The 118,457-nt window shown below is 40.9% G+C and overlaps 4 protein-coding genes and 1 long non-coding RNA gene across 5 annotated transcripts; 3 read left to right on the top strand and 2 right to left on the bottom strand.

Moving 5' to 3' along the window:
- Nucleotides 1-10,421: 10,421 nt before the first annotated feature.
- LOC101156496 (aquaporin-4) lies at nt 10,422-15,555 on the top strand. Its single transcript, XM_023957145.1, has 6 exons — nt 10,422-10,547; nt 12,501-12,695; nt 13,130-13,291; nt 13,389-13,553; nt 13,942-14,022; nt 14,990-15,555. Exons 1-6 carry the CDS (start codon nt 10,533-10,535, stop codon nt 15,203-15,205), a joined length of 834 nt encoding a protein of 277 aa, XP_023812913.1. The 5' UTR covers nt 10,422-10,532; the 3' UTR covers nt 15,206-15,555.
- Nucleotides 15,556-18,484: 2,929 nt separating this feature from the next.
- On the top strand, nt 18,485-21,080 carry LOC101156250 (lens fiber major intrinsic protein). The gene is made up of 4 exons (XM_004070804.3): nt 18,485-19,227; nt 19,333-19,497; nt 19,585-19,665; nt 19,745-21,080. Exons 1-4 carry the CDS (start codon nt 18,868-18,870, stop codon nt 19,928-19,930), a joined length of 792 nt encoding a protein of 263 aa, XP_004070852.1. The 5' UTR covers nt 18,485-18,867; the 3' UTR covers nt 19,931-21,080.
- Nucleotides 21,081-22,618: 1,538 nt separating this feature from the next.
- On the bottom strand, nt 22,619-43,906 carry LOC101156012 (RNA-binding protein 38). The gene is made up of 4 exons (XM_004070803.4): nt 43,406-43,906; nt 40,020-40,143; nt 37,714-37,768; nt 22,619-23,815 (listed from the first exon to the last, which is right to left on the bottom strand). The coding sequence occupies exons 1-4, from the start codon at nt 43,625-43,627 to the stop codon at nt 23,461-23,463; spliced, it is 756 nt and encodes a 251-aa protein (XP_004070851.1). The 5' UTR covers nt 43,628-43,906; the 3' UTR covers nt 22,619-23,460.
- A 2,154-nt stretch (nt 43,907-46,060) lies between these two features.
- On the top strand, nt 46,061-47,536 carry LOC110015293. Its single transcript, XR_002290471.2, has 2 exons — nt 46,061-46,131; nt 47,302-47,536. It is a non-coding gene; the product is annotated as an uncharacterized LOC110015293 (long non-coding RNA).
- A 101-nt stretch (nt 47,537-47,637) lies between these two features.
- Nucleotides 47,638-115,670, bottom strand: ncoa3 (nuclear receptor coactivator 3). Its single transcript, XM_011477387.3, has 22 exons — nt 115,415-115,670; nt 68,187-68,294; nt 65,822-65,982; nt 63,905-64,005; nt 63,658-63,832; nt 62,179-62,361; nt 61,085-61,171; nt 60,844-60,984; nt 60,374-60,521; nt 59,286-59,788; nt 58,141-59,210; nt 57,883-58,015; nt 57,109-57,267; nt 56,721-56,951; nt 56,481-56,586; nt 56,232-56,403; nt 55,793-56,116; nt 53,859-53,957; nt 53,305-53,548; nt 53,052-53,229; nt 52,797-52,971; nt 47,638-49,915 (listed from the first exon to the last, which is right to left on the bottom strand). Exons 2-22 carry the CDS (start codon nt 68,273-68,275, stop codon nt 49,904-49,906), a joined length of 4,491 nt encoding a protein of 1,496 aa, XP_011475689.1. The 5' UTR covers nt 68,276-68,294; nt 115,415-115,670; the 3' UTR covers nt 47,638-49,903.
- Nucleotides 115,671-118,457: the final 2,787 nt, after the last annotated feature.

Raw genomic sequence — 118,457 nt, 5'->3', positions numbered from 1 at the left:
AGAGAGGGATGTTAGAAAAGGGGGGGATAGGAGGGCGATCAGCTACTGGATGTTTATCATTACGGTAAGGTTCAGATGTAAAACAAATCTCAAAGGGCGGGGCCTGTCCACACACACTCAAATGTTTTAAACACACTTGCTAGCTGCAAAAATCTCAACATGTACACAATACAGATGGTGTTCACACACGCATACTTAAGCCTTCAAAACGACTAGTGTGAAATATTTCAATCACGCAAAATATTAGTGCAAAGGTGAGCTAACACCTGGGGCCTGTTGCACAAAAGTAGGATAAGGGATTAAGCCAGGATATCTAGGTGATCCTGGCTCAATTGATCCCCAATCCGGTTGCACTAAAGCTGGATAGGGGGCAGGAGGATATGTTATGGTATAAATTACCATGGAGATTTATTCTGTGGAGCTAGCCTGCTCCAGACCAGGCTAAATTCCAGGATCTATTTAATCTCATCCCTAATGTCAGTCAGCAGTCGCCACAAATGGAAACCAATAGTTATTTCATTGCTCACTATACATTGTTATCACATATAACTAGACCCACTGTCATTATTTAAACGTTCGTGATCATTAATTTCAATCATTTTGGATAAATAATGAGTTTTAGATGATGTTGCTATCATTAGATAATTTAGAGTTTCCCATAGACTATAAGGCTATATATAAAATGATAGAATATTAGGGCCACAGAGGGAAAAAAAGACAAGTCATAATATTGTAACCAGTTGTTTTAAAGGAGGACAGTTGTTAAAATGACAGATGTGGGGCATTTCGTGAAATTGTCCTTCAGTATGGTTTCATAAACGAAGACATGCTGATGTGCCAGAATATGAAGTATCACATTTTCATAACTATCAAAACTGTAAAAAGAATATGTTGCTGTTCTGCAGGAAGAACCAGCCTCATAAATTTATGACTTTATCATTTTTTCCTTAGTGGGGCCATAGTACTCTGTCATATAAAATAAAACACATTCCATTAAAATATGAAAACACAATGTGTAACATTATGTTCCTTTATTGAATAAGGACAAAACAAAGCAGGTAAACTACACTCAAAAAACGTTCACTTTGAATGAACATAAAAAAATTATGGAAATGATTTCCACATGATTAGACAGCGTTACTTAAACAAAAATGAATCATATTGGTCCTCCTTAATGTACTTAGGTTCAAACTAATAAATTTAAGTTGATTCAATCTAAATACTGCAGTTGGACCCAACTTCAAATTAATATTGTTGCTCACTCTCAAAGGATAAAAGTTGATCCAACTAAATTGAATCACTTCAATTGGTCACACCTCATTAAATTAAGTTTATTCAACTTAAATTTGTATGACTACCTAACACAATTTATGTTGATATAACTTAATTTTTTGCTTTAATTTTATTTATACATCTGACATTGATAAGGTTTTCCAAAGTTTCAACCAATAGGTCTTTTAATTTTCACATCAAAGACATGAAATACGCAGTAATGTCCCACATCACAAGACAGGAGCTCAAATAACGCGAATTCTGTTTTTAGTTATATGAACAGTTTACCGCACAAGGGGGTTGGTCATCATCCTCTCCCACACTCTAACTCATGGTGCAGAAAAGAAATAAACATATCAGTTTAAATCACTAGTTAAAACAGAGTAAAACAGCTAGACAATAAAACCCAGGGACAAAAACTCACACTTAGACCCCAATCTGCCCAGATAGACAAAGAAAATGGAATCCCACAATTCCTTGCGATTACTAATGTATCCAATTTAACGGTATCATATTGGATCAACATGATTGAAATTAGTAACTTTTAAATGGATTATTTTTATGTACGATCGACATGATTCATTCACGTAAGATTTACAAACATAACATTTTCTGGTTGAAATGACAACTTACATTTTCATAAAATTAATTGGCTGGTAATTTAATTTAAAAAAATCTTGAGTGTGCTTTATCACTGTGGTGGTGTTGCCTTTCTTCTTAATTATATCTTTTACCTCCTCGTATGCCTCCATGAGGATTTGTGCTTCCGACGGGGAAAGGTACGCGGCTCTAGTTCCCATGGTAAATCAGTTTATCTGTGAGGGGTCGGGGTCTGTTTGAGTGAGCCGTGAGCGCACACCTATCCAGGACTGGTTACACCTGGCTTGATGAATCCGTGTCTGCTCATCCTGGCTTGGTCTTTGTGCAACCGATTAAGCCTGGACGCACATGTTTTGGATTCATTGAGCTCAGCTCAGTCATTTATCCCGGATGTCTTAATTCTACTTTTGTGCAACAGGCCCCTGGGCTCAATTGAGTGTTTATATTCTTCTAAAATGGATGGTGGAATGTGAAAAGGAGGGAGAGTGCCCAGCCATCCCCACACCAAGACCCCCGCCGTAGCAGCCGCGGCAGCCAGAACCCCCCCAACGCCACACGGCAGCAGGCAGAGAACAACCGCCTCCCGGGGCGATCACATCCGCCACCCAGGCCAGGGCCAGAAGGGCCGCCGCGGGGTCCCCAGAGCCAGAGAGCCGGGAGGCATGGGGGGAAAGAGAGTGCTGCCCCAGCCCAACCAGGAGAGCAGCCCCTCGCTGCACCAGGATGGCCCAACGCTGGGCCCCACCCAAGAAGGGTGCCTACAGCCCCAGACAAGCACCCCATCACCACCCAGGAGTTCTGGGCATCCCCCCGCCCCAACGCCAGGTACGAGCCAGGACCCCCCAAGGGAGACCAGCTCCGCGCTCCAGGCAGCCACCCATCCAGCCCACGGTTGGTCCAGAAAGGAGCAAGGCAGGGGCCAGCCGTCCCCGCCCAGGAGGGGGGGCACCCCAGGGAAAAGGGGGGCCCACGAGGGGTGTTGTAAACATGGACCCACCAGGCTCGGCCACAGTTGGAAATTTGGCGAGGCCCAGCACCCAGGGACAACGACCAGAACCCACTCCTCAGGGACACGGACACCCCCGGCTCAGGTGTGATGTGATCCCCGGCTTCTAGCCTTGCCAGAAAGCTCAGGGATCCCCCTCCCTGCCTGGAGAGAGGGCAGCCGGGCCCAAGAAGCCAGCACCCAGGGGACACCGCCGCCATTGCCAAGGGTCCAGTACCCCTACCAGGGATGGGGTAGGGGGCAGATGGTCCAAGGTCTCACCTTCCTTGCGAAATGCGTGCGTATGTGTTTGTGAGGGCGTGTGTGTGCATGTGTGTGTGTTTATGTTGGAATGTATATTTTGAGGGGTGAAGGGTGTGTGTACTAAGGGGGTGCGGTTAAACTTGGCGGGTAGGGCGCTAAAAGGACATCTGCTGCTTGCTTGCAGTGATGTCCAAGCACCCCCCCTACCAAGGGCCCTACATGTCTTAGGTGCAAATAAAACCGAGAGAGGGGTCCTTTGCATTTTGCCTGCTCCCAAATACTGACTTGACCTATCTTCTTTACTAATTAAAATAATTTAGGAATATCATTTTGCTACCCCCCCGGCTGCACGGTGGCGCAGTGGTTATCGCTCTTGCCTCACAGCAAGAAGGCCCCCGGTTCAAGTCCTGGCTGGGGGACGTGAAAAACACAACATCAATGGGGGACCTTTGTGTGGAGTTTGCATGTTCTCCCCGTGCATGCGTGGGTTTTCTCCGGGATCTCCAGCTTCCTCCCACCGGCCAAAAACATGCTAAATAGGTTGATTGGCAACTCTAAATTGACCATAGGTGTGAGTGTGAGAGTGAATGGACGTGTGATTGAGGATATTCTATCCTGCGACAGACTGGGGACCAGTCCAGGGCATCCCTTGCCTACGCCCAAGTGGCCGGGATAGGCTCCGGCAACCCCGTGACCCCGAAAGGGAATAAACGGTTAAGAAGATGAAAATGAAATTTTGCTACCCAAAATAATTCAGATAAATGTCATCTCGGAGGTTAGAATCTTAATTTAGTTATTGGCAGTCATGCTTTACAGGTTGGAGTAAATTTGCATTTTAGAAAATATACACATATTTTTCCTTTATTATACTAAAACTACCCAGAAATTCAATTCCAAAACAGGAAATTTTTTGGGCGTTTTTTTCTACAGCAAAAATTGAAATCAAACAGTTTTTAATGTTTTATAATTAAGATAAAATGTGTTGAGACAAAATAAAAATGTATAAACTCCCCAAAAAAGCAGAGGCAGATCAGGCATTGCTCCTCTAAACAAATATATTCTTAATTTTTTCCAAGGGGTATCACAATTATGATGTATACTACAGTTTAAAAACGTTTTTAACCCTTTATGTTAAATTATGAATGAAAACTATACCAATGGGGGGGTTGGTGTTATTGGTATGTCTTATTAAACAAAACTGAGGTGATTAGAAAACTGACCAGTGAGTTCAGATAAGGTTGATCCATTTCTGTTCCATTCTATGTTAAATCTGTCAATATTTAATTAATCCAATATCAACACGACGTCAAACACAAGGTCCTTGACATAAAAGACGTATATAATCATTAGTTAAAACGATAAAGTCATTAGGCACATTACATTAAAAGCAACAACAATGAAAGACAGACAAAGACAGCATAGATTACAAGATGATAAAATGTGCAAATGATAAGACAGAAAATAATTAAAAGCCTAACAAATAAATACATAAATTGATAAAATTGGTTATTTAAATGCTAAGTTAAAGAGATTTGTCTTTAATTTATACTTAAAAAATCTAAACATGCAGAAGCTCTCAGATCCTCAGGTAAGTCTTTTCCACGGGACTGAAAGGAGCTGTTGCCGGGAAACCTGGCTCTCATAGTAGATAGAGATGAGAGAGCAGAACCTGCAGGTCTGAGAGTTATGGAAGGTTTCTTGGGACCCAGGAGATCTGATAAATAGGAAGGTCCCAATCCATTAAGACATTTAAAAACTATAAGGAGAATCTTAATCCGGAAGCTGATGGGCAGCCAGTGAAGATACTTGAAGACAGGAGCGATGTGGACTCTCCTCCTCGTATTAGTTACAACACGTCCAGCTGAATTCTGGACCGGCTGTAATGTGTTGATAATCTACTTTGGAAGACCAGATAATAAGATAAGCATGACAGTAGTCCAGTCTACCCCTGGTAAAAGCATGGATTCAAGTCTCTGCTCTGATTCTGGAGGAAAAAAGGTTTAACTTCACCAACATTTTTTAAATGACAAAAAAGTTGTTTTAGTTGTGTTAAAAAAAATTGCCTACATTTTTTTACCTTAAACTTGTATCAGACTCTTAAAGTTTGAGTGTGGATCCAATGATTAGAGTTTCTGTTTTGTCCTTGTTGAGTTTAGAAAATTAGCTACCATCCAATCTCTCACATCAATAATACATTCAAAAAAGTCTGTCAGTGTGTGATCTAGATCATCGGGAGACACAGTCACAGTATCATCGGCACGGTTGTGAAAGTCTATGCCGTCTCTTCTGATGACATTGGGAGTGGCAGCATATACAAGTTAAAAAGAGTGGGACCTAAAATTAAATACTGGTATATGTTTATGCATCTTAACAGATCTACAGAACTGATGCCTCACAGTGGAGTCCTGTCTGAGGCATATGCTGCCATCACATGCAGCTGCTCCAGTTCCGCACACACACACACACACACACACACATATTCCAGTTTGAAAGCAAATGTGGGTGTTTCACAGTTGGGTTTTCATATTCAAAAATCTGTCCTGCTCCTCTCCCTTTGCCCCCCATCAAACCCCTGAGTTTGCACTTTGAGTGTGTGCGTGTGTTGAATAGTGACTACTCAGCACTGTCTTTGGGTGGGTTAGGAGGCAGAAAACTCCCCACGCCAGCGGGTTCCAGTACAGCCCCCCCTCGCCACACACACACCCAGTATCCAGCCTCTGTCACACATTCGGGCTTAAATCCCACAAAAGGGAGGATAACAGTTACACTGTTGCCCTGGTGAGTGCGGGGGTAATCCACTGCATAATGCGGAACACCAGCAGATTTCTACACCACCCCTCCCTCCCCCCCGCCCGCCTGCCCCTCCATCCAGTTCATTCTGGACACAGACTGCCAGATTGAGCACCTCTGGAGTCCAAAGAGTCAAGAATTTCACTGTGAACCGCTGTCGTTTGCCTCATCCACTCACCGTTTAAACTGTTAAATGTGCTCTTTTAGCACATTTGTGAAATCGATGCAGCCTCTCTCACGTTTCCATGGCGACAGCATCACAAAAAAAGGCTAGTCCCCATGGTGATCAAAGATGCATCTCACAACAGGTTTCTACGGACGTACAGGAGAGTTTATAATCATCTCTTTAGTCTGTAAATTTCCTAAAATCACAACTGAAGCTGATTGGCAGCTTACTAAACCAAAAAACATCCAACAGAATGAGGTTTAACAAAACGGCCAAAATAAAAAGATAGACCTCTGGAAGTCAGAACACTAGGAAAGAGAGCAAGAAGAAATGTTTGTTGCCTCTTCTAATAAAATAAAGGACTGAAGCTGACAGTCACAGAAAGGAGTTCATTTTTATGCCTTTATTTATGATTAAATTATGATGTGTTCCAGGTGCATCAATGTTAAACTTGAAACCAGAGAAAAAAGGTCGAAAGATCCAAATGGCATTTTGTTGTTTTTTGTTTGGTTCTAAAACATCTTATAGTTGCACACAAATGTCAATGACATTAGCCACAACCCAAATCCAAGTACTAAGTTACAGCTGAGTCTGTCTCAAGGCGCTACACAAACAAGGTAAGGAAAACCATCCTTTATGCCTAACATAGTATTTACAAAAAATATGGATTTAAAAGAAACAGACATTTTTAGGATATGACCCCAAATCAGGGTTGGAAGAAAAATGAAAAAAAAAGAGTATATTCTTCATCACTTTATTTTTCAATCTGATTTGATCATTTTAAAACATTTTATGGCCAGAAAAAGATCAATAGAGATTATTTTTCTTTGTTTGTTAGTAAGTGATTGCTGTAGGAACTGTTCTTAAAAAAAAAAGCAGTAATAAGCAGTTTTCTTTCGTAAAGAGAACACCAATATAAAATAAATTCCACCAGTAGAGAGAATGTCTTTTGTTTATACCTCCTTACAATGCACACCTGGTAAGGTTCTTAAAAAGTTTTCTTCAGGAATTTAGACCTTTTACTGCAAAAGTCTAAATCAGACATGTCCAAAGTCGGTCCATGGGTCAAATACAGCCTGCATTCAATTTTTCGCAGGCTCCCACCATAATATCCAAAATACTGGGGTTAACCAGTTCTTATTAAGAACAGTGTGTGTGGTTTCATGGTTGTGATTGGCTAAAAGAGGTAAAAACCTTTGGCAACAATCTGTTTTCTGTGTTTTGTACTTCTAAATAAGATAATTGTTGGTGTTATTTTTTCTCACATGATTAATGGTGAATGATGCATAACATTTGATATTAACCCAGATTTAATGTTGACAAAAGTTTTTTTTTTCCAGACAGACTATTTTAAAATATTTTATTTCTGTTGTTCAATTCTGAACAACAGAAACTGTACTTTGTGCAGAAACAAAAAGTATCCCATTGCAAAAAAAAAAGTCAATAAATATTTCCCTTACATTAAATCTTATTACAGTTTTTCTCAGTCGCTTTAGTACAATTCTCAGATCAGAATGAAATTCCCAAAACTATTTGTTCAATCTTCACATCATGATGTCACTTGTGCACATCATATAAGCAGTTTCTCACTTCTTTGAATGATTTGCAATTGCTTTGGTACATCCATGCAAAAGATTATGTACAATTCTCTGCTCTTTGCTACATTATCAATTGTTTATGTCATGTTGATCAAAATGTATTATATAGTTCACTGTGCAATAGTCTTACTCCTCAAAACACCTAGTCATTAGTTCATCGTATAAGTCATTAACTGCAAAATGGTTGACCAAGTTGTCACAATGTGACAAACATATTTCGCTGCATTGCAAGAGAGGATATTCGCTGTGATGTGGATGAGAATTTGTGGCCTAACATACAGGAACGACAAGAGGTGTAGGAAGACCACACCAATTCCTACTGCACTGCCTGTACTGTTGTACAGAATATTGTCCTATCCTTTTTTCCCCTTTGTGTTACTGTTTGCAGTGGGTTTTTTCTATTTTGGTATGACATGGTCTGTCAACAACTTACAATATGAACAATAAAAGTGTAAATGTAAATTTTGTCCAGTCTCTTGCAATCAAACAAAAAACCTCTAAAGAACACAGTTGTATTGACAACATGACTAAGTAATTTGACTGTCTTGTTCGTAGACAATGACACAAGGACTTGACATTCTGATGGCACTGACATGTTCAATGACATAAAGACTTAGTTTTGAGAGATGAACTAAAGATTTTGAGCAAGTTACAGGCTTTTGCAAGAAATCCATAGTGTTTTGCTGTTTGTACAAATTGTTTTGAGAAATGCACACACGTAATTGCAAACTTCAATTCTGATCTGAGAATTGTACTAAAGCGACTGAGAAAAACTGTATTAGGGTTCAAAGAATGCAGGCCCATAGGTTTGCCCTCACACATTTTCTCCTCACCAAATCTGGCCCTCTTTGCAAAAAGTTATGACACTCCTGATCTAAATATTATAATCAACATCAACTTTTTTTTCTTAGAAGTTTATCTTTATTCTAACAGACTTTTAGCCCATTACTCTTTTTAGAGTCACTGCCTTGTCTACATCGTCTTTTAATCTTTTTAGGTAATGAATGGGCAGATTTTTGTATCCTATTTAGAAAACCTTGTTCTAAATTATAAATTTTTTTTTTTTCCTTGACCGTTTTTCCCTTTCAGAGTCACGGGGTTGCCGGAGCCTATCCCGGCCACTTGTGGGTGAAGGCAGGGGACAACCTGGACAGGTTGCCAGTCTGTTACAGGGTAGAATGTCCACAAACACACACCGATTCACTCTCAAACCTTGGGACAATTTAGAGTTGCCAATTAACTTATGAAGCATGTTTATGGATGGTGGGAGGAAGCCAGAGACCCCAGAGAGAACCCACACTTGCATGGGGAGAACATGCAAACTCCACACAGAAAGGTCCCCTGTTGATGTTGTTTTTTTCATGTCCCCCAGCTGGGACTTGAACCAGAGGCCTTCTTGCTGTGAGGCAAGAGCGCTAACCACTGGACCACCGTGCAGCCCCTAAATAATCAAATATAATTGTAATTCATTGTAATTCAGAAACAGCACTATTACAGTTTTTCTCAGTCGCTTTAGTACAATTCTCAGATCAGAATTGAAGTTTGCAAATACGTGTGTGCATTTCTCAAAACAATTTGTACAAACAGCAAAACACTATGGATTTCTTGCAAAAGCCTGTAACTTGCTCAAAATCTTTAGTTCATCTCTCAAAACTAAGTCTTTATGTCATTGAACATGTCAGTGCCATCAGAATGTCAAGTCCTTGTGTCATTGTCTACGAACAACACAGTCAAATTACTTAGTCATGTTGTCAATATAACTGTGTTTTTTAGAGGGAGGTTCTGATGTAAACTATGGCTAAAGTTTTGATGACAATAATTGTAAAATGTAAGTTATACCTTTTTTGTTTGATTGCAAGAGACTGGACCAGATTCACATTTACACTTTTATTGTTCATATTGTAATTTGGTGACAGACCATGTCATACCAAAATAGAAAAAACCCACTGCAAACAGTAACACAAAGGGAAAAAAAGATAGGACAATATTCTGTACAATAGTACAATATTCTGTACAATAGTACAGGCAGTGCAGTAGGAACTGGTGTGGTCTTCCTACACCTCTTGTCATTCCTGTATGTTAGGCCACAAATTCTCATCCACATCACAGCGAATATCCTCTCTTGCAATGCAGCGAAATATGTTTGTCATATTGCACAGTGAACTATATAATACATTTTGATCAACATGACATAAACAATTGATAATGTAGCAAAGAGCAGAGAATTGTACATAATCTTTTGCATGGATGTACCAAAGCAATTGCAACTTGTTCAAAGAAGTGAGAAAATGCTTATATGATGTGCACAAGTGACATCATGATGTGAAGATTGAACAAATAGTTTTGGGAATTTCATTCTGATCTGAGAATTGTACTAAAGCGACTGAAAAAAACTGTAGGAAACTGCATAACTGAGCTGAAACATTACCTCTTCTTTTTGACAGATATGCATTGTAATTAATAGCTGATGTCACTGATGCCTCGCTGTTGTTTGGTTCTTTGTCCTAACTTGCTGCACGTGAACCCAATCTGTCCACACACTGTGATGTTCATCGGAGTCTTCTGAAGGTTGATGGGTTTGTTCGATTTCTCAGGATGTTGAGCGGTAAACCCTGAGGAAACATCTCAAGAAGGCCTGAGTGGATGAAAACAGAGAGTGTGTGTTTGTTTTGTGTGGGAGGGCGGGGGGCAGAGAAGGAGGAGGTTATTTTCATCAAAGGACCTCACAGACTCCACAAGATAATGACACCCTGAAGCCCCCAGATCTCCTCAACGACACACAGACAGAAGGAAAGACGGATGAGCGGACGGAGTAAAGAACTGGAAGCCTGAGCTGAGCAGCATCAGTGGATTTAAAATGACGTGGCGAGAGGTGAGCATACGCTGCAAATGTCCTGTGATTTGAATAGTAAAATACTTTAACAATTATTTCAAACAACAAAAAGGCCCTGTTGACACTAAAAGAGAAATTGGGATTTTTTTTGGGTAACATCCAAGTTTAAATTTGAAATAGTGTAATAATATCTGCGTAAAATCAGAGAATTAATTGAAAACATTAAAGGATTTGTCTGTTTTCATATGTGAATTTAGGAATTAGGAAGCTTTTCTTAATCTTCAATATAAATGTTTATTTAAAAGTTATGAAGACTTAAAAAGTAAACAAACAGGGAACATGTTAGATAGATAGATAGATAGATAGATAGATAGATAGATAGATAGATAGATAGATAGATAGATAGATAGATAGATAGATAGATAGATAGATAGATAGATAGATAGATAGATAGATAGATAGATAGATAGATAGATAGATAGATAGATAGATAGATAGATAGATAGATAGATAGATAGATAGATAGATAGATAGATAGATAGATAGATAGATAGATAGATAGATAGATAGATAGATAGATAGATAGATAGATAGATAGATAGATAGATAGATAGATAGATAGATAGATAGATAGATAGATAGATAGATAGATAGATAGATAGATAGATGAGATCACACACAGTAGAATAAAACCCACAAAAATAGAATAAATAAGTATAGTGTTAAATATAATAATTAAGCTAATAAAAATAGCAAAAAATAATAAAAAGTAAAAAGTATTCATCGTGTGTAATACACACCCGAAACAATTAATTTTTTTTATTTTTGTCGATTTGTTCATTTTGGGTTTGGTTGTTGAAACTAAAATTGTAATTTTTGGGATGTTGTTGTTTGTTTTTATTATTATTTTTCAGTATTCCACATTGGCCGTGTCTGGAGTCAGGGGGTGTTTCAAAAAGTGTTTAGGGCCCTTAACAAAACTCAGAGCCCCCCAGCCATACCATAATAGCAACAGCATTGGTGTGTGTTACGTTGTGCCTCCATAACCTCGCCTACAGACAAGTTAAAAGAATTAAACCTGAAAGAATATTTCACCACAGTTATTAAAGTATCCAGTGAGAAACACACGACTTCAAACGATGACTACCAGCTGTGTCTGTGTAGATTCTCATTCATTTGGGTAGATTCCATCAACATAGCAGGTAAAAAGCAACGGACTGGACTTAGTTGATCTTTCATGACAGATGAAGTTTCATCTCTTCTTTGAGAGGCTTTTTTTTGGTTCTTTCAGCTCTGACCGCAACTGGAACTTGCCTCCTTTCCTAAAGCCCTTGAACATTTTTTAAATTTGTTTTAGTAGCATTTATCTTACTAAAACATAAGCTGATTATTGCAAATCTGAAAACACACATCAGTCTTTAATGAACTTCTATTGTTTTTTATCTAGTTTTAGGCCCTCCAAAGATAATTACTGGCATGCTGCTGCCAGCCGGGCACAAAATTGAAAATCTCGCAGTTGTAAACCAGCTTTTGATGTTTGCGCTTCTTAATCCTTTAGGAAGTCGATTATCAAGTTTTCAGTCCTTTAGTAGCTGCATTCATGTCGAGATAATTACAAACCTTTCATGGAAAGTCAACGGGATCAATAAAGTTCTAGAGTTTAGGCTTTGGGTTAACTAAAACTTTGGGTAATGAACATTTGTCTGTTGACAGTCTTCAACTTCCTCTAGGCTTGAAACAGTCAATCATCTCTGTTGGACTCTGGGGGCTGACTTTATCAACCTCACAAAGTCTAAACATCCCTTCAGGACAGAAATTAACTCTTTAATTTCTCAAAGTTCCACTGAAAATGTTAGTTTCAATCAAGGTCAAAATGATTTGTAAATGCATACTCTTCACATACAATTTTTAGACTAAAATGATCTTTATTCCCCCCATTCTAATATGTTGGTTGGCTAAATATTATTTTATTGATGTGTCTTTTGGTTTCAGGACCTGCGTAGTAGAAAGTTCTGGTGTGCGATTCTAGCCGAGCTGCTAGGCACCCTGGTGTTGGTGAGTGCCGTGCTGGGTGCCTCCGTTCCGGGCCCTGAAGAAGCCGCCGTGGGACCCATGTATCCTGCAGTGGCAGTGGGTGTGGCCATAATTGCACTGAGTCACTGTTTTGGAGAAATAAGCGGAGCACAAGTGAGTTTCTTGAGTTACGGAATACGTTGGAAAGTATTTTTTTCTTTTGATGTCTAAAACCAAGATCCTAAGAAAAATTAAATGTTAGAAAAACTATTCTCCGCAGTTTTTCAAAAGTTTTTTTCATTGAAGGTTGAATGATTTCTATCTGCGGTTGAGTTTCACAGATGAGTATCATTTTGTATCATTGCAAGTTGCAGTCTCAGGTGTAATGAGTCAGTGTTAATGTCAGTGTAATCAGTTTTTCAGATTTCATTTAAAGATTTGTCAGTCATGTAGCACCAACAGAGCAACCTCTGATAGAATAGACCGAAAATTGGATTCTTCTGAACAATCAAAATAAGATGCTTAAAGTTACTTTGTAAAGGATTGAAAGTCAGGTGAGTGTGTTGTTTATGTGACATTTGTCAGTATGTTCTTGTTTCTTCCTTCAGGTGAACCCTAGTCTGACTCTGTCTCTCTTGGCCACTCGGAGGCTGGATGTTCTGCGGGCCCTGGTTTACATTGCTGCCCAGTGTTTTGGGGCCTGTTTAGCCGCCTGGTTTCTGTACCTGGCCTTACCCTTCAAAACAACAGCGGAGCACTTCGTTAACAGGGTCAGCTCTCAAATGTCAGTTACAGGTAAAAAGGTCAGGATTCATTATTCTGTTTTTAATAGAGAATTTGCTTCCTTCTCGACCCAATATTCCGCAGGTGCCCATTGAGTTAAATGCAGCTCAGGCTTTGGGCATAGAGGTTTTGTGCACCTTTCAGATGGTCTTCACTGTCTATTCAGTGGAGGATCAGAGACGGAGAGACAGCCCAGAACCAGGAAACTTGGCCATTGGAGTGGCACACTCTGCTGGAGTACTTATAGGGGTGAGAGGAACTACTTTCCATTTATCTTAGGTTCTTTTTTTTTTTTTTAACCAAACATAGACCGTATGGAAAATCATCAAACATTCAAGATAGTTTAAACTGTCTAACTTATAGTGGATGAGGTATTTTGATGGAGATACCACAACCTCTCTGACCTTGAATTGAAGAGAATCAATCAACACGAATCCTTCAGGGATCCCTCTTCACGTTCAAGTGGATCGATCTTTAGGTTCCTTCTGGCAAATTTCCACAAAAACCTTTGAGCATTAAGCGCAAATGTTTTTCTTGTTTTAGGCGACTTGAAATTGAGAAGTGTACGTTTGCATTAAACATGAAAAATAACCAAAGTGTAAACAAACGTGACCTGGAATGACTGTGTCTGTGTCAGGCTCGGTTTTCTGGTGCCAGCATGAACCCGGCGCGCTCCTTGGGTCCAGCCATCGTCACAGGTTTCTGGGAGAACCACTGGGTGAGAAATGCTTTCATTGTGTCTTTTTTTGCTTGACCAGCTCAGTGGCCTTGTGTTAGAGTGTCCGCCCTGGATTTGAACTCACGACCTTCCTGTGACTGAAAGGTCGAGAGTTCATACCAAAGACTCTGAAGATGGGACCCAATGCCGCCCTGCTTGACACTCAGCATGAAGGGGTTGGATTGGGGCATTAAACCTCCAAATGCGTCCTGGGCGCAGCCGTGTCTGCAGGTCACCCCTCCCCCAGGGGATGGGTCAAATGCAGAGAACAAATTTCATGCACCTACAGTAGGTGCGTGACAGCTAATGAGACTTTTAACTTTGTTTTCTTTATTTAGAATAGTGCCACATTTGAAAGGAACATGGATTTGTGTGATTAATCAGTTTCAAAGCGGAGTCGGAAAAATCTGCACTTCCTGTGCCAAACAGCTTATTCTGCCATGTGTGCTGTTCAGTGTTTGGCTGATTTAAAGTTTAGAGATACATTGTATTTTGAAAAATGTAACATTTATTTTTGTTTAACAAACAGAAGAAGAAGAATCAAACAGTCACATTAGCATGGCCTCTCCTCCTCATGCTGGTTGCACAAACAAGCCGCCCCCAATATGGTTCCATGAGTGTCCAGTAGGGTAGAGGGCAGGGGGGGCCAGTTCTTAGAGGACAGAGTTCGGTCTCAGACCGCAGAGAAAAGAAATTGTCCTTTGTTTTAAAAGCCCAGTTTCACATTTTATTCGGTTTAAATTTGCTTCAAGGCTCATTTTTCCAGTGAGAGGATGTCATTCCACACCATCATACCACCTCCACCAAAAGATGCCAATTTATTACAATTGGGGCACTGTTCAAAACTGAAACAAGCAGGTTTTTCAGCATAAAATGATATGGGATTGTTGTAAGAAGTACATAATGTACTTGCTTAGAATTTTAATGCTAAAAGATAAATACTTGTGACATATTTTTCTGCTGCCAGATTTATTGGATTGGACCAGTGATGGGTGCCTTGCTGGCTGGAGTGTCCCATGAGTTCCTCTTTGCACGCAGCGCCTCTCGTCAGAAGCTAGTGGCCTGTTTGACCTGCAAAGATATTGAGATTGTTGAGACGACCAGCATGACCGGGTCATCGCTGTCCACAGTCACGCAGAACGCCGCCAGGAGCAAACAGGCCAACAAACCGGAGAACAACTGATGGTGGAAAAGGATCCGGAGCTTCCTGCAGCTCAACTGTAATTCACTCAGACTTCACACTGCTGGGGAACAATGAAAAGAATGGAGAGAGGTTGCTGGTTTAACTTCCCACATACAGTTAACATATACAGTCGCCATAAACGAATGGTTACATTTGAATCAAGCAGGTTAAAGGATGAATGTGCTTGAGCTTTCACCTTTGTTAAAACAAGTGATATTTGAAAGTGAAACCTGTGATTATTCTCTAAAAAGCTCAAACCATTTAGTTTTAGGACTATACAGCTTTAATTCTATGTATCTTCACACTTCCAAACATTTTTGTGAAGTAAACAATACTTAGTTTTGTTGTAACTTGATCATTTTTGCTCCACCCCCACCATTGACACCTGGTCTCTTCTGATTGGTTACGTTTTCAGGACATGTGGGGGAGGTTGTGTTTTGACTGGTTCACTGTTGAGTTCCTGCACTGAAACACAAATGGTTTGAGGGGGATTTGGAAATATACAGAAACACTTTTTTGTGTGTGCCATGAAAACACTATGCCATACTGGTATTTTCCCCACAAATCTTTAGTCTAAAATGAATTTTTAGCATTAAAATGAAGAATACTTATTACTCACTGTTACTTTAGCTCTTCACCCAACTGTGATTAGTCTTTTTGCTACATTTATGAATGCAGAGCACACACACACATTCAGAATCACAGTTTTTGGACTTTTTCAAATAAGAAGCCGATTTGAGAAAATTCCACTTCACATAAGTCATCTTAACCCTTGTGTTATCTAAGGCACTTTAACACTGGGAATGGGGTCATCTAGACCCCACTAGACAGTGCGCTGAACCTTTTTTCTTCAATGTTTTGTGATCTTCACTGGTGTCCATGGATTACATGAAATCCTCTTCACCTTTATCCACCTTTGTCATGGTAGGGACAACACGTCATTGTAAGGATCGGGTCATCTGGACCCCATAGGATAGCACAAGGGTTAAAAGAAGCCGTATTTTAAAAAAACCCATCAAACTTTCTGTCAGGAAAAATAAACTGTATCCACTGTTACATCTCGTGCAAATGTCACTTGGGAACAAGACTTGAATCTGTCATCTTTCACAGGTAAAAGCACACTTCCTAAGCATCTTCCATAATTTCAGGAGTCACTGTGTCACCTCATCGAAGCAGCCCAAGAGCCACACTTTCATAGAGTAAATGTTGAAAAAGCGATAGCCAACCCTTCTGGATTCTGTGGCATCCACCTCTGACCTGCTTGGATCTGAGATGCACTAAACCAGATGTTCAGACGGTCCTATGATGTTGGTGCCACATCAAAAAAAGATCAGGGTTCATTGTAAAGCCATACCTTTTTGGGCGCTGTTTATTGTAAATGTATAGTGTCATATAATTTAAAAGACTCCTGATGGATTCCCCTTTAGTATTGTGACCCAAAGGTCTACCTTCCACTGTAACTCTGTAGCCACTATGATGAGATTCAGCATCTGCTTTTGCATTTACATCCCATTTCAATATGTGAAAGAGACTCATTGAAAATCTGCTGAATGACGCCCCCCTGTTCTTGCTGCATATTGTGTTTGCGAGCGCTTTGAAATGCTAAGCAGGTCCTGCCCCGGCTCTGTGGATGTAGCCATGCTGTCAGGATCAGTACATCTCTTAGTTCTGTTTTTTTTTTCCTACTAAAGCCTCTTGTTCAGCATCAAATAGACCTTCATACCTCCATAATGGCTGCACGTAGAAAACACTTTCAGTCAGGACAAGCTTTGTAGTTTTAAATATGTGGGTGTCTGTGGGTGAAAACTGTTTTCAATTTGCTTTCATAAAACCTTTAATTTTCATCGTCTGTTGTAATTTTTTTTACTACTGTTGTTTAAATTTATGTATTAAAACAGGATTTGCCCTTTAATTTAGGTAATTTTTCTTTTGTGGGATCAATAAAGTTTTATTCTATTCTATTCTAAAATGAACCTTTTGTCAGAAATAAACATGACTGACAGTTGTTTGACAAACAAATATTTTAAAATAAAATTTTGTTAACAATTACTATTTCAATGTTCTTTAAAAATTTTCCAATATACAGTTTGGAGACCCACTGTTTGCACACACACACAGACACACACCCACACACACACACACACACACACGCCCACACACACACCCACACACACACAGACACACACAGCATGCACAATAGCCATATCTGTCACGGTGCTGCCAGCATTTTGCATTGTGTGTGTTCTTTCCAACATGTAGAAAAAGGGCAAGCTCAGCGTTCTGCATTCATCCCCACCTCCACTTTCACACAGACACACAGCGATTACTCGCGACTGGTCAGTGTGGTGCCCCGATGCTGCTCTGTAGTCCTCCCTTGCCAACCTCCTGCAGGTTTACCAAGCCTCACATATATAGAGAACTTTCCGGGCTTTGGTGGTTCGACCTCCTGAAACACGAACAAACCACAAACCCAAAGTAAATCCTGGAAACTCCTGTGACGTATGAAAATATAAGCACTTTCTTTATGCTTGTTGTTGTGCCACTTGTATGTTGACCATTTAAATAATTCCTTGTTTTTTTTAAAATTTAGATTACATTTTGATATTTCTTTTCATCCATGTGCAGAGCTCTCACATTCGGGCTCCTGCAGCGATGGCTACCATTTTCTCTACCTTAAAGTGACTGGACAAAGGGTCACTCTGAAGCTTCAATACATGCATCTTTCTATCTTCTTTTCCTGTTCAAAACATATGTGACCCACCTGTTTGTGACAGACAATACTTCCACAAGGTCAGGCTTTTTAGTGTTAGCGCCGGTAGCTTTGAGCATTTCCGTCTGGGGCCCCTAAGTGTATTATCTCTCTCTGTGTTGTGGCCTTTCTGTGTGCATACATGTGTGTTTTCTGCCCTTGTCCATCAGCATTTGTGTCTCCCCGTCATGACACTGATAAGTCAACAGATGACATAAGCCCCAAAGAAAACCTTTTCTCCCCTGAGCTCCTGCTGCTGTGAGCAGGAGCTGCTCCCTCCCTCCGGTGGAGTCCTTCACGACTTCCATGTCATCTATTTCCAACCTACATGTCTCTTTGCTTTATGCGTTCCCCTCAGAGAGACTGCATCTCTATTAGACTAGCTCTCTTTTGGGGGTTGGGGAGGGTGGAGTAGGGGGTTAAACTTGTTTGATTTAGGACACCCAACCCCGACGCACCCCCGCCCTTGGCCCTACAGAGGGATTATGGCGTCACCTGGGGCCCCTGGGGGGGTTCTATAAAGCGCCCACCGGCCCTCTTCCCTCTGTCAGAGAGGCTAAAAGGTCCGCCAGACACTCAGTCTAACCTCCTCTTTTCCTCAGATTCCCCCCTCCAGCATTGATGCCCACCTCCTCTTGATAACTCAGTCCGCCTAAGATCTCCGCCCACTTGAATTCACACCTATGTCTGTCCGACAGGTGGACACAGGTGGCAACTAAACTGAGATTCCTGACCCAGGTCAGTTTAGGAAAAATTGACCTAGACTGGGCGCTTTTGTCAGCCAAAACAGCTGACATCAAAACGGAGACGTTTTCTGTTTCATTGCTGTTGCTAATCAAGGCACTTGAAGGTGACTTTATTTTTGAAGAACCTTTTTCGTCGTCTGGTTGAGAGCCATCCTTGAAACGCCACCATGTGGGAGTTCCGGTCCATGAATTTTTGGCGGGCAGTCTTTGCAGAGTTCTTCGGGACCATGTTCTTTGTGTTTTTTGGCATGGGCGCTGCCCTGCGCTGGACCACCGGGCCTCACCACGTCCTCCACGTGGCCCTGTGTTTTGGACTGGCAGCTGCCACCCTCATCCAGTCCATTGGCCACATCAGCGGCGGCCACATCAATCCTGCCGTCACCTTTGCCTACCTTGTCGGCTCACAAATGTCTCTTTTTCGGGCCGTTTTCTACATCGCCGCCCAGTGCATGGGCGCTGTAGCGGGGGCTGCTGTGCTGTACGGGGTCACACCTGGCAACATGAGAGGCAACATGGCGATGAACATGGTAAGAACTTGGCCCTAAACGTTACATTTCATCCTCATTTAGCTGCTTGTAGCACCAGCACTTCTTATCAACTGTTTCAGAAGTGTTCCCGTACTTTGTTTCCAGCTGCAGCCTGGCATCAGCCTGGGTATGGCCACCACCGTGGAGGTTTTCCTCACCATGCAGCTTGTCATCTGCGTCTTTGCTGTAACTGATGAGAGAAGAAATGGGCGTCTGGGATCCGCTGCCCTCTCCATCGGCTTCTCTGTCACCATTGGACATCTCATGGGGGTGGGAAACCTGAAAAAAGATCTGATGGAATCTTACAAAAAATGCCCTTTGTTGTACTGTAGAGCTAATGGGTGTGTTGTGTTTTAGATGTACTACACTGGTGCTGGAATGAACCCTGCCAGGTCCTTTGCCCCTGCTGTAATCTTCAGAAACTTTATCAACCACTGGGTAAGACCTGAGAATGCGTCATTCCAAAACAGGCCCACATTTTGGTATAAAGGATGATAACTGAAACTTTGTGCCACAGGTGTATTGGGTCGGCCCCATGATAGGAGGTGCCCTGGGGGCTCTGCTGTATGATTTCATGCTTTTCCCACGCATGAGGGGTCTTTCTGAACGCCTGGCCACACTGAAGGGCAGCCGACCCCCTGAGAGTGAGACCCAGCAAGAAACCAGGGGGGAGCACATCGAGATCAAGACACAAGCCCTATAAACCTTCACCTGCCTCCCCCTTTTTTCTAAACTGGGGCTGAAGAATGAAGGACAAGGCCCTGAGCTAGACTTGCCCCCCAACTCCACCGAACGCCTTCACACATGCCATCACACACACTAACCCCATTCTGTCACGTAGACTAACACTTTGACTGATTTTATGGTTTTTAGGGCTCACCACCTTCAACCTCAAAACACAACAGGACTCCTCTAACCCCACTTGTCACTTTTTATTTCCAACTGGACATCATGCTCGTCATAAAATGTGATCAAAGCCTGAATCAGTAGCCATCTTGTGTCTCCCTTCCTTCATGCTTCCTCTTCATGACCAGATTTTTGTCCATGAGAGAGAATCCTGAGAGCAAACAGACGTTTGAGGGAGGAGATTATTGGGGAAATACAGGGGAAGGAAGCAGAATGAGAGTGAGGCAGGGATGCAAGGATGACTTGGGCAAAGGAAGAGGACGTGGGGCAGATGAGGATGGATCAGATGGGGTTTGGGTTTGACAGAGAGGGTAACACTTCGATCTGTTTACTTTTTAAGTTGGGTTAGAACATTGAAGATGGAAATTATTTCCATAATTCATCTGACAGTATTTCCATTTTCAGCTTTTTTCTCTTTTCTGTTTTTTTCCTGCACTTCAGACACAAAACGTGGATGTATAATATCATTAGAAATGAACAGCGCTTCACTTTTTTTTTCAATCATTGCATTTTATCTGTGGTTTTGTGCATATGCGCGTGAGAGTGAGCATGGGAGTGTGAGAGTGTGCACCTGCCTGTGGGTTGTTTGCAAGCAAGTGTGTATATGTGTGTAAGTGTGCGATCAAGTTTGCAGACGATGCATTGTTTTGTCGTCACGACAGCTCTCCTGTTTTGTATCATTCTTTGTCATCCATTTATGAAACCGCATCAGTTTTTCTCTCTTCACTGTGGTATTTACTATGATATTCATTTTTACATCATTCATCTGCTTATTTTGTTCCGAACCAGCGCAATCCAAAGATAGTGTTGTCTCCCAGGCTTCAGTGGTAGGTCTGCAGAAAAGCTGTGCGCGCTTTACATCGAGTCTACTTTTATCTTTTGATCATTTCTTGGACCACATGGTATTTCAATAAAATATCAATGAAATAAACACAATCTTGATACAAGTATTGGCTCATCTTCATACCAGTAAACAATATGATTTTAAAGGGTAGCACTGAAGAGGCATCCACTGCAATGACAATAAATGACCAGCAGGGGGCAAAATGATCACATGAAATAAGAACAATTGAAGGCAGTGAGAAATAAATAAATAAACACAGTGGGGTATACATCTTAACCCTTGTGCTATCCTAGACACTTTAACATTGGGAGTGGGGTCATCTAGACCCCACAAGACAGTGCACTGAACCTTTTTTCTTCAATGATTTGTGATCTTCACTGGTGTCCATGGATTACATGAAATCTTTCCACCTTTATCCACCTTTGTCATGGTAGGGAGAACACGTCAATGTAAGGGTGGGGTCATAGGATAGCACAAAGGGTTAAAAGGAAGCATGCGGTGAAGTGTGAGCTTATCTTAGGGTAAGGGGTGTGAGGGGTCAGGCTGGGCCCCACCCAGTTTAAAAGACTGCTGCTCAGGTTTGATAAGACGACAGGGTTAAAGCTGACATGTAAATGTCTCATTGCTCCTTCTGGAAATAATACAGCAACTATTTGAAAGTCACACCCTCCCAGCTCTGACAGAAAAATACAACAGTTCCTTACTAATAAATCTGAGTTGTATTATGTCTTGTTTTCTGATTGGATGTGCAAAACCATTGAAAAGCAAAGGATTACAGTGGACTACATGACCCTAAACTATACACTTATGTGGAGTTTAGGTCTGTCTGGGTTACACTTAGCCCTTTTTTTAACATCATTTTTTTACATTTTACGTGTACAATTCCATGTTTAAAGTGAGGAAGTATACTTGAAATCTACTTTTTGATGTAAACCTAAAATGTTCCAATTTAATCTGAAGAAGTATTCAGTATTTCTTACACAACATGTACATGGTCTAAAGTATACTTGCTATACTTCTTAAAATAAACCCCAAGTTTAGTACTTTTTGCTAAGGGTAGTCATAAAACAGTAAAGTTAGCCATAAAAATAAACATCTACTTGGGGCATTGTTTAAATGGGTTTTCAAAAGTAAATAATTTGAAGCTGAGGAAAACAAAAGTCAATATTTTTCTGAAAATATAAGCAAGTGACTAAGTGGTTGGTTCATCTGTGCACAAAATCTGTAAAGAATAAAAAATCCTAACAAATGTGAGAAAAATGGTTACACTGCATTTTTGATTTACGTAACCCTGTTTTATGCTGCCCCTTAAACACTTCAGTCTTTGTAAAATCAAGAAGGAATAAAATGTCTGAATTCGTCTCATTTAACATTGATTCAAAGGCTTCCAGCTGTGGTACCAACTGCAATCATATAAAATCCCAGCATGATACTTTTGTCCGTCTTTGCTCAGGTTAATTAAACATCAGCGATGCCCTTTAAGGAGATTTATCACTGATATCAAATCTTTTGTTAAATAAATCAAAGTTATGAAGAAACAGATTTTTTTTTATTAACAAGTATGAATAACATAACATCATGTTTCATCGTTCCAAAATTGTCAGTAAGTCAAATATGATGAAATGACGGTAACATCTGGTATCACAATTAGTACAAATCCTTTTATTTTTGCATACTTGCTTAAAAATATTTATGGCTTGGTTTATGACTAAAAATGTGGTGGCGATGCCACGACTGCAAGAAACTTTATACAACTCAACACCAGTATTAGTGACTGGATACAGGAGTATAGTCCAACCTTTGGCACAAGGTCCATCACCTACTCCTGTAGTTCACACACTCCTCATCCAAATGCATTGTTTGATATGTATTGATAGCAGTGTAACAGACACAAACAGCCTCAGAGACAACAAGAGTCTCAAAAATCACCCGTGTGAAGAATAAATTTAGGTCTCGACAGTTTTCCATATAACAATAGTACAAAAGTTGAGTAACAGATGCCATTGTTTTCACGCATCATTGCTTGTTTGGTGATACACTTCTCTGTGCTAACAGTAGATGTGGCAATTGAAAAGGGGAAAAATTAACTTTATTGGGTGAATTTAAACCTCTAAGGCCAGAGGCAGAGTGGCAGACTTAAAAAGAACTCGGATCTTTAACTTAGCTGAACCCAGAGTTAAGATTCTGGAGAAACTGCAGCCGTTGCGTCACATCAGGCGGACATGTTCTCATTGTCTTCATGTGTTCGGCCTGCAGCACTGCCTTCAACCTCAACAGAGTTTTCTCCTCCCTTGGTAGCCCATGGAGCTGAACATTCAGGGGACGCATGCTGAGGACAACGCCAAATCCTTCTTATCAGTTACAGTGAACCATCACAAAAGCCCTTTTAACAGCAACACTCTTCCAACAATCCAGTGCTTTTCTGATGATGCTGTAGGTCGACAGTCAAGTAGAGGACTCGCAGCATGCCTTGTGGGAGGAGTTCACTGCATGCGGTCGAGCTGCTGAAGGGGGTAATGGAGGAAGGCCTGCGGTGCAGTGGACACAGCGGTCAGAGCAGCCAAAGGAGGATGGATGGCGGCGGCCGGAGGCGTTGGAGATGCGGTTAAAGTGGGCGTGGGTGTGCCGGGTGTAAAGCTGTAGTTGAAGTAGCCAGAGGAGGGTGACAGTGAGGAGGTGTACGGGAATTGCTCCAGCCCAGAGGGAGCGTAGGGGCTGTAGGCAGAGCTGTACTCCAGGTAAGGGGAGGCGAACGCTGCTGCTGTGGGTGCAAGGTGCGTCTGCAGCAGGAGGCCTGGCTGGAGGAGCGCCTGCGGGTAGATGTACTGTGGGGCAAACCTGAGGGGAGGGTAAAGCAAAGTGAGTGGTTGTTAAAAAAAGGAAAAGGTGTTTAAAACAATATTCTAAGTCTAAAAAGGTTCTTGCCAGTCACTTAGTTATAAAGAAAATCAGTAAAATTAAAACTATCACAGATAAACAAAATAAAATCTTTGCAAGTCCGTCAAAGCAAACACAGACAAGATCAAAATATTACAGCTCATGGAAATTTGGGCTCTGTTTGCTTTTATGATAGTGAGACTCAAGACTCATCTGAATACATCCACACCTCACTGTCATTTAGTGAATAACAGCATTTTGATAATCCATGTTTGCCTGTTGGGTTTTGTAGAGATGTGGCTTTCAGTTTTAACATTATTAGCCTTGACAGAGATGCAGTCCAAACATGGAGGTCGGTTGGGGGCGGGCTGTAAAAAAAGAAGGGAGAGACTGAGTGCTGAGCGGACTGTCTGCCAGAGAATTCACACAGATCTCTGTCACTTCTGTGCTTGTCCCAGGACTTGATTTCATCCAAACTGCTGAGAGCATCACAGGGAGCAACAACGGACCTGGGGGCAACCAGTTTAGGCATTTTAATTTTTGTAATACTATCATGCATCTTTTGACTTCATGTTACAACTCCAATAAGACGTCAGACTACCCTAAGAACTGGACTTTACAAACCAACAATCCACTTTTAACCAACTGTCCAGCCTCCAGGTCCAACAACTCATGATTTTATGGAGAAAAAAAAACACAGGATGTGTTTTGAAAAGGTTTTAGATCCACTTTAGGGATTTAAGACAAAGATCCATCAGGGCTGTGTTGTCTCCCCCTTTCTGTTTTCTGTGTACACAAAGACATCACCTACAGGGATGAGAGAATGACACTCATGGCTTTGGCTGCACACTTGAGACATGCAGGGCCTGACAGAGCAGTGGCAGGTGATCCACACAACATTTGCAGAAAGCTACCTCAGCGTTATGGAGACATAGGAACTGTGCTTCACAGACTCACAACAGCCACTCAACATCAATGCCCAACAGATGGAGCAGATACAAAGTTTCATATAGGTGAATGATACCTGCCCATCCTCTGGACAACATGCAGACTCTGGTTTTAAAAGGACACATCCACAACTGCTGAGGAAATTAAGCTTTAACATCAACAGACATTAGAACTTTCCAAAGTGTCAACCGATCACAGAATCCACGCCGACCTGGTTCTCACCTCTAAACACAAAGCTAAACTCTGCCAAAAAATAAACCGGACCAGAAAAATGGACTATCAATTCAACTTTCCTTTTTCATTTGTTAAAAAAGTTTGAAGTATCCAAAAAATGTTGTTCCACTTCATGATTGTTTCCCACTTGTTGATTCTTCACAAAAAATTACAGTTTTATATCTTATGTTTGCAGCCTGAAATGTAGTAAAAGGTTGAAAAGTTCAAGGGTGCCGAATACTTTCGCAAGACACTGTTTGACACAGAAACAATATCTCCAAAACAACATTCTATTCTCTCTGCAATGACTGCTTTAAACAAAATATTTTGTGTTTTCTCTTACGTTTTTATGCACACCGTGTATTTACATGCTAGAGTGAATTTTTAAACTTTTTTCATTGAGCCATCTCAATATTTATAATTTTGTTTATCCAGGACCAAACAATAAAGGTTTTATGACTATGATTTTATAACAGAATCATGTGAAGGCACCAGAGGTCTACACAGAAGTGACTTCTCCAGGACCGACCCTGTATTTATTTCAAATCCGGAGTCTTCCACAGGCGTTCTTCAGTGACTTTAATTGCAATTATATTATTGACCCGTTGCCTAAAAATAGACCTTCTCCCTTGTGTTCAAAGCTAATTAGCACACAAGCTTATAAAGGTTACAAAAAGCTATTTGATCCAATTAAAATATGAAAAGCACAAATTGTCCTGAAGTCAAAAACTGTGTTGTTATTGTAAACCGCATAGAATCTGCAGACTTTTGGGGCTCAATAACGAGGTGAACAAAGCCCCCCGTCTGTCTTTCTGTGTTCAGTCAGGGTTTGGCCTGTGGATGCCCACTTAACCTGAACTGCCTCAGTCACATCTGGCAGAAGCAGCTATCGTGTCAGAGGAAGTAGGTCAAACTTCGATGGAAACGGCAGATCAGGAGAGGGCTTAAAACAGACTTCTCTGGTCAGGCTGTACGGGAAAACCCCTTAACCTGACAGTGGACGTGTCATTTGAGACTGAGCAGAGGCGACTTGCTGTTGCTGCTGCTTACCGCTAAACACAGCCAGAGAAAGGGTTGAGTGTGCTTTCACAACAAACACTCACTCCAGGTTGGCTCGTTTTCTGCTGCTTACACAAAACAGAAAAAAAACGGTCAGTGGTGAGCGTCTGCCGGACTCTTCCAGAGCCCATTTGTGATTTAAATATCCAATATTTGACCTTTTTCAATGCAAATGTATAAATAATCATAACAACAACATGAAAAGTTTTTTTTCTACAATGATGCACTGATCCACAGTCAGTGTTCAATATTTTAGTTTTTCTTAACAGACCCCTAACAACTTACTCAACACTGTACTGGGGCAGAAAACCTGAGGACAATAATGTGTGTTTGAAGATTATTGTGTATATTTTTTATTATTTTGACAAAAAAAGAGCAGTGAACACAACCTACAAGATTGGAATCAGAACTAAGGGTCAAGCTCCGTGTTCTTGCTGTCCCTTTCAGTTCACAGCTGCATTCTCACTGCACAGCAAACGGGTCTCTCTTTTTTGAGAAATGGCTCCCAGCTTCTGCATCATCAACACAAACCTGACTGGCAGGAAAGACACGAAAGGAACAATTACAGCAGCAAACCCTTTGATGGCTCTAAAGGAAAAGGACACTGTGTTTCTTCTGCTGGAATTTTAACACTGATGATTTCTAGGTTTATTTCATACAGATTCACAGAGTTAGGATTGCAGTTTATTATACAATTCAGTCGGATTAATATTATGACAAGTGTGTTTTTCTAATATGTTTTCAAACCAGTTAATAATAATACAGGAGTATTGATATAAGCAGGGATTTGAATAAAACAAAGTTGGAACTTGCATTAACTAAATGCTATGGAGCTTTAACCCTTGTGTTATCTTAGATGACCCCACCCTCACATTGACGTGTTCTCCCTACCATGACACAGGTGGAGAAAGGTGGAAAGATTTCATGTAATCCATGGACACCAGTGAAGATCACAAATCATTGAAGAAAAAAGGTTCAGAGCACTGTCTAGTGGGTCTAGATGACCCAACTCCCAATGTTAAAGTGCCTAGGATAGTACAAGGGTTAAAGGATGTCATAGGAGCAGGAATTAATTGATTTGATAAGTTGTCATTGTTGTGTTTTAAGTCCAGCCTTATTTGTTGTCAGATAAAGTAGTGGCCACAATTCATTAAATTGAAAAATTATCCTAAAAATTGACTTTAAAAGGACAGAAAAACGCAATATGTGACAGAAATTCTTACTTTACTGTCCCAAAAGTTGTTTCTAGCACAGCTTATACAACTGATATGAAATCTGCCCGCAGAATACAGTGAGCAAGTGTGTCACTGCCGTGGCTGTGCTGCACAGCCTTCCTGTGCGCCCGTCTGACTGATCCAATGTGACAGAGATATCACACGGGAAGGAGTTGCGCCTCTCTTTGCCTCCTCCCCACCCCACTTCTGACATCATTACTGGCTGTCGAGCAGACATGCATGTGCGCAAACACACACACACACACACACACACACACACAGGCTGGATATGCGGGCAGATGTGCTGTGCTCTTACACAATGAATCACACGCTCGAAGTCCCCGGAGAGAGCCAATAGGAACAAAAGGAAATGCGAAGCACACCGAACAGGTTGTGTGTTGTTAGATTAGGAGTTTAGAAAAGGACGCTGATGTGTGTGTGTGTGTGTTTGGGGGGGGGGTTGGAAGATGGTAGGGCTAATTGGCACAGCTGCATGGGTGTACGCTCACTAACAGACTCATGAGAGCAGAATAACCTCCACTGACTCCCAGCTCCCTCGCCTCTCTTGGTTTTACTCCCTCACAGCCATGTTCCTCCCCCTCACTGTCCTTTCTCAGAGTGGGCATCAGATGAAAGAGATAAGAGGCAGAACGAACAAAAAGGCATTTGTGGTGAGTGCTTCCTGAAGGTTTAAGTCTAGCCTTCCTGCAGGATGGGGTGAAGGACACAGAGATGAGGGATCGGGCCGCACTTCTCTTCTTTCGGCCGGAGTGATTTTAATAAGTGGATTGAGGGTGGTACGGGTGAGTCAATCAAAAAGACAACTAACGGAGACACACACTCGTGACCTTCTGTCCTCTCTGGATGATGTCCTGCAGGGGGGCGGGCATTAGAAGGACCAACATCAACGCTGCACTCGGCTCCGCTGTCACGCACATCAGTTTGAATCATGGAAGACTCTGTTGTGTGATACAGAGACGATGTGAAACCACTGACAGATTTAGGGGGCCTTATCCCAGCACAGCCAGTCACGCCAGCTCAGTCTTGAACTCTGAATGCCACAGACTGATGAAATGTTGCTGTCAGCGCAGTGAAATTGCAGTATGAAGCTCACTTGTTGAACATCCTTATAACCAGTTGAAAGCTGCAAACCCAATGAAAGAGACATTTTTGACTTTACAGGGTAAAAAGAAGACTTTACAAACAAGAGCGCAGTTGTCAAAAACATATCCATGAATTCAATACAGAATAACGTTTTCAGATGATTTTTCTGTAACATCCTAATACAAAAGCTTTAGCTTCAGTGTTTATATTCTGCTCTAACTCTTAAACCGTCACATCCTGAAGTGGATCCGCCAGAACTGCGTAAACTGCAAACTTTCAGCACCAGTATCCCAGGTTGTCTCCCTTCCAAGTACCAACAAGATCCAGTGCTGGTTAGCAGTTTACGCAGTTCTGGCGGATCCACTTCAGTGTTTATATTCTGCTCTAACTCTTAAACCGTCACATCCTGAAGTGGATCCGCCAGAACTGCGTAAACTGCTAACCAGCACTGGATCTTGTTGGTACTTGGAAGGGAGACAACCTGGGATACTGGTGCTGAAAGTTTGGAACCACATAGGGGCACTCCTCAGTTTTTCCACATGCCTGTCCCAAGTCTGGGTAAATTCAGAGCGTTGAGTTAGGATGGGAATCTGCAATGTAGCCCATCTGCCCCATGTAGGCTAAGTTGTCAATACCATCCAGTTTCAGGTCTGACTCCTCCCCCATGAGCGCATATATACCAGCCCTTCGACCAGCTAATTCAGAATTGACAAAGCCTCTTGGATAAGAGGTGAAACGTCTTCTAACTTTAAAACTAAGTCCAGATGACAGCCCCTAAACCTACTACAATGGAACCAACCTGGATGAATGAGAGTCTTCATAGACACATCTGCCTCAAGGTTGACCTCGGTTGTAACCAGTGGTATTTTGAGTTCCTGTTGCCTTTCTAGAGGTGGAACCAGTCTGGTCATTCTCCTCTGACCTCTGGAATCAACAAGGCCTTTCCGCCCACAGAACTGCCGCTCACTGGATATTTTCTCTTTTTCTGACCATTCTCTGTAAACCCTAATAATGGTTGTGGGTGAAAATCCCAGTGGATCAGCAGAAATACTCAGACCAGCCTGTCTGGCACCAACAACCATGCCACACTCAAAGTCTCTAAAATCACCTTTCTTCCCCATTCTGAGGCTCTGTTTGAACTGCAGGAAGTTGGCTTTGACCATGTCCACACACCTAAATGCATTGAGTTACTGTCATGTGATTGGCTGATTAGAAATTTGCGTTGGACAGGTGTGCCTAATGAAATGACCAGAGAGCATAAGTAAATAAACCAAATTCATCCATCAGTTTTTCTGAACCCACCCCCCTTTTGGGGTGAAAGGGTTGCTGGAAGTCTGGAAGTATTTAAGTATAAGGAAGTATTTAACAGCTCAAATTAAAGCAACCGTCAGGCACGATGCAGAATCAGGAATAATTATGTTTTTTTTAATGACTTATAAAAATATGACAAATTTTTTCATATTAAACACCGGGTAGAAGTGACAATTGAGAAATGAAGTTAACAGTAAACCTTATGTCTTCATTTATTGTTTTGATAAGACAGGATGCAGCTGCTGAGTTCAATAAAATGAGAGTTTGCGGCTCTTCTCCATCTGAAGGGAACTTCAACTGAAAACTTAACAAAAAGAGCTTTTTGCAAAATAACAATCTTCCAGCATGATCTCTTTAGGTTTATTCTTTCATCCATCAGATGTTCTTTTCCTAATTGAGTCCCTGGATGACAAAAAAAATAATCCACCAGAGGGTTTGTCGTTTACCTCAAAGTCCACAATAGTAAAGGAGAAACAGAAGAGGCTGGGAAGCAAAGGAGCCGAGTGTGGGAGGATGACAGGCCGACTGAAACCTGAGTTGGAAAAGTATAGCAAAAAAACGACAGCATAAAGACACAAAAGAGGAATGTCTGATCAGAAACCTCTTTGGGCGGTAAATGGATGTACGTCAGACCAGAGGTGTGCTGTACGTCTGTCACCCTCCATCCCCTACAGCTTTGTGGTCCATGCTCCAACAGCAACCGGCCACACACTGCTTTCCTTTCTGAACAACATTTTAGGGGAAAATTCAACCACACCACTACTAGGTTCTGCTGAAACCTCAGAGGCAGGAGAAAGACGTTAGGGCGACAGATTCCATCCCCTGGTCCTTGAGTGGGGGCTTCTTCCCACCCAGATGCACCCCATAGCCTGTTCCACGTATTTTTTATACCTAACGCAAATAAACAAAAGGAATGAACTGTGCTGTGTACATGTTTGTTGTTTGCTGAGTCTGTTTGTCTGAGGGGGCTGATGAAAGAGCAGAGAAGAAAAGCCACGAGGGATCGCAGAGGCAACACAGTGAGAGAAAATACACATTATATTCGTTTTTACATTTAAAGGTGGCACCTGAAAATTGGCCAAAAATTCTTTTTGGCAAAAGTTTTTTTGGTTTCTGTTCTTTTGTGAAGTAACAGGAATAATTATGTAGCCACAATTTGTAGAAATCCCCCGCAAATGCGAAGAGAAATCCTGTCCTCACAAAACCCCCCATGAGAAAAATGTCCTTCCTAAATAAAGCAGGCTAAAAAATAGTAAGAATACAAATCTGACAATGGAACGAATACAATTTGTCTTGGTCAAGTAGTCTTTGAAAAAGTTAGGATGTCCCTAAATTAAGTCTTGAGATTAGCTATAAACCCTCATCTAAGTTTTTTGTTGTGGTAATTGGAAATGTTATGTCTTAGAATGGAATGCTCAAAAAAGTTAATATCTTTAAAATAAGTATATTTATACACGTTCCCAGCAAATATATGCAATACAAGCACTATAACGGCTCAACTATCCTTATATCTAGACAATAAACAACATAAAATAAGACTAGAATTATACATTTAACCCTTGTGCTATCCTAGGCACTTTAACATTGGGAGTTGGGTCATTTAGACCCACTAGACAGTGCTCTGAACCTTTTTTCTTCAATGATTTGTGATCTTCACTGGTGTCCATGGATTACATGAAATCTTTCCACCTTTATCCACCTTTGTCAGGGTAGGGAGAACACGTCATGTAAGGGTGGGGTCATCTTAGATAGCACAAGGGTTACAGATAAATTTGAGCAAGTCCGTTTCTTGAAACAAGACCACTCACCATTCACAAATCAAAATGCTGCTAAAAATGTAAAGTGAAACTAGTTTCATTATAAATTTTGATTAAAAGTAGATATTTTTAAGAAGATATGACTCATATCTCTAGACAAAAATATTTGTGAGATTTTGTGTTTTTTTTTAGTTCAGCTCCAAGCTCACTAGTGTTGAAGCCGGTTTAGGTCACTAATTTTCTAAGCAGTTTAAGAAACAATGTTTTTTTTTCTATAGGAGAATTGTCTACATTTGACATTCTGGTTGCCACTTCGGCTAACAGGATCCTGTAAAGTAAAATACAAGATAGAAAAGGCAGCTTGAAGCTTGAAGAGAAGGAAATACAATTTTCAACATTGTGAGAGTCAACAACTGAATCTTCAAACTTTTCTAATAATAAACAATCTTTTTCAGAATGAACAAAATGATCTAGATCTAGAAACAGCAGTAAGGGGCTTCTTCTGTGACGTTGAGCCCGACCTTGAAGCTTCTGTTTGGCTGGACACATCTGGTGGTGTTATCTCCTCATCAAAGACTAACTCCAATTGTTGTTTGATCTATTGTAAAACCATTCCCAGAGATTTTTTAATTATAAATATGACTTTTATAGTCAAATTCTTTTTTTAAAATGTTGTTTTCTGGGACATAGTTCCTGCAGAGCAGCAGTAGTTCCTCAGAAATGTGTCTAAAATAGATAACATTTACAGTATAATTGAACAATTTCCACTTTAGTTTTTCAATCTTACTTTAGCCTTTTTTATTTTTACAACCTTTTTTTATTTTTTAGCAATTCTTATTGGACTTTATTGTCTTAAATGACCTCAACAACAAAAACATTGGATTCTGACAAAAACATGCCGGTATGTCACCTTTATCAGCATTATTAAAAGTAAATCATCTGTGCAGACAAAACTGTAACTCATGACATAAAAGGTTTATAAGAACCCCCGTAAAGATGAACATTTCAAACCATCAAATGCTTTACTGTTTAGTCTGCAAAAAAAATATGTTCCTAACCGAAATCTTCATTTCTTTTTGACATTCCAGTTTGAACCTGAAGCTGCCATCTGTTCCAAAACACTAAAAACCCTCAAGTTGCCAAGAAACGTTCACAACTGACTGCAGTCATACTGATCATGTCAAAAACCCTGCAAGCCGCGGAGCACAGAGGTTCAAAATGGGACAGATGTGTCCTTTGTACACAAAGAAGAAGACTTTTAGAAGGCTTTTAAGATTTCCTTTTTCCAGCTTAAAAACTGGAATACTTTGTCAGCCAGTGTACTTGAAGCAGTGACGTCTGACAGAAACTACAACCTTTACCAAAAAGACAAACAGCTTGGAATGACTGCTGCTGGTTGAGCGATATGACATGACAAAAATTGAGGCAGTACAGCTAGGATAATGCACTGAAGCTCATGAGAGTGCAAACACAAGTCAATGCTTCATGCCTACGGAGGTCAATACTGCATGTTGCTTCAATGTTTTAGAGTAATTGTTTATTCAATCCATTTATATAAAGTCTCTAAGTGTCATTTGTTCATAAATTTATTCAAACTGAATTCAATATTGGGAGGGACTGAATGTCCAAAGCCTGGCTCACAGACAAAATTAGTTGAGCAAAAACAAGATATATACATAACTATATTGTATACAAAAATGTATACAATACAACAAAACTATATTGCATAAAAAAAACAACAGATGTACAGGTTAATTTTAATAAGTTTCTCCTAGTTTCAATAAAAGTTAAACGAAAAATCTGTTTTTGTTTTCATTTCTGGCTGGGAAAGTTAGAGAATCTGCTTTGTTCTGTGCAGACAGGAGCATTTTATGGTGAGCATTTTAAAAAACAAGGGCCTAGTTGCATGATTTTTGACAGATAATCAACGCCGTAGAGAAATAAACTTCTAGATTATTCATCCAAAGAACAACAACTTTGGCAGCTGTTCAGCACTTGAATCTTCTCAAGTCAGCAGTACTTTAGGTTTTGGTATCAAATCCTCTTCTGCAACAGACTTTTTATGAATATGTTTAAAATATAGATGATTAGAAATGTTCCATTCTTTTCAATTGTTCTGTGATTAAAAGACTAAGATCTTCAAAACTCTCCTACTAATATATGATCCCAGAGCTGCTGGTCTCGTTATAACATTGAAATCAGAATTGGCCAACACAAATAGTAGCAAAAACAGGAAATAGATGATGACGATGTCAATAAAACTTTGCACTCAAAACCCTAGTAAATCAATCCTACAGTTATTTCACTTAAGAATGCTTCAGCTTTTTTTCTTCTTTCTTAACAGACTGATTTCTTTAGAATTATGGGGGATCCTTCCTATCGTTGTAAAATGCGACTTGATCAGTTGTGGTTAAATCAGAGGAAACAGCAGCACATGCAGGTGGGATGTTGTTGATCCAGCTGTGCAAAGGGAAGCATCATAGTTTCATTAAGAACAACAAAAGCAAAAGTGTTGTGAATTATTAAAAAAAAAAAAAATCGAGCAACAAAAAAAAAAATTTTTTTTAAAGAATCACTTTAAGAGTCTTCTACTTTGCAATAAGGCTTAATTTACATGTCTGAATACTGTAGGGGTGTACTTGTTGTTTCCTTAAAAAAAAACAGATTTGTTCTGAATTTAATAATAGATTAGCGTTATATGGTTAAAAATGCAGTAAAAAGAAAATGTGTACCTGACAAAGGGGAAAAAATAAAAATCTTAGTCTGGTACTCTAGTTAGGCAGTACATGTTAATAACAAAAAAGTCCACCTTTAGTCTGATTATTAAAATAACTAAAACAATCACCAGATGACAGTGTTTTCCTCGTGAAACATCTCATTAGTTATGAAAAACAAACGTCTTTCAGAAACATTTTAGCTGAAGGTGTTTCACCCGTGCAAACAAAAAGTTTTTTTTTGGTTTGTCTGTGTTTACCCTGTGGGAGTGTCGCTGTGAGGATGCGGGATGTCGTTTTTTCTTTTGTTTCAGCTCTGGCAGCACAAAGTAAAAAAAAAATTTTGGTAGGATCATTTATAAATTAGATTCATATTACTTCCTTTCATGCACTTAATCAAACTCTGTTTGGCAAATGTTATATTTGCAATGTGTACTGTAATATGTGTGTAATGTAAGTATATAAATGTATATATGTCCATCTATGTCTATGATGAATTTATGTTGGCAACTTCTGCATACATATGCAGACCCTTCCCAAACAAATAGAATACCGGTATTATGGGAAAGTGTATTCATTCCCATGATTTTATTCAAAAAATCTAACTTTCATAGAATAACAGATTTCAAGAATATATTTGGGTTTTTATTGCTTTTTTTTATACATAAATTGGGGCTCCAGCTGATAAAACCCTTTTTTTATTGAGTTCATTTGTTATTCCTTGAAATACATTTCCGATTTTGCCAGTTTTAACGTAGTTGAAATGCTTCTATAAGTAAAAAACTTAAATTATCTGTTATCATGTTTACCTGGGAAAGCTTATATGTCCTCATGAACTGTTGATGTTTCTATCCTGTAGCTTCTTACTTGAAGTTGAAAATGTCTCTCACAGCAGCTCTGTACCCTTTTTTCCACTCTGCACCATGGGGCAACAGAGTAACGGTTCTATCCACATTTAAAAGCTCAGATTTTTCCTACAAGGAAGCAACAGAGACCAGCCAGAGTCTGCATCAGTTATTGAATAAGCCTGATTGGTGAAGAGAACCTTACAATCCTGCAGCTGTCACGCATGCTGCATTTTCAGGGAGACCACTGTGTGAAAACAGTTTGAGACAGAAGTAAGGCACATGATCCTTGTTCAGAAATTTGTGGTTTCCAGAGGACGGCCTCAAAAGTCATGTGAGAAAGTTCTGAAACAGTTAGAGCTGCACAGTTGGTTTTTTTGTGAGTTCTCTGGGGATTTGAAGGTCTGCCCTTGCTGTGAACTGGCCAGATGTGTACCTGATAGTGCTGTGTATATATTAGCTTAAACAGCCATGAGTTAGCACAAACGTTTATGTGTGTATATAAGTATATGTGCAAATGAAACTGGAAACCAATAGTCTTCTCTGTCCATAGCAACAAAACATGCCAGAATGAACCAGTTACTGTTCAGCAATTTTCAAGTTGCATTGTTTCACTTCAACAACCAAGTTTCCCCTTAAATTTCCCCTGATTTCTGATTGGAAATTGAAGCAGTATTTTCTTAATGTTTACAGCACTGGTTGAAATCCTTTGCAGAGCTGCAGGACTTTTCTATTATCAAGATGCTTTCTTCAGTGGGTATACTGCTTTTTCAGGTCAAAAATTCATTTCTTATCTTAAGTCTACATTTCTCCAATAGAAACAACACTAAATATTTAAATAGTGTTTTTATTATTGAAGTTTCACCAGAAAAATTATAGCATGTAAACAAAATTACCCAAAAGACTGCAAATACAAATTATTAGTAGACTAAAATGTAAATGAAGTACTTATCAAACCTTCTAAAACTGTGGTGGAGATAAAACAACAACATTTCAGTTTTAATTTTAAATAATTTTTGTGGAGTTAAAGTAAAGTTGTTGTTTCTCTAAATTATAAGTGCTGAAATGCATTTCTCCCTAAAAAAAGAAAAGAATGGATCGTCAGAAAAGTGGATCGCCGACAGGTTGACTCCTCTGTGAGAATGAGCTAAAGTGGGCGGTAGAATGGTCGACCTCTGATGGGAGGTTTGATTCCCGCCTTACACGCCTATATGTCTAAGTGTCTTTGGGCAAGACACTGAACCCCCCATTGCTTCTGGTGGTTACAGGTTGGTGCCAGTGTTTGGAACTGCCATCAGTGTGTGAATGTGAGTCTTTTGGGGTAAATGGGGTTGTGACTGTAAAGTCCTTTGGGCCTTCTAAGAAGGTAGTAAAGTGCTATTGAAGTACCAAAGCTTTTTATAAATGCTGATAAATATTTTACTGCCAAACCACAAACTTCATGATTTTTTTGTCACATGTATTTTTCAGAGTATAAGTCACTTTGTTTTGCACAGTTTGGCCAGGGTTGCAACATACTCAGGTGCAATTTTCTTATGATTTTCTTTAAAAAAAAAAATGAAAAAACCACTAGAGGGCGCTGTATTTGTTAGGCTTGGTGAAATTGTGCCAAAGCGACACAGAAGATGAAGAATTTAACAGATTTAAATATTTGAAGTAATATAAAGAGTTTAGTTGACTTGTTAGCACATTCTTTATGGTTATCTGGAGAATTGGTCATATGTTGCTTATATATACTAGATTCTTCCTATGTTTTTAAGAAGCTAAATAAGCATCAATGTGTTACTGTAGTGAAGTGTTCAAATATTCAGTCTATTAATGTTTTCTATTCTGTTATGATCAGCTTTTCAATGAGAAATAGCTTTTCTTGTTCCCGTATTTTGTTAAATAAATTTCTCCCAAAAGTGTGAAAATACTCCACTGGGACTGTTATATGATTTTTTTTCTTTATTATGCAGTTGTTTAGCTGCTGCGACTTAAACTCCTCATTTTAATAAATTCGATTGATTTTAAAATTTCAGATTTCTTCTGTACAGATTTCAGATTTCTTCTTGACGACTACTGTTGTAATATTGGGCTATATAAATAAAAGTGAATTGAATTCGGACAGTCACCAGTCCATCACAGGCACACGCGTGTTTTTAGACTGTGACGCTCACAGAGAAACCATGCAAACTCCACACGGAAAAGACCCAGGTGGAATTCATACCAGGACCTTCTCGCTATTAAGTAAGCGTGCTAACCACTACACCACCAGGCACCTCCACCTGCACTGCTTTGAGTTTTTCTCCTACTTCTTTCATGAAAGCCATGGAAGCCAGGATGTTACCACTCCTGAACCACTTCAACTCATTAGACAGATCATTTTTTATGACCCAAATATGACATGAGTGTGCGCTGCAGGTGAAGAAGACTGTTAAGGTGGATCTAAAGTCCAGCTCGGGTATCAGTTAAAGGAACAGATGAACCTCTGGGAAACGAGCTGCCACAAACCTCCTCTGTTCAGATGCAGGCCTCTCTGAGGCATCTACACAAACAACATTTGTGCTGCAATTGTTTTTCCTCTCACTGCAGACTGGCAGTAACTACCACGACCTCGATGCGGAGCAGGAAGGAGAGTTCACAGCTGTCAAGGAGGGAGGTGGGGTTAACCATGTGGAGGAGGACAGTGGGATCGATTCTTCTCCGTCTTACCCGTATTGCCTCTGAGTCCACGTGGGCTGGATTTGCTGAACTCCACCAGAAAGAGCTGCGAACAGAAAGAGAAGCAGAGGTGAGGAGAGTTACTGTTGACCCGCTTTGATTCACTCTGGCCTCTGTTGGCATCTCGCACTGTAACACAAACATCAGTGTCCGGCTGACAGCCTTTTCTGCACATTCGCAAATAATTTGTGATCTCTTGCACACAAACATCCGTGACCTTGTTGCATCTTCACCAGAAATGCGGATGAGTAAGAAAAGGGAAAGTTATCCTCCTCGTCCTCCTCTCTGCCCCTCCCTCTGACTTCATTTCTTCATTCCTCTTGTGATTCATTCCTTTCTGGTCCCCTTTTTTTAATTATGCTCCCATCACTCCTCCTCCAAACTTGCCTCTGAATGTGTATTTTCTGTCTTCCGAAAGACAAAGAGAACAGACATGCTGTTATTTCCTCGTCTTAACACTCCCATCGCCTCTTGGCCTTTTCTGTCCTTCTCCCGCACACGCAAACAATAGCAAAACGCCCAGCACAGCCATCTCTGATCAGCTGCACGCACCAGCAGCTAGGCTGCAGAGCCTTCCGAGGACACAGCCGGCTCTTGCCGGCACCACTGTTTGTCAATCACACCTACACTCAACTGCTTTCCAGCCGGCCAGCTTTGAGGAAGCTGGAAAGCTGCTGTCAAGGTCTGATGTGCAACCAGAACTCAGAGGGGGAGGCGTGCAGCATGTGTGGTGGAGAAAGCCCAGCAGCAGGAAAGCTGCGGGTAAACTCGAGCAGACTAAAAAACAAACGCAGGGCGGGAATGGGCAGAGATAGCTGGCTGGGTGATGAGCATTCCAGTGGCTTACCATGATTTATCCGCCCCGACTCAATTTCATACCTCTCTGTTGCACTGGCTTTCAGTTTTCACTTTCTGTAATCCAAAAAACTCATCTGTTTCAGAAAAGCAAAAACATTCAATCATCTTGACCAGTTTTCTGCCTTTCCTCTTGAAACAAACTGAAATAAAGTTAGATGGTAATAAATTAAATGAGCCTTGGATTTCCTTTTTGGCCCATTTGGCACAAAGACTACCAACATATTAGTCAAATCTAAGATTTCATTAGAGGAGAATCCTGTAAAATTAATGAATCACTTTCATTTTTTATATTAAAATAAGCATCTTATATGTATAAATTGTGGTTTTATTTGCTTTCATTTGGAAGAACCATGGACCAAAGTGTCAAAAGGGTCATTTGGCTGCACTCACATATCAGACAAAAATGCATAAATGCCCCCCTCCCAGAAGGTGAAAGACAAATAAAACTGTGTGAGTTTTCCCCTTTTAGATCTTTTTTATAATTTTTTTTTTTATCGACAGAAAATCACAGCATTTGAGACCATTGATTCGTTCATTTTTGTGTTCATATAGTTTATAATCACAACTTTGTTGTAATCCAGATTACAGCTCTGACAAATCCCAGGCCAGTTAAATCTCAACTGTTCCTGAGAATCAAAGGTGGAACTCGCTCTCATCAGACCATCCTGGTAAAATAACATTGAAAGTATAAAATAGTAAAATTCACTGCTGTTCCTGTGGTGCATTAACTGAAAATATAGGAAGCTGCATTCAACATAAAAGCATAACGTAAATTAATTTGGAAGAAACCAGATAAGTAAAATCTAAAGAACATTGAATATATTAGACCCATCTGCCCTTCTACAAGAATATCTAAATATTTCTACATTAGATAAGAATAGAGATCAGAAAAAGGTGGTCGTTTGTGGTTCTTCTTAGGGAACTGCCCTGAGTGACCCCTCCCCTTTTGCGTTCCAAACAGGAAGTACCCACTGGCTCCAAGAAGCTAAAACCCAAAAATCATGAAAAGAATTTAGGATTAGCGAGAACATAGTAAAACAAGGTAGCAGAACAAGACTGGTAATTCTGACAAACATAATGACTATTATGACTATAGACTGTAAGGGGGGAGGGGTCACTGAGTGCAATTGTCTTATATATAGTCAATGCTCCACCAGAGAAGGAGCAGTTAACCCCATGCTGTAAACAGCAGGAAGTGCATGAAGGGATCCTGCAGTCTCATGAGTTTTAATATTCCATAAATAACAGAAACAGGATATGACACGTTATTCACGCTTGTCTGTAAAGCAGACTGATGTTTTAATACTGATGCTGCAGCTGCTCCTTTGCACTGGGTAGGGATTACAGATGGAATATTTTGTGATTTAAATCAAGTCTAATAAGAAAAACTACAATTTCCTGTGGATCTTGTGTTGAGAGTGTGAACCAAACGCTCTTACTTGAGTGTGAGCTCCGAGGCTTCGCTCCCAGGTACGCTAAGTTGACGTTGGCCTTCCTTCCGTCGATAATGGGGTTTGCGTCTTTGCATGCCTGCTCTGCAGCCGCCCTGTCCACCATGGTCACCTGTTGACAGCAGTGCTAGTTAATACAACCTGTGAACGTTCCACATCTGCATTGTGCAACAACTTAAATGAACGATTAGAGCAACAAGATCAGGAACAGAGACAGCTTTCCTCGTGCAAGTTTTTCTGAAAACCTTGCTGAAGTTAAAACAAATAAGAGGTTTGCTTTAAAGCAGCAGGTTTGATTTGAATTGATGGGAATTGTAAGAATGATTAATTAAGTGATCCATCTGGGTTTTTTAGGTCCAGTTTGAACAGTCCAACAATTCTTATGTTTGCTGGAACACATTGCAAGGCTTTGTAGAGCTGAGGATTTAATAGTGATCAAAAGTTTTTGCCCCCTTTTGCATTGTTTTCTAAATAAAAAAAAGGACACGGTTCATTAAAAATGAACTTTAAATCCAAACATAGTTGTAAAAGGGTTTTGGGACCTGCGATTGAGGAACATTTTTTGACATGCAGACAAGTGGATTCTAAATGAACAAATTTTCCCAGTTTCCTTTTTTCACTCTTAGTATTTTGGGACCTTTCTAAGTTTTTGTTCTACTTTACAATTTGCTCTTTTGATTTATCTTTAAAAATGTCTTTTGTGACAACACCTGATATCCAGCTTTTTTTTTCAATTTACAGATATTTTTCATGTTATTACACAATAGTCACACAATGAGACTAAAACTATCCAAAGTACTCAGTTCCAAACAGTAATTTTTGTCAAATTTTTACTTGCAAAAGTCACAAATATGAGGATCAGTTGACAGTTTTTTATGTTTTAGAGTAAAGACAAAACATGTAGAGACAAAATTTAAATGCATGAATCCAAAAGCAAAGAAAAAACAAGTGAAAATAACGTCAAAAATACATAAAAAAAAAAAATCAGGCGAACCTCCAATAAAATCACGGATAAAGTTCCAGGGATTTATTCCAAGAGATTTTTATTCTAACTCTAGTTTTTTTTGTTTTAAACCAAACATTTCAAAGCTAAAAACGTTTTGGAACCTGCATGTTAAATTTAGAATAAAAACAATGCTAACAGAGAGTCATTCCTATGTCATCATAAGCAGCTAATGTGATGGGGATCAGGGACCAATTCAGAAGTGGACTGAAGTGGATTGACATGAGATGCTGGAGTCTTTCCTAATGAGAATGAGGCTGGTGATGAGTGAAAAATGATATTGCAAACACAGTGCTGCATCATATAAAAGCTCAACGACTGAAAAAACAAGGCTTTGGGCTCAAAGCGTTCGGTCAAAAAAGTTGCATATATAAAATCAGTCAATCAAAAAAAGTTAAGGCAATCATCATACATGTCCATCTATCAATATCTTCTCCTTTGATCTATTTGATACGTCTCTTCCTGACAATACCTTCTGCATTTACCCGGCTTGGGACATGCACAAGCTGGACACTGATTTGTGCACTGTTGCATTTATCTTTTTTATTCTTTTTATGCCTGTCTATTTGTCAGTCTCTCCATCCTAATATTTTTTCTTTTCTTTTAATATTTTGCTGTCGTTTTCTGACTATTCTATTTAAAGCTACTCTTAAAAGGTCAATAATTAATAATGAAATTACATTGCATAACTGATTTGCCTCTCAATTTAGGAATTTCGTGCATTGTGCTTCTTCTGCCTCAACTGTTTCTATAAATCTTTGGGATTCTGAAGAACTGTAAATACTATGAATATGCTGTGTTAATGTCATCTTTATTTGAATAATTATTTTAACATTACAGGTGTAACAATTTATTTGATTTATGATTCGATTCATATCATAATCTGTGATATGATTCATAGTTGATATTGGTTCATTTCGAACGATCTGATTCACTGACCTAAAATGGATCCAGGACATATTTAGCCAAATAACCAGTGTGACTCGGAGAGAAATACTGGTTATTTGGCTAAATATGGGTGAATATGCAGGTGAATTTTTCCAAATTCCTTGTATTTCTTGCAAGATTATCAAGTTAAGATAGTTAAATATGTGTACAAACCAACAAACAAACAAACATGTAAAGAAGAATTAATGGCAAATTCTTTCACATTTTAGTTTCATAAAGTTCAGCCCACTGTTGTTTTTCCACATCAAAATAATACACACGGCACATTATCAGAACATTCTACCACACTGTATGGTCACATGTCTTTGCAAAATGTCCACACATTGGACTGGAATGATGGACTGATCATTTTTTTGTCGTCATCGCGTGTGTGTTGTCCGCTGTGATGCACTTACTCGTTTTTACGTTATAGTAAAATAAACCTACCATTTGTCAATTGCAGTAGTGTTTTCCAATATCGATATAATCGATTGATTTCATTTTGAAACGTTTTTTATAATGGTGGAGGCCGATTACCAACTTGCCTCAGACAGATCGAACTGGTTGGATCGTTTATAATCGATTAATCGTTACACATAGTCTTGTCTATGGTAATTATTTAAGAAACTTTAAATAAACAAGAAAAAATAAAAACAGTGAGACCACACAAAAACACAGCTCCTGTTGTTCTAAAATCAGACTGCAGATGGGTTTCTGGTTTGTTAAAATAGTGAAAAAGGGGAAGTAAGGGGGATCTGTGCGCTCTGAGGAGGAGAAGCTGAAACCACATCTACTAGTGTGATGCACAGGCCGACATGAGTGAAACAAAAGTCCAACACACACCAGTCTATCCGGCCTTCCTCTCTGTCTGTCTGTTTGACTCACAAACAAAACAACCAATCAAACTCATCCTGGCAGGAGGTGGGGGGGGGGGGGGGGGGGGGGGGCTGCAAGGGAGGAAGTCGCAACGAAACCACAGCAGCCTTATCTTACACTGCCAACCGACATGTCACACCTCTGGGACCAAACACACCCCCACCCCGGGTTTGTCTGTCTCTCTCTCTCACACACACACACACACACACACACACACACACACACACACACACACACACACACGCACATCTGTCTCTGTCTGCGCGCACGCTCCTTTTCGGCGAGCGCAGAGATAATTGGTGACACACTTTCAAGAGAGAACCTGCTCCTCACGCCTTAGGCATGGGACTGACATCAGCCGACACTCCACATGTGGATTCTGACTGAACAGAGTGACAGCCAGTGAAGCCTGCAGGGCTAAGAAAACTTGCCAGAGGTTAAAGTGACAATCAAGAGAATCCAAAAACAAGAAGAAGCTCGGTTTTAGATTTTTCTCAAAAGATCTGCAGCATTTCACTGAACAAAAACCCCAAATCAGAAAGACTGAAAAGAAAACGAATGAACTTACAAATCCATATCCTCTGGATTTCCCCGTCTGTTTGTCCGTGATCACCACCGCCTCGTCGATGTCGCCGAAAGTCTCGAAATATTTCCGAAGTGAGGCGTCGCTGGTGTGATAGGGCAGCCCGCCGACAAAGATCTTGGTGTAGGTCGTGTCTTTCTCCATGGTGGGGTGCATTATTTCAAACGGAACCCCGGCCAGCTGACCCAAAGACAGCGGTGAACTCATGCGGCTTGGACCGTGGAACGGGGAGCGGAGAGGGAGAACTTTACGCACGGCCAGCTCCGGCAGCCTGCTCTAATAAGAAACACTTCATTGTAGAGCACGATGGCGTACACGCAGCTGTTGGACGCGCGCTGAAACCCCCGCAGGTGGAAGACACCTCGTCCTCAGTTCCCAAACAAAAAAAAATCCAAGCGAAATCCACTTCGAGCTTCAGTGAACTCTTCCACTTTGCTTGTGGTCCAATAGCGGAGCGGTGCGTCTTTTCCCAGTGGCGCAGCCCGCCTCCAGCTCCACCCTGCTGCGTGCGCGCACTGGACACCCCCACACTTGATCCAACAGAAGAATTATTTGGCATCCTCTTTAACAGACACCTGAGACCACTTATTTATGTCTTTGTAGGAAAAATCTAATTATTTTATCTAATATTGTAAGGCAAGTTCAAAAAATGTTTTACAGCCTAAATATGGATTTCAGAGAATAACTTTTTGCACATATAATCTCAAGGTTTTACCGGATTCTTCTACGGTTGTTCTTTAATGGGACAACAGCTCTGTTATGTCATGATGCATGGGAAGGGAGAATCCTGATTTAATTATTGAAAAGAACAGAATCTCTTTATTTAATTGAAACAAATAAACCCACTGAAATCTAACTTGCATGGCTCACTGGCAGTGAAGAAACATTTCTATATAAAAACCACCAGGTCACAATGAAAGGGATATGAAGATCTATAACCTCTTTTATTGTGAAAGAAAAACAAATTTCAGCAGCAGCAGAAAAATAAAAAAAAGCATTTTAAAAATTGTTAAAAAAAAAAACAAGTGTGTATATCACATATTATATATAAAATTGTCATTTGATGTCTGTGTTTAGGAGTTTTATTCATTTGGAGTAATTTTATGCTTTTTTTTTAGCAATGCTAAAAAAAACTTTAACAGAACTAAATTATGTTAAAAAAATCTAAGAGTTACTGCTGCATTGGGTAACCAATGAATATGACTTTTTTTTCCACAGGAGAGACATTTTACTAGAGTAGACCATTACTGTGAGATCTGAGCTGCTTTGAATTGTTTTTAGAAGGTGCTCCATTTGCAAAGTGACTAGAGGAAGTTTCTGTCATTTGCTTCAAGTTTCAAAAAATCCCCTGACAGAACTAGCTTTTAGGGATTGTCGGGTACTTAGGGTCAGAGTGCTGGCTTGTGGTTTTAATTAATTTAAATTCATCCTCAAAGGTGCAATTTCTTGTGGAGTACATCAAGGTTTGATTATTGAACCTCTACAAATGTTTGCTCCATCAAAAATTGATTTGAGATCTACAGGGAGCAGCCAGCTTGGAATTGTGGGTCAGAAACAAACATGTTAAATTATGTCCATCTTCAGGGGTCACAGGGTTGCTGGAGCCAGCCAGCTACTGGGGTGAAGGCGGGGTATTCCCTGAACAGGTCACCAGTCTGATGCAGGGCAACACACTCACATGCACACCTAGAAGCATTTTAGAGTAATCAATTAACCCCGTTTTTGGACTGTGGAGGAAGCCTGGGTACCTGGAGAAAACATACAAACTCCATACACATAGACCCCAGCCGGGACCTTGAACCAGGGCTTTTTCTCTGTTAGGCATGGGTGTTAACCACTACACCACCGTGCAGCACGTTCCTCTTTTTTTGATGTTTGCTTTACATTTCGCATCATCTGCTTTTGCCTTCACGACTATCGGACGTTCGGTTTTATTTTGAAATCCATGATTCTGATAGAGCTCTTTCTCTATAAAACCTGATCATAAAAGGCGTTAGAGGAAAAAAACAAAAAAAAGCACGCTCACCTTCATCAATTAAACAGCAACAACAGGCCAATCAGCACCTTAGCAGCTGTGCACACAAAGACCTCGTGATTCTAAGAAAGGCAGGTTCTGCTCAGGTTTTGGTTCATTATAGACGCAGCTAAGGTGCAATTTTTAAGCCATCTGCAGGTCTCTACTATATGTCCCCATCAGCCAACATTTCCCATCGTGTTGACTTTAATACATTTCTTGAGGCTTCGTTTTGTACTGAAAAACAGGGGTGGTGTGCAAAATGAACCACAGGAATTTGTATTTGTGATGCCCATCATGCACAACACAAAGACATGTAGTGTGTTGATAGAGCAGACTGGGAGCTGTAGGTGTGGTAACTAAGGCTACGTTCACACTGCAGGCTGAAACGACCCAATTCCGAATTTTTTGCCCCTAAGCGGCCCAATTCCGATCTTTTCATGACAGTCTGAATGACACAGATCCGATCTTTTCAATTGCGACCCAGGCCCCGTGGGTTTGCCGTCCTGATTCCGAATTGAAGCCGTTCTTTTCAATTGCGACCGCCGTCTGACCGGCCAGGCGACTTGATTCCGAACTGTACGTCATCGACACGCAACAAACGTCATCATTTTGCGTTGAAGTAGGCGGGAACGAGAACGTAAACATCAACCATGGTGGACGATGCTGCTGAGACCAGACCGTGGAAGGGAAGCAGGTCACGGATTGGATTAATATTTGGGCTGATCGCTCTTTTCAGGCCAAACTCCAGGGCTCTGATCGCAACTGGGCGGTTTTTGAAAAAATTTCCAGCTAAATGGCAGAGCGTGGTGTTGAACCTTTACAGCTATAACTTTTTTTTTCTTTCTCCTTTCCCACCGTGCTCAGAAGCGCAGGGGACCCGAGGCGATCCCCCTCCTCCTCCCTGTTCTGATCCTTAGATTCTCCAGAACGGGTTAATAAAGAGTCCATAGCATTTATTTGGGGGGAAAACCTTCTTTTATTACCGTCCTCCGTAACACACAACATGAATGCGCGCACACACTGCCCCCCCCCCCCCCCTATTCTCTATCGCGGCACGCGCTTGCACACACACACGGGGCGCGCGGGCCCAACACATTCACATCCCCATTCCACTACAGTGGGTACAGACGATCCCGACTCCATTGCCTTCTTAAAATGAGAAGATTGTAATTGTGCTGCTCCTTCGTGAAAATAAATTTAATATTACAAAAAGAGCTCCGCTTTTGACAACACTGTTGTTGACATCCATTGTTAACGTTTGCTCCGCAAACAACAAGTGACGTCGTTCACCGTTGAGTATTCTTCTGGCTTCTGCGCATGCGGATCTCGTTTGGGTCGTGTCACGGTCACACTGGAGATCACAAAAGTTCGGATTTACTTGGAAATGTGAACGGTCTAGCAAACAATTCGGATTTTTTCAAAAAATCCGAATTGAGCATTAAGCCCTGCAGTGTGAACGTAGCCTAAGAGCGCCATAGAGAACCTCTAAGCTCCACAAGTTGAGTTTTCCCGGCAGCTTGATGTGTGGAAGGTGAGACAGGAAGAAATCAGGCTGACTGATCTCCTGGACCCCTATTCACACCTCCTTACAGCTATAATTAAAGATTCTAGTTAAGGTCTACAAAGACTGAAGACAGTACAGTTTGTGTTCCATTGAAATCCACTTAAGTCTTTGAATTTTTTTCTACATTTTCTAATCTTAGTTTGAAGCAACTTGTTGTATTCTTCAAGTCTGATTTTTGTTAAACGTCCTTAAGTGAGGAGAAGGTCTGCTCAACTTTAATGTTAATGACACATCAAGTTCTACAGTGAAATTTCCTCGCAGAGCTTCTAAACGGCATTCATTTGAGGCTTTCCCTGACAGGATGACTTCTTCGGGCCTGCAGGAGGAAGAGGAGGATGGCCGGGGAGGTGCGAGAAAGTTTTGTGGGAAGTAGAGAAGAAAGTGGAGACCTTTGACGGCTGGATCGGCACGTCACAGGCTCACAGATGAAAGCCAGGCTGCAGACGGGGTCGTGCTGGAGACGTCTTTACTCTGCAAGTTTCTTTCACATGCTGATAACCCCCCCTATGCATAAAAAACAAAAACTCCTTTTAAAGTTGTGTTGCATTCACTGAGAGATGGGAAAACCCAACACTGTGCAGTTTTTCTGCTCAAGTGTGTTTATAAGCTCAGAAACAACAAAAACCTCAGACAATATAATGTTTAAATATAAATTTGTATTTACATCAATATTAACATCAAGAAAAAGGCATGAAAAAGTCCAACAGTATTTACATCCTCTGAAAAAGGCAGCCTGTTTCACAGATGGTTTCCCTTTTTTTTCTTTTTTTTTAGAGCTACGGCGACATCAGAACTTCTATTTATTTGTTTGTTTGTTTGTTTGTTTTTGGAAGGGCTTAAACATTGAACCCCATCTTAAACACTTTTAAATGAGTTCAGGCGAATAATAAGGGACAAAAATGGCGTTGACCTTGAATAAAGACTCTTAAAGGAACATTCTTATGTGGAGGAGCACCAGGAAACTTAAAAAAAAAAAGAGTCATTCTACAGACAGGAAGAAACAATCACAAAACAAAAAGATATTCTGCATTTCAGCAGTGAGACCATTTCACATGGATGGGGAATCTAATATATGCAGTACCACTCAGCTCCAAGTACATTAGAAGCTATGTGCAACAAGAAAAAGCAAATGGGTATTTGCACCATCAGGAACTGCTTCTATGCACTGAAACAGACAAACAGAAATCTTTGGATCAAGCGTGTTCAAAGGTAGACTTTAAAAAGTTTTGCAGGAGAAAAAAAAGAAAGTAAAATCTTTATCAAAAAAAAAAAAAAACCTCACACAAAAACCCAAATACCACCTGATAAAGGACTGACGGATAAATAGTCTCCATCTATTGTGGCCTACCGTCAAGATTTAAGCCTCGGGTTTATGGTTAAAGTGATCTCCAGAGTCACATAACTGAGAAAAAAAAACAACAGGCTAAAACTTTAAGAGCTGCAAATGGAAGAAAGAGGTCAAGATCAGACAATACCAAACCTACAATCTGCTCAGGGCCACAAGACGGAAAACACAATCAGGAGTCAAACTCGATTAGTTCAGGCATAATTTGTGTTTTTGCAATTTTTTTTTTAAAAAAGGACAAAAAAATCTATTAAAAAGGATAACCAACTCTGTAGCAAAGACTATACTAGGAAAATAAGAAGTTCATGATCTGAATTAGCACAAATGAAAAAGTGCTGAAGAAACTAAATGGCAGTATGAAAGAAGATCTGCATGCACCGCTTACAAAAAGAGGCCCTTTCTTTCCATCTGATGATTTCTGAAAATAAAAACTGACCTAAGACAGAATAAGAAAATTACACTTTAAATATCAAGCCTTACAATCTGTGCAAAAAACGGTATGTGATCTACAAAAGCTTATATATATTTATATATCGTACATTTGAGTCGTATTTACAATTCATATTCACAGGTAAAAGAGAAAACCTTCCAAACGTGAGATCTTAATACTGCAGTACCGTTTCCAAGCTCACAACACTTCAGCTTCGCCCTCAGAGGAAAACCAGGAAGAAGGATTATTGCTAAAGACCTGTACGCCGTAAACGTCTTTGAAATTCATTTAAAAACAAAAAATAAATTTCTGCAACCCAAACAGTTTTAGCTCTAATTTACCTCTCAATGAGTACAAACTGCACATTAGTCGAAGGCAGCGTCTGAGAGGTTTTAAAATGATTTTAAAAAATGACTGTTCAGTGTTTTTTTTTAAATTATTTTAGCGGGTTTCCACTGAGGAGCAAAGACTGCCACCATCCCTCACTTCCAAAGCTTTCAGTCACAGAGTGGAAAGCTGGGAGAAGGGTTAGGGTTACAACAGTGCCACATATTTCCTGCAAAAATACGCAGGAAATGTTTGATGCGAAACGCTAATTCTTGGGTAAAGGCCTCTATATTGCCACAATCCTTCTGATGTTGGCTTTTCCTTAAAGTGCAACCAGCCAACTAGTAATTTCGTCGCATTCCGTGACACCCTGGAGGACGACGCAATGTGCTACTGCTTAATGACATTCATGTGAGTGTCACAATCTGGTGGCTCATCAGCGGGAGCCGCTTTAGGAAAGCGATCCTCCAGGAGACGAAAAAAAAAAAAAGACGGGAATCAGAAAAATACAGCTTCATGGTACATTCGGCAGAGTCTGTGTGGTCCGCCCCTCTCCCCGTTCCACCCGGAGAGGGGCTTGTGCCTGCAGAGTTTGTGTGTTGAGGTCCCCAGATTTTGCAGGAACGCAGTTGCATTTTCATGCGGCGCCTGTTTGTTCGCAGGTGGCCGGGCTTAAAAAATACAGGCCTTCGGTCCAAAAGGAGGTTCACTCCCTCGTGTGGTGAAGGTGCGGCGTGTCCCATCTACCCCCGCCGCTCTGCACAGACTGTCCGGGCGCTGGTCACAGTGAGCTGCAGCCTTCAGCAGTATTTCTATATTGTTGAAAAGAAAAAGAGAGAGAACATAAGCAGGTGGAGGCAACTACTTTAAAAACATTTTTGACAACATATTTGGTAGTAATGCCTGCATGCAAACATCAATATTAAAATATATTATCATTTTGTGCATGAAAACTGTCCATAAAACACTGTCCTCAAGTATTTTCATTGTATTTGCTTAAAAAACCGAGCAAATAAGCTTCTTAGAAACACAAATAATGAAATCACACAAATATTTTGTAGTAAAATTAGTTTTTCTATATTTAAAACATTTTAATCACAAAAACTTTTCTATTTTGTAACTTTAAAAGCTTATTTTTAATGAGAAGAGATAAAATATGAGAAACAGGCTTGGAGAAAAAGAAACATCAAAATTGTGCATACAAGATGCACAAATGTGCAATAGTCATTACAAGACAAACAGATAAAACAAAAAAAGCCGGAGATGAAGTAATGCATAAAGTAATATTCTTGAAAAAAAAAGATTAAAAAGACATGGTTTTAAATTTTAAATCGACTTCCAAAATCTAATGTGTTATGGCATATAATCATGCTATAGACAACCATAAAATATCCCCTTCTTTGAGAGCTTTATCTTTTACTTTGAGCTGTGACCTTTGAACTGTGACCTTCTACACAGATGATGTGAATGCCATCTTTAGGAATCAAGTTCTGGAATCTCAATGAAAGGTAGCTCGAAGGAGTTCTTATGAAGGCTTTGATACAGTGGTGGACAAAAGTGTTGGTACCCCTCAGTTAAAGAAAGAAAGTCCACAATGCTCACTGAAATGACTTGAAACGTTCAACAGTAACAATAAAGTAAAATTTATTGAAAATTAAATAATCAAAATCAGCCATTACTTTTGAGTTGTTGATTAACAGAATTATTTAAAAAAACAAACCAATGAAATCGGGCTGGACAAAAATGATGGTAACTTAATATTTTGTTGCACAACCTTTTGAGGCAATCACTGCAATGAAACGGTTTCTGTATTTGTGAATGAGCCTTCTGCACCTGTCTACAGGTATTTTGGCCCACTCTTCATGAGCAAACTGCTCCAGTTGTCTCAGGTTTGACGGGTGTCTTCTCCAAATGGCATGTTTCAGCTCCTTCCACAGATGTTCAATGGGATTCAGATCTGGGCTCATAGAAGGCCACTTCAGAATAGTCCAACGCTTTTCTCTTAGCCATTCTTGGCTGTGTGTTTTGGATCGTTGTCCTGTTGGAAGACCCATGACCTGCGACTGAGACCAAGCTTTCTGACACTAGGCAGCACATTTCTATCCAGAATGTCTTGATAATCTTGAGATTTCATTCTGCCTTGCACAACTTCAAGACACCTGTGGCAGATGCAGCAAATCAGCCCCAAAACAGAACTGAGCCTCCTCCATGTTTCACAGTAGGGACGGTGTTCTTTTCGTTGTATGCTTCATTTTTGAGTCTACGATCACAGAGCTGATGCGCCTTACCAAAAAGCTCCAGTTTTGTCTTATCTGTCCAAAGGACATTTTCCCAGAAGCTTTGTGGCTTGTCAACATGCATTTCTGCAAATTCCAGTCTGGCTTTTTTATGATTTCCTTTCAACAGTAGTGTCCTCCATGGTCGTCTCCCATGAAGTCCACTCTGGCTCAAACAACGACGAATCGTGCGATCTGACACTGATGTACCTCGATCTAGGAGTTCACCTTTAATGTCTTTGGAGGTTCTTCTGGGCTCTTTGGATAAAGTTCCAACTATCAGTCTCCTCAATTTGTCATCAATTTTCCTCTTCCAGCCACGTCCAGGGAGGTTGGCTACTGTCCCGTTGGTCTTGAACTTCTGAATAATATGTGCCACTGTCGTCACAGCAAATTCAAGCTGCTTAGAGATGGTTTTCTAGCCTTTACCTTTACAATGTTTGTCTATAATTTTGTTTCTAATGTCCTTGGACAATTATCTCCTTCTCTTTCTGTTGTCCATGCTCAGTGTGGTTCACACCTTTTCACCAAACAGCAACATGACTATTTGTCTCCCTTTAAATAGTCAGACTGACTGATTATGGGTTTGAAAACAGCTGTGATGTCAATTAAAGGACATACCTGAGTTCATCATGACCCCCTGGGCAATTAGTTCTCAGTCTTTTATGGAGGTACCATCATTTTTGTCCAGCCCTATTTCATTAGTTTGATTTTTTAAATAATTCTGTTAATCAACAATTTAAAAGTAATGGCTGATTTTGATCATTTAATTTTCAATAAATGTTACTTTATTGTTACTTTTGAACCTTTCAAGTCATTTCAGTGAGCATTGTGGACTTTCTCTCTTTAACTGAGGGGTACCAACACTTTTGTCCACCACTGTCTGAGCCAAAAACAACACTGGATTTATGACTTTGTGCACAAAGAGATCTAGCCCACTACGGATGTCTAATAATCTATAAATATATCGAAAAAAATGGGAAAGGTTTTCTTTTAAGGGACGTCATTACTGGATGGATACTTTTCTCCTAAAGAAGCTCATGGACTAAAACAAAAGTCTGAAGGCAAATGAAATCCTTCTCTGTGTGAGTCTAAAGTGCTAAACTGTTGCATAAAAACTGAAATGTAGATGGTGGGACATCGTGATATGATATGGCGTGTTGGCCATATTCGGGATAGAAGCTTTTTTTGGTCGTTTTCTGCTCTTCCTTTTTTCTCTGTTGCATAATACATACCAACTTTCTCTGAATTGAAGTTTTCTGTGTTGTGAAAATAAAGAGGATCAACAACAGAGAAGTACGGCAAACATTTTTACAGCAGTAACGGGTACATCTCTGACCCCCTCCCCACCACCCCCGCACGCAGACGAGTGTTGCATCACACTTTTCCGGCGGGGACTCAGACTCTCGCCACATACCTGATCGGGCCCCATAGGCATGCGTCCCATAACCATTGGGTTCATTCCCATTTGCCCACCCATCTGACCCATGTGACCCCCTCCTCCGCTGGACGGCATGGCCCCGTTCATCATCATCCCTCCGTATTGCGCTGGATTCCCCTGCTGCCCAAACTGCTGCTGAGGATATGAAGCGCTGATGGGGGGAGAAGGAGAAGGGTTCAAGTCCAGAGAGAGCCTCTATCTGTGCATCTCCTCTCTGGAAATGTCTCCTACCTGTTCCGTCCAACTCCTCCCTGGGACCAGGCTTTCATGTCAGGACCCTGATACATGGGCCCGCCCTGCGAGTGCTGTTGCATCATGGGGTTTTGAGGCCCCAAGCGGCCAGGCATCATGGCATTAGGAGGACTGCCTCCTGATGGGCCAAAAGAGGGGTCTCCTTGCTGTGCCATCCCTGAAAAAAAACAGCACATCCTTTCAACTGTGCCGTCACTGAAACGCAAAAAATGAAGAAAGAAACCAAACTCACCATAGCTGCTGCTGTAACCAAACTGCTGGGGGCCCGGCTGGGCCATGTTTGGCCCCCCCATAGGGCTGTCCATGCCGCCGGGAGCCGTGACGTTCGGAGGAGGGCTGAACCCTCCGGCTGCTGCTGCTGCTGCCGCTTGCTGCTGTTGCTGCTGCATAAACATCATCATGCGCTGCCTCCTCATCTGCATGGTGACCACCTCTCTGCTGCGCTGAGCCATCATCTGAGCGTTCAGGAAGCCCGGCTGCACGGTGGGGACAGAAAGAATAAATCGTTCAGCCGTAGCGCTCAAATGATCTAGACAGACTGTAAAAATGTGAACCTGTAAAAAGAATCGCACGCCACTGCTATCTGACCACCAGCATCCTATTTTATTAAAGTGTGACTCATCAGGTAACTCATTATTTTTTTTCCTTTTCTTTTTTTAAATAGTAATATTGGGGCAGCTGCAGTGAACAATATTTATTTATTTATTTTGTGAATGGTTGGAAAAAAAAAACCTTTTTACTTTGTCATGCAGACATCACCATGGCAACATAAGGAATTCGGTTTACCTGTCCTCCCATGACGGGCTGCATACCAGGCCTCATGCCGGGGTTTCCTCCAGGGTTCTCCATCTTCATGCCCATGCCCTGCCGCGTCTGGCTCATAAACTTTGGCAAAAACAAAAATTGACATTGTGACTTGATGAAGCTTAAACTACCTCGTTATCCTTGCAAAACAAACCAATTCAACTGAGTTTAGAGAGCAAAAGTGTAAAAAACAGGAAACCTTCAGATAAAAAACAAACCAAACTATTCTGCCATCATAAAATCCTTTATGCATAGTACATGTAATAACTATACACACACGTCAGGTAAACATGCAGTACGATATTGTTTTGGTGGAATCATTTTTTGGCAATTACCATAAAAAGACATTTAACTTTCTCTAGTTTTCTCGAATGTATGACAGGACAGCACTTCAATGGACTAAAATGATATTTATTCATATTTCTCATTAAAAAGCAATATAAATGTTTCACTATGGATGTGTGGCCTTAGGGAAGGTGGTGGTGGGGGGGTGTATTGTATGTTTTTCTATTTTATTATTTTCTTTTAATATAAAGATCTTTGTTTTTATTTTGTGAAGCACTTTGTGGTATCAAGTATATAAAAGTGTTTTATAAAGGTTTTTTTTTTTTGTTACATTGGAATAACAAATACTAAATGTTCCGGCTTGTGTAAAAAAACAATTTAAAGATGTTTTCCTTTCCAGTTCTTAATCACTTTAGTGACTGCTCAATTCTGCCATTTTTTTATCCCTCAAAAAACTCAATATAGGGATCTAAATGTTTGACTTTTTGGAAAGAAAAACAAAAAGCAGATGGGATTGAATGCAGAAAACTGTGTGAACGAGATGACATTGTCTTTAAAACCTTCACCAAAAACTGATAGTAAATACAAAGTTATTGTGTGGTTTCATTTAAAAAGTTCTAAAAATCTATAATTTTTTTTTAAAATATATTCAGACAAGTCAGAAAAAGAGATGCAGCTTCTGCTTTGTAGTTTTTGCATCTTAGGTTAGAATCTATTGAGGATTAAAACAGTTTTTTCAATTATATTACAAAAGTTTGCCTCTAGTGGCTCATGTATCATACATGTATCTACATATCAAACATGTATCATACTACTTTATGCTTTTATTTAATTAGGTGACAAGTAAATAATAAAACGGACTGTTATATCTAAAGTGGATTTTAATTGTTAGCTTTGATTATTCAAATGATGCTGTCAGAGAGACAAAGCAGAGCTTAATTAAACCATTTTGGAAAAATTTTAAATGAAAGCTGTGCACAGATTTAGAGAGTTGGAGTCCACTGGTTCCACCGCTTAAGCTCATTTCTCAAACTCAAAGCCAGGTGTACAAACAAAAGCTTTCAGAGCACAGCTTGACAGATCATGACATTTCATTTACAGTGATCCGTTTTCTGTACTGTGGGAAGAATCAATTATCCATTTTTTTAAACTAGAAAATATAATTATCCTATTTACTCAGCTAACATTTGAGATAAAAGAGACAAAGGGAAGTCTCTGTGCGTGACTCCACTGGAAGAACCTCCAGTTCTTCTCCTTGGATCAGAATTACGTCATTAAATCTTCATTTTTTTCCAAATTGTAAAAACTAAATTTTGTAGCCGTTATGACTACAATATTCCACCACCAAAAAGACAACCGCAGTAAGAAGTAGTTTAAAGTAGAAAATACTAGTTTTTTTTAAAGAAATCCAGATTAAAGCAAAATCTAAATTTGTGCAAGGTTTTGGGGTTTTCAGTGTAAAATAAAACATTTCCAAATACAAAGAGCTACACTAATCATAAGTATTACATTTTTACACTAAAGGCATGATTTCAAAAGGTTAAATCTGAACCCTGCTGACAGTAGCATTCTTTGGTTAATTTTTCTGTCAGGTGGTCTTCATGTGGGGCTGAAGGTCATGGGGGACATACCTGCTGTCCCTGAAGCCTCTGCTGCAGCTGCAGCCTCATGGGCTTGTTGGGGCTCATCATTCTTGGTCTCATCATGTTGGCACGTGGGTTCCCCATGCCCCCCATTCCAGCCATACCAGGAAAGTTGCCACCTTGCCCCATCTGCGAGAGCATAGGCCCAAAGCCCCCCTGCTGGCCCTGACCCTGCATGGGGTTCCCTCCATAGCCGGACTGCATGGGCATGGAAGGGGGGCCGGGATAGCCCTGTCCATACAGAGGTTTCTGGTCCAGCAGCATGGCTTGGTCCTGGCCTGGGAAGGGCTCCAGCGTCTCTGGTCCTTGGTTCTGCAGCAGACACAAAAGGACAACAGAAAGTTTGAAAACCATTCAATTGTGCGTGGCTCCACCCCTTTTACTCTTAAAAGTTGATTTAATAAATGATCCAACAAAGTGATCTCACCTGGCTGACGAGGTCTGGGATACCCAGAGCTCGGTCAATCTCTTCCAAAGCGATGCCGTCTGTGTTATTCAGCAAAGAGTCCAGCTGGTCCAGAAGCGCCCGCTCATCACTCTGACCTTCACTGGTGGTGGGAGGAACCAGAAGGTCGTCCAAGGAGTTTCCAAACTGCCGCCTGAGCCCAAAGTAACAATGTTTACCTTCTGCCATTCCACGCGGAAACATGCAAACATTAAAGGATGCCTCACTGACCTGTTGCCCTCCATGCTCATCATGGAGTCGGGCCAGGACGGGGACGGGGTGGGCTGGCCCTGCTGGCTGAAGGGGCTCATTCCTATCCCCATGTCACTAGAGCCACCTACAGAACAGAGTGACGTAAAATACCAAATGAGATGTAGGATCTCTGGAACTGCTGTCTCTGCTTTGGTTTGCTGTAGCCCCCCTTACTTAAAAAAAGCAGAGTTAGCATTTGGCCCCCGTTAGCCGGCTCACCCATATCCATGAGCTGCTGCTGCAGCATTGACCTGGAGCCCGGCACGCTGTTGGAGCGGCCGACCATGGGTCCTGGCATCATACTCTTGCCGCTGTTATACTCCATGCCGGGCCGCATCATAGACGGGTGTCCTGCTGAACCTGCAGCGCTGGCATTGGAGCAGGGCATGCCCCAGTCTCCTGAACCCCCCATGGGAGACCTCTGCGGGACAACACCCCTGTTGATTGGTCCTGGTAACAAAGAGCAATGCAGGCACCTCATTCATTCGCCCAGGTGTTACACAACACTGACATAGAGCGGAATTATTTCTTTACATTAAGGACACCCTGGTATCAGTTGTGTCAGATAGCATGTGAGAGAAAAGTGGACTGGTACACAAAGACTCACCAAGGTTTCCTGGGTAGCTGTCAGGACTGCCCATCATCTTCTCCTGCTTGATAAGCATGGGCCGTCTACCTGCTCCGCCAGGTGCAATGGAAGGCTTCCCGTCCATGGACAGGGTCCTCTGAAATGGCCCCCGAGCTCCAGGACCCAATACTGGACTGCCTGAATATAGTTATGAAAAGGAGGAGATTTTTGAACTCCATTAAACACTTTGATTGGATTAAGCTTTGTTTTTAAATAAAAAAAAGTAACATTTATATGGAAAAAAAATAGAAATCACATCAGTATTTATGTCCATTTTTATTTATTTTCCTCTTCCTTTCTGTCAGTTATTAGACTCTACAATACCCCATAGACATTAGAGAATGATTTTTATTTTTTTTAAGTGCATTTTAGTGTTATTTATTATCTATCTGCTGTTTATTTGTTGAGCAATGGTAACAAGGTAATTAACTCTGGGAGGGTCAATAAAGTTCTATTCTATAGATTTTCCATAAACTACAAGAAATGAAACGATAAATACAGTAACTAAATATGTTTACTTATGGATGAAAACAGTGACTGGACTATTATATTTAAAAAAACATTTTTAAAACTTTGATTTAGCTGTTAACCAGCCTAAAACCCGTCTTTTTTTAACCAGAAATCCCTGAGAGGCTTAAATTAAAACAGCTGTAGAAAACATGGCAGCATTTCTTTCAGATATGATCCAGTGATGCTTCTGCACCAGCTCTGTGAAAAAAAACACTTGTAGCTTTTCATTCTTGAAACACTCGCCTTGCAAACCGTCATCAAGGCAACCCTGTGGTTTATTCCCTGCTCTGTTTGCTACTCCACCTCCGGCCAGATCAGGGTAAAAGTCGGAGCTCGACCCCCTCAAATCCCCCAGGATGGACTCTAGGTTGTGCAGCTGAATTGGAAAAAATGACAACAAAATAACCTGTCATTTATGAAAGGTAAGTGAGAAAACTGGGTTTCTGGTCATTCATATATCTAATTCCTCTAAATAAGAGGTTTTTAATGACAAAATCTTACATCATCTGATGGTTCTGATTTGATCTTGCTCTCGGGATGTTCAGGTAGGGGGCCCCCAGTGGGGCCAGGAGGGCCCTTCCCCTCCAACTCTTCGAGTTTGGGCTTGACGTCCACAGGCTCTTTGGAATCATCCTTGTTGAGGAGGTAATGGAGAAGGGCATGGGTCTTCTCCTTCTTAGGACTATGCTGCTCCTGTTTGGAGTCTGCTGTGAACCCGGAGCCTAACCCGGGCCCAGAGATGCTGGCTGCAGCCTCGCTGCTCTCCTGGCCCCCGAGAGATACTTTTCCCGTTGCCTCTGCTGTGATCTTTGCTACTTCATCAGGAGTATTTCCGTTTTGAAGAAGCTTGTGTAGGATCTTGTGCTTCTCTTGAAGTGAGCCTGTGTAATTTGCCGATGACAAAGACAGTGACAGTGACGTGCCTTGCCCGGCTGCCTGGCTTGAAGCGGCTGACGAAGAGGACACCCCTGTTGACGAAGGGCTAGTCATGCCTCCTGAGGCGTCTTTACAGTCTAAGCCTACATCATTTCTGCTGCTGTTCGGTGGTGGTACAGGTGGCCCTGATGTTCCGCTGCCCCCTATTCCTAGCTCCTCAGTAGGTGAAGTCAGCAACTGCAGCAGCTTCTTGTGCCCCTTACTGTCCGGCAACCTCCGCTGCGATTCAGAGTTCGTGACTCCCGCCTCGCCGCTTCCCTCTCCAGACTCTTTTGTCGACGTTGCCGCCTGGCTGTCGGGTCTGTCTGCAGAACTTTCCGCCGGGTGTTGTTGATGGTGGTGATGGTGCGTCGAAAGGTGGTGGTCACCAGGTCCTAAGCCTCCAGTTGGACTTTTGCAGCCATCTTGGCTGGGTTTGCCCTGCTGGTTAGGCTGAGATGAAGAGGAGGAAGAGTGGATGCTGGGAGAGCTGTCGGGTTTGTGGGCTGGTGGAGGGGAGGTTAGAGTGGAGGAAAGAGAGCTGCCAACTCCTTCACTGATGGCTTGAAGAGCATTAAGTGAGCTACTGGAGAAGGTAGAAGTTCCCCCACCACCTGCTCCACCACTCCCAATGCTACCCATGGGTGAGTGCATACCTGGAGCAGAAAAACCAACAATAACTATCAAACAGTAAAGCCGGACTGCTGGAAAGTTGCCCCTCAAAGACTTACCTCCAGGGGAAAACTGGTTGGCGCCCATTTTGGGGCTCCCTCGGTTTCGAGGTGACATGAGGAATCCCTGCTGGGGACCCCCTATTCGAGGACTCCCTGATGGGCTGTTCATGCCGCTGAGTCCAAAGCCGCCGCTGTTCTGAAACGGGGGCTGCTGTGGATGCGGCTGCATGCCTTGGCCCGGATGATTCATGTGCCCCACCGGATTCATCTGTCCCATCTGGTTCATCTGCATCACGCGGTTGCCCATGCCTCCACCGCCGCCTCCTGCTCCACCGCTCCCTCCGTACATGGAACCACCTCCCATTGGAGCCATGTGAGCCATATGGCCCTGCTCATTCATGCTGAAGCCCCTGTTCATGCCGCCCATGCCTCCCATGCCCATCCCTCCACCTGGGTTCACATTCATTTGGGTGTTCGGGCTGGGGCCACCCATGCCTTGTTGACGCATACTGTTGGACATCATGCCACCGCCTGGTGCTGAACGGTAACCATTTGGTTCTCTAAGAGGGACAAAAGAAATAAAATAAATGAAAACAATGTCTGTAGGCTCTGCAGGGTTGAGATGAATGTATTTGAACATTGAACAATTTGAACAACAGCTCATGCTTGGAGCGGTCTACTCATGGGGGGAATAAGAATCTTGACTAAAACCCACTTCAATCATTTTTGTGGCCTTAACATAGAAAATAAAAATACGATGGATTGATAATCTCTGACGTCACCTTTAATGATAAAATAAAACCTAAAAACAAAATAAGCCAGTCCCATTAATTGGAGTTAGATTAGCTCAACAGTACTGTGAGAATGGTAAATTTGGCAAGGTCTTATCCATCACCTGCTACTCAAAAAAGCAATAACATTCCTTTTATATTTTGGTGTAAAATCTGACTTTTTAACATATATGTCAAAAAGATTTTCCTTTCTTCTGAAACCTAACACTCGTGGTCATTTGAGGAAATGCAAGACCTGCTATTTCATGTATAAAGTAATGAAAAAAAAGGAAGAGGAGGGGCATCTTATTTTTGTCGTCAGCACAGTAAACAAGGCATATTTTAAATTTTATATGGAGTTTGGGGTTTTCTGACCTCTGAAGTAGGTGAGTGGAGATGAAGCCTTGGGGCTCGTTACTCATGGGGTGGCGGTACAGTTTGCTCTTGGTCTGGGCCGTTACTGGAGTGCCGTCAGACAGAGAGAAGCGGTACAAGGGCGTCTCGGCGTGACCCTGCAGAAAGGCTGGACAGCAAGATAAAGGTCAAAGCACTGGTTACATAAATCGTCAATCACACCCTGTAAGTTAAAATCCTCTCTTTTCCAGTGAGATTTAGAGGTTTTAACCTCAAGCATAAAGTACAATTGTGTGTAAAGCTCAGGTGTTGCTAAGATTTAGAAGTCCTGACTACCAAAAAAGGACCGTTTATAGCTGCAAGGACAGATCCTCAATGCTAAATCCATAACAGTAGTTCAGTACTGCTTCATCCTCATGCTTTTCCTTCCAGAATTCTTTAAGAGCTACAGTTGCAGACCTCAATTGTGTGAGTGGTCAGTTATAACACACCCTCATGGTAGTGGCGTTTATGCGACCAGGGCTGCCCGTCGCTGTGCTGGAGGAACATCTGAATGCAACGTCTCAACAGGTCTTCCCACCCCGGACGCATGGAGGCCCTCAGGGAGTTTTGATCAATCTGAATCAGTTTACCTGTCAGGACGACAAGGCGAGGAGAGAGGGTCAAGTCAGGTCGATTCCTGGAAAAGGATTGGTATAACATTCTGCGCTTTGTGAGTCCATAGCTGCTCACCTGAGAGCTCGTGTCGAGTGTTGAAACTCTCCGTTCTCTCCATCGCCGTGACTCGACGGGCAACACAGATCATGCATGACTGAAGGTCTGCAGGTCAAAGGAGAACATGGAGAAAGACATTTATTACAACTCGCTGCCTACAGCTTTGACCTCACCTAGGAACTGTGAAGAGGAGGACTCAGGTCAAGACAATTTATCTTCATTAAAGCCTCATTTGTGAATTCAGACACACTAAACTGCTTCTTTGACAAATCAGTTCAGCTAAACAAAAATATATTTTCTATATAAAACATATCATGGCAGTCATATAAAAAGAGATGTTGGTTTTGTTTAAAAAAATATAAAACAAACAACATATTAGCATATGACTAAGAAATGTGAGCTAGTCTTCTTGATTAATGTGTTTCTTAATTAAGTTTTTGTCAGATGAGGCTGCAGTAATAAAAAACTTCTTTATGGTTTGGTCAAAAAACGACCAATAGAACCGTCAAAATGCAATCGGGGACTAGACGGAGAAACAACTGAACTCAAACCAGCATCTGTGTTTTAAATTCTATTATGGAATTATCTCAGTGCTTTAGCAGGAATGTTGGATGGCATGCAATGTCTAATGGGTTTTCTTACGCCTTAAAACTTTTTAAAAATTGACAATCTTGGTCTTTTTGATATGGTTTTAAAAATTACTTCCTGTTTTAAATTGTGTTTAATTCAAAAGTTAACTACCTCTCACTTCACAGCACAACTATTTGACCAAAGCTGCCTGTTAGAAACTTGATTAGGATAAAATATAAATTGCATGCAGTGGAAAATCTGAATAAAATGCAAAACAGTGGTTTGCAGACCTTTCTGTGGTTTTTTTAAGATTCTGAGTAAGGGGGAGTGAGATGGTTTGACAATTCTCTGACTAAACATACATAACATGTGCAAAATATATATACACTGAAAAGGCTGGTTTTGAGAAGAGACCAGGTTCTTTTAAACAAAAAATTTCAAATAGAACACATTATGTATGTATTTTTGTAATAAATAACTGGCTTGTCACAACAACTTTCCATTGGGTGGCCCCCTGCATGTCTAGTTGCAGCTCAGCCTACCTTCCCCCTCCTCAATCATGGCCTTGGGTTGAGTGAGAGCAAAGCACTGCATGGTCTCGTATCGTGGTCCTCCTGGCCCCTCCTCCATGGGTCCGTGGGCGTGGCCAAACTTGACCAGCATACGACAGGTGAAGGTGTGACTCTTCTGTCGGACCGGTTCGTTTCCCCATGACACTCCATTTACTGAAGGGAATGAAACAAAAAAACATCCAAAAACTGAAATGTTGCTGCGGGGAATAAAAACTGAATGTAATCAGCTCGCACCATATCCTGCCGCAGCGCACACAGAAAACAAAAGCAGAGGCACGCTTCATGCGGCGATGCTAAAGCCTCTCTGTTCTGTGGCTAAATGGACCATGGGATTAATGCAGCTTAGGTGTCGATTTCCAATATAGCCTCCTCTCAGTCTGCCCCTCTGTGGGCAGAGGCTCGGGACTTGCAGCCATCTATCCTCATTTAGACACCGGCTCCTCATCCCAGCACCCCCTTTTAGATGGGGGTCACCTTCACTGAGAGGAAGGGGGGGGGGCTGCATTCAGGGAGACATCCAACTGTCCTCCAAGGTCTGGGTGAAGCTTATCACAGCCTTGAAGTGGTCAAAGGTTTCTGTCTGCCAGGTGCAGACTGGAAACAGGAGAGAAAGGTTGAGTGGGAGGGGGTTGAATGTGATAGTGAGGGGGCCGCTGTCTAACAGTGAGAGGTGATTTAACAAAGGTCTGGGCGGACATCTTCCCTTTACACACCACTACTTAACGGTGAGGCAAAGCAGCAGAAAACCGCTTTTGTACAAGCACGCGTTCTTTAGTGTGTATGCTTCTTCTGAGGCTGGTGTGGGCAGAGGACAGCCCACAGGGGTGTGCAATCAGAGGGCTTTTCATTCACGAGCCAGGAGATAATGAAGGGTCAGGGGTGCAGACACAATAACCCACAGACCCCAATGTTCCTCCTTGGACAAACCAAATCAAGCAAAGGTGAGCCCTGAGGGCCTCAACGCTATGGAACGAATGGAACTCCGAACTAACATTGAACTAATGAACTGAGGAGGTATAGTGGTACTTCAACTCCATTACTGAATCAGAGGAAAGCATGAAGCTGCATTATTCAGCAGTGTGTATTTCCAGACGGTTGCAATGGGATCTGAATAAAACACAGGTCTGTTTTACAGTGTCTGGACCAGTGAGTGTGACTGACAGCTGCGCTGCGTTTGGAGTGCCGGGTGGGTGGGTGCTCTGGTGCACATGTGCATTTTGTAAAGGTGTGTGCTTTCGGGATGGCTCTCGCACACACAAACGGGCCTCCCAGGACCTCCTCGTTAGAAGAAGAGATGGAGTGGAAAGCGGAGGAGCATGAATAAATAACAGAGTTCTGGCTGGCGTGCGCACAGTTGTCTTAACCTCTCAAAGTTTGTTTTACACCTCAGCCCTGTGGAAGATGTCAAAGGGGGGGGAGGGACTTCGCCTGACTGCGCTCGGTTCTTACTGCTGCTTTTGGGCAGGTTCTTGTGGAACTCCTCCCTGTCGTCTTCGTGGAGAATGTTGTACACGTTGGTGTTGATGAGCTCCTCCTGTTTGTACTGCAGGTACTGCGTCACATTGTCCGACACGAACACGATGCTGCCCTCCCGGTTCACCACAAACAAGAAGCCGTCCAGCGCCTGCTGGGGCAGAGGCAGGAAGTCATCACTGATGGAGATGCCGGCCCTTTTCTGAGGGAAGGCTGGGCTCACCTGCAGCAAAAGAGGCCCCAAGTGGTCCTTGTCTATGACTCCCTGACCAGTCGAGGACACGTCTGACTTCTGAACGTCGTCATCGTTGGATGAAGATTTTCCTGCAGAAAAAAGTCCAAACAATTGTAAAAACTTTAAATAAAACTTTTATTAGCAGAGTAAAGGGAAAATACAAAAAGTGAGCCACACCTGAAATTTGTGTAACCAAGCAGTAATTTAGAGTTAAACCAGCAGGGGGCAGCAACTCTCAATCTCTTTTCCCTTTGTCTTCAAACTACAGGTGATGTGGGAGACTGATGGCTCCTGCTAAGAGCTCATCAGGAGCACAGGAGGACTGGGCAGAAATGGAGCAGGTATCTGCTGCCACCATGTTTTATATTCAGTGTCGGGCTCTAAAGGGACGGATGGAGTAGAGAGAGCTATTCGGCGCAGGAGCTGATGCACCTGAATTAATGGAGGGGCTGAGGGCTAACAGATGGAAGGCATCCAATGAGCAAATATTAAGGGGAGGCGGAGAGTGCCAGGGCAGAGAGTTGTAGACGATACAGGAGGGGAAACACACACTGGTAGGGTTTGTTGTCTGGGAGGCAACAAACTGCTCAGCAACAGAAATGATACTGCTTGATTAGATCCCAGAGGATGAAGATACCCACACAAAGTAAAAGAAAGGACACCACTGCCTTGTAGGCCCTGTGAAGTTAGGTAAGGAGAGAGAAGATGGAGATGAAATGGATAGAAAGAGGTTTATTCAACACCTGAGCTGGCAAGAATTAAAACGGGGAAGAAAAAATTGGAGCAGCACTTCATCTGAAGACTAGGAAGAGCATCTTTGCTCTAAGAAAGATTAAAAAAAAGAAGGATGAACGATGCAGAAAGGCTGACTGTAGAGGCAGCTGGGAGTGAGCAGAGGAGGAGAGGAACAGGTAGCGAGCAACAAGGCGAGTCGAAGCGCCTGTGTCGTTTCTGTCTTCACTTCCTGTAACTATGGCAACCTGTCAGCAGCCAGTCAGGACCAGCTGTAGTCTCTTCCCCTTCCTGTTGATGTGGCAGAGGCCGACTAAGCCGAGCAAAAGCACGAAACAACAATAATTTAACACCAGTTTGCTCGCCGATCTCCAAAAACTCAGCCCGACCTGGAAACGAACGGCAGGAGGTGACCTCTGAGTAAACACACATGCTTCAACAAAGTAAACCAGCCCCTCTGTTGTTTTGAAAACACCATCAGAACAGGACTTTGCACAATCGCAGCCAGAATCAAACACAACCTTGGCACCAGTTAGAGGTCAGGTGTGCTCCCTTCAAGCCGGTGACGGTTCTGCAGCTCGTCCTGACACCTCAACTCTGCTATTGTTGGCAAATAAGCAGAAACCCTGTGAGGGAGGCTCGGGACTGGCAGGCGTCTTAGCAGCAGTCTGTTGTGATGTAAACAGACGATTTCCGGTCCACACCTTGACTTTACATTAATCCAGTTTTCCAAAAAGTTTGCTTTCCTCACACATGAACATAGGGTCCTTGTTCCTCCGATGGACCATCTATAGTGAAAACCCTGCATTAAGCTGCTCATTTCAGTGTTTGCTGCAGAAATGACAGGATAATAAGACTCAGAACTGTGACTGAGGCAGATATTAATCACATGGCAGCACGGCAGAATGACATGTGACTACCTGCAAATGTCCAATTAAAAATCCCTCGGCGAGGCCTGCACACAGCTGTGCATGCTCCTGACACACACATGACAAGCTAATGCCAATGTTTCCACACAAACACTCAGTTCTGTGAAATTTGTGGGGAGGGAATGGTTTGTCCTTGCAGCTGGGCTCTTTATGGGGCGTTATAGCATGCCTGGGAAATGCATGCTACATTTCAACTCAACCCAGCAGCGTCCGTTAACCTTTCCGGATTCCGACTTTTGCTCACCCTGCTCCTTGATCTGCCGGATCTGCCGCACCGTCTCCTTCAGGATGGCGCATTTGTCCGGTTTGACGTTAAAGCTGTCGATGTCGCTGAGGTTGGCGGAGATCAGCTCGGCCAGCTCTTCGATGTACTTGCTCTCCTGCTCCCGTCGCTTCCTCTCAGAACTGCGAGAAGCGACCCACAAACATCAGAAACTACCACTCCTCTGTTTTTAACCACATAGTCTGCTGTGAAGAGGACTGCAGGAAAGTTTAAGTATTCAATTTTGCTCTTTTTGTTCAGTTTTTTAAGATTTCACCTCAAGCTTTCCTTAACAATTCAAAAGACAGATGTTTGAGTACATTTTTTAAATTAGTAAATAGCAGCATCTTCCTCCATTATAAGGACTTCTAAATGCTTTTTCAACCCAAACCTTTAAGTTTTAGTTTGAGGGATACTTTTATCCTTCAGTTTTCTTGCTTTTTTATATTAAATTTAACAGACTCATGTTTTTGGTATAAAAAAGGTCTCTTAATTGATCCCTTTGAATGTTTGACATTGAAATTGAGATGCTGTTTTGATGACAGAGATGAACCTAAATGTTGTCCCCCTGTGTCGATAAAACTAGATAAACTGATGTACAGTCACTTTAAAGGCTTTCTTCCCCTCAAATTTCCTCTGACATTTCTAGTGGCCAACATCTCTTCACCAAAAGTGCTTGACCAGGTATTTCAAACACAGCGATATCTTTCTTTATCCTTCTCCGTCTGCACTGATGTCACACTTGAAGGCAAATTTATTTCTTTATTTATTTGTGATTTTATGAGTAGTTTTAAAGAGGGGAAATTAGGATAAAAATGACAACTTTAACCAATGAGTCAAGCTCTGAGATCTTTTTGAAGACAGATGTACGGATGAATAGATGGATGACTTTCATATGTGAAGGTGTCCAAACTTTCTTAAAAGTGCTAACTTCAGTGGTTTATCTGCAAAAGTACAAATACAAAAAAAAACACAAAAAAAAGTGCAAGTATGAAACATGTCATCAAATTGACATTAATCTGTATTTATGCCTTTATTTCATATTTATTAATTGATGGACAATTTCATAAAAACCGTTCTTCAAGTAAATAAACATGTGCTTTCTGGACTTACATTTTCTTCTAAAAGATGTTCTGTTTATTTTTTGGGTGGCTTCCTCATTTCTAACCAATGGTTGAGAGTGCATATATATTTTTATGTAAATGTTTATACTAAAACATCATGTAAGGCATTTTGGGAGAACAACCTTTAGCTGGGCCGGGAATAAGAATTTACATTACAGACATTTCATTTCAGACCCAATCCAATGAAAATTGTGTTTTTAGTGTTTTTAAAGTGTTCTTGCAGCATGTTAGAGAACATATATGAATAAAAATAAGCTTAAAATTTAATTTCTGAGTATTTTTTTATTCAAATTGTTGTGAATCAGGAGCAGATGAAAAAATGCCATTGGAAAAAGCTTATAGGTGTGACCTAGTAAATATGCAGGGCGGGCCAAATGGTCCCTGCTCAGCTCCATTCTGATGCATCCACCTGCAGACAAATATGGAAAATCCGTGTACGTCTTTCTTTTCCTCGTTTGAGCTGACATCTGACTCAAAACTGAAAGGCTGGAGCAATGTTGCTCGCCATTTTTGTTGTATTGGACATGTTATGTTGGGGGTGTGAGGGGCTGTAAGCTAGCAGGAGAGAGTGTTAACACAGTGGTCCCCGACCTTTTTCATGCCACGGACCGGTATGACGTCACACAAACTTTCACGGACCGGTCTTTCAAATATAGGCGGCTGATTATTGTAGCAATACTAGGTTGATGGAGGATCAAATACGTGACAAGATGAACCCTGTGCTTTTATTTTGACACGCTTAACAGTTGACATCGCACAGGTCTCATCATCCTCTCCCTTTCCCACACTTTCATGGTGGTACTTAATGAACCACGGACCGGTACCGGTCTGCGGCCCGGGGGTTGGGGACTACTGTGTTAACAGATGGATGATGGGAAGTGGGGGAAGGCTCACTAAAAGCCAAAGGTCCAACCCACAATTCAGTTCAAATGAATTAATGCTGCTCTGCAGAAACCATGTCCCAGAAAACAACACAAGTTATTTATTTTATTTTGGCTAAAAGCTGTGTAATTAAAGGCAACTAGGAACGCCTTGAAAGTAGATCAAAAGATAATCTGAGTGGGTCTTTAAGTACTAAAGTTTGCATCAGCAGTCCTGGACTTCTTCCTCATGCTGGCTGACGCTCTGCTCAGCAGCCACACGGACCAGAGTGGAGTTAAACCACTGACCCAGTAGCCTGGTTTCCTACATCTAAGTCCTCGTGTGCTGATCTCATAACTTACCCCAGAGCCGGCGTGTCGCAGGTGGACAGCTTGCGTTTTCGGTTTTCTGAACTCAGAGGCTCCATGGAGTTCTCCCCGAGTCCGCTCATCGTGCACACATATCAGTACCTGAAGAGGGGACACACACACAGAGACGGGGAAAGACACATTAGAAAGTGATTCCATGGTTCTTCTGAGCCTTTTAGCTGGTGTTGTGAAAGTAATTGTGACTGGAACTAGACATTCATCCTTTTAAACCCAGCAGAAAATAAACCTGCACATGGGCGTGCTGCAGAGCAGCACACAGTGGAGTGAATGCGCTTATTTCATGCAAATCGTATTCTCCTGGCACAGCCTGTCGAAAAAATAAACATGTCTCGTCGGCCTTCTCCTCCTCCTCCTGTTTGGAGAACAGTAAGCATGCAAGGTTGTGTTTGTTTGTGTGGGGCTGTGCATGCAGGGGTTCAACAGCACATGTGTTACACACACATGCAGGCACACACTCAGGATTAGCAGTGTCTCTGACGATAAGCCTCAGCGCACAACTAACCCCGTCAGACAGCCGTCTGTCTCCCATAATGCACCACATTTCATCTCCAGGAAGTGAGCTGATAAAGGTTGTGTTGGGGGGGGGGGGGGTGAAGGGAGGAAGGAAGAGGGGAAATAAAGGAAAGGAAGGGAAGAGTAAAAAAAGGGAGGGATGGAGGAGGTGTGAAGTGTGCACTGATAGGTCTCTTTTTTTTTGCCACAGTGACAGCAGCTGACACCGGGGAAAGGAGGGAGGGAGGGAGGGAGGAAGCGGACGCCAGGATGACGGGAGGGAGGAAGCGGCACAAACAGAGGGAGAGGATGAAGGGTAATCAGAGCAAAAAGAGGCGGGGGGAGAGTGATCGGAAAGAAAGGCGACAGGTGAAAGGGGGAGGAGCTAGAGTGCGTGGTGGTGTAACATCTTGGGTGCACAGAGAGTCTCAGTGCCCCCCCCCCCAACCTTTACAGCCATTGTAGCTTTTCATTTAATTGATTACATGCAGCACTGCCCCCCTCCCCCGTCTATGACAAACCAGGCCAGCGACGGGGGGGGGGGGGGGGTAATCATCAGAAACCCTCATCCCAACTATCTGACACGTGTCTTCACGCCAAGTAACAACAGGGGAGTCTAAAAGCACGAGGCTCTCAGAAACTCTTGCTTCATCTTGCCTCTGAGATTCTTTTACATTTCTCCTCTAGCACCCCCCCCCCCCCCCCCCCAATACAAAGTCCCTCCTGTCAGAGTACCTGCCTTTGTCTGCCTATCTGCATCCCCTCTTGCCTTTTTTCCACTCGGTCTGCTATCCTGCGTACACGCCTACCTGCCTCCCTGTCTGCCGCTCTTCATTAGACAAAACCCCCGCTTGTTGCTGTCTGATGAAACCTCCCAGGAAGAAGAGGAGCACAGGAAGTAAAAAAAAAAAGAAAAAAAGAAAAAAAAAAAAAGGAGAGGCGAGGGGGAGGAACAAAGTCAGAGGACTCAAAACTCCAAGAGCCGGAGCTAAGTGTTTGATTGAAACTCCGTCTGTGCTCCTACACCGATCAAACCGCCCCGCCAGCCCGCCCATTGATGAAGTCCTCAAAGGGGGTAGCTGCTCTAATTGCAGAGTGAATGAGGCTGCCCCAGAGAATGGCTGATGAAGGCTGCTGAATGCCCCAGGGAAATAGGTCACCTCCAGCCTGGCGCGGGCCGCGCGCTCCTCCAGCACGGGGAGAAAGTCAATTACACGCTACAGGCAGTGGGGCCTGGTGGAAGAGAGGCAGCGGGGCACAATGCAGCAGCAGGGGGGGCGGCGAGCAGGAGATGCACGGGGAGGGGAAGCGGAGAGGTGGATGGCAGTTTGGAGAGCGGCATGACATGAAAAAGAGCAGGGCATGAAGATGGCAAATTAAAAAAAAATAAGTGTGGGCTTGATGCCTTGCACCTGGGTAATGCAATTTCAGACTTAATTTGCCAGTAATAGCAGGCAGTCATTACGGAAAGCCTGAATAAAAAATGTAAAAAAAAAAAAAAAAAAGAAGAAATAATGGGGCTTGATTTTTAATGAGTTCACACTGGAACTTGGAAGAAAATAATAAAATATGCATGCATGTCAAGTTTTAGTCTGATCAGCAATAATGTAATATATGCCTGCAGCAGGACAGTGGTGATGGATGCAGGTGTGTGTGGCACTGAGGTCACACACTGCAGACAGGACTTCAGGCCTCCAGGTAAATGAACTGCAATTAAGGCCTTAGTCATGGGTGGATACGGGCCGTCTGGAAAATGGGTGAACACGTAGGTGGCCCCACACAAAATATCAAGGTTGTGTGTTAGTGTGTGCTCTCTGCGTGCAGCCTGACTGCTAGAAATGAGACAATCAGAACAAAAAGCTTGTGTGGACATCCTACAGGCGTGTCACATGCACCTGCACACCTCTTGCATTTGTGTGCCGTCAATAAGAAGCCAGTACATGCACCTTTTTAATGACTAGAGTTTGGGGTAAAGCGACATTCACCCCACCCTTGGCAACGCCCATTCAAGCGACCACTTCCAAAGAAAAAATCTATGTCAATGCGCATAAATGCATAAACTCCCATGATCATGCATATCTGTATGCAGGTTTCTACGACAGACGAGACAATCGTACGTTCCGTGTTCATGGTGTCCCTTAAGGTGGTCGCACGAGCTTCAAGGATATTGCGAGACACACCGGCGCTCTATTGCAGTCGAGGGTATTAAAGAGAAACGACTATGCAGTCGCACAGGTCTTAGATGTAGGAGAGTCATGGCAAACTCCTCTATAACCCAAAGAAACCCTCAGAGGAGGAATATGTGCTGCGTAAAACAACAACAAAGCAACACCAAGTAAACAGTCGTTAGAAAAGTGAACCGTCTGTGACCGTCTCCTCACCTTTTCAAAAAGTCTTCTTTCAGCTGCGCTCCTCTAAAGTCCTAAAACTTGGATTTTTAATGGGTAATTGGAAACCAAAAGGGGACACTTTACAACAATTCTGAGTGGCTACATCTCAATGATTTGTTGGTAAAAACCAAACTTTACCTGAAAGTCACATGTTTAAGGACATCATAGAAACTCTCTTTCCATTCCTAAATTCTGACAGTTTGCATGTTATCCTCACAATCCTGCCTCCCCATGAAAACCTATAGAGGGCTTTCCAACATGGCTTCAACAGGCAGAAGGTCTCTTGATCTGCTCAGCTGAGCATTTGAAAGCTTTCAAACGTTTCTGAGGCACACAACTCGGCCTCTGAAGCTGACCCGGCTTTCAAACCTGATCTTGACCCCAAAGGATTTCACGCAATGACCCCCCCCCTTTCCCACTGACCCACACTACCTAATGGGTCACTGAACAGGTGAGGACAGCGGCCCCTCAATCAACCTGGAATCCTTCAGGATCACCAGGTTTGAACCAGTGAAGAGCAGATCCACTGGTGGGATGAAAGGACATCAAGGGAGGGGAGGGAAAGTCAGAAAAAGATAAATAATAAATCAAACTAATGTGTCAGGTAAAAACAAACGTCCACGATGGTTTAAAATATTGCATCATCTTGTGTCCTATTTCACCAATAAAACTATCACTGCCTCCATTGCAGAAACACAAACGCGTGTTTTGATTTTTAAACTAGAAGCATTTCATTGTTTTGCAACATTAGGAAATATAAAACCTGCAAACAAACCCAAGTTTTCTTTTTTTTTTCCTCTTTGCATCAGTCATTAATGGGCGTACCTCAGAAATGTTTAAAGAGGAAAATATCTCTGATACAAGATTGACAGGTGGAATAAAGTTTGAGCTAAAAAAAAAGCTGTAGAAACTAAAATACGTCTCAGACATTAGTTAAAATATGCAAACGTATACAAATGCTTAGTATAAGTGTCAAATCCATGTCAAGACTCAAAGTCTAGGGGTAACTTTTTCATTTCTTTATTGAATTAAGTATCTATGAAGAACTTACAAAAAATATTGAGTTAAAAGCCAAACGTTTTTTTTATTTTCACTTTTCTTTTTTTTTTTCAACATTTCAGTGATTTAAATAACTTTTTCACAGGATCCATTGTACTTTTGGAAAAAAACAAACATTAAAAAACAAAAAATAAGGTATTAACTTGTAGCAAAACTGTAAATCATTTCAGGCTTTTGCCTGACCGTTAAAAATTCAAACACATATTTAACTATTTTTAGTGTTACAATTCTGGCAGCTCTTTATTCAACTTTGCCGGGTTGCAGGTTTCAAGTTAAATATTTAAATAATATTAAAAAATAAAATGTTAATCTTATGAAAATGAAATCAATAGGTCGTCTTTTTTTAAAGGAAATTTACAGATGTTTTGATCTTTTTAATATTTTGGCGTACATATTTTGTTAGGAACTTTAACGGAACATCGTCCGCCTTCAAACTCGAGAGCTGAGTCGGCTGCCAGTATCCTGCTAAAAAAAACAAACATAATTCTTTATTCCTTTCTTTAATTTGAGAATCTCAAACCTCATTTAGTTCTCCTAAATATCATTTCTCTTCTGGATAGATCTGCAGGATCATCAGCCTACAAGCGTAAAACAGAAAAAGGTTTTTTATTTTTGGTTTTAAATCTAAGCACATCTATGTGGGCCGGTGTGCTATTGTCAAAGAAAGAAATTCTCTTTTTCAGCCTGTGTGCCAGGTAGGGCACCAAGAGTCATTTCACTTCTGCTCCTGTCTTCTTACTGTCTAACCACCCTTTCATTTTCTCCACCTCTTCACGAAAGCAGACCTTGTTTTCTATTTCCACGTTGCCACCGGTGCCACAGTCTTTTTTCCAGAAACCTTTCTAGACCTCAAACGCACAGGAACACCTGGATTAGTGTGTTTCCACATTTGCCTCAGAAAAACACACAATGCGTCTCAGGTCAGGAGGATGTTGCAAGAGTGTGGCAACAGCCAGAAACTGACAAACGGCTCAACCCAAATCCAGCAGACCGTTTCCATGCCAACCATCTTAGCCTACTTTGTAATGGAGCCAAAATGATGGATGATAGGGTTCCCCCGCCCCTCAATCAAGGGGTCAAGGAAGTCCGAAGACGATGTGCGCACACACACTAGTTTCACACCCACGCTCATTAGTACAAAAATTAATTGATACGCGGAATTATTAATCTGCCGCCTGAAGATGAGCACGAGAAACGGCATTAGCAACCTAATGAGGGGAAGGAACTTTGAGAGCGCCGTGCTGCACGCTTTTGTCTTCATTAATTAAGGGTGTGAGAGTGGAGAGCACACACATTATGTCTTCCATATATTTGCTTACTGACTGACTCACGCACACACACCTTCAATAGTCACACTATGCAACACATGCTCGCACTGTTCAGTTTTACAGGAAGCGAATGGCTGAATTCATGCTCAATGAGGACAGATGAGAGCTAGAGAAAGTCAAGACTTCACTAACACAACCATCTCCATGGAGTCTGTCAAGTTGGATGTGCAGAAGCATGCACATTTCTAGAGGTGAGAATGGAAGTCTGTCTGTCCATCCAACCATCCACCAACTTGCAACAATTGGCAAAACATTATAAGATACTGAAGTGAATCCCCAGGCTTTACTGTTAAAATCCACTTTGAACGTGAAAGTAATGACACGTCAGTGCACGTTTCGAGCTTCCGTGTTCACAACTCTTTTGTTCATGCATCGCTATGTATGTTTTTAAGGATCTACATACAAAATGCACAGCCAGCTCGAACTTGGACCAATCAGGGAAATTTGGAAGTTGATCATGGAGGAGAAATTACAAAGTGCGGTTTGTGCCCGGCCGCAAATATATGGCACGTAGTCTTTCATATGTCGGAATGGAGCTGTGACTGAAAAATCTGGAGCAAGATTTGCACGGCTTCGACATTTAGCACCAAGCCTCTTCCAACTGTAGGTGGTGGACATGCGCTAGTATTGGGTAGCGACAGTCCAGCGTAAACGCGTCTAAGTACGCACATTAGCGTGTTCTTGAACGCACATCACATACCTGGTGAATGTAGCATTACTGGAGCCAGGTCAGTTCTATGCGGTCAAGTTTGGATCAGCTTAAAGTGAATGAAAAACCAAATAGTAAACCTGAAAAATGTTGAAAATTGGAAAAAAAAATAATAGCAAATTATTAAAAGAAAAACATAGGGGTCTGCTTCTCTTCAACTGCAATCATTTAGTTTATGTTACATGTCAAACTGAACACCAATGAGGGCGTCTTGACTGACGGCAACCCAATGGGTTTATTGGGCGTGTTCCAACAACTGATTTGTCCCTCCTTTTTTGTGTACATTTCATAGAGACTGGGTATTTGAAATGTCAAAGCCAAAAAATACTCTCATTTGTCCAACTTTAAAAGATCTTGAACGGATTTGTAATCAGACAAACTTAAAATTCTTAATTTTAACTCATTTTGAGTTAAATTTTCCATCTACCAAGAATGATATACTTTGGTTAGATATTGAAAGTCCTTCAAAATTGTTTTTACCTCTCTCTGTTTCTATCATATTACCATGAAGCACTTTAATATTTAAAAGTGTTTTAAAAAGCTGGAAAAAAAAAGAATGATTGTTTTTAAGTATGACTATTGGGTCTAATATGAAACATTTTACCCAATTTCTTTTTATACTTAACAAAAAAAGGGCAAAATGAAGAAAATGTTGAAAAAAATAAACCTGTACAGTTTCTACATTAAGCATTTTACACAGCTGCTAGTTCTACGTGTTTTAATGATAGATGATAAGGAAGAGTGAAAAAGGAACCGTTACCAAAAAATGCAGCAACAAGAGAAGCAACCGTTGCTGCAAACCAACCTGTGCAGGGCTGCGAGGGTCTTTGGAGCCCAAAAGTGATGAAGACCATTTGAAGAAAGTGAGTTTCGTTTCCTCTGGTTTATCCTAAGGCCATACTACAAAACTCTTAGACAAACAGCAAAACAGCATAAAGGAGGAAGCTGTTTGGCTTTCAGGAAGTGGAATCTTTTCTTCAGAAAAGGCTGCTAAAAACATGCTCAACCTGCACTAATGCACAAAAATAGGTTTATCATACGGACAACTTCAATTTATCAAATCAATCTACCAAACTTTTTTTTTTGACTGAGGCAAAACCTTAAAGAGAAGCAGAGGGACGTTTGCTGTGACAACTGAAAAAGCAGTGTGAGCAGCAGGTGGAAGAGTGCGAATGAGATGGTTGACATTTCTGCAGTGTGCTGCCTCACAGTCTGTTCAGGTGAGGAGAGGACAGCCTGACATTTCCACTCTGTGCTCTGGATTCTGCTGAATGGAAAAAGCCCCGAATGCTCATTTACCATCATACACATTGATCATGGAGGTTCAAAGTGCTGGTTTTCATTGACATTGTTAATTAAAATAGAGCATTTGGTGAATCATTTATCAGTGGACTAAAATGTTCCATTTCTTCGTGGGAAAATTTTACTAACTTGTATTTAACATGATAAAATGGATCCAAAATGTGTGGTTTTTAAGGGCTGGTATTAAAAAAAATCTACTAATTAACATCAGGTTTGCTGAGAAAATTAAATATTTTTTGAAAGTTTTTGTAAGAACCAATTTTATTTCTGAAATGTCAAACTTTTCTACCACTACTTGTGTAAAATTATTTCCTTTTGAAAAGGTTTAAGTGACAGACTGTGGTTAACACGTGCTGGTACTTGTCATTTATTCAACTACTGTTTGATTTTTTTCTTTTTTTTTTCTTTCAGGCACTTTCCTTATTTTTTTAAGTCTGTTTGAAATAAACCAAATATATAAATGAAGTTTAAATAATGAAACCTAAAATACTAAGTTGATTACAATCTACATTAGCGATGTAGATGAGAAAATCACATAAAACAACAACAAATATTCTGCTGCAGGCATAATACAAATCTCTTGTTTTTTATTGGATGTTTCTATAGGAATAGCCAGATTTTTTGTTTAAATGGATATTCTAAATATGAGTTCAAACTATCAAACAATAACTTTAGTTGTTACACAGATTGGGGGAAAAAAATTACAAGTTGTGCAAAAGTGATGAAGATGCCTCCAATGTTTTAAAAATATTTGCATCGTGGCACTATTAAATCAAATAATCGTGAATTTTTAGAATCTATTTGTGTAAAACTTGATAAAAGTTGCTGTATTTTCTTTAATGACTTGTAAAGGTTAAATAATCCCACGAGCAAATTATAATGACTTTCAGATTAGATGCTCTCAATAAATGACAGTGATGGTTTTGAAGCGGACGGAGCTCTTTGAGCAACTCGTGTTTGGTTTGGACAATAGAAGGAGAGTACCCTGAAGGGGGAAACAATGCGTAACCATGGAAAACCCTGCATGTTGCCATGACAGCCTCTCATCAGCACAACACACCACGAGAGGTCTCATGTTAATCTTTCAGCGTGTGAGTCTTTTTACTTTTACGGAGATGCTCACATCTCCATGTGTGAGGGCACGTTTACAACCTGGTCTCAAGTGCCTGCATGGCTGTTGTCATGGCTGGAGTGCCCGTGCTGCGTGTGTGTGTGTGTTTACATGTGGGAGAGTGTTCGCACGTGCCTGACCGCTGGCTGCACCCATGATTGGGAGCAGATGGGGACTGTCACCGAGCGCATGTGTGTGTTATAGGAGGCTGGAAAAAAGGAGGGAGGTGGTGGGTGCTCTTGTTTGGGTGATGTATGGACTCTCACACCACTAACAAAGACCCTCTTTTAACTGATTCATTTCCTTTTAATTGGGGTGGGAGACAAATAGAGTTGAACAATATCTGCTCAAGAGAATTTATGGCGCAACCCTGACGAGGACAAACTGACTTTTTTTTTGTTTTTTAACAGGGGAAGACAAAAAAAAAGTCCTGCTCTGTTCTGGGATATTCAGCAGGAGGAAGAAGAGAGCCTTCAGTGCGATCATCGCTTCTCTTTGTGCTCATTTTGACACAAAACGGAAGGAAATCAAATAGTATTTTTAATGGCATGCGGCGTTGCTCATATCGGTGTTAAGCCTTGAATAGAAAAGTAGAGTGAATGAGCTTAAGATTCAGAGTGAATGGAGAAATGTTAAGCGTGCGGTCGCCACGGCCTCTGTGCAGGCTGCTTTCCTTTCTTCATCTGTTCACGTCTCTCATATGTTGAATAAACTCTTCAGCTGTATTACACAAATGGCTGTGAGATCTGTCTCTTTGTGTGCATTTTCCAACTTGAGAAAAACACGGCCAAATGCAGTGCAGACTGATTCTACCGGAACAGGCCCTCCAGGATTCTTTTTTTAAATTATTGTTGCACCACATAAAAGCCTCAACCTTTTCTAAAAAGTTGCAAAATTTTTTTTACGCATTTTCAACTAAAGACTGTAAAGACCTGCACTTTTTAAAACAGTTGGATTTTTCCCCCCAATTTATTTAAGTGCAGTTTTATTTACCCCACAAGAAATAATCTTCCTTCATTGAACAGTAACTTAATGAAAAAATACCTTTAACATTTTTTATATTTGTGCAAATGTAAAACTTTTTATTTATCATTAATCAAACATTATTAAAAGTATCACTTGACATGCACTTTTTAGCAATCTAAGAAACCGTTTGTGTAATCAGAGATTTTATCAGAGTTACACTTCTTTATTTCAAACCAACTGGAACAGTAGGGACAGCAACAGAGTCAAAAAATGGGGGGTCTCTTTGGTTCCACTTTTCAAATTCCTTCCCTTTCTTCCACATATAACTGTTCTGCAAAACTAATGACCCACTTCTTTAGAAGTAGATTTTCTTAATAGGTAAATGGTTCTAAAGAATTATTAAAACAGCCAGTTTGAGAGCATCATGTCGCACATGAAAGTATGGAGCTTGAACACTGAAATGTTTATTCCAAATTCATTAACACTTGCTTTTTGAGATCATAATAAACTTTTAACTTTGGCCAAGATTAGGCATAAACAGACTGTGACTAATAATGAGAAACACAAAAAGGGGACCTGTGTGTCTCAGCTGGTTGTCACTTTCAAGCCCAGCAGTGCTGCTACTGCTGCTTTAATGAGCAACAGTGCTCTGTGTCGTCCACTGTTTTCCTCACCTAATCTGTTGTTTTATAGAACCACCGTGATAAAGATGGGTATTTTCCTCACTGCAATCAATGTGACAACAGCCCACTTGCATAAAGTGTTCCCACAATGCAGATAAGATGAAGAGAAAACGAAAGATCTGACAGCTTCTGCTACACCTAGTAGAGAAACAACGTGCGAGTCAGACTCTAGAAGGGGGGGGTTGGTGCATCTCCATCAGCTCCCAAAACTGCTTTGAAAATTGTCAAAAAATAACTCTAAACCAATAAGAATTATGGTATTTTCTGGAGCATAAGTTGCACTGGAGTACAAGTCAAAGGAGCCAAAAAAAAAAAAAGAAAAAAGGTATATTAAAGGAGAAAAAATCCATATATAAGTCGCTCTAGAGTATAAGTCACACTTTTGGGAGAAAAGTGCAACGCTTGTGAAACAATCAGCCAATGGTAATGCTGCATTCACGCGTCAAATTAGCATCCGCTGCCTCTTTTGACACGAGTCAAATTTGATGCTCAATGCTTGTTCAAAAATGTATTCATAAAGTAAATGCTCCCACCGCGTGTGGGCCAAGCTTATAACAAGGTTGTTGCCTCATCGTTACATGAAACCATTGATTGGAAATCTTGTTTACAATGCATGGAAGAGTTGGATGATGTTCAGAGAACAGGTGTATTTATTGAAAAGCTCTACAAAAGCAACGGTAAACATGTCTCCATGTCTGCGTTCACGATCTTTCAGTCTTTTCGTTACCTTCTACTGCAGGAGCAGCGTCTCAATAGCGCTGCTTCCAGCGGTACTCGAGTGTGACCCAGCTTGATAACTTGCTGTCCCGCATTAGTTGGTGGAAGAAAAAGACAAGAATAATAATGTCTCGATGCTAATAAGCAAAATATAAAGTACAGCAGGAGAACAATCAGATTCCCCTCCATGTTTGTTTATGAGAGGTACTACTTCTTCTGCGTTGATGTCAGCAACAAATACTGATACATACACCTACAGTGCCCTCTGGTGGTTGTTAGCAGTAAATGATTGCCAAAGGGCTACTGATTGTTGGAGCCTATTTATGTTAAAAAAAAAGAAGTCACAAATAAGTTGTTGCTGAGTATTAGTCGCACCCCTGGCCAAACTATAAAATAAACCACGACTTATACTACGGAAAACACTGCAATATAAAACATTGCTGAATGAATTTTGTTTAAAAAAAAAATTAAAGAATTGTTGAATCGTCCCAATATCAAGTCTCTTACTAACTGCCCGTTGGTTTTTACTTTTACAGGTATAAAATGGGCAAAATATTTAAAAGCAAGTACCTGAAGCCAGATCAGTTAATCAAGTAACCAGTAGGGAACATGTTATATTAGGAAAACGAGTCACGTTCAACAGTCCAACTCAACAACATTATGGATTTAAAACCATTTTAACGTCATTGACTGGAATTTTCATTCAAGAAAAATTTGTTTTCTAACCCGATATTTTACTTAATAGGTAAATGTTGAAGCATCAGCTCTGAAAGACCATAAATAGCATGCTATCACAACTGTCTGGCATTTATGTACCTCCTATTCCCCCTTTTTTGTTTTTTGTTTAAGTTTAAGGTTCTGGGAAAAAGCCAACAAATCAAGAGAATGGTTTTATTCTAGCCATACCAAAACCAATTAGAATTGAGACCAAGATCTTTGGGAGTTACTGGTGTATCAAATTTGCTTTATAGTGCAAGCACATGATAAATATCAAAATTTGAAATCTAAAAAGCAACAGGTTAGTCATCCCACAGAGAGCAGGTTTACCTTCCTCATCATGTAAGCAGATCAATAAACACTACTTGACCAATTTCATTTCCATTTTTCTCTTCATAGGATTTTATTCATAGTCTTTTTTTTTTGCAAAACTTTACTTTTTGTGCAATAGTTGTGAAACAAAAGCCACTTTTAAAACCTGCACAAAGGGAACAACAGCAAAGTCAGACATGCATTATAGCAACATAAGTGTGCGACTCCAGATGACGGCTTCGCTCTCTCCCCATCCAACAAACCCCACACTCACACTGCAGTTAAACATCGGCCAAACCACTGTTTTGGCACTTTATCTCTCCTTAAACAAATATGACCACAGGGACTAATAAAAACCAGAAGTTTGCCTCTACGGGGGAGAGAACAAGAGGACAGCCTTTCTCACAGTTTCAGCACACAAGACCTGCTATTCACAAAGAACAAAGGGTGTCAGTCTCCATCACCCATGTTTTCCTTTAGATTGCCTAAATGCTAAAGGAAAACCTAATTTTTCTTAAACATTCATCGATTCATCTTCTAATCTGTTTTGTCTCTTTTGGGGTCACGGGGCTGCTGGAGCCTATCCCGACCACTTGCGGACGAAGGCAGAGGAAACCCTGGAGAGGTCGCCAGTCTGTCGCAGACCTTAAACATTTTTGGGAAATAAATAACTTCTTACTTGAGCAACAAAGTGAGAGCAAACCCTTGTCTTTCAACCAATTACTTCCATCACAGCAGAGAAAGCTGCTTCTGACCTCCCCATTCAGAGATCAGAGCGGGTGGTGACAGAAGCAAAGGAAAAGGGTCTGGTCAGGACATAAAAACTCATCCAAGCATCCAGGGCGTGCCTCTCTTTTAGGCTGCTATCGTATGTAAATTGACATATTTTTTAAGTAAGTATTGGCAGTTGCGTGAGTCATTCTTTCCGGAAAAGTAGAGACAAATTTGAAATAAGAGTAAATTATTTAAACCAAAACAAAAGAAAAAACATCTTAAACTAATAAAAGCAATTGTGTTGGATCACACAATGGTTTTGTGCCACATTGAGGTTTTTGCTTGTACACACATCCAAAAATGCTTTTTTTAATGTTTTTGGCTGTACATTCACTTCATAAGACTGAGCATCTAGGGGTGAATACTGAAAGCAACAAACATGACAGCAAACAGAGGTTTTAACCATGGCTTCCTGTTTTACAGTAGAAACAAACATACCTACAGGTTCCTTTACAATTTTTGCATTTTTGTGGTTAGACTTCATACCTAACCTTGGTCTTTTGTGTTGACAGCAACATTTAAATCTACCCCTCTAGAATGGTCAGGTGTCATCACCTGATAGATAGATGATGGAGACATGGATTGAAGGCCTTTAAATAAAATTAAATAATAAAGAAAATAACTTAATTTAAGTATTCTTAAAAAGATCCCAATTGTGAAGCATAAATAATAATAGAAAAAACTAACTGCTGCAGCAAAGACATTTTTACAGTGTTTTCCAGGCCTGCATGAGGGATATGTGTGATACGCGTAACACAAAAGACAGCCTAAACTCCAATAAATGGTTACCATACATGTTTACACACATGCTAAAACAATCTCATAGCAGCTTGAAGTATTTAACAAATCAAATAAAGCCCTTTACACATCTGACATATCAGTTGAATCCCTTCACATTGTTGACAAATTGAAATTAGCCCTTTTGTGTAAAATAGAAGCTTATCTTCTGTGTCGATGTGGGTTGTTTAGACCATAATTTAAGATATGCTGGCTTTCATTTAAATAAAGTCTTTCAGTCAAATGGAAATGTTTTCGTTCTTTTTTGTTTTGGTATTTGTCCATGTATCGAAAGTCATGCTGATCACTAATATCGCACATCGCAAGCTTTCCTCACATCGTAAAGCCCTAGTTTTTACAGAATCAAACCTCCACATATTTGTTACTTTCAGCTAAAATCTATAAAAACAAAGCAAAAGACAGAATAAATCCCAGGCTAAGCTTCAATAAAAGCTGCAGACACAAAGAATGTTGCTCCTGCCAGAAAGCAAAAAACACAAGCTACCTACAATACAACAACTCATCACAGGACTATCAATTATGCAGGAGGTATACATTATCATAACACGGCGCATCATTACTGTGAGTTAATTAACAATGATCCACCAGGAAAGACTGTCATATCCAAAAGCAATGAATTATTGAAGCCTTGTTAAATCCTCAAAAGATTCCTGTCATCCTAGTGAGTAAATTACCAAATAACAAGCCTCACGGTGAGGAGGAACAATTTGAAGGAGTGCCTATGTGAAGAAGAAGAAAACCAAGTACTGCATCACTTGTTTTATAACTTCCTTTACATCAGGGCTTTTAAACTGCTGATGAATTAAGTTTGTGCGACTTGTTTTGATAAAAATAATATATTTACATTCATCTTTTCTCAGTCAAACACAACGACATCCAATCAAACCCTTCATTTAATCTTCAGTTAACGTTAAAGTAGCAAACAATTTAATTGTTTTGGTGACATCAGCAGTTCTGATGTGTGGGGAAGCAAAGACATGTCTGCTCTGAAACAGCGCGGTGAAACTCGGCCGTGCAGTTCCACCAATGAACTCAGCCTGACCTGGGTCCTCATGCAGTCTGATAGTAAGCCTATCATACCATGAAGCTCCAATGAAATGATGCACAGCATTGAGCCAGATGAATATACGTACGTAGGGTCTTTTCTCTGTTTTTTCAGAACAATGGAAGGATGGAGATGTAATTCACCTTGGCATGCTTCAGCTATCCGTCAGCTGACAGTGACATGTCATGAATCTTCTGAGGAATACCTAAGGAAGACCGCATGTCAGCGGTCGAAACATGTCGAGAGAAACTCCATCTTCATCCTTTCTTTTGTCTGACAACAAAACAAACCAGTATACAGCAGTGAGCTGCTGACGGACATGAGATGCAACATGAAATTACAATGGGTGAGGAAACATGATTTAACTGTATTATCAGGGTCTGTTCAGTAATAATTTGAGCTGCAAACACATAACGACTTATTTTCAGATCTGTTTGACCCTTAATTGCCAAAGTTGAGTGAGTGTATTGTGGAGGTTTTCGGTCACTTGTGCACCATCATGCACAACCTGGTTCCTCCAAAGATGCGGACAAAAAGGGGAACGCAAACTGAGGGAATCCGTTCAGCAACCTCTCCGTATAATCTTGAATGATTCCTTTCACTGTCTCTCATTCCTAAACGTTTCACGCCGTTTCTGCCTGCGAGAGATGACAGAATTTCATAATTAAAGTTTTGCTGAAGAAAAAAACTTGAACATCCAGACACCGCCAGTCACTTCTTCTGCAAAATGGCAACAACATGTACTTATATAGCCTTATATACCTTGATAAAGGCCAAAAGTGCTTTACAGTCACAGTCCCATTCACCCATGCACACACACACCAATGGTGGGTCCACTGCTATACATGGCACCAATCTCAACCACAAAGTCTACTGGTAATCCTAATCTGTATGAAAACAAGGCATTTTTTGTTTGTTTGTTTGCAAGTGAACCCTGGTGTGTATCACTAAAGTGTGAAGGCAGACAATGTATTCAATACCGGAAACTAACGAAAGTAAATAACTTTAGGGCCCTGCATTTCACAAAAGAAGACAAAGAAACTACAGCTCAAAATCAATAAAGCAAGATGAAAGGTTTTTGAAAAGATCATCGGTTTTATGAATGCGCACTTAAAGTTATTTTAGGGTTTCTTGTTTAAAAGTTTTTCTTTAGTGTAGAAAGTTGAAATTCTATTATTGATTATTTTTAATTTTATTTACTTTAAAAAAAGGAGTTTGCATTGGTAAATCAAAGTAGTTTAACAAAACATAATGGGGACACCGTTGTGTCTGGTAGACATTTTTATTCTTCTAGAGTTTGGCTCCTCCTATGAATTACCATATTCAAGTTTCATTTTATGATGTTGTGAAATAAAATAAAAACAGACAGACGTGTTTACCGATGCCTTTGTAAACCCTTCAAAATAAATACACCTGAACTCGCAACGTCATCCGAGTATTCCGTGCATTGTATACGAGTCAATGCATCTATGTAGGGATGAGGCTAAAAAACTTGATGGTAGCTCCTCCCACACACAAAGGGAGCATCAAGTTTATGAACACATTTCGGCATTGCGCACTGAATTTGACACATTGAAAAAGGGGAAGCAATTTGCCACGTGGATTGCATTTGGTGTGAATGTGGCATTACACCGGGCTTGGCAGATTTGTTCTAAAGCGTTGCAAAATGCAAATTATACTCCAGAGCGACTTATACACAGATTTTTCTTTTTTAATATGCATTTCTATAGCTCCTGTGACTTACACTCCAATGTAAATTAAACTCCAGAAAATACAGTATATGGTTTTAAAGATTTCATAAAGGGAGAACATGTTGGGTATTAGAAATAAGGATATAAAATCTATATTCTCTGTTTTCTGGCACCTGGAGTCAACAATACAATGCGGCCCCATCTTTTGCTCCACCTCTACCATCCTTCGCGTGCCCTTGTTTTCCTCTGTGACATGAGGGGGGAAGATCCGCTACATAAATACCCTCCTCCCTCTATTTCATTTGTTCAGACTGTAAAAACTGCACAGCATAAGGAAAAATATTCCAGGTGGGAGGGGTAGAGGATGAGCGGAGAAAAAAAAAGAAAGGTACACAAACGTACAATGCAGATGCAGCTGCACACACGTGGATGGGACATCAGGAACACATGCACCGCACACACACACACACTCCGGGTTGAGCAGTCAAATCATATTAGCTGCCTGCCTGCCATCCATCACTCCCACAGACGAAAGCACATGCAGGACATGTGAGGGAACTACACGGCAACATGCAGGATCTCACCGCAATACACGCAACCCGTCACATCAAGCCAGCACACCCTGAAATCCGAAGAGAGTGTGCAGGAAAAAAAAACTGTTCCCTCATTACATGCAATCACCACGCACGTCTGTGCACATTACTGTCAGTTCGCATCAGATGCACTTTTCGGAGAGCCGCTGGTTTGCTCTGCTGCTGCCAGTCAGTGCGAAATTCCACCAACATCAGACAACAAAATAAATATCAACAATTCTATGGGAACACAATGAGGGGAAAAGGAAAATCACACCCTGGCTGCTTTAAATATTTAAAGCGGAAAGAACTAAGCAGGGGCAGAGCCACATCTTTCTTTTCTGTCTGTATCAATCTTCTCTCCCATTAGAGGGGGATGGGTCCAGCTGTGTGTGAGTGTTTGCAGATCCAAATGTTTGTTGGAGGCCATCCTTATCTTGAAGATGGTACATGTCAGTGGGGTGCTCCTTGCTTAATGGGATGCATGGCGAATGTTCGTGTGCGTGTGTGTGTTTTATCTAATGAGCTGTCTCTTGGGTGAAGTAATTGGCTGGCAAGACGTGCCAGCGTGGGCTATGAGCGGGTGAAGAAAGACGAGGGGGAGAAGGGAGAAGATTTAGGGAGGCAGGACAAACTTGACGTCTTCTCCATATATTACAGGACCATATGGTGCCCATGCACTGTGCAGCGGGAGCAGAGCGCCACAGCACAGCCTCCAATCGGTCTCCCAGCTCTCTGCGCTCTCCCGCCCTCTCTTTGTCTTTTTAACTCAATAACTCCCACAGCCCCAGTGTTTTCCATCCGCGCTGCTAAACTCTTCCCCGCGAAGTACCGCCGTGACCCCTTGACCCATTGCGAGGCTTAATCCCAACCAAAAAGGATTACTCCGATCGCATTAAAATCTGAAGACTGACGGCGCTCTGCGTCCTAACGGAGCCGCTCGAGACGCTGCAGGACCTCTGTGGCCTTTCTGAACTGTGAAAGGAAGCAGGCGGCATCCAGGAATCAAACGCCTGCACCGCCCTTCCACTTGGTTCATGCAATCGTCTCCAATCAGAGGCACACACACTCCAACACGCACACCCTCAGCTGTTTGATGTGTAATGAGAGAAACCATTAGCAGCGCGAATGGGCTCTCCCCGCCCTGCCGCTCAGCAGATCTTAGTCAGAGCCACAGTTACGGGTCTATTTATACATGCGCTGCTCAGATGGGTTTTTTCTTTTTCTCCAACAGAGGACAGTTTATGCACAACCGACAACCCTGCATTCCTGCAGCCCTTCCATGTCCTCATCTGCTGCTGCGGCTTCTCCACCTCCCTTCTTCCCATCCCCCCTCTTTTGGCAGTCTCCTCCCTCTTTATGCCCCCCCCCCAACCTGTTTTTTTCCCCTCCATTCCTCCCGACCGGCTACATGCAGCAGCAGGGCACGGATTAATCAGGAAAGAAAGATACGTAGGAGCGACTGCAAGTGAGAGGGGAGTCGGTGATGATTGGAGCTGAAAAATGTGCAAAATATGAGTGAGTGGCAGCTAAAGAAGTGGGGGGGGGGGGGGGGGGTTGAAAATAAAGGGAGAAAATGAGAAAGATGGGTTGCTCCAGCAGGCAGCACTGAAGAAGAGGAGGAGGAGGAGGAAGCTCGCTCACAGTGATGGGCGTTCCTCTCCACAGCTCCTGTGAGGTCAAAAGTTTACCGTGGCTTTAATTTCACCTTTTTGCAGCCAATCAGAGCACGGCTCGGGCTGCTGGGGGGAATTTTGACCCACTCTTAAGAATGTGCTCTACCGCCAACCCCCTCCATTCTCCTCACATCATTCCCCTCTTTTCTGATTCCTCCGAACCCACCTTTTCCACAAAGGAATATGTGAAAGCTATTTGGTAGAAGACAATTAAATAAAAAGTCAGGAGGTGCTGAACCAATGACTTGTAGCTTCTTTTTTCTTATGTTTCTTGATGTTTCCCTCTGTTTTTCCAAAGCGTCTGCCATGTTGACATCATGCGGTTTGAATACCACAAACTCCACGCGAGATCCACCGTGAGAAGACGAACCAGTGACGTCACAAACTGACCCTGGGAGTCTGAAGTTCACCCTCGGGTCGCTTCAGAACAACACACACAGAAATACCTCCAGTGTCGACACTCCCCACGTGCAGCCTGAGCGCAGCGTGCACACAAGGATGCAGGGGGGGGGGGCAGCTAGATCCCAGCATCAGGGGAAGAGGGGGGCGTGACATTCAATAATGTGCAGATGCTTGTGAGTCACATCCAAGGAGACCAGTGACTTCACAAGTGAGTGTTAGATTAATTAACAGCCCAAAGAAGACGCAGCTTCCATTTTGTTCTCCTCACATCGAAGACACTACTGCCTGTGATCCGATGTACTCGGTCTTTCTACCTGCCGTTTATTTTCTCTTTTAAACTACAATTTCCTAGATTGCCACCACTCCAGGAAAAGGAAATTGCAGCCTCTAAAAATGAGATTTACACAGCATTTCTGAAGAAACGTGAATTCCAATCCCCAAGGCCTTACACCAACCTCTTAGCCCTTCTTCTCAAGGTGATCAACTGTCAAATACGATCCTGCTTGTTTTCCAAACATCCATGGCCTAACCTGCCGCCAATTTCGTGGATCAGGTGCTTTAGTCCATCAAAACCTTGAATCATGGGATCCGGCTAATCAGCCGCGAGTGGGGCAGTGGGGGGCGAGATTCTCAACGGCCAGAGTTACAGATCACTGGATTGGAGAAAGGCTAAGAAGTCAGTGGCAGAAATGCAAGAATTTGGGCTTCAGGAACTGGTCCTAACTCCTGCCCTGAAGCAAATCTATCTACAAGTTACCTCTGGCATTCCTGGATGATGCATAAAAGATAAGCAAAAAGTGTGTAAAAACGAAAGCGGAGAAAAAACTAGAACGGAAGGGCAACAAAAATGTATAACTCTTGTACAACATGGTCCCTAAAAAGTGAGGGAATACACATTGGTACAAATGTGTAAAAAGCTATGGCAAACACAGAAATGATCGTCCTAACAAATCCTTTTAAATGTTTTTTCAGAAGAAAATGTTTTCATGCAAACACCAATGCAGGACTGGATAACATGAACAGTGAGCCCATTTACACATACACCCGGACAGTTATTTGATATTTTGCATTATCTGATTTTTTCCATTTGCATGTAGATCGTATGAGGTCTTTTGACCATTAGAAGCGGTTTTCACAGAAATAGCAGATTAAAATATTTATATTCTACCTGAAAAGCCCATTCCTTCCAAAGAGTATCTTTCTTCCAGATATTTTGTCATTTTACAACTATGTCTGTGCAAACTCAAGAGTAGCGTTTATTGATGTTAAAAATGAACAAACATTTTCATGTGTTGACCTTCTCTGGTCTGGACCTTATGTATTATGTATGTACCTTTATGTCCAGGTTGTCAGATTTCTAAACTCAATTTAAAATTCTTGAACAAATATTTCAAAATAGCCACAAATTTATAGTAGGTTTTAAACAACATTTTTTTATGAATTAGAAGAAAGCATATTTGTCTGATCATCAAGAACATTTGATCCATGTACAGCAGCTTCGGCCATGAAATCCACCTCACCTGGTCTCAGGTGACAAGCTAGGAGGAAATGGAATCAAGCAAAAATAAAAAAGGCTGCAGATGGCCACAACAATAATGGAGAGAAGAGCGAGGAAGAACTTTTTTCAAACATTTGAGACATTGCAGGGACTCCCCTTGGACATGGAGTTTGTAATTTGTTGTGCCTAAGATTATCTTAAACCAGGAAAAATTAGAGTAGCTCCACAGTTTACCCAGTGAAGACAGTGCATTACTTAGTTGTGGAGGGTTCAATGTGTTCAGGAAATTCCTTCCCAACAACAAACTTTTGGAAGAAATGGCTCATCAATCTGTTCTCAAAAATGTAATTGGTATCAAGACTGGGGGTTTTTTGTGTGTTTTTTTTTTTTTACCAAAAACTCAGGCTGTTTCAAGGATAAACATTGCGTAGCATTTTCTTTGAACCGCCCCCAGTTCTCCATTGAAACTAGAAAAGTAGACCAATATGAAGACAACCAGAAATGTTTGCATAGTGAGTTGATATTAAGAGTTTCCGCTTTTTCTTTTTCCACATTGTTTTTATACGATATAGAAAAAGTTTATTTAATTTATTTTTGCCAAAAAAATTGATTTCCAACCTCATATCTGATTCACTGAAAATATAGCAGTACATATATGGCAGACATTTAGGAGTTGAGTCCTAAATGTCAAAATCCTATAGTATGTAAATTACCTTTAAGTGTTGCAGCTTAGACATTGACAATCATGTTTTATCTTTTTTTTTTTATTAACCAATGCAAATAAATTTCTCATTTATTAAACTAACTTATCAAATAAAAAAATTCTGACATGGAAATGTCTGAGGTTACTGCCAACAATTCAATTCTCAAACCACCAAAAGCTTTCTTGAAATAACGAAATAGGTCATAGGTAATGTAAAAAGCTGAAAAAAAGGATCTTTTTAGGGAAAAATAAAGAACATCCCAGCTGACGTCATGGCACTTTTATAAAGGCATTGTAAGGATGGTTTGGGGTCATGGATCCAAGGATCTGGTTAGCATTATACAAACCAAAGAGGTAAACTCCTGGCGTGCATTAAAAATACATATCATGTGAAATCAGAACCATTTGATAGCTGATCAGTTTCCTATAATATTACTATCTTAAAACCAAATTTGTTTTAAAGGAATGATGCAATGCAATGCAAAAAAAAAAAAAAACAAGCCATGACATTGTAAATGACGCTGTAACACTGTAAAAGTTGGTCACGCTAAATGTTGGTATGCTTTTAGTACACCTGACCAAACAAAAAATAAAAAAACCATCAGATTCACATATGTGTTTGAATTGAGGTGCATGGAAACAGATTATGCAATAAAATTCCACAAATCTTACCAAGTGCAAATGTTTTACTATAGAATATCCGACAGTCAGGATAAAGTATTAGTGCGGGTATTATTGAAAATTCCTGTTGTTGTCAAAACAATCATTGTAGGCAACATTGGACATTTGAAACCATTTTAAGGCTAACCCCCTAAAATGAAGCATCTCATTTTCAGGAAGGTCTCACCCCCTTTCACCCCAGTGTTAAAAAATAATTAATAAAATAAACAATGTCTAATATGTCACAACTTTATCAAACTCCTAGGGTGAAAAACTGATATGGAAATGGCACAATTTCTCACATATCTGTAAGGCCTAGCAGAATGAAAAGCTCAAATGTGTTTCTGCAGGACAACCAGAACACCTTGCCTTGGGCTGGGGTCTCCAAGACCCCCCTGCTGGGTTTAGGGTTACACAGTAAATGGAATGTTTGAGAAACACTTAACAGTGTCATTGTCCATTCTTCTGGCTCTTCAGTCTCCAATCCCATGCGCAAGTCAAGCCGAAACACCCTTACCCCGTCTCCCCCATCCTCCCTGCCATCTGTCTGAACCTCTTTAAAGAAACAAAGTCAAACCATGAAGAAAATTAAACCCTTTGGGAGGAAACCCCCGGTCTATACCTCATACCAAACTCTTATTCAAGCCCTCTGTTAGGCTTTCGGTGGAAAATACAAAATCTTAAATGTGCAATTGTCAGGCACGTCATGGTAATCACACAGCAACAAGTTACCCAGCCCCCCTTCAACCTCTCCGGCTGTATTTCTGCTCTTTTGTGCAGCTAAAGTGTGTGAGGACAAAGGTTAAATGCAGAAGAGTCACAAATTAGTCTCGACTTGCCAGAGCTAAATATACGCGTGTGTGTTTCAGAGTAATATGCCGTAAAGAGGAGACATAAACCCATCTGAACACATACAGCCACGCAAAGAAGAAACGTCTAACAGGCTTAATTAGCAATTTCCCTGTTCACTGACAAATTATTTTACGCCAAATAAAATCCAGGCTGAGTGGTAAGTGAGAAGAATCAGGCAGCATTTGTTGGTCAGGATCTAAAAGGGTCCTAAGGATTCTTCATAAAAAAAATAATCTGGAAGAAGCTGAAGTAGTATGAAAGTTATTTTAAAATCATTTTGTTCTGAGGCTTTTATTTTGTAAGGGACAAAAGATAAACATATATTTTATGTTTGCTGTAATTTTATATTGTATGCATTTTTGTATTTTAGAACTGCAAAAAATAAACATTTGAAGGTGAAGCTACCGGACTTTAAAACAAGTATTTAATAGGAGACTTATAAAATAACTAGATGCTAATTTTAGGATCATAAATTGATGCAAAAACTCCCAAAAGTTCCTCCAGTCTGAGGCAAACTCCAGTTTACACTGTAGAAGAAAACATTAGATGACTTCTGGGTGGGCAAAAAAACAGAATCAAGGTGGAAAACTGTGATTAGCTGCATGGTTGTTTTAATTTCATGCATCATTTTAATTTTTTTTCCTGAGTTAGGGTTAGGATTTGATGGATTAAGTGTGCCTACGCAGAAAAGATATTCCTAGTTTGGAATGCAAAGTTGAGGGGCGAACACTAAGGACCTAGATGCAGGAAGGTCAGAGTCCACAAAGATGTTTTAAAGACCCACTCTGATGAAAATCATGTTTTTGGTGTTCTTGTAGCATTTTCTCACGATGGAAGACTTACATAAAACAAAATTAAGCTAAAAATTGCATTTCTGAGTACAGTGATCCCTTGCTATAACGCGGTTTACTTTTCACGGTTTCGCTACTTCACGGATTTGCATCGTGCATTGTGTTCTGCATTCTGATTGGCTAAAAAAGTCACTCCGCTTCTTCTCTACCTGTGCGTCAATAATGTTGCAGTTTAATATGTACAAGTATGTAAATCAGCTTTCCAAATTACGTACATGCAAATCATCTTGCAATTTCAAGTTTCTCTAAAACCCATAGAAAAAGAGCAACACCAACTGTCAATCACTATGTTCTTCTCCCGAACAAACACACACAGCTGCACCGCGGGCTTGAGAAGGAGAAAACACTGCAGCTTCTCAGACTGAAGAGCATTAAAATACACCTGAGCCACTATTTGTCCGTTTGTACTTTGTATTTTTTCATGATCATTTTAAATTTTCTCCCGTTTAATTCAATTACTCTCGGGTCGCGGTGGGCGGGGCTAATCTCCGCGATTTGAAGCCTTCTGTTTACATCGATGATTCAAATTATTATTTGACAGTACAGAAGTTATTTGTTGAAAAAAAACGTTTTTAAAGTACTTTGATTTGTGAAACAAATGCTTGAGCCTGTAAAATGGTTTGTTCTTTCTTTTCTATGTATAACAGAGTATTTAATTGTATAATAATTGTTTAAAAAAAAATAGAGGTTTCTACTTCACGGATTTTGCCTATCACGGGTTCTTTCTGGAACGTAACCCCCGCGAAAAACAAGGGTTTACTGTACTGGTATTTATTTAAATTGTTGTAAATCAGAAGCAGACCAAAAAATGCCATTTTATAAAGAGGGTTTTTGTGATATAGAAAAGACATTGTGAGTAGCACAAGCTCCCTGCACCGCTCCATTCCGATGCATGCACTAGCAGACAAATAGATCCATGTTCATCTTTGTTTTCCTCGTCTGAGCTGGCGTCTGGCAAAAAAAGGTAAGGCTGGAAAGCTCTGATATTATCATTAGAAGCCCTTAAATATCTCTGACACAATTACCGGCAATAATTGAAACCAGCTGCACTGAACTGAGAGACAGCCGTCTGCCACAACAAAGTAGATATGGCAATACCAGAAAACATCCAATAGATCTAGCTGAGTATTTTCTTTAACGCTCTTGGGTTTAGACTTTAAGGCAAACTTACGCTTGCAAGTTTTGTTTCCCCCCAGGTTTGCTTTATTTGGCAGGTGTTAAAACTCACCTAAACCACAGGGGGAAATCAAACAAGCCGAACCTTGTTCACTTCAAGGCGTTGGACACTGCTTAAGTTATGCTTGCTCTCTGGTGCAAACTTCAGGGCACATGCTCTTGAGCAGTGTTTTTCAACCTTTTTCGAGCCACGACATACTTTAACCATGACAAAAATCCCGCGGCACACCAGCATCCAAAAATTTAAAAAAAAAAGGAGAAATTCATAGTCTGCATTGATCTACAGCCCCTCCCCCCCGCGATATCATGTGCATTTTTGTGATAATTGTGGCAGAAAAAGCTGGAAGCTGCAGCTGTCTTTTCTAATGTCTAGATGTAATAAAAGTTAAGTTAGAAAATTTAAAAACTGTTTGATATGTGTTTGTTGACATTAAGAGGAGAGACTCATTGTGCGCCGAGACGTTGTCACCATAATGCATCATGGGAGATGTAGTGCAAAAATCCGCTGAATGCAGAAAGACTGGCGTCTCTGGGCTTCATTGTTTTGTTCACTTGTTCCACAGTCTGACACCGGATTCTGTGGAAAGCTAGACCGCTAAAGACAAGCTTTAGCTTGTATTTTTGTTAGAACTGAGTGACTTTATCAACAGAATCAGAACAAGGAAGTGAAGACTTTAACCACTTCTGATTGGTCAGACTGATGACACGTGATGAAGACTACAAGAATGATTGGCAGAGACAGTTAAAGGGGCGGGACTTTTCAGAAAACAGCTTTAGCTGCAGCTAAATCGCGGTACCGTCATTCTTCTCAAAATGTCTTTAATATAACCAAATAAACACAAAGAAAAAAGTATTGTACAATCTTTCATATTTCTAACTTCTCAGGGTTTTATCAGGGCCTGTTTGGATGAACAAATAGCTGATCTCCTTTTCTTCTTTGTCTTTCTTTTTTCTTCCTGATCAGAGCACATTTCAAGCAATATCGCCTCCAAGTGAGCAGATGCTGGAACTGCATGGTTTCTACCGGGGTTCTGACTCAAGTAAAAAAAAGATCAGATTTTAAACAAAGTAAAGCTTTACAGACAAATTCAGACAAAGTGAAAAAGAAATTTGGAATGGAATGGAATACGTTGCCACAGCACATTAGGAACTGGGAAAACTACCCTACCTTCCAAACAGCTCTTAAACAATGGCTAAAAAAAAACAGTCCTGCAAACATTAGTTATTGTTGTTTTTCTGTGACTGTCTTGGAATTTTTAGACTTGCTTTTTATTGTAATAGCCTTTGTAAATATTTTTACCTCTAATATTGTGCTATTTCATTGTGTTGTAAATGTAATTGTTGATATTTTTATCCTGTCCTAGGACAACAGATGAAATTTAGCTCCCGTGCTAATTCTGGCATGTTTATGTTAAAGCAGCTGCTGAAACATTGTTTAATATGCATTGTCCTAATTCAAATAAATAGAAAAAAAAAAAAGTTAAATGCTATACACTGTGGTTGAAGCATGGAGAGGATTGATCCATCACTTAACGTGCAACTTCATAAGCAAAAACAAGCTCTTAACTCCCGTTGAGCTGTTTGAGTTGTCTTGTCACAGTAACTCCATGGGCAAACACTGCACAAGGAAACCGCTATAGAAATTTCCCTTTGCTGCCATAAAGCCTTCCTCTATCCGAAGAGAAATTCGGTTACTGCTTTAACCCCCATGGACATCATTTGAATTTCAAACCAAGTTAGAGACTATCTGGAAGCCAAACCCTTTGCATTAACTACATAAAATTAAATTGACTTTACTGTAAAATAGCAACTCTCCACTTTTATTTTGTGTGTTTATGTGCAGCATTAAGCGGCAAATCAGATGTGCAGATAAAAGCTCTAGAATATCCAAAATACAAAAGGAAATCAGAGAGAAGAGAAGAAATGATGATTCTTTCCTTTTGTATCACAACATTTGTTGCATCTCTTTCAAATCCAATGGAGTAAACAGAGGCACAATCAGGGTCCAAAGACACTTCAAACTTGAAGAAATCTTCCTAAACCCTCCTGAATGTCCTTTTGCAATTTCACCTCATCAGAATGACGTACTTTTTCAAATAAAAAAAACAAAGTTTGGATGAATGTGGAGCACCTACGCACATTTGAAGGGTGGCTTGCGCCAGTCAGACCCATTTCTAAAAGCTGTGCCTACTTGGCGCTACTGACCAGAACTAAAGGTCAAACTACAGAAGGTAAATTATTGATGACTTTATTGCCTCCCTTAACCCTTGTCCTCACTTCACACATCTCTAGCTATGTTTCCTCTTAACTGTAGTTTGTTTGTTCCCTAACATCTCCGCAAACGCCACTTCATTTTCTATGTGTAGACCTCACAGGTGATGATGTTCTTCATTTAAGGCTTTGTTTAAGTTTTTTTTTTATTGTTAACTCTCCTTCCTCTTGACGTTCACTGATTTTTGGTCCAAAGTTCTCTGGAAGAATGCAGGATCTGGTTTATCCACTATTTCTCGTTCTTCAAGTACTCAACGTCTGATCCGCTCAAAGACTATTAATCAAAGACTATTAACCAAAATCTGAAGGTAAATGGTAAATGGCGTATACTTATATAGCGCTTTCTACCCTCTTTCGAAGGCCCAAAGCGCTTTACAGTCACAGTCCCATTCACCCATGCATACACACATTCACAGGGAAGATGAAGTCCTTCCCTCCTGACAGTTGACTGTACAGTCTGGAAAGAGATGATATTTTTTATCCTACAGGTTGCATCCAATACTAAACTCACATAAAGGGACGTGCAAGCACACCAACAAAGCCTGATTTCTTATAAACAACCCCGTACAACCATGAAATTCTCAAATCTGCTATGATTGAACCTGTTTCTCTTCATCCCATCCCTCACACTCCTCCTCCTTGAGCTGAGACTTATGCATGAAAAATTGTGTTTTATCACAAGAAAAACTGTGGATAAAGGTAAAACCTCCGCTCAACGCACACCCACAGCAGAAGGTGAAACCCAGCACTCCAGGGGATCATGAAAGCTCTCCGTGTGAAAGCTCTTAGAATCTCATAACTCACATGTTTCTCTTAGAAAGCCTCTGACACAACAGTTTTTGTTGAGTTCAACCAATACTTGGTCATTCGGGATTCATTTCCTATTCGTCGCACCTGAATTGTTTTGGGGCAGCTCGATACTTTTCCCGTTTGTTTGACTTGCATGTGTTCCCGTTCTCTTCTGTCGGCACTCCATCACCCCTCAAGTGCGTGGCAGCCAAGATACAAGGGAGGAAAGGAGTGAATAAAGTTGAGGAGGTGGTCACATTACCGTCTGGTTCAGGCAGAGTTTAGGCCACTCGCTTGCTGTGCTGCAGCTGGTATCATTTACCGTGAAACGTGTGTGTGTGTGTGTGTGGGTACGAAAACAAGCTCTCAAACGCATAAAGTAGGCCAAGATCTTTACGATGGAAAATGAGTACAAAACCAGACCCCCCCCCCCCCCCACACACACACACACACACACACACACTAGACATATACCTTTCTTAGAAGCCTTAACAAGCTTCTATAGCTTCACAGCAGAGACGGACGTGAACTCCATCTCCCAACCCAGAAAGATACGAGTCTTTGGGGCTCACCAGATTGTGATTTTTTTGATTTTATCCAGTGACACATCTGGCTTGCACCATCGTGTTAAATTCTCAGAAAGTGTGAAGCTGTTGCAAAAAAAAGTTGAAGTCCGTCCCTTTTGTTGTTGAGTAAACAATGTACCATAAAAAAAGTTATAAACCTTCTTCTCTATATTATCCTTTGAATAATAAGCATTTATTTTGACTTACCACAAAAATGTACATTGAACATAATCTCTGACGTCCTTCATTGGGTTCTGAATCTAGGTCAGGAACTATGGCTAGAGTTTCCTTCACCTAAAACAAACACGCCAAACTGTGGCTCCGGGTGGACAAAGTAAAATTTGAGTTTTGTTGAGTCCACTCATTCGTCACACACATGCCAGTAAAAAAACAAAACAAAAAAACAGAAATTTTTGCGCCATTTAAATAAAAACAGTTGATTTAACACCCCCCCCCCACCCCCACCAAAGGATTTAAAAACAGGACATACAGCAATAAAGATTCAATATATTTTTGAAAAAAAACTGTTTTGTTTTGGGATAAAATCTGACTTTTTAACATGGAATTCAGTTGGAAATTGCTTCCTATTGTAACAACTCTCCAGTAGTCTAATGAGAAACTGCAATGTGTGGTACTTCCTGGTTTACTTTCAATCCAAGGTGGAGGTGCTTGGTTTTATTTATTTTAAGCTCCATCTTTCTACCGTTTAAGATGAAATGAAGCCCAACACCCATCCAAACCATTTTTGTTGCTCGTTTACCACACATTTTTTCTAAATTGTACTTTTCTGGGGGTGTTTTGCTGCTTTTCCTTGAGCGTAATAAACATGTTTTCACGTCTGCATATCTTAACCCGACAGTTCCTTCAAAATCAAAATTGAAAACTGCTTATTAAGTTAAATTAAGTTGAATAATAAAATATTCCAAGAAACCCCAAGTCAGTTGATCAAAAATGCACTTTAATTTATTCAAATTTATGATTTACTTAATCATAGTAATGGTGGTATATGTATATATGGTTTGTGTTGGGCTGATTTGAGGCTTATTTTCCTTCTTCACAGTCCTCATCCCCCTGGCTAAACACAAGGTCACACAACACCAACTTTTTTCAAAAGTGTGACAAATAGCAGACAAACAAGCCTGGCAGTTTTTAGAGAGTGTCCATTAAGGATGATTTAGAACAGGGCTACCCAACCCTGGTCCTCAAGATCTACCTCCCTGTCTGTTTGCCAGCTCTCCCTGCCCGGTTCGGAGCTGATTAGCTGACTCAAGTGTTTTCACACTCTGATTGACTGAACACAACTGATCCAAGGAGAGTGGAAGATCTCGAGGATCAGGGTTTAGGAAGCAGTTAAAAAAAGATGATACAACTCCTCTGCTAAAAATAATAATAATAATTCCAATAATTTATTTCAAAACATAATTTTTGGTCCAAAATGAAAGACTTTACATTGAAGTGAATGGAGAATCCTTAGTCAACTGTCTCCTATGAGACACTACATAAAAGAAAATGTAAACTGTAACAGGTTGTGTCAAATAAAATTGCACTTTAACAAAATATGCAAAGCTCACTGGATGGTCAGACTTCTACTTTTAACCAAAATATAAAGTAGGACTAATCGGATTAAAACAGATAAGTTGTTTTATCTAGTATTCAGTTGTGAACGAGATTTAAATAAAAAATAAATATCAAACAAATATTGTTTGCCAGGTCACTGGCATCATATAAGGCAGGGGTCGGGAACCTTTTTGGCCAAGAGAGCCATAAACGCCACATATTTTGAAATGTAATTTCGAAAGAGCCATACAATAATGTAGTGTCCCTTTCCCACACTGAGGCACTGAGACTTAACCTCTTTTAAAGTTCTTTATTCCGATTACTGCAGACCGCAACAAAGGCCGTTCAATTAATTCAGCAACTCCTGAATCTCTCCCGCCGAGACGAGACGAGAGCGCGTCTCCCAACTTTATATTCCCCTGCTCCCGCTGCAGCCCTCCCATTTCCCTTATTCGGCCCATAGCTGAACCCCATTGGTCCAAACTACCTAACAACAGGCTGAGTGACAGAACTGAGAGCCAATCAGATCTCTGCTTGATGCGGTCAATGAACTCCAGAACTTTTAACGCGGCCCAACAGCCAAGTTAAACTCAGTCCGCGACAATATGTTTAAAACTAAATATACAAGTGAATGTGTGCATTTGATGTAATTTCAACATTTTTAAAGTACAATAAGTCTGTGGATTATTTTTAATAACATTGTTATGCTGTTGCTAATAAATGATGAGTATTTCTCGTGGTAGTTCTGCTGATGGTCTAGTCTGGTTGATCCGTGGTGAGTTTCTGCTTCATGCAGGCGTTGAGACTTTAAACGTGATCGTAGGTCTGAATGTTCTGTAGATGTGAGGCAGACGCTCACATGCAGACGGGGAGCCAAACACACACTCACACGCTGCAGTGAATGACGGGCAGCGGGTTTTAGGTTTTTACAATCCCTGCGCGATTCACCTGCTGCCTGTCCCCACAACCCCACCCTCTGCTTTCTCCCTCACACATCCTGTCCCCGCATCTGCGCGCTCTTTCTCAGAGACGGGAGCGCGCAGTTTTAGGCACGGTAATTCACAGGTTTCCGGGTGGTACAAACTCTGTGAAATAATAGATAATTGTAAACTTATAGCGCTGGCGCAGATTTCTCTCTCTAAGCACCGCTACTACTGCGCGCCTCTGGCATCGCATCGCGCACGAGAAGGACTGGTCTAATGAAAAAAAAACCTATAATTAAAGATTTGTCTGCGAGCCACATGTGACCATCAAAAGAGCCATATATGGCTCGCGAGCCATAGGTTCCCGACCCCTGATATAAGGGAATTACAGGAGGTCAATGCATAGTCTTGGATTAGTCCAGCTTGTAAGCTTGGAACAGAGGCAGCATATTTAGTTACCAGTGTACCTTAAATCTTCTCATAAACCCCATCTTAAGAGGCTTCACTTTGATTGCTTACTTTTAAGTCTGAAACTTTTGAATTAGATGTCAAAGGAGTACAGTATTACTCTGTAAAGGTATTAAAGAGGGTCAACACAGGGTTACACAGAGTTCAAAACTGAGAAAAAAATACAAGGCCTGTTTTTGCAGTTGTAGTTTAGCATTATTTCTCCTAATAAGAAATTGAGTGGCAGCATATTGAAGGTAACATTGTGTTTGCACTAACAATAGTTCAATAGTAATATGGCTCAAAGGGAAAGACTAAACTTTTTCCTGTCACAAAGTTTCAGGAAATAAACTTTCCTGCTAGCTTCAGTGTATGGCTGCAAATACTAAAGTTTAGCTCTGATGCAATGTAGTACAAAAGACATACATACACAAGTTAAAATTAATAGGTTAGAGCAGGGGTCGGGAACCTTTTTGGCCAAGAGAGCCATAAATGCCACATATTTTGAAATGTAATTTCGAAAGAGCCATACAATAATGTAGTGTCCCTTCCCCACACTGAGGCACGGAGACTTAACCTCTTTTAAAGTTCTTTATTCCGATTACTGCAGACCGCAACAAACGCCCTTCAATTAATTCAGCAACTCCTGAATCTCTCCCGCCGACACGAGAGCGCTTCTCCCAACTTTATATTCCCCTGCTCCCCGCTGCAGCCCTCCCATTTCCCTTATTCGGCCCATAGCTGAACCCCATTGGTCCAAACTACCTAACAACAGGCTGAGCGACAGAACTGAGGGCCAATCAGATCTCTGCTTGACGCGTTCAATGAACTCCAGAACTTTTAACGCGACCCAACAGCCATCCAACTCAGTCCAACCTCAAACTAAATATACAAATGAATGTGTGCATTTGATTTAATTTCAACATTTTTAAAGTACAATAAGTCTGTGGATTCTTTTTAATAACATTGTTATTCTGTTGCTAATAAATGATGAGTATTTCTCGTGGTAGTTTTGCTGATGGTCTAGTCTGGTTGATCCGTGGTGAGTTTCTGCTTCGTTCAGGCGTTGAGACTTTAAACGTGATCGTAGGTCTGAATGTTCTGTAGATGTGAGGCAGACGCTCACATGCAGACGGGGAGCCAAACACACACTCACACGCTGCAGTGAATGACGGGCAGCGGGTTTTAGGTTTTTACAATCCCTGCGCGATTCACCTGCTGCCTGTCCCCAGAACACCCCACCCTCTGCTTTCTCCCTCACACATCCTGTCCCCGCATCTGCGCGCTCTTTCTCAGAGACGGGAGCGCGCAGTTTTAGGCACGTCAATTCACAGGTTTCCAGCTGGTACAAACTCTGTGAAATAATAGATAATAGTAACTGATAGCGCTGGCGCAGATTTCTCTCTCTAAGCACTGCTACTACTGCGCGCCTCTGACATCGCATCGCGCCCGAGAAGGACTGGTCTAATGAAAAAAAAAAACTATAATTAAAGATTTGTCTGCGAGCCACATGTGACCATCAAAAGAGCCATATATGGCTCGCGAGCCATAGGTTCCCGACCCCTGGGTTAGAGAAACAGATGTTTTTATTTTATCAGACCAACACAACACACAACACAACAGGAAGCCTTTAAGGCGATGTACACACCACCCTCGGCAATGCACGTTCAAGCAACCACTTCCAATGAAAAGTCTATTTAAATGCGTACCTATGCAAGTTTTCATGTCAGTTTTCAAGCTCAACGTACAAAACGTGCAGCCATTAAACGCACATTGAAAGTTAAACCAAGTTGAACTTTGGCCGATCTGAGACTTTGTATTTGGTAGTGACATATGGTTGGGATCCCTTTTAATTCGCGAAGTGCCAACCGTTTCTCATGGTGGAGAAGTTAATAATTGCGGTTTGTGTCCGACTGGAATTATATGAAACCAAGTCTTTCCTATGTCAGAATAGAGCTGTGAAAGAAAAAGTCTGGAGCAAGATCTGCACCGCTTTGACATTTCGCAATAAGCTGCTTCCAACTTTATTTACTGGTATCTCATAGCGACAGTCCAGTGTAAACACCATATGCTAAAAGTGTGCTCATGAACCCTCAACACGTGTGTGGTGAGAAAATACCGTTTATATTAAGTGATGCGACATGAAAGACTAAAAGCCACAAAATAAAAGAAAATAAAAGAACTGCAGAAGAGATCAATCAATTGATCAAGAAAAAATGATCCAACCCCAAAAAATGAACCAACGATAAGAACATAAGCTGTCAAGAACTTTCGAGCTTCAGGAGCATCAGTTCAACAAATAATAAAGATCAGGGATATCTGCTTGAGCCACAGCAACCTCTCATACCCCATTTACGCCAAAAATGTTGCAGCAGTGGGTGTTTAACGCACATCTATTCTCAAGCATCAATTCACACTGAAGGCATCTCGACAGAACTGTGTTAGATCCTCTCCTTCGAAGTGTCAAGACTTCTCTTTTATAGTCTTCATAAAGTTCTTAAAGTTCAAAAGTTACGTGTCGTAAAGTATATTAAATTGGAATTGGAGATCAAGATAGATAGACTTAATGATCCCGCAGGAAATTTTAAGTGGCCAGATGCTCACACTTAAAAACACAATCATTCAAACAAGTAAAAACACAATAAATAGATAAAAAGATAAAAGGATAAAAAGATAAAAGCAAATATGAACAATACCTAAAAACAAGTCAAGTTTCCCAGAATTTCGGTTTAATCAAAATTAAAGAAAAACCTCTCAACACAGAGTGTTAAGAGCAAGACTTAAGTACAGACACCGTCAGCAATACAAGTTCAGAAAAGACATTTTAATCTGCTTATGTTTGGATTAACAGACCGTTTATATTCCCATCTATTTTTACCAGTTAAAGGGTTACACAACAGCTGCAACAGGAGTTCAGTTATTAGACGTTTTTCAAATTGCCTTTTTAATTTAAAGCTCTTTACTCAAAAAATAAAGCCTGATGAGAAATCTTTTGTTGAACCGATGATTGTCACAGAAACGGCTCTTCATCAGCAGTCATTATTTAGCAATTCAAATCAATTCTCAACTGATAAGTCATCAGCAAAAACCCTGGTCTGCTTAGGCTGAGTGTAGAAGCTTTTGCCATTCAATGAATGCTGCAGTCGGTCTCGCCTTAAAGAGGCTCCTGCATCCCTGTGAGGAGGGGAGGGGGGGGGGGGTAGAAGAAGCCCCAGGTAGCCTCACAGCAATGCGCCACGAGAGAAAGGAAAACACGGCAGCAAACTCGGCTGCTCACTTCTTCAGCAACCAGTGAGTTACCCGTTTCCCCTCTGAGCTAAATATTTAATCAGCCGGCAAAAGAACCTACAAGCTTCGAGGCTGCAAGTTTTGCTCCGTCTTTTGTTCCATTTTGTAAAGTGAAACAAGTGATCATTGTCTTTGTGTGTGTGCATAACAAAGTGGATGCAGGACAGGCTGAGCTCCTTTTTCCGACTGCACCGTCACCGGAGCGCTTCTGATTGGTCACTTTGAAATACATTCTGTGGGGCTTTTTTTTCTCTCCATCCCTCTGCATCCTATGAGCAGCGTGCTGCCTGGCTCAGAGCTGGATGAACGACCTTGAGCGGGGCGCATGGAGCTGCGTTGTCATGGCAACGGAGTCTCGCACAGCTAGTAACAGCTGGATGCGACTGCACTCCCAGAATTTTAGCGGGAGCCGCCACGTTAATAGAGCTACTCTCCACGTCCCCTCCCTCCATCCTCCAAGCCCCCCCCCAGAAAGATCTGTACTGACACAACAGAAAGACCTGTCGAAAAGACATGTTTTATATTAACTAATAAAGTGTAACCGCTTTGACTTGGACATGTGTTTTCATGGCCTCCAGCTGACTGCATGTAATAAAAGGACGGCGCAGAAGATGAATGAAGCAGATGATGAGGGACGGAGACGGGGGGACGAGGCATGGATCCAGAGTGAAACATAAGTTACAAAACAAAGCAGATCAGGGAAAAGCACACCGAGATGGCCACTTGACATTCCTATCACAGAGCTCTCAGAAAAATAAAGCAGTAAAGGACACGGACAGAGACATTCTGCAGGAAGCCAGGAAACAGAAACCGAGGACACACCGCACAGCTCCAACACTCCTTCAGCTCAACCCACACTTCTCTTCCCCCCTCATGTCACACTAAATAAACACAATTCTCCAACTGTGATTGTAGAAAAGAAAAGTATGCACACCTTTATGTTCACCTTAGGTGAAATCAGTGCCACTACAATTATTCGTCAATAGGCATTGACACAATTCAATTACCTCCAGTAAAATAAAAAGACATGTTTTGTTTCAGGACATCACTATAGACTCTTTTACTCATCTCTTTTATGACAGTCATAGTAGCTTCAGGCTCTAGTAAGCAGCAAAAAAGATTTGTTTCTGACCAAGTCTGGCGTCATTGCTAAAATAAGCTCTCCATTTCATGCAATTCTATTTAGTTATAATTCGAATGACATACTTTTCTCCAACACCAATTTATCCTAAAGAACCAAAAGGTGCAAGGTAAAATCAGACTTGGGATGATGCAAAAGAAGCTCAATTTTTTTTTAAACAAAAATTTCCATTGGCACAAATCAGAAATAGAAACCCTAACTTGAATTGCTCATAAGTCTGACAGGTGAAGACTTTAAGTTTGGAATGGGTGAACAAGCATTTGTTAATTTTAGTCATTTTTAAGAACATTTTCAGATCTAACAAACAAAATTCTGAAGAACACACACATTCTACAGAACCGAAGATATCAGATCACTGGGAGTAAAAAGAAATGTGCTTATTTACCATGGAATCTGGTCTACATGTTTGACTCTGCACCTCAATTGTTACTCCCAACAACTGCTAGCATAAAATAAGCTGTGAGAGCAGAATAAGGAAAGGTGGAGCACTGAGGTTTGTCTACACTCTCACAAATCTGCTTTTACGCTACAGAGCATCGCTCTGTGGAGCAGATGCAAGGTGTGAGAAAGAAATAACAAGGAATCTGGATGAAAACATTTGGATTGAAAATTATATTTTAAAACAGAACATTTTAGAGTTTATAGGTTAAAACTTTTGTTCTCAATTTAGAGCCAATTACACCTCATGAAAACTTAGAGAAATGGTGTGTTCATGTGGTGTTTGAATGATAGGAAGAATGAAAAACAACAAATCTTCAAACACCACATGGATTCAACAGCGGTGTCCTCAGACTTTATCTTGTGAGGGCCACAATAACTCTTTCTTTAAAACTTGAAACTTCTTTTATCTTTCTTTTCTTTTTGTAAAGCCCTATAATATAATAAGTTTAGAAATTCATGATCCTTTTAATAACATAACACTTAAATAAAAAATGACCAAATAACTGTGATTTTCAATGACAAAACGTCAGGAAAATTATAGACTGATAGATTAAAAAGAAAAAACAATAAATAGTGGATCCTCTGCCGTCATTTTCCCGCTGAGACTTTGAGGGCTGCAGCTTCTCTCACGTCTCCCAGTTTGCACTAAAACTGTGCTGTGTCCTGCACGTCTGTTTCTCATCCAGTAATAATGAAAAAAAGCAAATTTCTACGACTTCTGCTGCAGCTACTTGTATCGGCGTTACCTTTTCACCAGCACAGAGTTCCTTCGTTTATTGAAAGAGTTACGTTCTAAAAATAACCATGATCAGTGAAATTCACGGAGAATGATTACAGAAGTTTATGACAGAAAAACTCCTCACTGCCCACTTTCTACACTTTTCACAGACAGACATGAACATTTTCACCCTTAATATAAATTAGGTCCAGGATCTTAGAATGAAAACAAAGATCTGATCGATCACAGATTTCTGTAGATCTGAAGAGCTCTGGTTTCTGTACAGGAGACACGGCACAGAGGAGATTGATTGACAAGGTCTCCAGCCAATCAGGACGCAGAACAGGGTGTGCTGTTTAAAAAAAGCAGCATCATTGCTCTAAAAGAATGAGCTAAACCGGGAAAGATGAACTGCGACGTAGAAAGGGAAGACTGTCTTCTGTTCTATTTGACAGGGATTTTAGAGGGTTTCAGGTTGGAGCACAGACTGCAGGAGGGGGGAAGAAAATGTCACGTTCTATGCGGGTATTGATCATGTGGCCAGATAAAAAACAAAACAAAACATGGCTCTCTGATATTGTTCAGTGGGCCGGACCAATCATGGAGGCGGGCTGGATCCAACCCGCGGGCCGTAGTTTGCCCACCCCTGTTTTAGATGAAGCAACAAAAGGGGCACAATAAAAAAAAACATCAGTCCAGTTGATGGAGGTCTGACCTCAACACCGAGAGGTTCATAGTACTGCAACCAGCATTTTGATGCATCAGGACTGCATTTCCCTAAGCAATTTTAAAGTTTATACTTTTGTGAAAAGGTTATAACAAAACAGTGTTATGTCTGTGCTTTTTACTGCAAGTCACTAATTGTGGAGGTGAACATGCAGCTCATGCTGGAACCACATTTTACAGAAGTAGGTGGTTTCGAAAATACCTCTCTCTCTGAAGTTGCATTGTCAACTAAGCCAACCATTAGAAACTAAAGGCAATGCCGGTGCAGATTCTTGGAAGAAAACCCATTCTCCATTTTCCTGTGTGTATTGTGAAAATAACACAAAGAGGATGTACAGCTAAAAGTCAAACAGGTCACTGCATTTAACAAGATAAGAGGACATTTTATAAGAACAACCTCCTTCTTTCTTTGTCAGCAATAATTACTTGTACTATGAAAAAATAGATTTTTTTTTAACAATTTGTTTGCCTGATTTCCAGTGAAATTGTCTACTGGTGTCGACAGAGATTTAACAATAGAAAAATTCCTGTTCAAAGGAACTCTGACACAGTGCATCATATCCTAAACTACAAAAAAGGCCACTTTTACATAGTTGTTAAGCAATAAAACTAAAGCTTAAGCAGGAAATAATGTCCGTCCACACATCATCCATAACCAAATGTTGTTTTTATCATTGTGTTAACTTTCATAGACAATTTCAGTGATGCAGAATGCTGGAACTGTCTTAACGCTGTGTATCAATAGTGAGACAGGCAGTAGAAAAGCAATAGTTACATTGACAACATTAATGATGAGGAGGAAGAGGAGGATAAGACTTTGCTCTCACGTTTGTGATACATATCAACTTAATACTCCAGTAATGTTATGCTTTCTGCACCTGGAATAATGTTTAAAAAAATTAAATTAATGAAAATTAAAATGTATTTTTCTGTAGAAAATCAACGTTATATCATAAAATCCACAATCATTTACCACAGAAATAATTTATTTAACTTTTTTTTTTAACAACGCTTTTCATAAGTTTATAATATAAAAATTCAACATTTTATTGTTTAAAGTTCTACTTTTTTCACTAAATATTAAGTGAAAAGTGTTTGTCACAACCAAAAAAATTAGTTTTGAAAATAAATGTGTAAAGTAGATGCATATTTATTTGAATTCAATTGTGCCTGTACAAATAGACAAATAGAGCATCTCCAGACCTACTCTGATCTGCGTTGATGTGGACCCACTTTCCAAACTCTGTGAGGAATGGATTTCTTCAGAAGTGAATCAGCGCTGGGTGAAAAAAACGTTCTAAATTAAATTACCATCATATGTCCCACTTTTGAGGCCCAACCAATCAGAACCCTCTTTGTTCTTGAAACATTACATCTTTCCATCTTTCTTAATGGATGTCTGTAGAAGCATCTTTAAGCAGTCAGCTGATGCTGCAGCCCACTCCTCTGTCAATCTACTTATTTGTTCTAAATATTAACATTACTACAATTTGCGGCCACCCTGGACACGACCAATCCTGTCTGGCTTCAGAAGCAAAGACGGGTTTGGCCTGGTTAGTCCTTGGATGGGACTGAGACTATACTTTTGCTTTTTCTCTGCTTTAGAATCTGTTGGAAGTATGTTAATTGTGTAAACGGTTGAAGAATTATTGTAACTTAAGCTCCAGTGTTACAGGAATAGATTACTGCAACCACATGGTGGCACTTTCCAGTCTCTCCATATGCCTGTCCCAAGTCCGGTTAAAATCAGAGGTTTGGGTTGGGAAGGCCAACCGTAGTAGAACTGAAGCAAAGTCAAATGTTCAAATTGTGGTTTGCTGTAGCGACCCCTTAAGGGGGTGGCCAAAACTGAGTTTTACCTTAAACTTCAGCCTAAAATTTACCAAAACAATAGTCTCATCTGCTGATACAGCTCAGCTCTAAATTTGAGCCGCTCTGAAATTCTGAAACGCTGCTTTGGGCTTAGAGTTTGCTTGAACACTAATCTATTAGCCTAATTGCAGCTTTTTGTGTCAGTCTCTAATACATCTGCTGCCTAATCGTGTGGCACAGCAGGCACAAAGACAAGGACACTTAAACATACGCAATTCCGCTCTGTTTATCTTTTGAAACCAGAACACGAAAAAGTTCCTTCTCGTTCATTAGATCTAGTGATAAAGTCCTACCTCAAAGCAGATCTGTCTTTCAGCTTTAACCCTTGTGCCATCTTAGATGACCCCACCCTTACAATGACGTGTTCTCCCTACCATGACAAAGGTGGATAAAGGTGGAAAGATTTCATGTAATCCATGGACACCAGTGAGGTTCACAAATCATTGAAGAAAAAAAGTTCAGAGCACTGTCTAGTGGGTCTAGATGACCCAACTCCCAATGTTAAAGTGCCTAGGATAGCACAAGGGTTACAGACCCATATTTTTATCTAAAGTTTTCTCATGAGCCAAAACGTGACAAAGCACCTTTAGACCTGTTTTAAGGAACATCATATTTGCAACACAGTGCACGTTTCCATTGTGTTCTGAAGTGCAGGCCGACCGTGTGACTCACTGTTTGATGTCTGTCAAACCGTCTGCATGTTGACGGTTTCCAGTCAAAGAGACGCTCTAGCTGTAGTTTCACCAATGGGCTCTGTGGAAACCATCTATAGGGATGTATTGAACTGACAAAAATTTCAACAACCAGCCTCATCGCTACCACTCACCTCACTACAAGTGTCTTCCTAAGTCACAAAAACTGACATAAATGTCAAGATAGGTTTTTTTTTTCACCTTTCAAGATTTCAAAATCCCAGCCACCTCTGAGTACACCCGAAACAGTTCCCCAGCACATCACTGAAAAACACACACATGTTCCAACCCAAGGGATTCTGTAGAGCCACCAATCAACCTATGAAGCCTGTTTTTAACTGTGGGAGGAATCCGAAGTACCTACAGAAAACCATAATTTGCATAGAAATAACTTCCTGTGAATCAACAGTACACACCACTGTACAGCCTCTATACAATATTTATGTCAATGTTATGAAAGCCTATCTAAAACACTGTGTAAATGTTAAAAAACATTAAAGACTTCAAGGGGAAAAGTCCCCGTTAAGTTGATTTAAACAAACCTTTTCTTTAAGACACTTTTATTTTTTTAAAGTGAACCAAAACCAAAAACAGCAGGTCCACTCAACGTGACCAAGCACCCAAATCTTTGACAACAGAACAGTTTACTAAAATCTGCTCACAACCATTCAAACATGTTTTGATGAATGCTAGTAATGTTTTTTTTTTTTTCAAAATCAAAAGAGACCGGACACCAAAAAAGGAAAAACCCAAAAACTTAAGATGAACTAACAAGAATTCTTCCGGTATTACAATTCAGCTTTTGAAATGGACAAGAAAAACAATCATGCTGAAAAGGGAAAATAGTCTTACTTTTTTTGGTCATATGGGGTTGATTCACAAATAGGTCAGAGTTGTTTGTTTAGTGGTTACATCCAAGCTTTCCTCTTTGTGGAAATTTGGCCATGAGGAGTTTGAGGCCTTTTGGCGTGTTGTAGAGCATAAAAACTTCAGCTGATGGAACGCATCCATGGTTCTCCAGCCTATTGGTCAATGTTTTTACTATTGACCGTTTGTGAGATCTGGACCAATAGGTGTAGCATCACCCATTGAAAATGGTTCCAACAAAATGAAGTCAATTCAGTGGCCATTTGTTTGTGATATGGAGGCCGACATGTTGGAAATCGTCAGGAAGCAGCGTTTGCTTCAAGCTGGTCTGAGTTAACATTTCTATGGGAATGGCTTGTTGGAAATCCACACCCCTACCACTTGAAATGGAGCTCAGGGAAAGTCAAAAACATTTGAAACATTTGTTTGAGATCACATACTTTTGAGGCATCTGATTGGCCAGTTTATAACTTCAACTTCTGTCATTACTTCTGTCATGCAAACCAATCGTTTTTCCCTGAAGTTTCTTTTTCTTATTGATTGTTCTGTTTTTCTTTTGTCACCCATCCTTTGTGTGTTTGTATCTTTGAGCCTAATGCGGATGCTGCAAAAACCCAATTTCCCAAGCTGGGATCAATAAAGTCTCCATCTTATCCTCAATAGAAAATTATTATAGAAAAGCAAGAACATGTTAAAAAAGCTATCAGAGAAAGAATGATTATTCTGACAAATGGAATGACTGAGTAATGGCTGTATATTTCTCAACAGATGTATATGGGATTTTGGCTTATTGGAGCCAGCGGGTCCTTCCTCTTTGAAACACCAAGGGGGAGGGGTTACTCAGTCCAATTCTTATACAGTCAATGGTTTTTACAAAGTATCTTCCAGATCACCACGTTTTGCTGAACGACTTCTTTGACAAACCACCCCAAAAACCGTTGTGATGATTCATTCTGGACGTTTTATAAACCCCATGGCACTTCCAGACACATTCCATCCCACACACAGACGTCAAAAACGTCACAAACAGCTGATGTTCATAACAAAAACTGTCAACTAATCAACTTAAAAAAAAAAAACTCATCCAAATTGTTATTAGGGCGGATTAAATCCAGTCAGTGGATATCTGGAGATGTTCTGAGGAAACACCATAAAAGGAAAAGACGCTCTCCTTCATCTGAATAAAAATGTTTAAAATGCTACAGATTCATTTCTGTTTGACCTTTTGTCCTGTTGCTTCTGATGTGTCAACCACAGCTGGAGAGGAAAGCGTGTGAACTGAGCCACAAAAAAAGAAAGTAGGAAATCAAGTTATTACAGATGGAAGAAAGTATATCAGAAACAAGACAAACTTCAGCTCAAGATGGCCCAAAAGGCAAAAAATGCCAGGCTAAATTCCAGAAAGTCTGCAGACCCCACGCCAACCAAACTCCTCCTAGCACTGCCTCAGCTGGTGTGTGTCCTGCCTTCCTCCCAGCCAGCCTCGAGATCCCTGCCCCCAGAGCCTGACCTCGTCACCAGCATCCCTCGCTAACCCCTTTTCCCTATTTCTCCAATCAGCAAATATAATGCATCACTGTCACCCTCCTCCTACTCGTCAATGCACTCATCCCGCCATCCGCTTAGCGAAAACCCCTCATGGGATTTCCGTGTTCTCTTCCTTACGTGGAGGTGGTGGGCGTGTGCACCGACTGCAGCCACAGAGTTGACTCGAAATCTGTCGCAAGCCAGCTGCCTTGGGCTCCTGCCGCCAGACGTCTCCACTGGTCATAAACCAAAACAGTGATGCACCAAGCCAGAAGAAATTTTTTCTTTTTCTTTTAACTTGTCCTGTCCAACAGCTGGGCAAACAGATGAGAGCTGAAGGTCTCTTGTGTTGGATATATTTTACTTTAACAACAGGAGGTTATGAATCTTCTGACAAACCAGAGGTATGTCTGAATAAACCCCTTTTGTAATCGAGGCCAAAATGTATTAATTTTAATCATATTTGAAAATCTTTTGTGTTGGACCGGACGGAAAAGGAAAGGAGGGAAGAAGAGAGAGGGATGTTAGAGAGGGAGGGGATAGGAGGGTGATTATAGAAGGGGGGGGGGGGGGGGTAAAACCATGAAGCAGCATAAAGCAACAAGTCACTGGATGTTTATAATCATTACAGTCAGGTTCAGATGTAATTCAAGTCTATAAGGATGGGGCCTGTCTACTCACACACACTCAAATGTTATAAACATATTGGCTCCAAAAATGTTCACTTGTCAACATGTATTGTGTAATACAACTAATGTTCACACACGATTGGGTGGGGCGATGTCCCTTAAATTGGCAGTTGACGATGTTTGCAGTAAACCATCGGGATGGACGATATTTTTCGTTATTATAAAATTATTATTCGTTATTTTACTTTATTACTTTATTTGTTTTATTTCCCAACTAATGACTCATCCGCAATGATCCAGTATAAACTGAGGGAAGTGACTTTAACGAGAAAAAAAAAAAAATAGAAAAGAAGTCGTCCGCTCCTGCACTTGATTAGTCAAGTGGACCAGCGGACAGAGAGACCGTGTCTCTGAGTAGAGCAGCCGGACTTTGTGATTGAGGGGAAGCGAAGATGCTTTGTTACGTGTGCGCTATGTGTGGGAGACTTCGGACTGCGATCTGTCTCGCAGCTCTAGGTGAGCGAGCTACCGAACTCAGGAGAACCAGGTCTCCCAGTAAAGGTGTATCTCCGGGCAGAGCTCAGACCTCCAGCTCACACAGCGGCTTTGGGGCGGTGTGTGAGCTTTTCAAAGCAGAAATGTCGCTCAGTCCTTAGAAACCATTCAAACAATCATATGGATTTGTGTTTCCAGTCGTGTCCTGACACGATGTTATTCCCACATATTTACGTGCAGCCAAGATGCAGATTGCAGCATTTCCCGCATGGATTGTGTGTTCATCAAAGGCTAAATGCTGTTAGCGCGTGTAAGCATTCTCCTAGCCCTGGCTTCTTCCAGATCCATTCTTCCACAAAAAAAAAAAAAAGCACAGACCACACGGATTAAAAATAAAATGAGCGAACAGGCGCTTCATAATATTCATAACATTAATAAAAAGCACATTTAGAAGCTCATCTCGTATATTACTGAGCTGCTGCACAAATGTAAATGGCAGCTTGTTTACAGCGGGACTCATTTCCTCTTCTGGTATTTTCAACACTACTGTGCATGCCCAAATGAATTAGTCCGACCGAAAGTGTGACCATGAGAACGTTTGTTCTAATCGTAAAAAGTTTTTCTGGGCCCATGTACATGGTTGAATTCTAATCCGACCATTGATCCGATCAAGATATTTTGCATATGTAACCGCGGCTACTACTGTCCAAACACTCTCCCCACCAAGGGGCCCTAAATGTCTAAGGTACAGTTAAAATTGGCGGGTAGGGCACTAAAAGGACCCCCCCCCATTAGGGCTCAGGTCTCCTCAGCCAAGGGGTCCCATCCCCGAAGCGCCGACCCTCCAGGCCCCACACCACCCACCCCACACAGGGAGTGAGGAACCAGAAAGCGCTGCCCCCCCAGAGCAAGCCCAGGCCCCCGCCCCCAGGTAAAGCCCCTGGCAGAGCTCTTCTCAGGCCTCGAGGGCCAACCAGCCGGGGCGACCGCCGATTACCTCAGCAGAGACCCCAACCCGTCAAAGCCTTTTCCATCTTTAGGTGGCGGACATGCACTAGTAAACAGTGGAAAAAGAAAAAGAAGTCCCTCCCTGCTTGTCCAGTGTGAACACCATGGACTAGATGTGCGTTCAAGAACCCACATTTAGCACATTCTTGAGCTTTATTGTTTCCCTCACTCAAATGTTCTTCAGTACAACATACGACTTGGTGTCATTCTGCTGTTTGCCTTTTTCTATAAAAGTTCATTTTTTGTTCTGACTCACGAATCTTTCAGGGGAGAATTGGTTCGCACTATAATTTAAAAGGTAAAGAGAAAAGTATTTTGGGCTTCTGCACAAAGGAGCAGTGTTGAAATACACTAACCATTTTTTTCCTGCACGCTCCAATCCACTTGTGACTCACGGCAGATTTATGGATGTACATATAAACTACAGAGGGACTTCATACAGGGTGCTTTCTCATCCTCTGGACAAAATAAAGAGGCGGACAACGAAAAATAATTATCGTTTGGAGGGATATCCAGATTTAGACGAGGACTTCGGTGTAATTAACTGGAGGCCGGCCGTCCCCTCACCTGCACTTCGCAGTGGCACAAGCATCATCGGCTCATCCATTCACCGTCTGTTTGCACACACTGAAGAGGAAGACTGCTATTACCCAGTGAGAGCTGGTGCTGTGGTACAGCTCTGGTGTCAGGCTCAAGGACACAGTGCTTTTTGCATGTGCACACACAATGCACAGACACACAACGCGAGACGCGAGCTGGCTGTTGTCAGCTCTGTGGAGCTGCAGGCTCTGGAAGGCAGTGCCAGTCTCTTCAAAAGACAATTCCAGAAATGCACCAAAAATATGCGAGAGTTTGAAAAAATGATCAGTAAAAAGAGCATAGAGCATTGAGACAGAAGCAGTCTTTTGTAGTATGGATGTGTGTTTAACTATCCTATAAGTCTTCTGCTGTCTGAAACCTGTAAGCTTACTTGTTGCTTCCTGCTTCATGTGAGCTCTTTGTTGGTTTAAGGGATAAAGTAGTTTACCAAAATGTCTCAGGGGGATAGCATTATAGAACAACTTACTACCATAGTTTTCATTTTAACAACATCTAATCCACCTGTGTGGTTATTCAGTTCTTTATTCCCCTTTGTGCATTGATTTAAGCAAGACTGATACTGAAGGATTTTTAACCTAATTTTAGGATTTAAGTGTAAAAAGATACATTCAATTATTAATAGTGGTATTGTTTAAGAGATGGCTAAAAATTGCTAAATCGAATGGATCTTCACAAAGAAAATGGAATTTCTTTTCCCATAAAAAACAGATTCTAATGTTTTGAAGCTACAACTGATTTTGTTGTTTTTATTAATCAAAGTTTCACTTTTTTTTAAATTAAATTAATTTGATGAAGTAAATTTAAAAAAAGAATGATTATAACGGATGTTATGCTACTATTTGGCGTTTGACGAATGAATGGTTTATTCCTAAATAATGTAAAAAATATTAAATTAAAATAAATCAGAAAATAGCTGAAATCTAGCTTGCACTGTTAGAATTTCCAAAAAATAATTTGGTTAAAAATCCTACCATCATATGGGATTTTTCTTAGGTTAAAACATGAGAAGGCCACAAGTTTTTTCTGGAGACCCTATGAAGCGTAAAAACATTAAAGCATTTACAATAAAAACATTTTTTAAATGAACTAAACTTGTAGGTTAGTTCGTTTTTATGCTAAATGTTATAGGGACCCATACAGTTCAAACATAAAAAATAAGAGATACATTTTAAAATAAAATTAAATCCAAACTATTATTTAGATTTAGGAAACTTTGTAAATTCAGTCAAACTAAAAGCATCCTATAATATCTGCTGCTGACATTATGTCAGCAAGCAAGCACTGCAATACCATTTAGAAATATAAGAAAACAGGTGATTTAAAGTTGATAAGGGGAAAGTCTATAATGTAGTTCATAAGACAAAGTTTAGAGTGGCTCATGATTTTATAAAGTACCACTGATTGGCCTTAAGCTCCACGTGAGCTTTGACCGGCTCAGCTGTCAGGGCCTCAGTGCTGCCCCCTGCAGGCGAGGTGGCCACATCATTGCAGGGAGCAGAACTAGAGGGGAAGAAAGGAGACTGAGGGTTCCTCGTGGGGGAAAGCAATATGAATTAATGTGTGTCCCCCACTTTAAAACATCGAGGCTTTTTGCACACAGTAGCCCCCCTCCAACATAAGACAGCGATGCGCTTCAGCCCCTCTAAAATAAATGACAATTAGGATCGAACATGATGCACAACGACGCACGGGGATTCTTCTGCTTGTTGAACCCGCGCGACCAAAACATTTCGGTCCGATTGCGCTCGCGATGCGGCAGCGCCGTTTCCAGGGAACGAGACAGCCACTACTATCACCATGTGTTACGTTCTCGTCTCAACTCTCCACAGTGGGTCCTATCGCAAAACTTCCCCGTGTTGTTCTAAGCCAGAATCGCTCCTGCCCTCCGCCGTGAACAACGCCGAACGAACGGGACCAGCTCCGCCACAGCCTCGTGCATCTCGGCACCGAATGACACTTGCACCTGGACGTGCACTTCACAGCCACGGACGAGCTGATGATTCCTCACTGTCATGCACTGTGCCCCTAACGCACCGATGCCTCTGCTACGCTTGCACCTCTCTGCGCGAGGAGCCCGAACTCTCATTTCTGTGTCTGCAAAGCCAAACCGAACCGGGCTTAAAGTGGCCACGCTGTCGCGAGCACGCGACGCTGTCTTACCTGGCTCCCGCGTCTCTCTCCCGGATCGATAATTTCTTCTTTACACCATTAACTCTCCGCCATCTTCGTCACTGTTTGTTTAAATGGGAAACGCTGCCGAAGCCCGAGGAAGCCTGGTCTCTAAGTTGAAGTGGTGCGTGGGCTTCTGGGTAAACGAGTTTCCCCAGGAACATGCCCGCCCCGCAAACAGACTGCGTCCACCGCGGAATTGGACTACAGGCAGGGACAACCACCGCACGGGGGAGGAGAAGGGGAGGCGGGGGAGCAGCACCGTCTGTCTCGCTGCCTGTAGACGGATGTCAGCGACGAGAGAGACGTTGGCAGCGTGTGAATGATTATTTAAGCGCCGAGCGACATGACAATCAGACTCCAATGGCGGCAAAGCCAGGAGGAACGTTCACGAAACAAGACTTCACTCATTAGACGAGAGGCTAAAACGTTTAAACCTTTAGTTTGGCACTTCGGCAGATTTTCATTACAATAATTTGCATGACGGGGAGTTTACCTTACATTTTGAAGACACGCATTTTTAAACACATATGTGTAAACAAATTTTCTGTATTAATGTTTTTACATACTGCACATGAAAATTTAGATTAAAGGTTGCCAGATTTGGTGAGGTGAAAATCTGTGAGGGCAAACCATCCAGTTCTTTGAACCCTTAATTTAACAACATTAAATGCAAATTAATAAACCAAATGAATATTTTATTGCAATGGAATACATTTAATTTTTTCACAAAGAAGAAAAACGAATTACATTTTAACCAAAATTACTGTGAATTTTATATTTAAGGACCAGAAATAAAATAAAGAAAATGTTTGTTGTTTTTTATTTACGAGCCCCTGATCAACAATCATAACAGTCAATTCAATTCACAACGGAAGGTGGACATTTAAATGCAGGCTGCATAAGGCTCACAGACCAGACTTTGGACATGCCTGATTTATGACATCACCCATTTCTGGAGAGTGAAAATGAAGCCTAAAGTGAGTTGACGAATAAAGTTTCTTGCATCTGCTTTAACGATGTTGCAAAAATGGCAAAAAGACAGTGTAAAAGTAGAGTTTGGAGCTTCTCTCATAAATATAATTTGCACCAAATTGAGCTAGAAAAAATGTAAACATCTAGTTTAAGAAAATTTTCAACTGTGCTTCTCACACATATTTATCAAAGAAATCCTTATGAATCCAAAACAGATTACTGAATCATGAATGCATGTAGGCAGTGTACCAGGGAGGTCAATGGTGAATTGCTCTTTTCTGCAACCAACCCCCAGTGGTTAATGGTGGAACTGCAACACATAGTTCTTCCTGGCTTGTCTCAAACTCAAAATGGAGGGTGGAAATTAAGAGTGAAAAGTCAGGAATCGGTCAAAATGGCTTGCGAAACACTATTTTTTCTGATAGCCGCTCCCACCATCATTTAGCCCCACTAAAAACACCTCAAATTACTCATCAACACGAATACATCCACAGATGATGACCAGGCACCTTAAATCCGTCCTCACATTTTTGGACGAAGCCATTCCATCAGATCACCCAAACGGGCCATGCTGCTTATCTGTAAAGAAGGAAAAAGAAGGAGGAACAAGAATAAGAAATTGGAATCATGGAAATAAAACCTTTAAATAAAGAAACAAGAGGCTTTTTTTTATTTAAGCAGAATTTTCACAGCTCTAAAAGATTTGATATGAATAAGACTAAAAAAGGCTTGGATTTTTTCCACCCTGAAGAGTTTTACTTTCCCTAGAAGCAAATTGCCCCCTTTGACTCTTTGGAAAGAATAACAGTGAACATATCGCATGTCATGTGAGAAATTAACAAATAAAACACACTTAGAGAAAATGAAAGCATAGAAAACAAGTTCTGTGTTTCTTAGCCCTCATTTTTCTATCATTGCCCAAAATAATATTGTGGTTTCTCAATGTCTATCAGATTTTGGTTCTATCAACCCAGAAGTACTTAGTTATCCAGAGTCAAAGTTGTTGTGATATTTGCAGATTTTATGAGGATTGCTCCCATTACTTTGGTTTTATTTCCTTTAGTTGTGTTCTTTGGATTCAGGTTAAATTCTGTTTTGATGTTTTCTCCCTTGTCAAAGTCATATCAGATTTAAGTTGCTCATTTATCCAAAGCTTTCTTCGGTTAGTTAATTATTATCCTCAGTATGGTTGAAGAATCTGGCTTTCGTTTAAGTTCCATTCTGTCTGCTGTTGTCATGCCTTTTGTTTCTCCTTTTGTTCTTCATATTGAAATTCAGATGTTTCTCTAATCATTCCAGTTTTAAGATTCTTTCTCCATGACCGGTCTCCTGCATTTTGGGTCGTACATGATTCATTACAGTTTTTTAATCGAATGTGACAAATCAGTTTGAATGCTAAATTTGCAGTGAAAGATAAGATAAGCTATCTTTATATTCGCCCCTTTTGTTCCTGTTTTCAAAACTTCATAAATGCCATCATCAGTTGAGAACTTTCTGGAAAAAGTAGTTTTATTTCCACACTTTCCTTAAAAAAATACTACAACATTAACAAAAAAACACATAACAGCCAACATGTTAGACTTTGACCAAAAAAATGGTGTTTGGAAAGTTTGTTTTAACATTTATCCTTTGTGGATGCCAAATGTGAAAGTCATTCAACAGAACATTATTTTAAAAAAGGGAAAAATGTATTTTAGTTTAAGAAAAAGCAGAAGAAAAAAAACATGATTCTCGTAGCAACTTGAAGAGACCATATTTTCTGCTGGAAAAAAATCAAAGACACATTTTTATACGTATAATGTCATTTCTACCTGCAAAGCGCTCCAACTTCTCCAAACACTATTTCATTGTTGATCTACAGTTATAGGCGTTATTATCATGATTTTGTGGAAAAGTAATTGTAATGTTAAAATTATCCATGCATGTCAGACCACATATCGGTCTTTGTTTGAGGAGCAATATATTAAAAAAGAAAAATTTAATCAGCTATATTTTATCTCTTATTTTGCACGAAAAATAAATCTAGCACTCACTTACAAATTATTTCTTTTTTCATTAA

Source organism: Oryzias latipes, chromosome 7 (genome assembly GCF_002234675.1).
Source record: "Oryzias latipes chromosome 7, ASM223467v1".
Lineage (NCBI taxonomy): Eukaryota > Metazoa > Chordata > Actinopteri > Beloniformes > Adrianichthyidae > Oryzias > Oryzias latipes.
This window is presented reverse-complemented; position numbering and strand designations above follow the sequence as displayed.

What these genes read in the sequence shown, in the direction of transcription:
- LOC101156250 (XM_004070804.3), top strand. Translation starts at nt 18,868, where the DNA reads ATGTGGGAGTTCCGGTCCATGAATTTTTGGCGGGCAGTCTTTGCAGAG. An exon ending in GCAACATGGCGATGAACATG is followed by an intron (nt 19,228 to 19,332) that starts GTAAGAACTTGG and finishes CTTTGTTTCCAG; the next exon opens with CTGCAGCCTGGCATCAGCCT. An exon ending in CCATTGGACATCTCATGGGG is followed by an intron (nt 19,498 to 19,584) that starts GTGGGAAACCTG and finishes GTTGTGTTTTAG; the next exon opens with ATGTACTACACTGGTGCTGG.
- LOC101156012 (XM_004070803.4), bottom strand. Translation starts at nt 43,627, where the DNA reads ATGAGTTCACCGCTGTCTTTGGGTCAGCTGGCCGGGGTTCCGTTTGAA. An exon ending in GCCTCGGAGCTCACACTCAA is followed by an intron (nt 37,769 to 40,019) that starts GTAAGAGCGTTT and finishes TTCTGTTCGCAG; the next exon opens with CTCTTTCTGGTGGAGTTCAG. An exon ending in TGGACTCAGAGGCAATACGG is followed by an intron (nt 23,816 to 37,713) that starts GTAAGACGGAGA and finishes CCCTCCCCTCAG; the next exon opens with GTTTGCCCCACAGTACATCT.
- ncoa3 (XM_011477387.3), bottom strand. Translation starts at nt 68,275, where the DNA reads ATGAGCGGACTCGGGGAGAACTCCATGGAGCCTCTGAGTTCAGAAAAC. An exon ending in TCCACTCACCTACTTCAGAG is followed by an intron (nt 59,789 to 60,373) that starts GTCAGAAAACCC and finishes TGTCCCTCTTAG; the next exon opens with AGAACCAAATGGTTACCGTT. An exon ending in AGCCCGTCATGGGAGGACAG is followed by an intron (nt 53,549 to 53,858) that starts GTAAACCGAATT and finishes CCCACCGTGCAG; the next exon opens with CCGGGCTTCCTGAACGCTCA.
- LOC101156496 (XM_023957145.1), top strand. An exon ending in CTGCTGGAGTACTTATAGGG is followed by an intron (nt 13,554 to 13,941) that starts GTGAGAGGAACT and finishes TGTCTGTGTCAG; the next exon opens with GCTCGGTTTTCTGGTGCCAG. An exon ending in GTTTCTGGGAGAACCACTGG is followed by an intron (nt 14,023 to 14,989) that starts GTGAGAAATGCT and finishes TTCTGCTGCCAG; the next exon opens with ATTTATTGGATTGGACCAGT.